Below are 121896 nucleotides of genomic sequence, written 5' to 3' on the forward strand. Positions count from 1 at the left end.
ACAGCCACACATTTATCTTCGGGATGTAAGCTTCTCTGCCCAGGCTTTACCCTTGATAAGGAGGATTGACAACAATATTACCTGCACACTTGTTTCACCTTCTCTCCCAGAGCCATGAAATCCCTTTTGATATGTTTGGAGGGGAACCTATCAGCATCATTAGTGCTAACATGGATGAGCAGAATTGGATAATAGTCATTAGGTTTGATGAATCTCAAAAGATCTACATAATGTTTTGGATCCAGCAACTTTGGGGATTTCGAGCTTTGGTTCTTCCTCTCCCTGGGATGCTCCCATGTCCTCCACTTCCAGGGCTGCATACCAGTTCTTCAGTTCAAGACAGGTAACATAGTTACATTATCAATCCTGCAAGGTCCCATAATCTGAGTTCAGCTGTTCTCCCTCAGCACGGCCTCTTTTTTCCCCAATGCTGGAAATCTTTATTTCAAGTATTTGTATTCTACCACTTATGTTCTGAGCAGATTACAAAATAACATTAGAAGTAATATGACAAATACACTATTAATTTAACCTATTGTCACCTTAAAATTATGAGTTTCTATGTTCACCTTTAGGTGAGTATGACATACAACCTTATGATTCTATGATGAGGCTATGTTATAGTGAACAGAAAGGGATAAAAAGAAGACAAATATAACTCCCTATGAAATAAGTCAGACCATTTAAAAACCTACCGTAATTCAACAATCTGAACATTTATATTTCTCCATTGTATGCCAGTCTGGCTCATGCATATTTATTATGGATATTGATGTGGCCCTTTTGAACCTGGGCGTGGCAGCCTATTAAAAATAGACAGATATGTGGTGGAATGGGCAAGCATAAAAAATAAAATAACCATTATATTTTCCTCCTATTGTTCTGGATTTACTAGTTAGGGTTTGATTGATAAGATAAGGACTTAATCCAAGAGTAAAAGAGAAGGTTTTATGAGTGGCTATATAAAATTACAATTGGATAAGCCAGAACATAAACCAGATAAGACAAATATGGGATAATATATTGATCTAAATATGTGTTTTATGCTGAGGTCACTGGAAACAGATTTAGGCCTTCTCTCAGGTCACTAGAATTAATATATAAGCTCTGTTGAAGACCAGAGAAGATAAACCCAGGCTGTAGCTTAGTTTTATGAAGTTCCATTATTTCAATGTGTGCCTAATCTGATCACCAGAGACCTGTGGCAGATAAGGTTTAGTTTTTGACCTGGTTGCTATAGAGATGGACTTTTCTTCTTACTAGAGAGATTACATTCCAGGGGAGGGGGTTACCTCTCCTTTTTTAGAGAGTAAAGTTAGAAATGCTAATTGGATATACAAAATACATATATGATGAATTAAATCTTAGTAAACTATTAATGTGTGTACTTTCATATTAAAAGGTCTTAGATTGAAATATAATTACCAAACAATTGTACTAGAGGATTCATATAGGAAAATGTAGGGTTTGTGGGAGTGGATTGGCCACTCCCCTTCTCTTTCACTGAGACACAGGATTTTCGATGCATGCTCTTAAGTGACTCAGTAACATTTGACTTTTAAGGAGAAATGTTTTAGAGCTGTGTGGATGGATAATTTTTCCTCTGTAAGTATATTATATTGTAACTAGTATTTAAGCCCGTTACATTAACGGGTGCTAGAATAGATGTGTAGACTTTTAGCAAAATGGGTCGCTGAGGCATTTCTTTCTTTCTTACTTTATGTTTTTTATCTCTTTCCCTGCCCCTCTTTCTTTCTGTCTCTGTCCCCCTGTGTGTCTGTCTCTTCCCTGGCCCCCTGTCTTACTGTCTCTCTCCCTGGCTGTCTGTCAGTCTTTCTTTGTTTCTGTATCTTCTCTTGTGGGGCAGTTGTAGGCGCGCAAGCGCACTCCTTCCGGCCATGGACATACGGAACACGCAGGTAGGAGTGCGCATGCGCCGCTTAGGGTTTTATTATGTAGTCATTGAGCCCGTTACATTAACGGGTGTTAGAATATATGTCTGTCTGTCTCCCTCCTGCTGACTCTCTCTCTCCCTAGCCCCCTTTCTCTGTCTGTCTTTCTGTCCCTCTCCCTGCCCCTGTGTCTTTCTTTCTGTCTCCCTCCCGCTGTCTGTCTGTCATTTTTCCCATTTCCCTGTGCAGCAGCATTTCCATCCCACTTCCCTATGCAGCATTTCCATCCCACTTCCCTCCTATCCCCCCTTTCCTGTGCAGAAGCAGCAGCGGTATTTCCCTTCCCCTCCAAGTCCCTGTATAACAGTTGCAGCATTTTCCCCCACCCCCTTTCCCTTCTCTTACCGCGATCTGCTCTTCTCTTACCTGCTCCGTTCGGCCACTCCCCCTTCTTTTACTGCCGTTCTGCTGATCTGGCCTGCTCCTGACCCTCCCACCGCCGACAAACCTTCGGGCTCCAGCCACATAGGCAGCACTTTAAACACACTGCTTCGCGGCCTTCTACTGCCGATTTCCTCTCCCACGTCTGTCTCCGATGATGTCATCAGAGACGCGGCAGAGGAAATCGGCAGTAGAAGGGCGCGAAGCAGCGTGTTTATAGTGCTGCCTACGCCGCTGGAGCCGGGAGGTTTGTGGAGGGTCAACGAGCGGAGCGGGGCTGCTCTCCACCACTCGGTTGCTGCCACTGCCCCACAGGGCCGCGAGTGTGGGGCAGTTGTAGTCGCGCATGCGCACTTCTTCAGGCCACAGACATACGGAACACACAAGTGGAAGTGCGCATGCGCGGCTTAGGGTTTTATTATAGAGATACTTTTTCCTGGTTTCTTCTGTATCTTTCTTTATTAGATAAGCTGGTATTAAAATGTAACTTTTAGGAATTCTTGTGTGAGGGAGAAAGACACTCCCCCAATATGCATGCAAACGCCTTATATGGTATCAAGTATTCTTGACCAATTATATGCAGGCAGTAAAATGTCATCATATATTAGGTATATATAAGTGAACCTAGCAGAATGGAATTTTTGAGGGCGTTAAGTCAGAGAAGTTGCATTTACACTCTCTGACTTGTAATGTTCCTCCATTGTACAAATAATGCCTTATGAAACAAGATGTATGTTAAATTCTAATAAACAATATTTTATCTGAAATATTTGTACAATTATTATTATTTCAGTGGATCCATGAGCAGGGTAGAACCAAAACTCTGCTCAATAGTCTGAAAGCCAGTCTGGTTAAGTGATATTCCAAGCATAATACGAGAGATACTGCTTTGTTTCAGCCTTTTTTAATCAGAGTACCATGAAAAAATCACCACTAATACTCAGATCCAGCCCAGTACCTGGGTTCTACTCTCAGCACTATGCAACAATGGTGGTTCTTAAATCTTACTGCAAGAGTTTTTTTATGGGAATATGCCTGGTCACACCTCTAATTAACAATTTATTAGAAAAGGTGCGGCCATAACAGGAAGCAGAGAACTAGGCAAAGCTTTGAATAGCACATACATTACATGTGGCAGTACCATCCCCCTTCCACCCTCTGGAACCTGATTCTTTGAATTTGATCTTTAAGCTGAGTGAAAGAGGAAGCATGAACACTGAGCTATGAATGTGTATTGGCAGCAATAGTCATGCACAAAGGAGCCAACTTTTCAAAATGATTGGGGTGCTCAATTTGGCACAAATTACCTGGAACAACTTGTCAAGGAAAATACGAGAGGAAATGCAATTCTGGACTTAATTCTAAATGGACTACGAGGACCGCCACAAGATGTAGAAGTAGAAGGGATGCTGGGAAACAGTGATCACAATATGACCCGCTTCAACCTGGACACGGGGGCAAAACATCAATCCAGAACGACGACCACAGCACTGAACTTCCAAAAAGGGAATTACGAAGGGATGAGACTCATGGTGGGGAAGAAGATTAAGAAGAGGATAAGCACTGTAAAAACGCTAGAGCAAGCATGGTCCCTTTTAAAGGACACAATCACCAAGGTGCAAAATCTATATATACCACGTATCAACAAGGGATTCAAGATGATCTAAACAACTAAAAGTCGTTAGAAACCTAGCTCGCGGAGAACGCTACGCACTTTCAAAAAAATGCAGTGAATAAAAGCACGTCTCCCCATTTCTCCTCCCAGGAAGAAGGAAGGAAAAGTGAGAGTGTCACAAAAGAAAGGATGACACCTCCTTAGAAAGAAATTGTGGTACTGTCTGAACTGACACCACAGATTTTGTAAATCAGAAATAGGAATCCCCGCCAAACAAGGCCTGCAACTCAGAAAACCGCCGAGCTGAAGCCATGGCCACAACGAAACCCCGTGTTCAACGGCACAGCCCTTTAGAGTCTCAAAAGACAAGGATGAAATGAAGCCTTCGGTAAACTGCGAAGAAGTACCTTAAGACTGTACTCTGGACAGAGCTTTCTAAGAGGTGTACGAATGGCAGTCTCACTGAAGAGAAACCTCAACAGGAGAAAATAAAGTTCCAGTCACAGCCAGAATCCAGCAGCTATTCAAATAGCAACCATCACCTACTGGGAGATAGAGCATACTGAAGATACAGGAGGAGTGCCAGCCAATAGGACCACCTGTTAATCATTTCTCTATCTCCGCCTGCTGGTAGATATGTGCTATCCCATTGTCTCTGGATTCATCTGCTGCTGTTGCTAAGGAAGCTCCCTCTTCATTGCCCCTGTTATGGATTCCACTAAACATATTAAAACTTTTTTGGGGAAAAAATTCAGCAGCAGTTAGTCAGAATAGACGAGGTTGAAAAATCGGTTTCTGAAATGAAATCTTGTGGCCGGGCCAGGCCCCAAGTGAGTGGGGAACCCCAGCTCGGACCACAGGGAAGATTTTTGATGCGCCTTTTATGTGGTTGGTAGAAGGAAAACCCAGACCCTGGATTCAGTTCAAACAAAACCTCTCCTGAGTTTATTACAAGGAAAAAGAAAATTCAAAACAAAACTGCTGTCCACAAGCAGGTTATCACACAGTTCCCTTTCCACAGGTCCAGTGTCTTTTATCAGTAATATAGTTCCGGGACCGGACAGTCCTTGTCCCTACTTTAACAGCAAAATAAAATCAAAATAGGACTTCTCCGTTCCTTAATATCCCAGGGTGCCCTAAGGCTGCTGGCTTCTTTATACAACAGTCCTGGCCAGCACTGCTCTGGCACTTCAGGTGCCCACACTTCTCTACACCATAGTATAAGAAAAAAAACTTCTTCTTTTGGCTTTTATTATTATTAGCAATCTGTCCCACTAAGGACTTTCACAGCATGCACTGCAGTCTGTGAGGAAGCCAGCCTCCCTTTAGTATCCAGGTGTTCAGGCTCTCCCAAAATGTCACCACTGTCCTAGAGCTTTTGTTACCTAGGGACCTTGCTTGCCAATAAGGCTTTTAAGTCTGATTCAAATGGACAGGCTCTGTTGCCTTGCTGCTCCTATGGCATTAATTGAGCAAAGGCTTCTCTGTGCAGTCTTTACTTTAGAGGGAGGAATGTCACAGCTTATAACTTTTAAATCAGGTTTCCCTACATTCCTTTGGCACACTTAACTCTGCTTCAGCCTCTCGAGACTACGGCGGGAGCTCACGGCAGCCATTTCCTATTGGCTATCTACACGGGGCAGGAGTGTAGGAAGATCGCTCCTTCCCTGAAAGCCCGCTAGATCACCAGGTAAGGCCGGGATGCCGGGGGGAAGGCAAAAATATGGGTTTGTTTTTTTCCCCCGTCCCCCCAAAAAAATCACGATTATGTGAAATCGCGAGTGCAGAAACCGCAAATGGGGAGCAAGAAGTGTACAATAGTCAAGCATGCTTAAAATGGAAGATTGAACCAATAAACGGAATGATACTGCATCAAAATATTTTCTGATGGTTCTGAGTTTCCATAATATCGAGAAACATTTTCTAACCAATAAATCCGTGTATTCATCTAAAGTAAGGTATTGGTCCAATGTCATTCCCAGAATTTTTATGGAATAGTTAATAGGAAAGTCCTGACCATTCAAAGCAATTGATGAGTCTTTAATTTTATCATTCAGGCTCGCCAGAAAAAATTTGTTTTTTTCTGAAATAAGTTTCAATTTCAATTCGGTCATCCACTTCCATTTTCTTTAGAATCGGGCGAAAAAAAGGAAAAAAAAAAATCTCTGCCGGCACGGAGGTCCAGCGCATGCGCTGGGATCGCTATAGAGCAGCGGTCTCAAACATGCGGCCCCCCAGGGACTATTTTGTGGCCTGCGATCTGTCCTCTCCACTTCACAAGTGGAGAGGACAATCGTGTAAAGACCACGACTGTAGCTCGCCTAAAGCAGGGGTCCCCAATCTGCTTCCCTTCCCTTCTCACTGCCCTCCTTCAAGCCAACGCAATCAGGGAACAGGCCAGCGCAGAGGTCTTAGCTCTCCCTGATTATCTTCCCTAGCTCGGAGCCGACCAATTCTCGCCACCTGATGTCAATTCTAATGTCGGGGAGGAAGTTCCGGGCCAGCCAATCGCTGCCTAGTTGGCCCGGAACTTCCTCTCCGACGTTAGAATTGACGACGGGTGGCTAGAACTGGTCGGCCCCGCGCTGGAGAAGATAAGCAAGGAGAGCTAAGACCTCGGCGCTGGCCTGTTCCTTGATTGCGGCAATGGCGGCCTGTTCCCCAATGGTGTTGGCTTGGGGGAGGGCAGGGAGAAATAAAGAAAGAAAGGGGAGGGGGGACAGGGAGACAAAAAGATAGAAGGGAGACGGGACACAGACAGAAAAGGGCATGGAGAGAGAAAGACAAAAAGAAAGGGGCATGGAGAAAGAAAAAAAGAAAGGGGGAACAGAGAGAGAAAGACAGACATATAAAAATAAAGGGGGCATGGAGAGAAAGAAAGAAGGGGCAGGGTGAAAGAAATAAAAAGTTGGGGGAGGGAAGGAGACAGATGCCAGACCAGGGGAAAGGAAGGAAGGAAGGAGGGAGGGAGAAAGGAAAGAAAGAGATGTCAGACCATGGAAATAGGGACGGAAGAAGAGAGAGATAGAAGGGAAGGTAAGACATGGAAACATAGATTTTGAAAAGAAAGCAGAAAAATTTAATATTAAGTTAATGCCAAAGATGGATGCAAGGCAGAAAGTGAAGACGGAGAGAAAAACAGTCAAAGGACAAGAAGGCTCTGGAAACATAGTTAAAAGCACAGAAAAATAAAGTCACCAGCCAACAAAGGTAGGGAAAATGATTTTATTTTCAATATAGTGATTGAAATGTGTCAGTTTTGAGAAAGGAAAGATATTAAACTTTAAATGTGAGGGCTGCAGAAAAAATAGGGTACTTGGAGGGCCACAGAAAAAATAGTTAATGACAATTTTGCATAAGGTAAAACTCTTTATATTTTATAAATCTTTCCTTTAACTGTTAAAGGAAAGATTTATAAACTATAAAGAGTTTTACCTCATGCAAAGTTGTCATTTATTTATTAAGACATTAACTATTTTTTCTGCGGCCCTCCAAGTACCTACAAATCCAAAATGTGGCCCCCACTAAGGGTTTGAGTTTGAGACCACTGCTATAAAGCAATCCGGGCAGGCAGATGGAGGCGTTCCTACGATCGCCCCCATTTGCATATTGTAGTTTCCAGAATTCATTGGACCTTCCCGGATCGGGCAGGTTCGTGAATCTAGCCCATAGTCGTTGTCTTCTGTCTCCATAAATTCCCCTGCTTCACTCTCCACTTCCCATCCCCCTCTCTGGGTGTTTGGGAAAGTTTCCTGGCCAGGTTCTTCTCCCTCTGAAAGAACCTCTAGCTCTACCCCCTCAGGATCCCCTGGGAATTCACAGTACCTAGCTGGCTGCTAGATTCCTCTCTCTGCTTGTTGGCCTGGGGCAATCACACATTCCTGGTGTTTGCAAAGGTGGTTGGGCTGCTCTCAGTGTGCTGTACTCTCCTTCCCCCAGTTTGACTCAGCTGGAGTTAATTTATTCACTTGCAATCTTTTCTCTAGCTGACTGCAGGACTCTGTGGTTAACTCCACCCCCTTCTGGGTTGATGTTATGTTTCTCTATAGCTCCATCATCAGAAACTCTCAGCCGGAGATCTGTATCAGAAGTAATTTCAGGTAAAAGTTATAATTTTAAATAATTTAAACAGTTGTAAGTTAGGTATTCATAACTAGGAACTGAGGATTAATGGTTATTAGAATGTATTTGACTATAGTAAATGCACTAGTGGTAGTATTTAGTATTTAGAAAACTCTTATTATCTTAGTACTTATATCTTCAACCTCTCTGAGATGGACTCAACTGAAACTCAGCTGGAGTTGGAGGCTTAGTACCCTACTGAAGGGCCAACGACCAGCAGATGACTGACCGTGCTCCAGGCAGGTAAAGGAACAAGGAGTCCTCCATTTTGCTTCCTCCTTCCCCCGCCGATCATCACAGTGTCGCCGAGACCTGGCAGGCTCTGCCCTCCAGCTCCGGATCTCCTCCAAGCCCTACTGAAGGGGCAACGACCAGCAGACGACTGACCGTGCTCCAGGCAGGGGAAGGAACAAGGAGTCCTTCATTTTGCTCCCTCCTTCCCCCGCCGATCATCACAGCAACACCGAGACCCACCAGGCTCTGCCCTCCAACTCTGGCTCTCCTCCAAGCCCTACTGAAGGGCCAACGACCTGCAGACGACCAACCATGCTCTAGATAGGGGAAGGAACAAGGAGTCCTCCATTTTGCTTCCTCCTTCCTCTGCCGATCATCGCAGCTTCGCCCACCAGCTTTGTGTAGCCCCTGAGTGGACCGGAGAGACCAAGCCAGGAGTCTTACCCATTACCCATCCTACCTGGGTAAACCCACCAGGGAACAATCCACCTCTCCCCTCTGATCTCACCCTGCCACCCCCCCTACCATTTTATCAGCAATACCCTCAACCCCCCCTCCATCAGCAATACTGTACTCCCAAGCAACCCCACTGGCAGCAAACCTTCCTCCCTCTCCAGCAACAGTATTGCCAGTACCAGAACCTGCCCTCTAACCACGTTTCCTACACCCCTCCACCTCACCCTCCCGCCTGGATCAATATCACACAGCAAACGGCACCTTACTACTACTCCAACACTTCCACAGCTCCGACACTGCTTGCCACACTATACTTCACCATCCCAGTCATCACAGGCAAGGCAGATATGCTGACTTAAGTTCACAACAAAACAGCCACCGAACCAGGGACCTCCGGAACCTCATCCCCTTCCAGCCCTCCCCACTGATTACAGCCAACAACCCTTTCAATTGCTCTCATCAATGCAAGATCCACCAACAACAAATCCATCATTTCCACGATCTCCTCAAAGACAACAGATGGGATGCCCTCATGATTACAGAGACCTGGCTCCAAGACAATGACGGGGTTGCATTGGGTAATCTTTGCCCCCCTGATTAACAAGTCTTGGCCTGCTCTTGCACTGTAAAGAAGGGAGGTGGGTTAGCTGCAATCATCGTAACAAGTGCCTCTCCTAAATTGATAGATTCCCTCACCCTCCCCTCACTAGAATGCATCGCATTCACCATGGGCTTCAATAGTGAAGTTACTTTCATCCTGCTTTACAGGGCACCCCACTCCCCTTCAGATACCCTTGAGGTCCTCCTTGACTTCATCACCAACCTTTCATCTCCTACAAGCACATAACCATCTAAGGAGACTTCAGTTTCCCAGACTATCCCAATACCTCTGGAATGAGCACTGACTTCCTGTCAACCTTAACCGATTTAGGATTCCACCAAGCAATTTCCTCTGCAACCCACACTGCCGGCAACACCCTGGACTTAGTCTTCACTCATAGGGACCAGACCACCATGCCTCCTGAGCTGACCTACACCACCACACTGGTCCCATGGTCAGACCATCTCCTCATCCAACTCTGCCTTCTGCCCATGGCCGCCTCCCCCAAACCACAGGGCTCCATCCTAAGCAAACTCAGAATCCAAACACAGTCAATCCTCTAACCATGTCCACTGGAATCCGGGACCTCAGTAAAACTTGCAACCAAAATCTCCACTCCATCTACCTGGCCGTCTCCACCCGGCACACAGGGATTCAGGCCCTCTACGACAACCTGGCACAAACAAAAATTACACGCTTAGTTACTAACAAAAATCCTGCTCCCTGGTTCAACGATGACCTCCGATACCAAAAGAGAGCTCTAAGACAAGCAGAGAGGAAATGGGTCAAACACCAAAAAGAGAACTACAAATCACACTGGAGAAAATTATCAAACACCTACAAAGCTGCCATTCTGGAAGCAAAGAAAGCTCACTACACACACCTCTTACATAAAGTTCCAAACCGTTCCAGATACCTGTTTACCTTGACTAACCACCTCTTCTCCACTGCTCACGGATGCAATCATAATACCCCCACTAACATAGACAATGAAACGCTCTCTAACTTCTTCCAAACAAAAATTGATAACATCCGAAGCAATCTCTGCTCCCAGCAAGATCCCCCCCCCCAGGCTCATCCCTCTCACATGCCCAAGACCCCACCTTGTAGAACCCTTTCTCAACTTCATCCGGTCACACATGCTGAGTTCCTAGAAATGCTACAAGAGCTCCGACCCTCCAATTATATCCTTGACCCATGCCCATCCAACCTCCTTTTATCCTCCAAAGATGCCTTTGCAGAATCAATCCTCCCCATCATCAACGCCTCACTGTCAACTGGGAAAATTCCCCTCAACTTGAAATCGGTCATTATCAAACCCACCCTCAAGAAACCCTCCCTCGACCCAAATGATCCAAGCAACTACCGCCCCATTTCCAACCTCCCCTTCATCTCCAAACTACTGGAGAAGATAGTGCTCCACCAACAGTAACCTTTCATTGATCAACAAGAAGCTCTATCTCTAAGCCTGTCAGGTTTCCGACCAGGCCATAGTACAGAATCTGTCCTCCTTGACATCATTGACGTCAGCTGGTCAATGCTGGATAAAGGAAATGATGCCTTACTGGTCCTGCTTGACCTTAGTGCCGCCTTCGACACTATAGATCATCAACTTCTACTAGACCGACTCGCTGACATAGGAATCAAGAACTCAGCACTGCAATGGACAGCTAAATCAAACCCCAAATCAATTAAATACGGAGTTCCACAAGGTGCCTTGCTATCTTCTCTCCTCCTCAATCTGTATATCAGGCCAGTCATCAACATTGCACACAAATACAACATTAAGATTCACTCCTATGCTGATGACCTTCAACTACTGCTCCCCCTAGGTGATGATCGGCCAAACCCAACTCACTAACCTCCTACACTGCCTCTCTGATATGAAAAACTGGATGACAGCCAATAAACTCCAGCTGAATGCCTCAAAGACTGAACTACTCTGGATTAGGAAAAAGAACACTACTTTCACCCGTCCAACACTAGCCTGGGAATTCACCCCCTTAACAGCAAAAGATCAGGTACGAAGTCTTGGAATTATACTGGATGGCTACCTGTCCCTCTCCACCCACGTCTCGCAGGTAGTTTCCACATCTTTTTACTACCTACGCCAACTGCGAAGGATCAAACCCTACCTCCCAGAAACAGACTTAGTCCAACTGCTATATGCCTACATACTCTCTAAACTAGACTACTGCAACTCCCTATTCAATGGCATCGCTGCAAGAGATCTAAACGCCTCCAAAAAGTCCAGAACTCAGCAATTTGACTCCTATACAACCTCAGCTACCATGACCCCATTACTCCGCTCTATGCAGCTCACTAGTTACCAGTCAAAAAGTGATGCACCTTCAAAGCTCTGGTCATGACACACAAGAGATTCTACCAAAAAAACCCAGCCTACATAGCATCCAAGCTACAGCTATACACCCCTAACCGTCCCCTCCGCTCCAAAACAGAACAAAGATTCAGCATTCCTGCAGGGAGATCCCGCTGAGTACGGTGTAGAAACAATCCTACAGCCATTTCCTACCTCAGCTATGGAACAGACTACCCACACAGATCAGGTTGCTAGACTCACTAATGACCTTCTGCAGAGCAGTAAAGTCCTTCCTTTTCCGCCAATCGGGCCATTAAAAACTGCCTCCTCAATATACTTCTCCTAGTACTCTTTGCTATGACCAGTCTGGTCTCTAGAATAAGCTATGTTATTGTCTACTGTAACCTATTTATTGTCATGACTAGTCTGTTTTCAAACGATTGTGAATGTCTACTTGTAACCGGTTCTAAGCTTCTGGGAGAACGGGATAGAAATCGAAATAAATAAATAAATATCCTCTTCTCTGAGGCATGCATAAGTAAAACAAATAATTCATTAACTGTGAGAACAGGGGAGAGCCTTATTAACCACCCTCATGCAAAGAATGTCTTATATTATTTATACTGTACTAGTAAATTTGCTATTGTGGCACGTAAAATGTCAAAGAGCTGTAACATTTTTAGAGGTTGAAAAGTAATCCGGATCTTAAAAAGGTCAGGCATTCCGAGTAGAGAATGACACGGGGAGCGATCCCCGCAGCGAACCGCTGCGTGGCTGCGGTTTGGCTGCGGGTTATGGTGACCTCATTAGCAAATCGCCGCAGACGCGGGGACAAATCCTTTCACCGACCGCAAAAACGGTGAATAGATTTGTCCCCGCAGGCCAATGTCCCCCCCTCTAGGAACCGCAATTTACCTGTGTTTTCACCGTGCTCCTCATTTGTCAGATCAACCCTTCCTGCCAATAGAACCCGCCCCCCCCCCGACGATCGCCCTCACTGGTAGGAGGGTGCCCAACCCCTCCTGCCGGCACCCCCAACGGCCCCCTATATCGCCAATAGGAGGGTGCCCAACCCCTCCTGCCGGTCCCTCCCCTAACAAACCCCGCCATCCCGAAACACCACCCTTAGTCTTACTTTCCAAGTTGGACCGGACAGCTCCTCGCTCGTCTGGCCAGCAGGCCTGCCTCCGTCCAAATGAGGCGGGCCCGCCCCTCCCCTCCCCTGCCTAACCCACAGGATCCTAGGGCCTGATTGGCCCAAGCACCTAAGGCCCCTCCTATAGCGGGAGTGGCTTTAGGTGCCTAGACCAATCAGGCCCTAGGATCCTGTGGGTTGGGCAGGGTAGGGGCGGGCCCGCCTCATTTGGACGGAGGCAAGCCTGCTGGCCATACGTGTGAGGAGCCGTCCGGTCCAACTTGGAAAGTAAGACTAAGGGGGTTCCGGGGTGGGAGGTCCACCCAGCAGGGGGGGGGTCCAGCAGGAGGGGTTGGGTACCCTCCTGCCGGCGATCTTAGGGGAGGCCATTGGGAGGACCGGCAGGAGGGGTTGGGTACCCTTCTGCTGCGATTGTCGGGAGGGCCGTTGGGGGGGTCTACAGGAGGGGTTGGGTGCCCTCCTGCCGTGATCGCTGGGGGGAGGGGAGACTTGCAGCCGTAGCCGCGGTCACTATGCTAATCACGGCAGGGAGATCTTTGCCGCGCTTAGGTACAGCGGCCGCGTCTACTTACCATATAGGCTAACATTGTAAGCATTTAAAGTACATGTCGTGTTTGTTTTTGCATTGCTAGCCCCAGGGGTGGTGGAAGATTAGTGATTGAAAAACTGTATGAAAAATAACTATTTTAAATTTAGTGATCAAAATGTGTCAGTTTTGAGAATTTATATTAATTAATTTTTTCTCTGCGTGTTTTGTTTTTGTATAGTTATTAACTAATATTTAACTAAGTTTTAAAGTATGTTTCCTTTATACGTAAATAAAGAAAAGTGAATGGGATTGCAGTGGCGGTGGCAGTGGCGGTGACGGGGCGGTGAAGAGGATGGTGAGACGGGGACGGGGCGGTGACGGGGATGGTGAGACGGGGACGGGGCGGTGACGGGGACCAATTTTTTCACCGTGTCATTCTCTAATTCCGAGCTAGAGGTCTGGTAAGAGCAACAGGAGTCCTGTTTTTTTTTTAATGTTTCTTTCTTTCACTGTGTTTTGCCAACATTTGGAACCGCATCCCCAAGAGGATCCGGGGAAATCCTGAGGATCCTGCAAATCACTCTTTACCTTTTTCCGTTAAAAATAGGATAAACAGGCTCTGCAAATTAAAACTTAGCCAAAAGCACACACTGCAAAGAGGTGGAATCAACCACCAAAACGGCTCACTAAGTTGTTGCTTTTTTAAAATAAAACTAAGGACTTTAATTTGATAAGTAGTAGTTATATCACGTGCTTCCCAATAGGCCAGCGGCATCTCCAGTCACGTGGCCTTTGGCCTCACATCGATAACGCAACGCTCAGCTGCGTCGTCCTGTGCCAGTGTGGCAGGCAAAAGCAGAGGATCGCGGACCAGAGAAGGTGGTGCTTGTCACTGTCATAACAACAAGCGCCGCAGCTGCCACTGTGAAAGCCGGAAGGAAGCTAAAGCGAACAACTTCGCTACTTCAGTCTCTTCTCCGTGCCCCTCCCACCTACAGCGCCGCGTCCTACCAGTTTCTCTTGACTGCAGCGGCGCCCTGGACAGTGACGGACTTCTTATCCGGAGCTTAATCTCGGGCTGCGCGCGCCACCACACCCATCAGCAATTCCCACCACCACGCTGTGACAGCCTTACTACCCGTGCCGTCCTCTTCCGTGTTCTCGCGCCTCCACCCGCCAGCCAGCCAGCCTAGCTCCGGACGTTAGCGGTGCGCTGCTTGGCTCGCGCCGTTTGCGGTTGGTCCGGAGGAGGAGGGAGGGGGGTTTCCCTCTGTCATGTCCGTCACGGGCAGTGAGTGCTTGGCAGTAGCGGGGAGTGGGTGTTTGCCCTGCGCCCTGGGTCCGGGCATGTCTATGTTCCGCTGGTTGGAGGTGCTGGAGAAGGAGTTCGACAAAGCCTTTGTGGACGTGGATCTATTGCTGGGCGAGATTGACCCTGACCAGGCCGACATCACCTATGAGGGGCGGCAGAAGATGACCGGCCTGAGCTCGTGCTTCGCGCAGCTCTGCCACAAGGCTCAGACCATCTTTCAGATTAACCACAAATTGGAGGTGAGACCTAAGAATTATCTTTCTGTACCTCGTATTTTCATTTTACTGTTATTATCGGTATTGAGTCAGTTTTATTTTATTTTTTCTTTCGCTTTTGCATATTTTGGCAACACTTGTACGTCAACTCAACTTGTACTTCACTAATCTTTTGTAAACTGCATAGAACTTAACGGTACTGCGGTATATAAACTGTTATTATTATTATTGTATATATTGTCTTGTTAATAAAGTTTTCTTTAGCAGCTCTCTGTTGCCCCTCAGAAGCTGCTGTCTAGTCTGTCTGTTAAGTTGTCTCTATTCTGTCCAAAACTTTATAGAGAACTGAGAGCATTTATTCTCGGGGTATAAAATTTCAAATATTTGCTGAATGTTTGGAGAAAAAGGTGGCAATAAAAATGAATTTTTGGGAATTGAGAACTGAATCAATTTTACTACTAATAAAATTATTTTTATATGAAAAAAAGCCCTTAAATCCTGCCTTGTCTACACCTTTGAAGGCCCTCTGCTTTTAAGACAATCTTTTGATTGACTTCCTGCACTTGAGATATACCGTATATATTGGAATTACAGTTTTTATTATTTTTCCATTTCTTGATTGGAGGATGGCCATCCTGGTGCTAGGAAATAGGATCCCTGATCTGGTGCCTTATAGGTGTCTCTCATTGTTACCTAGTATCTGTCAGCTTAGAAACCAGTGAACTGAGTTACATAAAATTTTGTAAATGGCACAGGCTAAATGACACATTGAGAGTAAGAGTGATATGTGGGAAAGAGGAACCCAAACTATGTGTATACATACTTATGTGGTGCAAAGTTCTACACTAGGAATCACTGCCCAGGAAAATGATTTAGGTGTCATTATTGATATATTGAAACCCTCTGCTCATTGTATAGTAGAGGCTAAGAAAGCAAATAGAATGTTAGGAATTATTAGGAAAGGTTTCAGGTTTATTTAAAATTTGAGTGTCGCCTATAATACTTCTAAGCGATGTACAATTTAAAAATTGGGATACAATATTACAAGTCCCTGAGAGAACTCAAGCCTTCTGGCACTATCTTTGACACTTGCCCATCCAGCCTCCTACTATCCACTGAAGACGCCGTGGTGGAATCTGTCCTCCCCATCATTAACTCCTCCCTCTCCACAGGGACAGTTCCTCTCAGCTGGAAGTCTGCTATTATCAAACCCACACTCAAAAAACCCACCCTCGACCTCAACGAACCCAGCGACTACCGTCCAGTCTCCAACCTCCCATTTGTCTTCAAACTCCTAGAACGAATATTGCTCCGCCGATTACACCCTTTTATAGAAGAACAAGTGGCCCTATCCCCTGTACAATTTGGCTTCCGAACAGGCCACAGCACATAGTTAGTACTGCTGGATATCATAGATGACAGCTGATGGATACTCGAAAAGGCAGCGATGCCCTACTGGTCCTACTTGACCTCAGCACTGCCTTTGACACTGTCGACCACCAACGCCTCTTATCCAGACTCTGTGACCTCGGAATTAAGGACTCTGCTTTCCAGTGGTTCACCTCCTTCCTTTACCAAAGAACCCAAACAGTCCTACTAGGGCCACACAAATCTGACCACAAACCTATCAATTATGGTGTTCCCCAAGGCGCCCTTCTATTCCTCCTCCTATTTAACCTCTACATCAGACCTGTCCTCAATATAGCCCAGAAGTACATTAAAATCCACTCCTACGCAGATGACATCCAGCTGCTCCTCCCACTAGGTGAAAACCGATCATCCCAAATCGCCAACCTCCAACTGCCTCTCTGACAAGAAAACCTGGATGACAAACAACAAACTACAGCTGAACACCTCCAAGACCAAACTTTTATGGATCAGGAAAAAAGTACCAAAAACACACGCCCAACACTAACGCCACCTCACTAACAGCAGCAGATCAGGTACGGCAGCCTAGGAGTAACATTAGATGGCCACCTGTCCCTGTCCACCCACATATCTCAAGTAGTCTCCACCTCCTTCTACTACCTCCGCCAACTTAGAAGGATCAAACCTTAATCTCCAAACCTGATCTAGTCCAACTCCTCTACGCCTATATTCTCTCCAGAATGACCTTCCGGAAAGTGGTAAAGACCCTCCTCTTCAACTGAAATTCCAACTGCAACCAACCCCCATTGCCCCCTTATGTTCCCCCCTCCTTTCTACATTCTCCTCTCCATTTTTAACCTGTACTTAAGCTGCTGTATAGTCTTTGTACTGTCCAAATGTATTCCACTGTGAGTTTTTGCTTGTAACCCCTTCTGAGCTACTGGGAGGACGGGATAGAAATCAAATTAATTAAATAAATAAATAAATAAATATACCAAAACAAATAAGGACCAACATGATACAAAAGGGTCGGGGTAGAATTACAATAATTATAGGAAATAAACAAATTTGGGTTAACAGGGAAAATGTCTGGAGCCTCCTGTGATTTTTGTTTCTTTAGGAAGAAACATTATACATTTAAAGATTAATTTTGAAAGGCGTCTATATAAGAAGGACTTAAGGGAGCTCTTGAAGCGATTGAGATTTTGTTCTCCTCTGAGATAGGAGGGTAGGAATGGAAAACAAAAATGAGTGTTATAATTCCTCTATACTGCTCCATGGTGTGATCATACCTCAAATACTGTGTGTAATTCTGGTCACAGCATCTCAAAAAATATATAGCAGAACTAGAAAAGGTACAGAGAAGGACAACAAAAATGATAAAGGGGATGGGCTAATTTCCCTATGAGGAAAGGCTAAAGTGGTTAGAGCTGTTTAGCCTGGAGAAGATTCAGCTCAGGAGAGATATGATTGAGATCTATAAAATAGAGTGAACTGGAATGGGTAGATGTGAATTGCGTACTCTTTCCAAAAACCTAGGACTAGGGAGCACAAGATAAAGCTACTATTTAAAAAAAACAAGAGAAAATATATTTCTTCACCAATGTATAATTAAATTCTGGAATTTGTTGCCAGAGAACATGTTAAACCAATAAAAATGGGGGAAAACAGCTCTATTAACCACAGTGTTTATAAAAAAAAAATCCAAATCCCATTGCAAGAATTATAAATAATTAAATGCACATTTTGAATTGCAGTAAAATTTTTATAATAAATTGTGCTCATACACCCAAAAATGGAACCACCACAGATCAAACTGATCAACTGTCAACTGTATCACCAGTGCGATCTTGTAATCATTGCACATATAAAGAGTTTGTATGAATTAAATTTTTAGTCCTCGGGGTTCAAACAAAATTAAAAACAGAACTTCTGTTTCCTTTCAGGGTTCCTCCAAGGTCCTTACATGGACCATGTTTCGCAAATAGCTGCATCAGAGGAACCAGATGAAAATGCTTTAACGATGTTTAAAAGATAAATATGTGATGTCAATCCCTTATTTGCACACATTATGATTGAGAATTGCTATGATTATAAGATCACATTGGTGATGCAGAGAATGTGGTTAAACCAGTTAGCTTACAAGCATTTTATAAATGTTTCTGGCTTCAATTTAGCTACTATTTCTGTAGGATTTGTGCTAATATTTTACAAAGTCACATAGAATGCACTAAAAATAAAAGGTCTTTTCTACCTCCCAGCCTAGATAATGTTAAAATATTATGTACATTATATACGCACAGAAACTTCACCTATAAACAGATGCAGAGCTGGAAATAATTTATAGTAGTAGTAGAATGTTTGTTTTACAGAACAATAAGATGATACATTTAAAATATAGATTTTGGTGTGACCACAGTAAGTGCAATACAGACTTTCTCCAAAGTCTAAACAATTTGAGGAGTCAAACCATATAACATTTTAAAAATATAAAAAAAGCAAGAAGATTTTGAATAAAATAGGAGCTTTAAATGGAGGCCAGTGGAATTTTAACGGTATAAGTGACACATGATCAAACTTATTTGCTTTAAAAATCAAACGAGTTGCTGTATTTTGTAACAAAATCAAAATCTTTTCGGTAGTGTTATTGAAAACTGCAATATGAAATATTGCAGTAATCTGAGAATTTGAAACTTTGAACCAATAAAGAAAAATGGCTCTCATGAAAATATGGAGTTGTTTTAAGTCTGAAATATATATTTTTTAAATAAATGATTAACTTGCAACTTCATAGACGACTCTTTGATAAAGATTATGCCAAGTACCTTAGTTGAGCTCAGTCTCTATTATCATCTTTACCTAACGAGATCATTGTTGGCACAGATTCTAGTTTACTAAATCAAAGTACAGTACTTTGGTTTTGACTGTACTGTACTTAGGCCTCATCCCAACTGCTAAAACTAGTTTTAAAGTTTAGAATACTAATCTAAGGGCTCCTTTTACTAAGCTGTGTTAGCGTTTTTAGCGCGTGCTAAATTGCCGCGTGCGCTAGACACTAACGCCTCCATTGAGATGGTGTTAGTTCTCTGTAGCACAGGGGTTAGCGTGCGCTAATCTGCAGTGCGCGCTAAAAACGCTACTGCAGCTTAGTAAAAGGAGCCCTAAGTCTGATGAAACCGGGTCTAGAATAAATATTTTATCTGTTAATGAAATAATGAATCTAGAGAGCTCATGAAAATATTAAACAAAATTGGAGATGGGTCAGTCCTTGGAGGACTCCATTTCAAGTTGCCAAACTTGAGAGAAAACACCCTTCATTTGAAACTATGTATTTTTTAGTGCCGGGATTAGTGTGTGCTAATTTGACAGTTACCACAAGATACTTGAGCCCATGTGAAGTTGGGCTTAGAGAATGATGTGGGGAAAAATAATTGTCCCTGTCCCCGCGGACTCTGTCTGATCCTATCCACACAAGTATTGAATAGCTATTTTATTTTGAAATCATTTTATTAAAGTATAAAAAGGAACAATATGCTGTACAACTGTAATTTTATAAATCACAAGTACAGAAAAAGGATCAATAAAACCCATCTCCCCTCACAATTTCCCTCCACTATCAGGAAAACTGAATGCTACATAGAAAATTCATCCTAACAGAATATCTCGGTCACACACACATAAGAACATAAGCAATGCCTCTGCCGGGTCAGACCCGAGGTCCATCGCGCCCAGCAGTCCGCTCACGCGGCGGCCCAACAGGTCCAGGACCTGTGCAGTAATCCTCTATCTATACCCCTCTATCCCCTTTTCCAACAGGAAATTGTCCAATCCTTTCTTAAACCCCAGTACCGTACTCTGCCCTATTACGTCCTCTGGAAGCGCATTCCAGGTATCCACCACCCGCTGAGTAAAGAAAAACTTCCTAGCATTTGTTTTGAATCTATCCCCTTCCAATTTTTCCGAATGCCCTCTTGTTCTTTTATGTTTTGAAAATTTGAAGAATCTATCTCTCTCTACTTTCTCACACACAACACAAATGCCAAATATATAATAACTGACCAAAAATGATAAACATAAACCAAAATTCCAAGAAGCCACACCTTCCATATTGTACAATACTAAAGAAATAAAATGATTAATTTCCTCCTATACTGTGCAAAGTATAAAGATCACTCATGCTAGGGATGGTGTTAGGCCATGTAGTGCAATTAGAGTAACTGCCCCCTGGCTAGAGAAAGCCCTAAGCCTGCTGGAAGCTGAAGATAGCATGGGCTAGTAGAGGGTTTTGGGGTCCCTTCCCAAATTTCTGCCCTGGGCCCTACCCATGTCTTAACACTAGCACCGGCAGGATAAACATTTCAGTTCTTATATATTTTAATCACAAAATAGAAAATAGAATTATTTTTCTACCTTTTCTTGTCTGGTCATTATTCAAATCATGTTGGTCCCAGGCTCTGATTTCTGTTTGTCTTCTGTTAACTCGCTTGCCATGGTCTCCTGCTCATTTGACATTTTCTTCTTTCTCCGTGCTTACCATCAGTCTTCCATATCTGCCCTCCCCTTCCTTTTCTGGAGGTCTGGCATCTTTCCTTTTTTTAGTCTCCATCCCTGAAGTCCAGCATTTCTCTAATGACCACTCCACTCCCTGTGATCCTCCAGCAACCCTCCCCCCCCCTTGCGTTCCTTTCCTCCATGGGATACGATAAGGCAGTAGTACTCTTGCACTCTATGGGCCACTGGCAACATGAGTGAAGCTTTCCCTCTGCTGCTGTTTTGCTCGTAACTGGGGCCAGGAAGTAGTAGCAGATGGCCACCCCAGGGTCTATCATCTCTCCCTTTCTCTTCTCAACTGCCCTCCTATCCAGTATCTCTCTCCCCCTTCCGTGCACACCACCCTTGGGTCCAACTTCTCTCCCTTTCTTTTCCCTCCCTCCTTCCCATTGTCCACTATCTCTCCCTCCTCTGTTTTCAGACCCATTATTTCTTCCCCTTCACCTCCCTCTCTCCCTCTGTGAACTTCTAATAGCTACTACACAAAGGTTGGCATTCTTTCCACTTCTTTCAACCATCATCCGGCGTCCCCCTGGTCTCCCGATCTCACTTTAAAAACTAATTACGGCCTGGTCTGCCCCAGACCAAAACAGGATGTTAGGTCAGAGGAGGGGCAGGACTGCGGCAGAGGGAAAGTGTATCCTCCACAGCCCGTAATTAGTGTTTAAAGTGAGACTGGGAGATGAATCGGGCAGCACTAGCTCACAGGTCCAGAGGGCTTCCCTACCTTTTTCCCTGCCACAAGCCTTGCAGAGTGAGCCATCGAACGAAGGCTTGCTCAATGATGCTCATGGCTTTCCCTCTGCTATGCTCCTCCTTATGATGCAACTTCCTTTCTTTGGGAAAAAAAGAAGTTTCGTCATAAAGAGCCCAGCAGAGGGAAGGCTGTGTGAGCACCATCCAGCAGCCCTGCGTAGAGATTGGCTTGATCTGCAAGGTGTGTGCCAGTGGCAGGGAGGGAGGGAAGCCGACTGGTGCTGCCAGACCCATGAGTGGGGGTTGGGTGGGCTGCAGCCACCAGACCCATTATGGTGGGATATCAAGGAGCTGTGGTGGGAAGGGTTCCCTACGGGAACAAAGCTTTTTACTGCTCAGCGGAGCAGTGAAAAGGTTTGTCCCTATGCCAGCGGTGAACAGATATAAATGTTACCGTTCTTGCGGTTAGCCGTGGGAATGGGTCACCGTGTCATTCTCTAGTTGAGTTAGCCACGCATTTAGGGGCAAATTCTGTAAAGGACGTCTAACTTCAGGCGTCTACAATGTGGACGTCCATCGTATTAGGCTTCCACATAAGGTGGATAAGACCAATTAACGACTTTACAAGCATTAATTGGAACTTAGACATCCAAACGCTGGACGTAATTCTACAAATAGATGTCTACAATTTTGTGGACGCCCATCAAAATAAGTTGCGTCTAACAGGATAGGCTTGCGCGTGGCTTTGAAATAATGCCCATTTACAGATTAGCATACTGCTGAACGTGCTAACATGTCTACCTAAATGTGCTACACAACTAGAAAATAATAGGTTCCACATGCAATTGACTTCGATTTTTTTAAAGGGAAAGACCTCAGAAGCCTGCACAATACACAGAATAATCAATTCCAGCAATGGTATCTTCAGCAGGACAGGTTCTCTATCATAGGTCATAAAACCCTCTCATGTAACCGTCATCGGTTACGTGAGAGGGTTTTATGACCTATGATAGAGAACCTGTCCTGCTGAAGATACCATTGCTGGAATTGATTATTCTGTGTATGGTGCAGGCTTCTGAGGTCTTTCCCTTTAAAAAAATCGAAGTCAATTGCATGTGGAACCTATTATTTTCTAGGTGTGTGTCACATTCAAAGAGGTTCTTAACCATTGTTTTGAAGTAGTGGAATACCTAAATGTGCTAACATGTCTACCTAAAATGTAGGCTTTGCAAAACCAGGTCTACTTTTGAGCATGAGCTGGATGCTAGGTATATGCGCATTTGGTGGAAGTGACTTAGGTGTGCTGGAGGCGTCCACATATAGGTGAACAGGGCTTTATTTTTTGGGCTAAAGAGGACTCCAGGTTGATATTAAGGTCAAAATATGTTTAATAATGCATTACTTAAAGCAAAGCACATGAAAAAAAAATAAAATATATATATACCAAGAGTGTGAACTCCTCCCCCTGCAGTCCATTGGAGAGATCAATCTGCCTGCTTTTAAATATCAGCAGCAGTGGAGATCAACTGCTTTTACACCTAAGCAGCAACGAGACCAGCCACAACCACCGAGAGCACACAGACCCGATCCTACCAAGAGTGTGAACTCTTCCCCCCATGCAATCCGCTAAGAAGATCGACTGTCGGCTCCGGGCGGCTTTCCCGCAGAGGAGAGAATCCTGCATTCACCGTGGGCCTCATCTGGGGCAGCCTCCTTGGAGCGGCTGGGGCACGGGCAGTGTGTCTGGGAGGGAATGCATGGATGGGAGAACATCTCAGGGGAGGAGACATAGGCATCCTGGGACTGTCGGCCAAGTCTCTTCCCTGAAGAAGCCCTTTCTGGAAACGTCAATCGCTCCTCCTACACTTACTTGCTCCACTTCATCACTTCATCATGCTTCTATTCCTTTCTCTCCTCTCTTCTACCTTCCAAAGTATTTAGATCAATGCTGTCTTGTTAAAATGTTTATTTTATTTTTATTTTTCCTCTAACTCTACTTTTCACTTCTCTATTACCCTCCAGGTACTTTAGTTAGATTGTGAGCCTTCGGGACAGTAAGGGAATTTTTCAAGTACCTTTCTTATTTCTAATCTTAATGTATATTTTCTGTAAACCGCTTAGAACCTAACGGATGTAGCGGTATATAAGAAATAAATTACATTACATTACATATACAGTCAAACCTCGGTTTGCGAGTAACGCAGTTTGCAAGTGTTTTGCAAGACAAGCAAAACACTCGATCAAACTGTAACTTGCAAACCGAGCATTGACTCGATTTGCAAGCCCCTGACCCGACCCTGGGAACTGGCTTTGTTGCCCCCCTGAGGCCACCGGCACTGCTCCCTCCCTTCGCGATCGCCTCTTCCCCCCCCCCCCCCCCCACTGACCGTCCCTGTCCTTACCCGTGCGCCGCCGGTGTTGAAAGTACCTGCCACCGGTTTCCTTGCTAGGCTGCTGCTGCTGGGCCTTGAGCATCTGCGCATGCTCAAGGCCATCTGGCTCTCGCCCTCTCTGAGATTCTCATGAGATAGATAGCGGAGCTTTGCTTGAGTAATGCATTATTAAACATATTTTGACCTTAATATCAACCTGGAGTCTTCTTTAGCTCCCAAAATAGAAGGTTTAATATGCAATATATATATATTTTTTCACGTGCTTTGCTTGAGTACCGTATTTTCACGTAGATAACGCGCACCCGTGTAAAACGCGCACACGGGTATAGCGCGCGGAAAACACAAATTTATGTAAAGAAATTTTTATATACCGCGTACACCCGTATACCGCGCATGCTGCCCGACTCTCCTTTCGCCCGCCCCGACTCTCCTCTGGCCACCCCGACTCTCCTTTCGCCCGCCCCGACTCTCCTCTCCCCCTTGAAGTCCTGTCCCCACCCTGAAAGCCTGATCCCCTCCCCCCCGACGTCCGATTCACCCCCCCCCCCGCAGGACCGCTCGCACCTCCACCCCGAAGGACCGCTCGCACGCACTCCCACCCGCACCACCACCCTGAAGGACCGCTCGCACTCCCACAGCCTCCCGACCCCCCCATCATGTAGAAGCTCCTACCGGTGTCCTGCTGCTTTCTCTTGGCGGTCCCAACACTTCCGTGAGCCCTGCACCTGCGCTGCTTCCTCTTCCAGCAGTTTGCCCTTTCTCTAACGTCAATCCCTCTTGCCCCGCCGACTTCTCCCTGACACGATCGGGGCAAGAGGGAGCTCAAGCCCTCATGCCCCAGCCAACCGCGGCACCCCCGACACGATCGGGGCAAGAGGGAGCTCAAGCCCTCTTGCCCCCCCGACACGATCGGGGCAAAAGGGAGCCCAAGCCCTCTTGCCCCGCCGACTCCCCAACTCCCCGACAATATCGGGCCAGGAGGGAGCCCAAACCCTCCTGGCCACGGCGACCCCCTACCCCCACCCTGCACTACATTACGGGCAGGAGGGATCCCAGGCCCTCCTGCCCTCGACGCAAACCCCCCTCCCCCCAACGACCGCCCCCCCCAAGAACCTCCGACCGCCCCCCCCAGCCGGCCCGCGACTTCCCTGGCCGACCCCCACAACACCCCCACCCCCCTTCCCCGTACCTTTGTGTAGTTGGCCGGACAGACGGGAGCCAAACCCGCCTGTCCGGCAGGCAGCCAACGACGGAAAGAGGCCGGATTGGCCTATGTCCCAAAGCTCCGCCTACTGGTGGGGCCTAAGGCGCCTGGGCCAATCAGAACAGGCCCGGGAGCCTTAGGTCCCTCCTGGGGGCGGGGTCTGAGGCACATGGGCCCAACCCGACCATGTGCCCAAGGCCCCGCCCCCAGGAGGGACCTAAGGCTCCCGGGCCTATTCTGATTGGCCCAGGCGCCTTAGGCCCCACCAGTAGGCGGAGCTTTGGGACGGATGGGCCAATCCGGCCTCATTCCGTCGTTGGCTGCCTGCCGGACAGGCGGGTTTGGCTCCCGTCTGTCCGTCCAACTACACAAAGGTACGGGGAAGGGGGGTGGGGGTGTCGTGGGGGTCGGCCAGGGGGGTCGCGGGTCGGCTGGGGGGGCGGTCGGAGGTTCTTGGGGGAGGCGGTCGTTGGGGGGAGGGGGATTTGCGTCGAGGGCAGGAGGGCCTGGGATCCCTCCTGCCCGTAATGTAGTGCGGGGTGGGGGTAGGGGGTCGCCGTGGCCAGGAGGGTTTGGGCTCCTTCCTGGCCCGATATTGTCGGGGAGTTGGGGAGTCGGCGGGGCAAGAGGGCTTGGGCTCCCTTTTGCCCCGATCGTGTCGGGGTGGCAAGAGGGCTTGAGCTCCCTCTTGCCCTGATCGTGTCGGGGGTGCCGCCGTTGGCTGGGGCCAAGAGGGTTTGAGCTCCCTCTTGCCCCGATCGTGTTGGGGGTGCCGCGGTTGGCTGGGGCAAGAGAGCTTGAGCTCCCTCTTGCCCTGATCGTGTCGGGGAGTCGGCAGGGCAAGAGGGCTTGATGTTAGAGAAAGGGCGAACCGCCGGAAGAGGAAGCAGCAGGCGCAGGGCTCACAGAAGGGCCGGGACCGCCAAGAGGAAGCAGCAGGACACCGGTAGGAGCTTCTACATGATGGGGGAGGGGGTCGGGAGGCTGTGGGGGTGCGAGCGGTCCTTCAGGGTGGGGGTGCGGGTGGGAGTGCGTGCGAGCGGTCCTTCGGGGTGGGGGTGCGAGCGGTCCTGCGGAGGGAGGGTGAATCGGACGTCGGGTGGGGGGAAACTATGTAAAAAAAATTTTATATAGCGCACTCACGCGTATACCGCGCAAGGTTATGCACGGTTTGTAAAAACACGTATAACGCGCCCGTTATATGCGTGAAAATACGGTAATGTATTATTAAACATCTCTTTCTATTATTATCAAATAGGAGTCCTCTTTACCCCAAAATAGAAGTTTAGTATGCAATATATATATATTTTCATGTGTTTTGCTTAAGTAATGCATTATTAAACATATTTTGACCTTAATATCAACCTGGAGTCAACTTTAGCTCAAAAATAAAAGCCCCGTTCACTTATATATGGATGCCTCCACCAAACTTGCGCTAAAATGCAATAACATTATAGACGTTGTGAAGACGTCTATGTGTCGCCTAAAAGGCGATTCTGTAATGGTCATCTAACTATTTAGACATGTCTAGACTCGCTGAGCGCAATTCTGTATACTAAGTCTATGCGTTATTTATTAAATTTATTTTAAAATGTATATACCGCTTACAACTATGTGGTTTACATATCACATACTTAATCTTTTTTTTTTTTTTTAATCTTTATTCATTTTCATTCTAAAAACAGTGCACAGAAAAATTGCATAACAAGTTGCCTGAAAAAAACAGCACTTGTATCCATCGGTGAAATACATAAGAATAATTTTCACCCCCTTCCACCCCCCTGATTTCAATATATTCAAGATACCCATACAATAGTACTAACAACTCATAAATAAACCAGTCCCTATACATTATCCTTCTCCCTCCCACCCTGGATGTAAAAAGTATAACCAAAAGTAAAAGGAACAACCATTCAATTAGAATCAATAAAATTGGTCAATGGACCCCACGTCAGATTAAATCACTTAATATTACCTCTTTGTTCAGACATCATTTTCTCGTAACAATAACACAAGCATATCGAATTCCACCAAAAAGTGAAATTTAAGTGGTCACAATTCTTCCAGTTTTTCGTAATCATTTGGATGGCTACCCCAGTCATTATACCCAATAACCCAGGGATCTCAAAGTCCCTCTTTGAGGGCTGCAATCCAGTTGGGTTTCCAGGACTTCCCCAATGAATATGCATTGAAAGCAGTGCATGCACATAGATTTCGTGCATATTCATTGGGGAAATCCTGAAAACCCGACTGGATTGCGGCCCTCAAGGAGGGACTTTGAGACCCCAGCAATAACCTGTTTTTATACCTGTCTACTGAAGATGTAGGAGATAACAGCGTCCCACATAATTCCGCATACATAATATATTACATTCCCTGCGATTTCTGCATATAACATAGACGTAACTAGACAACACCATTCCTTGTCAACAGCAAATGAATCCAGAGACTAGTGGGATTACATCCATCAACCAGCAGGTGGAGATAAAGTATACTGGTTGGCCAGGAGGCTGTGCATCCAAGATATACCCGAGGATAAATCAAATGTTCTCTATCTCCAGCAGGTTGATGGATGGGTTTTTCACAGCTCCTGGATTCTGCAGTAGATTTCGAACAATGCTTGGCTGTAGCTACCAGCACCAGTTTCCTGGATCTGAAAATTGGCTGCTATTGTTCTGGTTCCTGGTTCCGGCTCCTGAGGACGGAAGGCTGTTTGCTCCTATTGCTGCAGTTTCAGTAGAGGTTATATCCTTTCTTCCCAGAGGAAATGCATAGGCGATAGATATCTTTAAAACATGGACACCTTCCTCATAGCTCTTTCCAAGAAGACTGCTTTGCCTGTGCAGGGGAACTCTGCTCTTAAGGAAGTGCATGAGAAGAAAATGGAACAGCTGTTCAAGCTGAGTTTTGGGTTTTTTGTTTTTTTTTTCCTCAGGTGCTGCAGGCTTACAGACTACTTGGTGAGGCAGGCTTGGTCTTGCTGGGCCCTGCCAGAGGGTCCTGCCCTTGCACCCTTTGGTGCTTTGCTTTTTCCTTGGTCTCTCCTGCAGCTCCAGGTAAACAACCACACACATACGAAATGTGGCTTGGGTTGTCTGGTTTAGCTTCATTCCTTTTCTTAGGGAATAAAGCTAATAATAAAAAAAAAGCTGCATTACAACATTAAAGTCCTGCATACATGTGAGAACTGAAGGGACAGTGGGATTGTTGGAGTTCGTGACAAAGGCTGGCCCAAGCAAACGGGCCACAGGAAAGGGCATGCAGTTTTACAGGTGATGCTGGTGGAATTCCTCCCCCTGAGCATAGTTGCCAGTTCCCTGTGCCCCTCCTGTAATAGATCACTCCGGATAAAGTCTGTGGGAGGAGAGCCAGGCCTTGGCTAACAGTCCCCGTACTGAGGTGTCGGGACCTTTGTTTTAAGAACATAAGAATTGCCGCTGCTGGGTCAGACTGCCCAGCAGTCCACTCACGCGGTGGCCCTTAGGTCAGAGACCAGTGCCATAACTGAGACTAGCCTTACCTGTGTACATTCTGGTTCAGCAGGACCTTGTCTAACTTTGTTTTGAAACCCTGGAGGGTGTTTTCCCTTATAACAGCCTCCGGAAGAGCATTCAAGTTTTCAACCACTCTCTGGGTGAAGAAGAACTTCCTTACGTTTGTACGGAATCTATCCCCTTTTAACTTTAGAGAGTGCCCTCTCGTTCTCTCTACCTTGGAGAGGGTGAACAACCTGTCTTTATCTACTAAGTCTATTCCCTTCATTATCTTGAATGTTTCAATCATGTCCCCTCTCAGTCTCCTCTTTTCAAGGGAGAAGAGGCCCAGTTTCTCTAATCTCTCACTGTATGGCAACTCCTCCAGCCCCTTAACTATTTTAGTCGCTCTTCTCTTGACCCTTTGGAGTAGCACTGTGTCCTTCTTCATGTACGGCGACCAGTGCTGGACGCAGTATTCCAGGTGAGGGCGTACCATGGCCCGGTACAGCGATATGATAACCTTCTCCAATCTGTTCGTGAGCTCCTTCTTAATCATTCCGAGCATTTTTTTACTCTTTTTGCTGCCGCCACACATTGTGTGTACGGCTTCATTGACTTGTCGACCAGTACTCCCAAGTCTCTTTCCTGGGAGGTCTCTCCCAGTACCGCACTGGACATCCTGTATTTGTGTATAAGATTTTTGTTACCGACATGCATCACCTTACACTTATCCACGTTAAACCTCATATGCCATGTTGCAGCCCATTTCTCGAGCGTGTTTATGTCACGTTGCAGGTCTTCATAATCCTCCTGCATCTCACTACTCTGAATAACTTTGTATCGTCTGCAAATTTAATCACCTCACTCGTACCAATTTCCAGGTCGTTTATAAATATGTTGAAGAGCACAAACCCTGCGGCACTCCACTCGTGACGCTTTTCCAGTCCGAGTATTGTCCATTTAACCCCACTCTCTGTTTCCCGATGTGCTTGACAGGAACAGCAGTCATTTTGTTTTTGCTGGATTTATCTCTTGCTGCCAAACAACAAAGAGCAAAAAAAGAGACCAATATGTTCGACTCCAAAATTAGTAGAACCAAAACATAACAAGGTGGAACATGATCTGGATGATGAGTCAATTTATTAGATAAAAACAATAACATAAAAAGTTCATATAAAACAGCTCAAAGGTGAAAGTCCAAAAAATATGGGAAACAGTGGGACTCAAGATGATTTTAGCTGGCTAATTATTTAACAGCAAGCTGTTTATGTATTTGATTGAATCTTTTCTACATTTTCAAATTGGCAAAATCCACTTATTTTGAATGGATAAGGACCCCTGAGGAAGGTGTTCCCTGCCAAAACATGGACCGTGTTGGGTTCTGTTGTTTCCCTTATTTTTGGACTTTAACCTTTTTTGCTGTTTTATCTGGACTTTTTATGTTATTATTTTTATGTAATAAATTGACTCATTGTCCAGATCGTGGTTCACCTTATTTTGTTTTTCTCTTGCTGCAGCATTTCTGCAGCAGCAGTTTTTCCAACCACATCTGGAGAGGATGATCGGCTGGTATCATCCACACTGGCCCCAATCATTTGGGGAGGAGGGGGTCCTGAGTCCCGAGCTTCATGCCCTGTTTGGCTCCAGCATTTAGTCCTACTGGGCAACCAGGCTCTAAACTGAGGCTAGCTCTCTCCTGCAGGAGAGCTCTTAGGAGGTTGAGCCTTGATTGCTGCTCCTATCATGCCGGAATCTGCTTTGGTGGATATAAGAGGCCTTTTATCCCCCCACCCGGTTGCCTATGGGCTCCAATAGTGAGACAATATTTTCCCCTTCCCCTTGAGAGGAAGAAGAGCTTTTCACTTATCATTCTGCTGTTTCGGTGGAAAGAGCTTTCTCACCTCATTGACTTTGTGTTAGGAGCACTTTATTTGTATCGTCAGAGAAAGACCATAACCAAGATGATCTTGCAGGGCCCCAAATCAGTTTCATAAGGCACTCTTCTGCATGGCGGAGAAGGAGAGCACAGTCAACATTCCAACTCATCTTCTTTGGGTGGGATTTATATATTCAAAATATTTATTACCTGCTCCATCTACTATTGTGGAAGGAGTACATAAAAACATACATAAAAAGTCAATATACAATGATAATTTTTCTTAGTGGCCATGTAATAGCCTGAGTGGATTTTTGAGGTTAAGCTTGTGCACACCCAACCAGACACATGGAAGGTGCAACAAAACTATTAGTTCAGAAACCTGAGTCATGTTACTTCACAGGCTCAGGGAAAGGAAAAGTAGTCTCTAAAGTTTAAAGGCAAAAGTCTTGAAATGGGCCTGTGGTTTTCAGGGCCCAAGATATTGTTTGTGGCCAGCCTGCCTAGTGTTAAGGTGGCGGACCTCACGCGTCATTTAGATAGGATATTAGATAATGCTGGGGAGGAGCCGGCTGTCTTGGTACATATAGGTACTAATGACATAGGAAAATATGGGAGGGAGGTTTTGGAAGCCAAATTTAGGCTCTTAGGTAGAAAGGTGAAATCCAGATCCTCCAGGGTAGCATTTTCAGAAATGCTCCCCATTCCATGTGCAGGACCCAAGAGGCAGGCAGAGCTCCGAAGTCTCAATGTGTGGTTGAGACGATGGTGCAGGGTTGAGGGATTTAGATTTGTTAGGAACTGGGCTACCTTCTGGGAAAGGATGGACTCCACTTTAACTGGGATGGAACCAGGTTGTTGGCGCTAACATTTACAATTATTTTACTAATTTATTGTAAACCATTAAGTTATTTATGATTGACAATATATCAAATGACTAATAAACTTGGTTTAAAAAGGAGATAGTTTAAAAGCTGCTCTAAGGTATGGATGGGTGGGATGGGGGTTGGGGGTGGGGATTATCAACAGTTGCTCAGGGAGCAGATGGTTTGGTGTGGAATATCCTTGGAGTCCCAATAGAGAGGTTTCAAAATGGTAAAAAAGCCAAGTGTGTGTAAGAGGGAAGAAGAGTAAAGATGTGAAGTTATCCCTGTCATCTTCTCAGCAGCCTGTAGATATAAGGAAAAAACACAATTTTGAAGTGTCTCTATACAAATGCTAGAAGTCTAAAAAATAAAGTAGGAGAGTTAGAGTATATAGTAGTGCTGCCCGATTCACAAATTCAAATCGATTTACTGATTCGAATCAGGTGAATCGATTCGATTCAATTAAAAAAAAAAAATTGGCCTCCTGATTTGATGACTGACCCTTCCCCTGTGCCTTCCTAAAGCAGAAGCGGCAGTGATGCCTCTTGCTGGCTGTCTGCTGCTGCTCCTGCTTGAGGGGGGGAGGGTCAGTCAGAAAAGTCCGCATGTTCCCACCTTCCCCGCTCTTACCTTAAGCAGCTAATACGGCAGCCTGCAGGATCACTGGTGCTATAGCGATCCCTGCAGCTGCCTGTGGTCCTCAGCGGCATGTTTTCTCTGCTACGGTCCTGCCCCTGCTCTGATATCAGGGGCAGGATTGCGGCAGAGAGAACGTGCCGCTTTGGACGACGGGCAGCTGCAGGGATCGCTATAGCACCAGCGATCCTGCAGGCTGCCGTATTAGCTGCTTAAAGTAAGAACGGGGAAGCTGGGGGAACATGCAGACTTGCGGGGGCAGCAGGCCTTCGGCGGGGAGGAGGAGGAAGAGTGCCTTCGGTGGGGGCAGGCCTTCGCGGTTTGGAGGAGGAGGAAGAGTGCCTTCACGATGGGGGGAGGGGCAGGCCTTTGCGGGGGTAGCAGGCCTTCACGGCGGGGAGGCAGACCTGTGCAGAGGGAAGAGGAGGAAGAGTGCCTTCACGGTGGGGAGGCAGGCCTGTGCAGAGGGAGGAGGAGGAAGGAGTAAGAGAGGGGAGGGAGATGCCAGACCTGGGGTGAAGTGAAGGGAAGAGAGAGACCAAACCAAAAAGAGGGAGAGGAAAGCAGAGAAGACGTGCTGGACTAATGGAGAGAGGGAGAGAGAAATGCAAGACCACAAGGGGAAGGGTACAAGAGGGACAGATGCTGCTCCAAAGTAGGTGAGCAGGGATCCAGGATGGCTGGAGAGATAGTAAGGGGATACCTGGGGAAGGGGATACAGGAGGTAAGGAAGAGAGAAACAAGAAGCTGGATATGGGGAGAAATAAGATGCTGGGCATGGAGGGAGCATAGGAACAGGGACACAAGGGGGACAGTACTAGAGAGGAGAATAGGGACAGGGACACAAAAGAGAGATGCTGGATGAAAGGGTAGTTGAGAAAAGGAGCGATGGTGGTCCATTGCTGCAGCTGCGGGGGGATGGAGATGAACAAAAGGAAAGATGCCAGACCTCTGTGGGAGGAAAGGGAAACAGAAAGGGAGTACAGAGATGGAAGATGGATGGTTAGCACAGAGAAAGAAGAAAGAAGGAGAGCCTGATCAGAAGACAACCAGACCAACATGATTTGAAAAATGACCAGACAACAAAAGGTAGGAAAAATAATTTTATTTTCTGTTTTGTGATTACAATATGTCAGATTTGAAATGTGTATCCTTCCAGAGCTGGTGTTAGACCACAAATGTGAGCTAGGATTTAACAGAGAGAGGAAAAGTCTTTTTTGTTTGCTTATTTTGTTTACACCACAGGACCAGTGTGGGTAGGAGAGGGCAAAGGGGGTGAAGAGGCTATAAAATAAACCCACCAGGATGTTTGGAAAAAACCACCCAATTGGGCAGGAAAATAAAAAAATCAATTCAATAGGCTGAATTGAATCAAAATTTTATTTCCTAAATCGGGCATCACTAGTATATAGCACTGAATGATGAGATAGATATAATAGGCATCTCAGAGACCTGGTGGAAGGAGGACAATCAATAGGACAGTGTGCTACCTGGGTACAAATTATATCATAAGGATAGAGTAAATCAAATTGGAGGGGGGTGGGAGGGTTGCATTAGAAATTAAAGATGGAATTGAATCAAACAAAATAGACATTCTGCACAACACAGATAGCAGTGTGGAATCCATGTGGATAGAAATTCCATGTGTGAAGGGAAAGAATATAAAGGTACACTTCCCTCTCCCCATTTGTGGTTTCGGCAATCGCGATTTCACATATTCGTGATTTTTGGGGGAGAGGGAAAAAAAGAACCCCCCCCCAAGTTTAGCCTTCCGCCCGGCCTTACCTGGTGGTCTAGCGGGCTTTCGGGGCAGGAGCGATCTTCCTACACTCCTGCCCCGTGTAGATTGCCAATAGGAAATGGCTGTGGGGAGTTCCCGTCGTAGTCTCGAGAGACTACGGCAACTCACGGCAGCTATTTCCTATTGGCGATCTGCACGGGGCAGGAGCGTAGGAAGATCGCTCCTTTCCCGAATGCTCGCTAGACCACCGGGAAAGGCCGGGATGCCGGGGGGAAGGCAGGAGGGAGGCGGGGGTGGGTTAGAGCCGGACCAGAAGATATTCGCGGTATTTCACCATTCGCGGTCCGGCTCTGCCCCTATTCCCCGCGAATCCGGAGGGAGAAGTGTAGAGTTAACTACTGTCCCCTGGAACAGATTGAGCAGACAGATGAAGAAATGTTTTCACAGATTAGGAAAGCTGGCAAATTGGGCAACAGTATGATAATGGGTGATTTCAACTACCAGTAATCACTAGGCAGAGAAGAAATTCACTTAGTCACTCTAATGTCCACTTTCTTCCTACAGGGATCACTATATTGCTCTAAAATTACAGAAATATATAAATGTGGAGAAAAAAAAGAGACATATCAGTTCCAGATTTCAATCAATGGTCCTGTAAAAAACCTCTCATATTTTCAAACACCCTATTTTGTGTATTAATGTTGTTTAATCATAATTTTCAATAATTTTTAATATTTTTAAATTTGTTTTGTGTCTGTATTTTTCAACTTGACTAACTTAAAACACTACTGTGCAATCATTAAGCCCTTTATGTATATCTAGTGAATGAAGTTGTTCTGGAATGTAATCAAATGCACATAGACTGAAAATAGCTAACAGAGAAAATAAAGAGCCACAAACTTATCTTAAAGTTTCACAACAATCCGATCCCAACGGAGCCTTTTCACCAGACTTATATTGGCTTCTTCCAGGGATACAAACAGGACTGAATTTTATATAGAACTGGCTCAAGATGATTTTTAAAGCGTCGGCTCCGAGTACTAATAGTCTGCTCTTACAATAGCATCTCGGCTCCCTGTTCCAAAGAAAGATTAATCAAAATTGTAATGATCGGAACTACTTGCCTCTATTGTTTTAGGAAAATGGAGTTATTGAAATCCAAATTATTATAACTTTGTATTATGTCAGATACAGTACCAATTTGAGGACTTCTGTAATCTTCCTGCAAATGAGCTTATTAGAGTGGATTATTGTTTTTATAACATTTGAATAATCGTGCACTTAATGAGTAGTGTAAAACTTTTTTTTTAATTTTTAATTTTTGCAATAACAGGCATTTGTGGCAAGTTACCAACATGCATCTTAAATATACTGTTTTTACCTAAATGATATTAACTAAACACATTACTAGTTATTTGTACTATTGTTGAATAATTTAGGCTCAACTGGTTGATTTGAAATCTGAACTGACGGAGACTCAGGCTGAGAAAGCAGTGTTGGACAAGGAAGTGCATGATCAACTTTTGCGGCTCCATGCTATTAAACTTCAGATACATGCCATTTCTGGCCAGAGTGTTGACTCTGGGGCCATCAAGGCAAAAATGGTAAGTGCGTTTTAAAGACATGTATAATGTAAGGTTAACTAGCTGTATACAAACAAATGCCTAAATGTAAAAAACAAAAAAAAATTGCTGGGATGCCTAATTGTAAATTCCTCAGGGGCCTAGGAGCTCAGTAACCTTTTGTGCTTGCATGACCTAAGTATTCATTATATCTACAGTATGTATGTATGTATGGAATTGGTTACTTACTTCTGGTGCAATAGAAAATTAACTCTTTAGTGCAGTTTGACTTTTGGATTGTGTTATTAGTTATCAGTTTGGGAACCAAACAGAAATCAAGAGTGGTTGTTTTGAATCGATGGAAGCTGGAACAATTCCTTTACTCATTATTTATTAGCACATATTCTGTTTGAGCTGTTGCTGTTCTCAGTGACTCACAATAAAACATATATAATCTCCATAAAAGCACATTAAAAACAAATAGTAACTACTTAAAAAAATGCCAAATTGCTGCAATAACTTAAACTAACCAAATGCTTGTTCATAAAGTAATGTCTTACTTTTTTTTCTCTCTGAACTGGAAGCTAATTTTCAAGTCCCAATAATTTAGTAAGAGTGTGCCAAAATACAAGTCCACCACAGAGAAGGCAGTTTTGGGAAAAGTTATACATTTCACTTACCTTCCTGACAGCACAGTTAGTTGAAAAGTATCTAAGAGAGCTGAATGCATGCAGTGTATGGGCCCTAAAGTGACAAACTGGATTAAAAGCTAGTTAAGTGGAAGAAGACAAAGGAAAGTGGTACATGGAGTTTGCTTGGAGAAAAAGGATGTTGTTAATGGATGGTCGCAGGGATATGTCCTTGGACTGGCTCTATTTAACATCTTTATGAGTGATATTGCTGAAGAACTGTCTGGCAAAGTTTGTCTTTTTTTGCGGATGATACCAAGCTCTGTAATAGGGTAGACATTTCAGAGAGTATGGATAACATGAGGCAGGATTTGGTGAAAGCTTGAAGAATAGAAAGATGATGGCAGATAAAGGCCAAATGGCCCATCCAGTCTGCCCATCCACAGTAATCATTATCTCTTCTTCTTGAATTCAGACACAGTCTCTGTCCCCACTACCTCTTCCAGGAGACTGTCCATGCATCTACCGCCCTTTCTGTAAAAAAAGTATTTCCTTAGATTACTCCTGAGCCTATCATCTCTTAACTTCATCCTATGCCCTCTCATTCCAGAGATGCCTTTCAAATGAAAGAGACTCAACTCATGCACATTTACATCATGTAGGTATTTAAACGTCTCTATCATATTTCCCCTTTTCCTCCAAAGTATACAGATTGAGATCTTTAAATCTGTCCCCATACGCCTCATGACGAAGACCACACACTATTTTAGTTGCCTTCTTCTGGACTGACTTCATTTTTTGTATATCTTTTTGAAGGTGTTGCCTCCAGAATTGTACACAATATTCTAAATGAGGTCTCGCCAAAGTCTTATACAGGGGTATCAATACCTCCTACTGGCCATACCTCTCCCTATGCATTCTAGCATCCTTCTAGCTTTTAGCCATTACCTTTTCAACTTGTTTAGCCACCTTAAGTTCTTCACCCCCTAAACTGTACCGTTCCCTCGGATTTTTGAAGCCCAAATGCATGACCTTGCATTTCTTAGCATTAAATTTTAGCTGCCAAATTTCAGACCATTTTTCAAGCTTCACCAGATCTTTCATGTTAGTCACACCATCCTGGGCGTCTACTCTATTGCAGATTTTAGTATCATCTGCAATCTTACCTGACAGCCCTTCAGCAGTATCGTTTATAAAAATATTAAAAAGAACATACTTTTCCTCAGAGCAATCTCCATTGATCACTACCTTCTGTCGCCTTCCACTCAACCTGTTATTGACCCATTCCGAGAGGACTCCTAAGTTTATTTATTAGACGTCTGTGTGGAACACTGTCAAAGGCTCTGCTAAAATCTAAAAACACCACAATTAGCACACTCCCTCTGTCCAAATCTCTGGTTACCTGGTCAAAGAAATTGATCAGATTTGTGAATCCATGTTGTCTCCGGTCCTGTAATTCACCAGATTCCAGAAACTTCACCATTCTCTGTTTTAAAAGCATTTCCGTTAATTTGCTTACCACAGACGTCAGACTTATCGGTCTGTAATTCCCTATTTCTTCCTTACTTCCACTTTTGTGGAGCGGGACCACATCTGCCCTTCTCCAGTCCTCCGGTACCACTTCCGACTCTAGGATTCATTGAAAAGGTCAGTCAGTGGAGCCACCAGAACTTCCCTAAGTTCCTTCAGCACCCTCAAATTCTATGATTTGACATTGTTTCAGATCATTGATTGAATCAGATCCACGTCATTCTCTTCTTGGTTGGGCTAACTTTTCAACACCTCCTTGTTTGGTCTGGTAATTGGCAAAACAGCATTCTCACCTCCCTTTTCCTACCAGTTCGACAGTTCCTCTCCTTATACACCCAAGCATCTTCCTGGCTTTGACCGTCACTTTTTCTACCTGTTTGGCCATCCTGAGATCATCAGATACAAATCATGTACAGAAGCACTTTTCCTCTGTACTATACCGTTCTCCTGGTTTTTGTAGCCCAAGTGCATGACCTTGCATTTTTTAGCATTAAATCTTAGTTGCCAATTAACAGACCATTCTTCAAGCTTCGTCAGATCCCGCCTCATGTGATCCTCATCCTCTGGTGTGTACTCTAATTGCCAGGAAGGTACTTGTGATCATAAAGAGAGAAATGGCCAGTAGGAAAAGGGAGGCGATAATGCTATTTTCCAGTGCAATAGATGAGACATTCTAGACCAGACATGGGCAACTCCAGTTCTCGAGGGCCAGAATCCAATCGGGTTTTCAGGATTTCCCCAATGAATATGCATTGAAAACAGTGCATGCAAATAGATCTCATGCATATTCATTGGGGAAATCCTGAAAACCCGATTGGATTCTGGCCCTTGAGGACTGGAGTTGCCCACCCCTGTTCTAGACAGTAAGGTTATTTCCCTTTAGTCGCATGGTTGCAGAAGGAATCCACTCCATATTTTTTTACTCTGCTTTTATAGAACTGCACTGATCAGTTTTGCATCCTCTACAGTTTTTTCCTTGTGCATGCATAGATGCAGTTGTGTGTGTTCTGCTCTCCCCATTTTATTGTTTTAATTCAATATAATTTTGTCCCCTTTTTAGGTAATTTAGTGCTTTGAACAATTTTAAAGCTACCTGCTTGAGAATTCACAGAGTTTGGTCTGTAGCTGACAGGCCGATCCCTTTGTTGGGTACCTGTTGGCAAGCTTTTATAGTTTTCTCTGGAGCTTAAGGCTGTTGTCCCTGAGGTGGTCTCACCTTCTGTTAATCGGGGGTCGAGTACAGGCTGTTAGGCCCCTTAGGAGGCTCAGTGGTGTCTTACAGGGTGCCAGTTGCGTCGTCGTGTATCTGCCTGTTCCGGTGCGCATCCGATGGTCCGCAAGGGTGGCAGTATAGTCAGACATTGGAGTCTGACTGGCAGCCTGAAGATCAGCTTTATAAGAACATTCTCAGCTTTGTGGCAGTGATTATTCCCCTACAACAGAAGAGTCGTAACAGAAGAATCATGAGGATATATCAGTAATACAGCCACAGGCTTACCTGTAACTTTGTGCTCAACTTTGGGCATTCGTTACTCTGCTGCTCACTACACAATTGATCTTTGCGATCTACCCCTCATTTATGTGACACTGAAATCAACCTTTGAGACTCTTGACAAAGGCACACATGCCGAAACACTGTTAGTGTCAAGTCTTTGAGTCTTTGCTGTGCTTTCTTCAATAAAGTGGACTACTTTTCAACCCCTTGGCTGTATTATTATTATTTGGTTCTTGCAAAGTTTTTTCTACCAAAAACAAAAAAAACCCAAAACAAGTGGGGATGGAACTGTATACATCAATTGGAAATAATGTAAGAAAATTTTATTGTAATCAAACAGATGATATATTATAGTAAACAATCTATATAACAAAATAACATTAGACACGATCAGTCCTAAAACACTGATGGTCTATGCTGCAGATTCAAATTCAATTAAAAACCCTTTAGACTCAATCAAACCCAAAGCATTGATGGTCTATATTGCAGATTCAAATTAGACTTAATCAGACATGATACGAGCATGGTTCAGCTCAAAAGCCTGCTTCAGGGGTATGCAAAACATCTAATAGGTGATGGTCTTGATTGTCAATAAATGGCCACTATTTTTTTTGAAGTAACAAGAAGTTCTGTAGCTGCTAAAAGTGTACTCAAGAACCTTAGTTGTATGCAGTTGTGTGCTTGGTGCAAACAGGCATACACACAACTGTATACAACTGAGTAAGGGAAATAGTCGTCATTTATTGACACTTCAAGACCATTGCCTATTGGATTTTTATGTACCCCTGAATCAGGCTTTTAAGCCAAAACACACACTGTCGAGTCTGATTTGAGTCTTAATTTGATTCTGCAATATAGACCATCAGTGTTTTGGGACTGATTGAGTCTAAATTGATTTTGTTATGTAGATGTACTACAGTATACTGTATATTCTGTTCAATTACAATAAAATTTTCTTAGATTATCTCTGGTTGATGTGCAGAGTTCCATCCCTACTTTTTTTTTTCAAGAGCATCATGTTCTGTTGTCGGCCTCTTTATACTTAAACGTTTTCTGAATGTTCTTATTTTCATTGTTTCTCAGTCTTTCTAATTCTGGATCTTTTTTTTTCTTGTATCCTAAGTCTGCTCCTTCTGTGGAAGAGATGGTAAGTATAGCACTTTGTGTTTCTTTACCCGAACTTTAATGCTTTGTAGAAAACATGTTAATTACATTGATATACTAGGTTTTTCAGTGAGGTAAAAATTATCTTTGGCTATTTTGTGAGTCTCTGTAGTATCATATTTTATAGTCTGTGTAGACTGTTCTTTCCCCAAAGACAAGCAAGTTCATCATGTCACAGAGGCCCAGATTCTCAAAACTTTAATGCCGTCCCTAAGCTGTTACCGACGGTTTAGCCTGCACGCATTTTAGCGGTGGATTATCAAAACGGATTATCTCTATCAATAGCGAGCTTTCTAGCAGTCTCTGAAATGACATGCAAATGGGCTCATCAACATTGGAATGAGCCCTCTGGTGGATTCTTAAAAAAATGCGGAGCCATTTTCTAAAAGCGTCATCAGCTTTTGGCAACAAAAATAAGCGACTGGTCTAGGTTGCCGGTATAGTCATGATAGTGTCAGAGACTGCTAGAAAGCTGTGTTGTGATGCAGCAGAAAAGATGCTCATTCTCTCTCCTTGCATCACAATATCCCTCCCCTGCAGCAGTGGCACCCCCCCCCACCCGCGCAGCAGGAGAGATGCCTATTTCTGCTGCCAAGAAAAACTCATACTCTCCCACTGCCAAGAAATCCCTGCCACTGCTCAGCGGGAGAGTGTGGGCATCTCTCCCACTTTAGGGGCGGCAGGGCAGCGGCATGGGTTTTTTGGCAGTGGGAGAGAGTGGGCATCTCTTCCGCTGCTTGGGGGGGGGTTTGTTGGTTGGAAGCAGGAGAGATTTAACATCTCTCCTGTTGTGTTTTGGGGGGTTTTCTTTATGCATTTTTTTTGCATATGTGCCTATTGCAATCACCAGCGATGGGCACATGAAATTTAGCAAATCTTTGCTGCTGTCCGCCAACCTCATTTACATGCACAATTTTTTTGAAAATGTCTCGCTTTTTTCAATTCGTTATCAAAATGGCTGCATTAGCAGACCATCACTTTTTAATGCATTTTTAAAAAAAATCTTGGCTTAAATCGGTCATGACACTAGATGAAACAAAATATCAGAACACTATAGAAAAACTGAAGTCATTTCTCCGCATGTACAAGGATTTTTGCACTGCAGCATTACAGCTGCTCTGTTTCTTTTCTTCCATTGTCCCTACTGGACATATTTGAGCAGTTTGGGCCAGTGCTGTCATTTTTCCAGGCAGATGTTTAGTTTATTCTTAGTACTGTAAACAGGTTTTGCAATCTTTTTTTTTCCCCCCCTTTATCAATGAACTTATGAATCTTCCCATCCTTATCCTGCTAGACCAATTCAGATAAGTGGCTTAAGCCACCTACCTGCAGTTGGAGGAAAATTCTCAAAACTTACCGTGCATTTAATGATGGTGCTAAACTGTCGTTAAATGCACATATTTTACCGCCCTGTTAGCAAAACATCTCACCGTGGTCTTTTCCATGCTTTTTGGCAGCCTCTGATTGTACTATGCAAATGTAGTACAGCAAGGTCATTAATATTAAAACTGTATTATAATGTAGTATAGTGAGGTCTAGATTATTAAAATGAGCTCCCTTGGCGATTCCTCAAAAGTAAAGCCCCTCCATTTATGTGAAATCGGGGCCGATATTTAGTAGCAGGGTCTGAGCTGCCATAGCTTTATTTTCATGTCAGTGCCTGAGAGCTAAATGGCTCAGGCACTGACAGAAAAATAATCTCAGATTCCTTACCACAAATGTCTCCAATTCCCTCCCTGCAGTGCCAATAAACAAGCCTAGTGGTCTAGTGCCCCCCCCCAGCCATTGCTGCCTCACAACGATGCCCCCCCCACCATTGCTGCCCCCTCTCGTTGATACCCCCCCAACTTCATGATAAGATGGTGGTCTAGTGTGCCATCTCCCCTCCCCCATACGACCCCCCCCTAGACCTTTTTTTTGAAGACCGGCAGGAGGGATGCTTACTCCCTTCCAACGGTAGGACCGCCTCTTCAAAATGGTGGGCTTTCCACTTCCTGGTTTACCCTGGGATGCACTGGGAGGAGTCTAAGGGGCCATGATTGGCCTAGGTGCCTAAGGCCCCTCCCATAGGAGGAGTGTTAGGGGCCTAGGCCAATCAGAGTCTTCAGCCTCTCCCTGGTGCATTCCAGGATACACTGGGAAGGGGATGGCCTGCCATTTTGAAGAGGCATTGTCATTGGTGCCGCCATCTGGATCTATTAAGAAAGATGGGGAAGCATAGGCATTTTTCCCCATCTTAGCATGCATCGGCACAGCATGCATTGGTGTTGTCTTAGCCGTCCACTTCGATGCAATCTAAATGCTGATACACTGAGGCTTGATCACCTTTCCTTCAAGTGGTGTCTCCCCCGAGGTGTGCCTCATCATCGAGGTCACCAACACCCTGACACCCTACAGCACTATTTGTACTGAAGATATCCATAGCACCGATGTCCTCTCTTCAGGACCATGGAACGGGACATCTTACAGAGGTAGTTGGCTGCCATGATGCACACACAGGCACCTCAAAGCCACGGCTATGGCACAACCAATACCAATTCAGCTCGAGCAGTGCTCTGAGTGATCCTCAAGGCTTAAGACTCGAACTTCCCACGCCAAAGCTCGAGGTCTAGGAGAACATCTCAACGTTGAAGCTCTTCACACTCTATATCGTATTGATGTTGAAGATGATCCAGAAATGTTTCTCGACGTTTCCCTTGACATCACAATGAATACTCCTTCTCGCCTCAACCACCTTGATGTCTGGTACCGTACAGATTCTTGTGTCCATGACATTGAAGATTATTATTCAGACCTATCCAATCATTCTTATTTTGAATGCCCTGAACTCTCAGCTGTATAATTGAATGGGATTTCTTCAGATCTATTTTCTCCACCACATCGCAGGAGATTTTTTAAAATTTATTTTATTCAATTTTTTTAGCCCGTCCTCCCAAAGGAGCTCAGAAAGGGTTACAAATCAGGTACTCAAGCATTTTCCCTATCTGTTCCAGTGGGCTCACAGTCTAAGGTACCTGGGGTAGTGGATCTCCACCAGAAAGCCTCCTTTAAGCACTACATCGAGCAAAGTCCGGCCAGTTAAGCTGGAGTGAGAATCGGAGCCAAGAGCTATGCTCTAGATCAGTGTTCTTCAACCAACGGTCCACAGAAATTTTCTGCTAGTCCACAGGGCCGGCACCTCCATCAGGCCCAAGAGATTTTTCTGTAGCCGCTGATCCTTGGTACGATCAAAACGGCATCTTCGGGCCGGCTCCCTGAGTGCTGCAGTACACAAAGCCGTGGGAAAAGGCTCCTACCGGTGGCCTGCACCTGACCTGGAAGCCTTCTCTCTGACGTCACAACGTCAGAGGGACGACTTCCAGATGAGGTGCGGGACGCGCGCGAGGAGCCGCTTCCCACAGCTTTGAGCAATGCAGCACTCGGGGAGATGGCCTGAAGACCCTGCGTTGATCGCACCGTGGACCGGCCTGAAGCTAACACCGGGGGGGCAGGCCAGAAGGCAAGGCACATGGAGGAAGAGAGACCTAACAACAGTAGGGGGAAATGCTTTTATTTTTTTTATTTAGTGATATTACATCTGTCTTAATTGTCTGTCCTAACTGTCTGTTCGGGAAGAAATCCATTTGTTTGTTTTTCTTTGGGGTTATACTGCTTGCAGAGTCTTGCATCTTAGGGTTTGTTTATGAATATTCGTACTTTAGTTTTTGGTCCTGCATTTGCATGGGGTTTTCTGGTAGGAATGAATGTTGAAAAGCAGTGTGCTTTGTGTATTTTAATTTTGTGGTTAACCATTATGTGTTGTTAATACACATAATGGTGTATGTGTGTGTGTATATATATATATATATATATATATATATATATATATGAAAAATGGATGGAAAAAATGGTGTTACAATTAGTACTATTATGGGGGTGGGATCTGGGGCAGAGATTGGGTGGAGATGGGTACGACTTAGCCCAGTGTTCTTCTACTGCCGGTCTGTGGACCGGTGCCAGTCCGCAAAATAATTATTTTATTTCCACCGGTCCATAGGTGTCAAAAGGTTGAAGAACACTGCTTTAGATTATAAGCAGATACCAAGGATTGTCTTAAATTCCCACTCAATAACCTATTAAAGGATTTAATGTTTAAGAATTGGGAGACACCACTATTGGTCCCAGTTGCTCTACAGAAGTTGAATTCTCTCTGCAGTCTTGCCCATATTTTAACAGTGGCAAACAACAAAAGCCCAAAAGGTTCCACAGTGATAAAAGGGAAACCCAACAAAAGGTAGAAACTGTGGAGTCCAATGGTCTTGTGATGTTTCTTGAGATATAAAAAAAGCAAGTATATCCATTGTACAGAGCAGTTGACACAATAAAGTTGGTAGCGGTATGGTCTTATGTAAAAGGAGTGATATTATATTTTTAGGGTTTTTTTACTTGTATTTATATCTACCGGCTCATATTTAATGAGCGCACATTGTCCTGGTATGTAATTTCATCTTTATTTATTAAATCATAAATCCGTCCTCTCAAAAGGAGCCCAGAATGGGTTACAAGAGTACACTCATAATATAAGTAGGACAAACCTTAGTGAGAAATACAGACCTGGTGGACATAGGGGGGTTTAGATTACAGCATTTACAGTATAAACATAACAGACTTAATGGACACAGGTGGTTTAAATTGCAGCATTTTCAGTATAGATATAGCATAACAGAGGTAAAATAGCATTTTCTATGCAGATGGATGCATCATTGTGGGAGAATGTGGTAGTAATTCAAGTTATATTTGCAGTGGCATACGAGTTTTAGTGAGATTTTGTTTGGTGTATTGGGCGGTGCCTTTGAGATCCATCTGTCACGGGTGCAGACGCTGGTCGTTAAGGAGCTGGGTTTGTAAAGAGGAAGGTTTTCATGGTCTTCCTGAAATTCAATAGACTGTCTAATGATCTAATGGATGGGTGATGATGTGCCATAATCTGGGTATGTAATGAGAATAAGAGTGTTTATGGGCTGTCTCAGACATAAGTGAGCGGCCAGGTGGTAGGATCAGCTGTTTTTCTGCTTGGGATCTCAGTGATCAGTTGGGGACATAAATTTGTAGTTTTGATGCTATGTAGTTTGATGTCATCTTATGAAATGTCTTAAAGGCTTTAAAAGCGCATTGTTTTTGGGTAGGCAGCCAGTGCATTGATGTTAGTCAGTGTTCTCCCTAGGGCCTTTCAGCCGAGCGGTCCGCCCGGGTAATTTAGATGACCGCCCAGCTAAATTCTGCTGCTGCCGCTGCTGCTCAACATTAAAAAACAAAAAAAGCCGGCTTGGAGATTTCACCTTAGCCCGTAGCGAACTTATGCTCTGGGGCTCTAACGTGTGCATGCCGGCTTCCCTCCTCTTCCCTCCGAAACTGGAAGTTATGTCGGGGGGGGGGGAGGAAGAGAAGGGAAGCCGGCACGCACATGTTAGAGCCCCGAAGCATGCATTCGCTATGGGCTAAGGCGGGAGACAGGTCAGTGAAGCTTACCATTTGCTCTTCTTGCTGCTGGGTCCTGCCTACTTTCAGTTTCCGCGAAGGCAGGACCCGGCAGCATTTCTCCCAATCGATCGTGATCTTGGGCAGACCAGCCTTCCTCTTCGATGGCAGAATTGACTTCTGGGAGAGGAATGCTGGTCGGCCTGAAGTAGGGAGAGCTTGGGGCGGCGGCGGCGGCTTTAGGGCCTGTTTCCCGATGGCAGCAGCATTGACAGTGGCTTGGGGGAGGGCAAGGAGAAAGAAAGAAAGAGGGCAGGCAGGGAGACAAGGAAAAAAGAGAAACAGAAAAAAAGAAAGGGGGCATGAAGAGAGAGAGAAAGGGCAGGAAGAGAAAGTTTGGGGGGAGGGGAATGAGGTCAGGAGGAGAGGAAGCATACAGGCTGAAAGAAGGGAAGAAAGATTGGATGCACAGTCAGAAGAAGAAAGTGAAACCAGAGACTCATGAAATCACCAGACAACAAGGTAGGAAAAATGATTTTATTTTAAATTTACTGATCAAAATGTGTCTGAATTTATATCTGCTGTCTATATTTTACACTATGGTCCCCTTTTACTAAACCGCAATAGCGGTTTTTAGCGCAGGGAGCCTATGAGCGTCGAGAGCAGCGCTGGGCATTCAGCGCAGCTCCCTGCACTAAAAACTGCTATCGTGGTTTAGTAAAAAAGGAGAGGGGGGTATTTGTCTATTTTTGTATGGTTGTTACTGAGGTTACAGTGCATAGAGTCATCTGCTTTGACCTCTTTGAAAAAACCCTGGAATAGGAATGATTATTAACGTTTTCTCTGCGTACAGTGTGCTTTGTGGGTTTTTTTTAAACTTTATTGTTGGTAGATCATTTTGACTTGGGTCATTTTAAAAGTAGCTCGCAAGCCCAAAAAGTATGGGCACCCCTGCTCTAGAACATCGCTCCTTAGTTTTATCAAGTGGTACAGTGAGGGGTCAGCACTTTACATCTTATCACCTCATTCTTTCTTTTTTCTCCACATGTACAGCACGGTTCTTTATTCTAAGCAGCTCTGGCACTAACAGTACTATGGATGCCTTAAGCTACTTTCACTACCACTTGCAATCAGGTTCGGCATTTTATCATGGTTTTGGGTTTTTATTTAGTTTTTCACCAGTATTTTTATTTATTTATTAAAGCAGCATTTTTTAACAGTCCGATGCCCCTCCCCTATCAGTGTGCATTTAATCCACTGCCGACACTTTTTTGGCGCCTCTTTCAACGGATCAAATATCATAGCCCCACTGTCGCTTGTTCACATTTATTCTGCGTACGAGTTTATCTCCTTAGTGGGGAAACTTTTTTGGTAAGTCCATTTTATTCTCCCTTTTTTACTTTCCCAATTGCTTTAGGGGAGATGCATCGCTGTTTCTGTGGTGTTGCATTGTATGCAGAGTCCAGCTTCTTGGTGGTTCAATTTAACCTTTGTCTACGTTTTTCTATTTTATCTCCCTTTTACAAAACTGTAGAGCATTTTTTAGCACCGACCATGGTGGTAATTGCTCAGAATTCTATGAGTCTGAACTGTTACCACCATGGCTAAAAATCACATTACAGTTTTGCAAAACGGAGAGGGGTTAGTTTATGATTACATATTCCATACTAGGCGAAGGTGTTTTCTATTGTTCGAAAGGCATGGTTTTCAGTTAGGATTGACTGTGTAGGATTGATCTGTACTAGTCTGGCTTGTTTAGTTTTACAATGGGTGTATTGATGTACTGCTCACTCAATATGTAAGATGCTGTCTTTTCCTAGGTACACTCTTGTGTAATGTGTGGATTGTTACTAAAAATCATGTTTTTCATACAGATGGGGGGGGTGTCAAAAAATGATGGGCCTCGGGTGTCACATATACTAGGTACGCCACTGCCTTCATAGTTTATATCTAATTCACAAGCCTGCTTTTAGGACCTACAGGGTATGTATCCCTCTGATTCATGACAATTTCACTTCTCATGTTATCTTATCCATTCTTTTTATTATACAGCTGCCCAGATAAGCATCATTCTTTGACGTGATTGGACCTTGAAAACTAACGGCAACAGTGTTCTCCCCAGAAATTTTTTCCAGCCATGAAAAACATTTGCTGCATTTAGTGTGCCACAAAAAACATTTGCTACGTTTAGTGTGCCGGAGTTAAAAAAGTTTGAGCGACGCTGCTCTATACCATTTGAAAGAGGGCAAATATCTAATTATTCACTTCTAGAATTGGATGCTTCTTAAATTTAGTAAAAATATTCTGGCACAAGTGTCAAACCTTAAAAAAGGAAGTCATATTGAGCATTGGAAAATAATAATAATTAACTAATAAAAATAGTACACATTTAGGGCTCCTTTTACTAATTTGCGAAAATGGTTTTAGCGTGTTCTTAGCACGCGCAGAAGTACCACGCGTGCTAGACGCTAATGCCAGCATTGAGCGGGCATTAGTTTTCCCACGTAGTGCAGGAGTTTGCACGTGCTAAAAATGTTAGCGCACCTTAGTAAAAGAGGGGGTTAATTTTCCCCACCACCAAATTTCCCCATCCCACCCGGCTACTTTTTCATGCCACCCGACTGGAAAAAATTTCTGGGGAATACACTGCACCCGTTAATTTAACGGGCTTAAACACTAGTATTAAATATTGAACTAAGGCCAGTACTGGGCAGACTTGCACAGTCTGTGTCTGTATATGGCCGTTTAGGGGAGGATGGACTGGGGAGGGCTTAAATGGCTGGGAGGGTGTAGATGGGCTGGAGTAGGTTTTGACAGAGATTTCGGAACCCATGCACAGTACCAGGTAGAGCTTTGGATTCTTGCCCAGAAATAGCTAAGAAGAAAAAATTTAAAAAATGTAAATTGAATCAGGTTGGGCAGACTGGATGAACCATTCGGGTCTTTAACTGCCATCATCTACTATGTTACTTCCCTGAAAGAAGACTGGTTATTAGAGCATGGCAAGGTGAACATATTCCTCTCAGACATTTTTGCTGGAGGTGGGAGAGCTTTCCCCAAATGGGTTGAGTCTTTGGTGAGTGGTTTCTTTGGGGGTGGGACAAGCTTGTTTCATTGATAGGTCAGGAAACACTCCCCTAAGGATTGTGTCAATGGAACCTAAAGATACATTGGACAGGGACACTATCTTGGAGTGTTTACATAGATGTTCAAAGACCTTTCCTCTCTCCAAGGCTTTGAGGAAGATGCTCTTCATTCTGGGTCTCCATGGAAGCAGTTATGTATTACAGGTACTATGGCTGAATCAATAACTATAGTTTTACCTAAGCCAAATAAAGATCCTACTTTGGTATCAAACTATAGACCTATTTCTTTAATAAATGTGGATGGAAAAATTTTAACTAAGGCAATAGCATTAAGATTGGCTAAAGCTCTCCCTTTCATTATTGATATGCATCAAACAGGTTTTGTTGCTCAAAGACATTCGTCTCATAATACTAGATTGGCACATCACATGTTATATTTGACAAAATCCATCAATGACCCAGCATTCTCTATTTCATTAGATGCGGAAAAAGCTTTTGATAGAGTGGAATGGTCCTTCATGTTTCAGACAATGGAATGGTTTGGTATAGGATCCGGTTTTATACAAATAATAAAGGCATTGTATAACTCCCCTGTTGCTAGATTATATATTAATAATGATTTTTCAGAAAAATTTATTCTACAAAGAGGGGTTAGACAAGGATGCCCACTATCTCCTTTGCTTTTTGATATCGTTTTAGAACCCTTGTTATTAGCTATAGAACAGATAAAGGAGATACAGGGTATTCCACATTCAGATAGAGAATATAAATTATCAGCATATGCGGATGATATATTACTTTATATGAGAAATCCGGAAACAACCATTCCAAAGCTACTCGAACTGATTGAAAGATTTGGAAAATTTTCAGGATATAAAATAAACTGGAATAAATCAGAAGTACTTCCACTCAACGTACATTGTACAAAAAGTTTATTTGACTCATTTTCTTTTATTTGGAAAGAGGAAGGATTAAAATACTTAGGAATTTGGATTACAAAAACTATAGAAGAAACTATGATAATCAATGAAAAAAATTTATTACAAAAAGTGTCAGAAATGTGTGAGCAATGGAATCCTTTGTGCATATCTTGGTGGGGGAGAGTGCAAACTGTAAAAATGATGATTTTACCAATAGTTTGTTATCAAATGGGTATGATACCAATTTTTTTCCAGGGGTCTTTTTACAAAAAATTGGATAAAATATTAACAAAATTTATTTGGCTTGGAAAAACCCCCAGAATTGCTCTAGTATCTTTACAAAGACCAATTGAGGAGGGAGGGGTAAATTTTCCAAATTTTTATAGGTACCATCAAGCCTATATTATGCGTCATGGTATGTATTGGATCCTCCCAGAACCCATTGAACATATACCAGATTGGTTCTGGTTAGAATGGAGATTAATGTTTCCTTTACGTCTGAGTCATGTGATAAGTATTCAAATGCCAAGGTTATATAAAGATCATAAAATATTAATGGATACTTGGAAAACTATAAGATATATAAGTAATCTAACTCCTATTCCAATAACTAAATCAACGACTCAAACAATATGGCTTAACCCAAAGATCAAAGTTGGCGGTTTTAAAATTATCTGGAAACATTGGATGATGGCTGGAATTCGTATTTTAGAAGATGTAATAAATAAAGGTAAACTGCTTGAGTTTTCACAATTGCAAAATAAATTTGGTTTAAATAAATCACAATATTTCAGATGGTTGCAATTGAAGCAGGCCATTCAGACAGGGTTCTCTGAATGGAAAAATCTTAATAATTATCATAGTATGGAATTCTTATGTTTTCAGATAGATTCCATGGGACACCAGGCCGCAATGTGGTATAAATTAATATCTGGATTTATACATTAAAAAAAAAAAAAATGGTCTTAGAGATATTTGGAGCATTGAGATTAAGCATCAAATTAATGCATCTCAATGGCCACGACTTTGGTCTTGGAGGATAAGATGTACAATGTCAGCATCTATGAGACAAACTTGGTTTTTTATTTTACATAGAGCTCTATGGACCCCTACACGTTTACATAGAATTGATAGCTCTAAGTCTAATAGATGCTGGCATTGTCATCTAGAAGCAGGGACATTAGATCATCTTTTATTCTATTGTCCATTCATATTAACATTTTGGAAATCAATTTGGCCCCAAATAAATAGGATGTTAGAAAATCCAGTAGCCTTGACATATGATACAATTCTATTTGGTACTACAATGAGAGCCCATAGTCAAATCTCATCAAATAACAACAAACTTTTATTTATAATGACTGGAATAGCAATACAGCAAATTACACGTAATTGGAAAAATTGGGACAGATTGAACTATAATTTCTGGTGGAACTCAGTTTGCCATATATATAAGATGGAACATGCATTTGCAACACAAAAAGGATATATGAATAAGTTCAAGAAAATTTGGGGACCATTAACAGAATATTGCAATATTTGAATTTCATTTTCCCATGATAAGAAAATAGTATAAAGAAGGAGGGGGGGAGGGGTTAAGGGGAGGGAATTATTCTCTTTATCATATATTATAAATAAAATATTATAATAAATGATATTCTTACATGAAAATAACGTAATAAAGGGAGGGGGAAAAGGTTCATATTTAAATAATAATTGATAAAATCATTACAATATATATATTGTATAACTTTATAAGAAAAATAATTACAATTATATGATATATAAAACCATAAGAAAAATAAGACAAGAAATGTTATATATAAAATATATTATAAAAATATCAAGTGTATTGTTAAGATAATTGTATGAAAATTTATGACACTTGTTGTTAAATGAAAAAAAATTCAATAAAAAAACTTAAACAGAGACTGCCTTTTCAGCTATTGTGTGAAGGCAGTTCTTGCGTTTGTAAGTACGAGTCTAACTTAAGTTGGATGCTCGTAAAGTAGGGACTTTCTGTATAGCAATTTCTTCTGACATGCATGACAAGCAGTGCACAATCTAAAAGAAATACTCCTAAGGAAGAGGAACTACATCAGTCAGATACACAATGTACAGCAAAACAATCTAAGACTGTACAGGAGAGGCAACAGAAGCAACCTAGATACTACCATAACTTGGTACTAAAGTCCTATTGCAATAGACACATTTTGAATGCTGATTTAAAGTTTTTCAGAGCCATGACTTCATCGCATGACTTAAGCTACAAAATTAAAATGCACTATGCTTCCTAGTCTGAAACTGAGTCACCTTAGGACCTGGCAAGACTATGTAGTGGCCATTTAAAGACCAAATAACCCACTTTGGAAAATAGGGGATTGTCAAACTTGATAAGTATGGTGGATTATTAATATGAGATACCTTAAGGTTGAGCATTCATATGAAATGTCTTAAAAGCAAGGAGAAGAGTTTTATTTTTAATTTCACATGAGATTCAACTGGTAACCATTGTTGTTTTTTCAATAGAGGAGTGATGTGGTCTGATTTGTGAGCATGACAGAGCATACAAATAGCCGTATTCTGTAGTGTTTGTAATTTCCTAAATACAGTCTTAGAAGCACCCAGATAGATATTATAGAAGTCGAGTCTGCTAGACTAGTTCAGATGAATGAGTTGTATCCCCTTTCAGCAGATGGAGATGGAGACCTGAAATCTTCCAGTAACATTAATTGTATAAGGGCTGATACAGTCTGGTACTCTCCATTATTTCTCTTTCTTTTGCAAATGGTGTAGATTGGGTTGATACAACATGTTTGATGTTGGTACGGATTCCCTGGGCATTAGTCCACAGCTTGTGGTCCTCAAAAGTGAGTCCCTTGGCCATCTGCTCTTGGGGTTCAGGCCACAGTCCTTGCCCACAGTTGAACCAGGAGGAGTGCCTTTCTCCAGAGCATAAAGGTTTGGTGTTGAGTCTGACTCGCTGGGCTGGAATCCATAGCCTTCAGTCCTTGAGGTTGAGTCCCTTGGTTGGATGTTCCTGTGGTTTGAACCACAGCCCTTACCTACAGTTGATTCAGGAGGAATTCAGTTTCCAGAGCCCTGATCCTTGCGCACAGGTTTAGCAGATATGGTTTAGCATTGATGTGGTGGAAACACGCAGAGACACCTGCGAGGAAATAATAACGGGCACTCAGTGGGGTTTGGAACGTGTGTGTGCTGAGCTCCAAGAATTTGTGGATAAACTGGAATACATGGAGAACTGGGCTTGGAGAAACAATTTGGGAAATGGAGATAGGAGGTATTGTGGGGGGTAGGGGCAAAAGGGGACATATTTCCATTTGAGGTTGGGTTGTGGTATAGTACAAGAGTTCTGGAACTGTATGTTTACTGTATTGTCAGAGGTTTTAGGTAAGCCTTTGGATGCATCTGGGGGGGGGAGGGCTTTCTTCATCAATATGGTTTTGAGTGGGGAATGATGAGGTGCGTTTCTCGAAATTATTGTTGACTACTGTCCATTGGAAGCTGGTGGTTGATAAACTAGATGAGTGGTATACTCTGACAGCTTTGAAATATAGACTGAGAAGTTTTGAAAGGCGTCGGAGGAGATATGAAATGTGGGAAAGTACATTATTTCAAGGGGATTATGTGTGAATGTGACATAGGGTGGGTGGGGTTTGGGGGATATTTGGGAGGGATCAATGAGTGATAGAAGCTGTGTTCATGTATAAGGGTGAGCAGGTCAAAGAAACCAGAATATGCTTACCTGCATGTTCACTATTCTGTATTGAAGCTCTTTTTGTAAAAGTTGTTTTTGAAGTTTAATAAAAGTAGGTCTCATAATCATCTGTCAGGGCATAGCAGTGGTGTAGGCAGACCCAGTATTTTGTATGGGCACATCCAACTCCCCACAGCCCCCATCTCTCCCCTCTGCAGCATCCTAGCATCTCTTATCTCTCAACCCCATTCCTCCCTGGTATACGTTGTACACATGCCTTCACCTACAGCTATTCATAAACAGACTTGCTGTCCTTTTATATACAGTGGATAAAAAAGTAGGGAATAGTATCCCGTTTAAGAAACTATTCCTTTTTCAGCTTACTGTAATTATTCTTCTATTTCATTAATATGTGGCATACCAGGGGTGGCATTGAGTAATGTCTTGGTTTCTCTTGACAGGTAAAAGAGCTTGAAGCAAACAAGAAAGAAAAAGTAAAAGAGGCTCAGCTAGAAGCAGAAGTGAAGCTACTGAGGACAGAAAATGAAGCACTACGTCGCCATGTAGCTGTCCTCCAAGCTGAGGTTTATGGAGCAAGATTGGCAGCCAAGTACTTGGATAAAGAATTGGCTGGAAGGTTTGTAAAGCACATTAGGCATCATGGGCTGCTTATATAATCACAATTACATGACTAGCACAATCCCTACCTCATTGTTATTTTGTGTAGACTTTGTTGAACAGGAGGTTAGACCTTTTCAGTTTCTTTCTGAAATGGTTCTCTGTACATAAAAAAATGTATTTGTTTTAAGATGTCTTATATAATTTCTTATATTTTTCTACATCATACAGTATATAAATTAAGAATATCTTGCCAAGTAGTGAGTTCATAACTAAATTTTAGTCAAAATTGAAAAAAGCAAAGTATTCTTAAGGCAATCAGAAATCAAATTAACAAACCCAGAAACAATTAATGATAATCCAGAAATGTAATCTAAGGGGTCGATACTAAAAACAATTTAAATGGTCAGGAAAGGAAGCTCCTAGCTATTTAAATCGCTTATGCAGTACTTAACCTAATAGTGCTGTTGATTATCTTCTCTAATAACCTATGCCCAAACCGGCTCATTGGTAGGCAGTTTGGGAGGAGGAGTTAGGGTAGAGTGGAAACTTAGGCCCCCTTTTATCAAGCCATGTTAGGGCTTTTTATTGTTGGCCACTGCGGTAAAAGCTCTGATGCTCATAGAAATTCTATGAGTGTTGAAGCTTCTACTGCAGCAGCCAGTGATAAAAACCCCTAATGCGGATTGATAAAAAGGGGGCCTTAGGCAGCTATCTTCAATTTTCAGTCCCCTAACTGGTTATGTAGCCAATAAAGTTAGGATGGATAAACAGCTGTCCTAACCTGATGCAGTGAATTAATCGGACATTGATCTGAATATTAGCTGGTGCCCAGTTAATTTCTAGGTCAGTAGTCATAACTGGATGTTCCAGTACAATAGGGATGGTATATTGAACAAAGGGTCTTGCATCTACTCCCGTGAGTCTATTTCAGGAGATACTGCCCACTGTTTTAGTACCTACTCCTTCTCCTTGCTTTCTGCTGCCCCGTCAAGTCATTTCTTCTGCAAACAAGCCTTCAGGAACAATTTTGATCTGCTCAGTCTTCTTTTTTGATTTTCATGTATTTTTTTGTGGGTTTTTTTTTTTTTTCAGGATTTTGTGTTCCTGTTCAGCTCCAGTGACCTGCCTAGACTCCTCCCTGCTCTCTGCTGCCCCCAGTCAGTTATTTCTTCTGAAAGTGAGCCTGCAGGAGCAACTTTGGTCTGCTCTTTCTTCTTTTTTGTTTATCATGTATTTTTTTGTGTTGTTTTTCGCAGGATTTTGTGTTCCTGTTCAGCTCCAGTGACTGCATAGCCTGTATTAGAGGAGCAGACTTTGATCTGCAGCTGACAGATGGATCTGAAATGGTTTTTAAGGTTATATTTTGTTGTAGCCTTGTTCCCTCATCCCAGAAATTCTAAAATAGCTGGATTTTGAGGTCCTCTGGTGGAGTTACAGCTGTTTTTTCAGCGGGAAATCTTGGATATTTTCAGATTTGAATTCTGAGTTCTCAAACTTTTACAAAAAGCCTTGTTTTTATTCTAACCACCAGGGATGGAAACCTCATACTCCAATGACATGAATTCTGTGAAGTTTGTACCGGTTGGGCAACTGAAGAGTGCCCTTGCGCTCCTTATTCCGCCATGCATGCTGGGGAGGCAGACACCTCAGGTTCAGCCTCTGACCACCTTATTAATGCTGCCAAATAACTGTTGGAATGGATAGGAGATGATTTTGCCTTCTTGGGGTCCTGTGATGCATCACCTGTTCCTAATAAATGTTCAGATGGCACCAAAGCAAAAAAACACTCTTAACCCTCCTCTTGAAGGGGGTTTTCAGTTCTCTATGCCCTTTATGCCTGTCTTTGTGAAATTGCTTTTGCAAACCTATGTTGCTGGCACTAGTGCACCTTCTGGGTCAGCTAGAGAGCGACCATCTGCACAGCTTCCCTGTGTTTCAGCATCTGCTTCTCCATGGAGGCCCTAATCTCCCCTGGATACTGACAGCTGGTTAGACAGGGTCTCTGAAGATGATGATCTGGATGCTTATCCTCTCTCCCAGGGTGAAGCTTTGATCAGAGATGATGCAACACTGCTGCAGACCAGGATGAGGACCCCTCAGTTCACAGGCTGCTCAAGTCTGTTTCTCTGATGGATCTTCTCATTGAGTCTCTTAAGGAACTCAAAACTGATCTTCCTCAGCCTTTCTCATTGTTCCCTGTTGAGTGGAGTCTGCTGTCATCCTACTGCCTTTCCATGGCATCCGGATATGAAAGACCTGATTTCTGAGCACTATTAGAATCAGGAGGGTTCCCTTAGAGTGGCAAATGCAATGTCCAAGCTATATCCTGTGGACCAGGAATTCCGGCATATATTTGCTATGTCTAAAGTAGACTCTGTAGTGCTCAGCTGCCCAAGTCATCCGGATATGAAAGACCTGATTTCTGAGCACTGTTAGAACCAGGAGGGTTCCCTTAGATTGGCAAATGCAATGTCCAAGCTATATCCTGTGGACCAGGAGTTCCAGCATATATTTGCTATGTCTAAAGTAGACTCTGTAGTGCTCAGGTGCCCAAGTGCACATCCTTTCCCAGTGCTTAAGGATCTACAAGATCTCGGACTGGACATGTTGCTCAAGAAGCAGTTTGATGCCTTGTCTCTGGCTGTGTGGGATGCTGCAGCAGCCTCCTTTGTGGTTCGAGTGTGCCATTCTAAATTGCATGACCCAAGCAGTACGCATTCAAATTCCCCTTCCCAGCTGTTGCTGGTGGGAGTGGTCTATGTGGCTGATGCTTTGTATGATCTGCTATGGGTAGTGGGCAAAGTCTCAGTTTATTCTGTGTCTGCTCGCAGAATCCTGTGGATCAGACATTGGGCTGGGGATTCCACCACTAAGGCCACTCTAAGCATGCTTCCTTTCAGGGGCAATATGCTGTTTGGCTAGGTGTTGGATGATCTGGATAGTGTCCCGAATCGCCACCCAAAGTCGCTTCTGGACAGCAGGCCTAGGACCTCTAAAGAGCAAGCCTGGGGGCCATTTGTGCCTTTTCTCCTCTGGGTCCTCGTCCCAGAAATCCTTTCAGAGACCACAGCAGATTCTCTGGGACTAGAAAATCCCAGGGTTCCACCTCCAGCCCAGGGGGTCAGTCTAAGTTGCAATGACACCAGGCCTCCAGCCTTCCCAGGCAAGATCAGAGGCAAGCTGCAGGACTTCTGGCAGCTTGGGATGCTATCACAACCAACCAAGTCATCAGGGATAGATACAAGTTAGAATTTGCCTTACCTCCCCCCCTCTCTGCCTGGTTCATGAATTTGCCCAGCCCAGGTCCAGGCGACTGTCCAAAGGTTGCTGGACATTCAGGCGATTGAGTGGGTTTCAGCTGCAGATGTGGGCTTTGGCAGATACTCCATATACTTCATTGTGCTCAAGAAAGGCTCAGAGGATTGGATGCCTATCCTGGACCTCAAAATACATCAGTGTGGCTCTCAAAGTACCTCATTTTCATATGGAGACTCTCCAGTTGGTCATTACTTCAGTGTAGCTGGGGGAGTTCTGGTGGTGCTGGACTTCATGGAGGCGTATCTCCACAAGCTGATATTTCCAGATTACAGGTGCTTCCTGCGGTTTCATATCCTGGCACTGCTATCTGCAGCCTATTCAGTCCCTGGAGTATCTGGGTGTTCGATTTGACACGGAGAAAGGTTGGGTATTTTTTCCAGAGGCACACAGACTGAAACTTGGGAACCAAATTTCAGCTCTCCTAGCGCAGCAGTCTCCGTCATCCTGGGCTTATCTTCCGGTCCTGGGTTTGATGGTAGCCACGATAGAAGTGGTTCCTTGGGCAAGAGCGCATTTGTGCACCCTGCAGCACTATCTTCTCTCTTGCTGGTCTCTTCAGATAGACCTTCTATATGTTTGGCTGCCCTGGCCTACGGAGGCATGTCCTGGTGGCTTCTCCCTCAGTTGCTGTCCTTGGGGATCCCTGATCAATTCGTATACCACACTGACAATGGTGATAGCCTTCTTTGCTGGGGAGTGCATTTCAAGGATCGACCAGTGCAGGGATGATGATCCCCATTGCAGCGCCATTGGTCTAGCAATAGGTTGGAGCTCCGAGCCAACCGGTTGGTGCTGATTCAATTTCAGCCCTGACTGTTGAACAAGACAGGTCGGAGTGTTTTCCGACAATGAGACAGCAGTGGATTATGTTAACAAGCAATTAAGCAACTAGGAGTATTGGCCTCCAGAAGGAGGTGAAAGCTCTCTTCCGCTGGGCAGAGACTCATCTTCTGGCCATTACTGTGGCTCACGTCGCTTGAGTGCAAAACGTGCAGGCAGATTCTAGACCTGGGAGAGTGATCCCTCTTGCATCAGGCGTTTCAGAGCATCGTTGTCCTTTGGGTCAGCCCTACGTTCGATCTTATGGCGACAGCAAGCAACAAGAAAGCAGTGTGATTCTTCAGACGCAGATAAGAGCATGGAAGCACCGGGATTGATGCTCTAGTTCAACCTTGGCCAGTGGATGAACTCCTGTACTTGTTCCCTCCCTGGCCTGTGGTAGGAGGAGTCCTGAGAACAGTAGCCAGGCATCAGGGACGGTTTATTCTATTGACCCCGGACTGACCCTGATGCTCCTGGTATGTAGATCTAGTGCTTCTTTAGATCGGCTGCCCTCTGAGACTTCAACCATTCCTGAGACTCCTCACTCAAGGTTCGATCATCCTGCAAGATCTGGATCTGGACTGGACTCATTTGGAGCATTGGTCTTGACCTAGGGGCCGCCGCGTGAGCAGATTGCTCGGCAGGATGTACCACTGGTCTGATCCAGCAGCGGCAGTTCTTATGTTCTTATCACTTTTGTCTTGCAGCATGGCTCGAGCGCTTGGTTTTGAGCTGGAAGGGCTACTCGAACCTGGTTGTATGCACTCTTTTGAAAGCCAAGAAGCCTACCACTTTTGTGGCATATGCCAAGGCATGGGATACCTTCCAATGTTGGTGCTGCAAGGAGCACCTTGATCCTGCCACGGCTTTTGTGTCTGCTATTTTGTCCTTTATTCAAGAAAGTCTGGATATAGGGTAGGTGGTTTGCTCACTGAAGGTTCAAGTAGCTGGAGTTTCCTGTTTCAGGTCCCAGGATACCAGATGTTCTTTCTCTGTGCACCCAGATGTTGTCAGATTCTACAGGTTGCGGCCCCTGGTTTGCCAGCCCTGTCCATCCTTGAATCTGAATATCATGTTGAAAGGGCTCTCGTCAACTCCGTTTGTGTCCTTGCAGGATACCACCCTCATGGACCTGACTATCAAGACAGTGTTTCTGATTGCCATCATTTCTGTGAGGTGTGTCTCCGAACTGCAAGCATTGTCATGCAGGAACTCTTACCTGCATATCACAGAGGCTGGAGTCTCCTTGAGGACGGTTCCCTTTTTCTTGCTGAAGGTGGTGTCAGCATTTTACATTAAACAGGAAGTTCACCTTCCAGCTTTTCAGCCCTCGGAATCTAAAAAGGACAAAGTCTTGAAGATGCTGGATATCCGGAGGGCTATTTTGTGTTACCTGAAGGTTACAAATTACTTTCGTCTTTTAGACCACCTCTTCGTGTTGACGAAACCAGCTAAGGAGGAGGAGGCCTGCTTCCAAAGCTACCATTTCAAGATGGATCAGGTCAGCTATTTCGTCCTGCTGCATTGTCTGCAGTGTCCCTTTGCGCTTCGAACGTATTCGCCGAAAGGGATTGCCTCTTCCTGGGCTGAAGCCAGGACTATTCCACTGGATGAGATTTGTCAGGCAGCAACTTGTTCATCCCTTTACACTTTTCACAAAATTTTATACGATGAATGTAGCAGCTCAAAAGGATTCCTCCTTTGGAGCCTCAGTTTTGAGGGCAGGCTTATCTCTTCCATCCTGTATTTCTGGGACTCTAAAATATTTTCCCTCCTTCAAGCAAATTATGCAGGTGCTGGTTGAAGAGACCAAACTGGTGCGGGTTGAAATTGAATCATTAAATGCACAATTCATAGATGCCCGACATCGAATCGATGCCCTGGAGGAACAAATTGCCTCACTACAAAACAAACTCACCATTGTGGAAAAACACGATAAGCTGTTTATGCTACTTCAATGGGACCTGGAAGATCTATCGAACCGCAGTAGCAGGAACAATATACGGATCCTGGGACTACTGGAGACATCAGAAAGCTCAAACATCATTGCCTTTCTAACTGACTTCCTACCTAAAGCCCTTGGCCTGAAATTTGCATCTCCACTAGAAATTGATCTAGCGCATCGTGTTCCCTCCAAGCTTCCAGCGCACCAGACCACGGCAAGACCTATAGTCATGAAATTTCTTCGTTTCCAGCATGTGATTCAAATTATGACCACCGCTAAAGCTCATCCTCAACTTTTCTACCAGAGAAGAAAGTTCTATATTGTTCCTGATCTCACAAAATCCACTGCCCTCAAACGTAAGGATTTTTTTTCCTGCAGGCAAGAACTGAAAGATATCGGAGCTAAATATGGGCTCATGTATTCAACGAGGATGAAGGTAACGCATAATAATCGTACCACTTATGTAGATCCGACAGAATTTAAAATCTTCCTAGAATATTTGAGTGACTGAACTGCATCTGCTGGTCTTTACTATATCTCTGCGCCTCTTTGTAGCTGGGATGGCCTTAACACCATTATGTTAACATGGTATGGAGTTGCTCAATACTCCTAACGTCTCTCATTTGTTGTTACAGGAGCACCCACATACTGTTTAAATTGTGTGCGCATCTACATGCCCCTCACTGTGGGTATGAGCTGCGATGATTTCCACTGTTTATCTTCTTATTTTTTTCTCTCTTCTTTTTCTTAAGCTGGAATGGTCGGGTATGGGACATATTCTGTTCTCATTTATTGAATGCATACATGTCTATATCTTATCTCATTGAGCTTATTGCTTCTAATAATGGCTGATTTGCATGTAATCTCGTATAATGTTAATGAGCTTAATTATCCAATCAAAGGTAAGAAAATTGCAAATTATCTTACTGCCAAACATCCGGATGTAATTTACCTTCAGGAAACTCATCTTCCCTCTGCTGCTGCTCTCAAATTTGCCATTACAGGCTACTCTTCTCATCTGTTTTCCCTGGCTACTCATAATTAAAAAAAAATGGGGGTCTCTATTTTATTCTGAGCAAATTTACCTGTTATTATTCTGTCTAATAGAACAGACACAGAGGGGAGATGGTGCCTGGTTCATGTTGTGTTGCATTCAGCGGAGTATGTTTTCCTGAATATCTATGTCCCAGTATTGGACCACCCTGAATTATTTAGAGAACTTCAGACTACTCTCCTTGAATTTAGATCTGCCTCTCTAATCATAGGTGGAGATTTCAACCAAACCCAAGATTTGTTCTTGGATAGATCATCTACCTGCAAACCAACAAAATCCTAAACACACCAGGAATTGCATAACCTCATAGATAACTTTTCTTTGGTAGATCCATGGAAGATACTAAATCCAAAAGGTAAGGAATTCTCATACTTCTCTCCACCTCATAACACGTATACAAGAATAGATTACTTCCTCCTTTCTTCCCAGTTATTGCAGAGAGTGAATAACACTATTTTCCATCCAATTTCTCTCACAGACCATGCATCCATTTCTCTACATCTTAATATATCACCCCCACCCACTGGTACTCCTTCTTGGAGATTGAACAACCATCTATTGGTAGATGATGAATTATGGAGAAAATAAAAATTTTCACGATTGAATTTTTCACTCAATTCCACTGATCCTGAGATATGCCCCTCCTTAATTTGGGAAGCATACAAGGCTACCTTAAGAGGTGAACTGATTAAACTATTCGCTTGGAAGAAAAAAATTTATGATTCAAAAAGAAAAGGATTTAGAACAAAAGATTAAAATTTTGAAATTATCAACACATCAGAGTATACTCAAAATCCTTCCTCTATTATCACATCCTGAAACTTAAGTATGAATACAATTCTCTCATCTCTTACAAAGCTAGATGAGATATTTTTATTTATGCGTCCGGACACTACATAGGCGATAACATCATGGGCAAATCTCTTGCTAGGTATCTCAAAACAAAAAAAAAAAGAATATTTCCTCTATCCAGAACAATTCGGGACAGATCGTAACCACAAATGACTCAATTTCATCTCAATTTGAATCATTCTATACTAACTTGTATCAACCTGAACTTTCATCTTCAGAATTTGGCCATTCGTTCCTTCTTGGATAAAATTGATCACCCCCAGTTAGATGATTGCTCTAAAGCAGATTTGGATTCTCCTATATCCAGAACAATTTGGGACAGATCGTAACCACAAATGACTCAATTTCATCTCAATTTGAATCATTCTATACTAACTTGTATCAATCAGAACTTTCATCTTCAGAATTCGACCTTCGTTCCTTCTTGGATAAAATTGATCACCCCAGTTAGATGATCGCTCTAAAGCAGATTTGGATTCTCCTATAGCCAGAACAATTCGGGACAGATTGTAGCCACAAATGACTCAATTTCATCTCAGTTTGAATCATTCTATACCAGTAGTCTCAAACTCAAACCCTTTACAGGGCCACATTTTGGATTTGTAGGTACTTGGGAGGGCCGCAGAAAAAAATAGTTAATGTCTTATTAAAGAAATGACAATTTTGCATGAGGTAAAAATCTTTATAGTTTATAAATCTTTCCTTTTGGCTAAGTCTTAATAATAATATTGTAATTTATAGCTAAATAGACATATGATCAAGAAACTATTTTATTTTACTTTCGTGATTATGATAAACATATTGAGGGCCTCAAAATAGGACCTGGTGAGCCGCATGTGGCCCCCGGGCCACAAGTTTGAGACCACTGTTCTATACTAACTTGTATCAATCTGAACTTTCATTTTCAGAATTCGACCTTCGTTCCTTCTTGGATAAAATTGATCACCCCCAGTTAGATGATCGTGCTAAAGCAGATTTGGATTCTCCTATATCCATAACTGAAATTATATACACAATCTCCTCCTTATCCAAAAACAAAGCCCCAGGCCCCGATGGGATCACCAGTGAATTTTTCAAAACATTCAGCACCCTCTTAGCTCTACATCTATTACACTACTATAACTTGAGCTCCAGAAAAACAATTCAATTTTGTAGAAGCCACTATTGTAATTTTTCCGAAGCCTGACAGGGACCCAACTTTAGTTAAAAATTACAGACCTATATCCCTTCTCAATCTGGATTACAGCAGTTAAAATAATAGCTCATGCCAGAAAATATGACCATGTGGACTCCCTTGTTGATTTCATCCCACTGGTTACCTACTGAGCACAGAATTACATATAAACTTCTGCTAGTAACCTTTAAAACCCTTGAACAAACCCACTGGATTTTATTAATAGACTTATGATTCCATATTCACCTCAAAGAAGTCTCCGGTCAGTCTCCCAGAATTTACTTGTAATTCCATCTTTAAGACACATCAACACCTTTTGCGCTTATATTTTCTCGGTCAAGGCTCTGTCTTTATGGAATTCTATTCCCAACCATTTAAGAGAAGCTTCATCCTTAAAGTACTTCAAATCCAACTTAAAAGCATTTTTGTTTAAGGATGCCTTTGGGCTTTAACCATCCTTGTAAGGACGAGCTTTCCCTTTTTCCATTTTTCAAAGAATTTGATTCTTCTTTTTTAATTAAAGAATTTGTTTCCCTTACCTACTGTATTTTTTTTTTTTCTTGTTCTTTTCTTTCCTATCAATAATGTAGTTCTACCCTAATTCCTTTTGTTCCTGTTTTGTTTAGTAATTTTGTTTTGTCCTGTTATGAGTATGTTGATTTTATTGTATGCTTTTTAGCCTTGTTACTTATATAGTAATCACTTTTTAACACTCTGTAAACCGCTAAGAAGTTTTGAATTGGTGGTATAACAAATTTTTAATAAACTTGGACAACACTGTTGTGAAAATGAATTGTTACTATGGGAAATGCACAGAAACAGTATCTTTATCAAAATGGTTTTCACTACAGAAAACCAGATTCTGATAAAGAACTTGGTACTGCTAAAAAGTTAAAGCAGTTGACGATTGTTGAAAGAGTTCTAACAGAGGGGTTGGAACAAAAACAGCCTTGATGTGCTGCTATGCAAGATCTAAGCCATGAGCACTGTGGATCGTAAGCCAGGCAGCAGACGACCGCGCTCAATTCAAACACAAGAGCACATTGACGTTGTACGCAATCTTGTAATGAGCCAGGAGGACGCAATGCAAACACAGCGAACAACTCACCAAATAGCAAGAGAATCGGGAATAAGTCAGACAACTGTGGTTAAGATAATTTGATGATCTGAAATTAGTGTCTTAAAAAGCATCATGCCCAAGATTTAACTTTACACAACAAAGACATATGCCTGAAACGGTGCAAGCAGCTCTTGATCAAGTAGCTGGAGCACAGCATCAACTTCATCTGATTTACAGATGTAAAAGATATTTGCACTAGCTCCACCAATTTAAAACATGGAATGATCGCTTGTATATGCTTTCAACAACACTGACGCTTGAAGTTAATGCCAAATGTTTACTATGGATTTGCCCAACCTTCAGCCAGTCTGTCTTGGTCTCGGTCGCAATCTTGAAACTCTGATTCACAGATCTGTTCATCGATCCTGGGGTTAAGATTAACAATGCATACTACTTGGATGTCCTCTTTGACATAGAAGCTGTTGCTAGCGATCTGTCGCATGTCCGTAGACTACTTTATCTTCCAACAGGACTATGACATCACATGTCCATAGACTATTTTATCTTCCAACAGGACTATGCCCCAGCAGCACATCAGGCAAAGGACACTGTAGAGCTGCTACATCGGGAGACCCCAGACTTCATTGGCCTGTGAATTCACCAGATGAAAACCCAGTTGACTACTGGATCTGGGGGCTGATACAGGAACGCGTCTACCAGATAGCAGTATCTGACATCGAAGACCTTAAACAGAGCCTCATCTCTGTTTGGGCTGAGCTGAAGCAGAACATTGTTGACAAGTCCATAGATCAGTGGCGAATAAGGCTGAGGGTGTTCATTCATCAAAGGGAGTGCATTTCAAACATCTGCTCACTTGAAGCTTTACTTCTTGACTTTACATTTTTCTGCTAGATATGCCATAAAACTTTTTGATGTGTTTTTATTCAGTTCACAATTTATTTTCACAAGGTAGTGTTATGGTGCGGTGAGGAATATTTACAACATTTTACATTTGGTCCACAGTGTAGTAGAAATAATAATGGCAACTCCTTTTCCAGAAGTGTATGAATCTGAAACAAAAATCTCAAAATCTACCTGTTACCTAATTAGGATATTTATTTGCATACAATACATAACAGCTCTGTTACAGATTTCTTTATTAAACTATCCTTAAATGTTAATTAGAAAAAGATCTTTGTAACTAAGCCATTCAATCGAATAAAATAAGTTGGACACTAACTAGTATCATTAACTAAGGAATGGGTGGATTCTCCCTATCTCACATCTGGTATATTTTAGTGAGAAGTGAGATAAGGTTCCTGTGTCATAAAACACAGCTCTGCAATTAAACAGTCATTGAAGATTTATGACTTAGGCAAGTGAATGGAACTGCTCGTACATACCATCGCAAAAACATTTAAACTTTGTTTCTGATTACTTTAAGCTCTGTTTCACTCTTAAAGTAGTGGCTCGCAACCCAGTCCTGGAGGACCACCAGCCAGCTGTTTTTTTGGGTTAGCTCTAATAAATATGCATAAGAGATTTGCATATAATGGAGGTGACAGGCATGCAGATCTGCTCCTTGCATATTCATTAAGGCTATCCTGAAAACCTGACTGGCCAGTGGTCTTCTAGGATAGGGTTGGGAACCACTGCATTAAAGCTTTGGATTGCAAAAATCTCCATCTTTAGTGTGATAGCTATTTCTAATGCAACAATTCAGATGATAAAGAAAAAGTATTGCAAATGAACCAAGTGTTTCAACGTCAAATTCAGCAAGACAAATAATGATATCTAAAGGATATTTGTCAGAAAATTGAATTGGATCATGTAAACAGAAAAAACAGATTAGTGTATCAGAAGTATAGAATGACACGGGGAAAAAATTTGTCCCCGTCACATTCCCGCGACCACTGTACATGTCCCTGCCCCATCCCCGTGACCACTGTCCCCACCCCCGCCCCGTCCCCACATCATCCATACAAGTCTCAGTACTGCAATATTTAGCTTATTCCTTCCTTATAAATCAAAGTTCTGGCTGCTGAACTAGAGAGAGAGATGTTCAGCTGGCAGGGCTTTGTTTATAAATTTTTATCAACACAGCTAATATACTACTTGATCCTAAAGCAAAAGAAAAAAAATAAACATAATTTTTTTGTTCTACCTTTGTTGTCTGGTTTCTGCTTTCCTTATCTTCTCCTCATTCAATTCCTTCCATCCACTGTCTGCGTTCTCTCTACGTCTTCCATTTGCTCTGTTACTGTGCCTCTCCCTTGCATCTCTCCCTCCACCCCCCAATTGGTCTGGCACCCATCTTCTTCCCTCCGCTCCCCCCATAGTCTGGCATCTCTGTCGTCTTCCCTTCCAGTGTCTTCTCCCCACTCTCTGTTCCCCATTTCCCTTCAGCGTCTTTTTCCCATTTTCTCTTGCCCATTTCCTTCCAGTTTCTGTTCCTTTCCACCACCACCACCCTTCCTTCTCACTCCCCCTTCAGCGTCTGTTCATTTCCACCGCCCTTTAGCACCCCTCGCTCGGTCCAAACATCTCCCTCCCCCTTACCTTTGTGGCGCGTTTTTATTTATTTATTTATTTATTAATTTCAACATATAACACAAGAATCCTCTTGCTACGGAAAATCAGAGAGATAAATAAACAAGAATCAAAATATTTGTACATATTGCATAATACATAAAGAATAATAAAACATAAAATAATAAGCGAAAAAATGTTAAATTATACAATATCATCCAGTAATTATATATACTCTTCCTTAGACCATTGAAGCCACTCTTAAGAAGACAAGATAATAATAAAGATAAGGAGATCTCATAACAATGTTAATCAACTATAGGTAAAAGGCTTAACATGATTAATCCTGGCATAGTCTATCTAGCTGCTCTTTATTATTCGTGGCGCGTTTTACGTTAATGTGTAATTTGTTCAAGCCGCCAGAGCCTGCTTAAAGTCGCATGCGTCTGCGGGCGGAAGCTTCTTCTCTGACACAACTTCGGTAGGTAGGTAGGGACGGAAGGAGAGAGCCGTGCACGTTTCTTCCCTTAACTGCGGAGACAAGGACATTCACTGCTCCACGGGGCAGTGGATGGCCTTATCCCTGTATCCATAGTGAGCATTTTCCCCCCCACCATTTTGGCGGGTAACAGCCACCGTGCCATTCTCTAATCAGGAGATTAAGAGATTGTGGCAGAAATTCCAATCTCGATTGGGGATACTTAAAGATGCCAATGGAATGAAATTGAATGATCCAGAAAGCATTAAAAAGAGATGGAAATAATATACGGAAAACTATATAAAGGCAATGAGGATAACATTGGGGAAATTGAACAGGAAACTAACGCTGAAGAAGAACCAGATATTTTAGAAGGTCACCTGATATCGATGATATTCCAATTTAATTAATCAAAGGCTCAAAAGGTGCTATCATGACTCTTACTCAAACTGTGTCAACAGATCTGGAAGAAAAAAATATAGCCAACCGATTGGAGAAGATCATTGTTCATACCTATACCGAAGAAAGGTGACGCCAAGGAATGTAACAATTACAGAACTATTGTATTAATTCTACACGCCAGCAAAATATTGCTGAAAATAATACAACAAAGGCTGCAATCATATGTTGAGAGAGAACTACACGAAGTTCAGGATGGTTTCAGAAAAGGTTGAGGAACAAGAGACATTATTGCCAATGTTAGATGATATTGAAGACGAGCAAAGAATATCAAAAGCCCCTATACTTTTGCTTCATCGACTACTGGAAAGCTTTTGACTGTGTGGATCATGATAAACTATGGAGAACGCTAACACAAATGGGAATACCCAAACACATAACAGCTGATATGAAAATCAAGAAGCTGCAGTGAGAACAGAATATGGCAACATTGATTGGTGTCCAATAAAACGTGGCATCAGGCAAGGATGCATCTTGTTACCTTATCTATTCAACCTTTATGATGAAACCATCTTCAGAAAAACAAATTTGGAAGAAGAGAACATTGGTTTCAAAGTTGGTGGGTGAGATATAAACTTGTGCTATGCAGATTTCACCAGAAGCAAAGCTGACATGCTGTATCTATTGAGAAAAATCTAAGCCGAAAGTCACAACAGGGGATTATAACTGAACATAAACAAGACGACGATCATAAACATGGAAAATGATGAAGATTTCGAGCTTGAAGCGATAGACTAGAAGTTGTAAAGGATTTCAATCTCCTGGGCTCTTTTATAAACAAGGAAGCGATTAGCAGGGAAAAAATATTCTGCAGAATATCACTGGGTCACTCTTCAATGAACGCTCTTGATAAAGTATTCAAAGGCAAGGAAATAACACTCCAAACAAAGATTGGACTTATCCACACACTCATTTTCTCAGTGGTCAATTATGGATGCGAAAGCTGGACACTATGGAAACAAGACAGAAAAAAGATTGACTCATTTGAGGTTTAGCGCTGGAGAAGAATTTTATGCATGCCGTGGACTGCCAGAAGAACTAACTAATTGATTCTGGAAGAGATCAAACTGGCTATGTCACTCAAAGCCCAAATTATGAAGTTAAGACTGTCTTATTTTGGTCATGCTGTCAGAAAAGAAAGATCTTTGGAGAAGGACATTGCTTGGGAAGATCAAAGGAACAAGGTGAAGAGGGCAACCTGCAATCATATGGCTGGACTTATAAAAAACAACCATGGGGATGATCCTGGAGAACCTTCCTGAACTAGCACAAAAACAATCTCTTTTTAGATCTGTACCGTATTTTCACGCATATAACGCACGCGTTATACGCGTTTTTACCTACCGCGCATACCCCTCGCGCGTTATACGCGTGAGCGCGGTATACAAAAATTTTTTTACATAGTTCCCACCCCGCCCGACGCCCGATTCACCCCCCCCAGCAGGACCGCTCGCACCCCCACCCCGAACGACCGCTCGCACGCGCTCCCACCCGCACCCGCATCCACGATCGGAGCAAGAGGGAGCCCAAGCCCTCTTGCCCGGCCGACTCCCCAACTCCCCGACAATATCGGGCCAGGAGGGAGCCCAAACCCTCCTGGCCACGGCGACCCCCTACCCCCACCCCGCACTACATTACGGGCAGGAGGGATCCCAGGCCCTCCTGCCCTCGACGCAACCCCCCCCCCCTCCAACGACCGCCCCCCCCCAAGAACCTCCGACCGCCCCCCCAGCCGACCCGCGACCCCCCTGGCCGACCCCCACGACACCCCCACCCCCCTTCCCCATACCTTTGGTAGTTGGCCGGACAGACGGGAGCCAAACCCGCCTGTCCGGCAGGCAGCCAACGACGGAATGAGGCCGGATTGGCCCATCCGTCCCAAAGCTCCGCCTACAGGTGGGACCTAAGGCGCGTGGGCCAATCAGAATAGGCCCTGGAGCCTTAGGTCCCACCTGGGGGCGTGGCCTGAGGCACATGGGCCCAACCCGACCATGTGCCTTAGGCCGCGCCCCCAGGTGGGACCTAAGGCTCCAGGGCCTATTTTGATTGGCCCACGCGCCTTAGGCCCCACCAGTAGGCGGAGCTTTGGGACGGATGGGCCAATCCGGCCTCATTCCGTGTTGGCTGCCTGCCGGACAGGCGGGTTTGGCTCCCGTCTGTCCGGCCAACTACCAAAGGTATGGGGATGGGGGGTGGGGGGGTCGTGGGGGTCGGCCAGGGGGGTCGCGGGTCGGCTGGGGGGGCGGTCGGAGGTTCTTGGGGGGGGGCGGTCGTTGGAGGGAGGGGGGTTTGCGTCGAGGGCAGGAGGGCCTGGGATCCCTCCTGCCCGTAATGTAGTGCGGGGTGGGGGTAGGGGGTCGCCGTGGCCAGGAGGGTTTGAGCTCCCTTCTGGTCCGATATTGTCGGGGAGTCGGCGGTCCTTCGAGGTGGGGGTGCGAGTGGTCCTGCCGGGGGGGGATGTATCGGATGTCGGGGGGGGGCATCAGGCTTTCAGGATGGGGACAGACCTTCAAGGGGGACAGGCAGACCTTCAAGGGGGGACAGGACTTCAAGGGGGACAGGCAGACCGAAGGGAGTGAAAAAGCTATAAAATAAACCCACTAGCGTGTCAATGTGTTGAGAGGAAGAGGTGGTCTGGGAAATTCTGCTGAGAAAACTCCGGGTCCAGCGCACGGAGAGGCGGGGCAGTGCACGGAAAGTCAGGGAGGGTGAACGGATAGTCGGGACAGCGCACGAAGAGTCGGGGAGGGCGAAAGGAGAGTCAGGGCGGCCAGAGGAGAGTCGGGGCGGGCGAAAGGACTGTCGGGCTGCATGCGCGGTATACCCGTGAGCGCGGTATACAAAAGTTTTTGTACATAAAATCGTGGTTTCTGCGCGCTATACCCGTGTGCGCGTTTTACACGGGTGCGCGTTATCTGCGTGAAAATACGGTAATTCATCAAGTCTCTACAACAGGTCTGCACAACTCCGGTCCTCGAGGGCCGAATCCAGTTGGGTTTCCAGGATGTCCCCAGTGTATTTGCATAAGATCTATTTGCCTGCACTGCTTCCTTTGTATGCATATTTATCTCGTGCATATTCATTTGGGAAATCCTGAAAAGCTGGACTGACGAGGGCCGAAGTTGTGCAGGCCTGCTCTAGAACTCAAGCACAAGTCATTAGCACCTAACTAAGAAAAAGTCAGCATTTACATTCTTTCTTATTATATGCTGAAACCATCACCTGCTTAAAGTTCTAGACATTTAAACACACAGCACGCACTATATATTACTTCTTTCGCAAACAAACCCCTTACAAGCTCTTTCTGTACTATTTTCACTAAAGGTTTTGGCTGTTTCTCTACTCTGGAAATTCTCTTGTTTCTCTCTTTTTCTCTCTCATTCTCTTTAGTGTCGCTTAAATTTTATTCCACCTAGATAAAAATTCAATGGCCATTTGGACTGTAGTTTCTAAACTTATATCTGGGATTTGACTTGTGCCAGTTAAAGTTCTGGGATGTCTCTTATATCCCCCCCTCACAGAACTCTACCTGCTCTAAGATAATTTAAAAAAAAAATAAATAAATGAGGTTCTCCTACTTCAGATTGTTGGGACCTGTGGAAGATCCCGTGTGGATTAGAGGGAGTTAAACTGCCTGCATTCTCTACAAAATCTGGAAATAAATAGTCTGTGCTGTTTTAACAATTGTTAATTAATATATCGATATGAGAACATAGAAGTCTTAAAGATGGACAACGTATGTTCTATTTTCTGCTCAGGAACCAGCCCTTTATATAAGGAATTTGGCATCTTAAAAACAAAGGATCAAAGAATATTTTAAAGGATTCATTATTATAAGTGCATAGGTTAGTTTACTTCATACGGTTTTATATCTTTTGTGATAAGACTCCTTTAAAAAAAAATACATAAAAATTTATTTATGAATCACAGATACCTCATGGTCTTATACGATATACAAAAGATAAAACCAGCACATTAACTGTTGAATTTACAATCAAAACCATACAATAAATCATTTTCTGAATTTACTAAATAAATAACTTCTCATTAATCTTTAAAATGCATGTAAGAGAATGATAATGAAAATAAGTCAAATTATGGACTCCCATTTGGCCACTTGGTAGGAAAGTAAATTGGTTATACATATTTTATACTTGCATTCCTTTACTGGCAGAAATCCGAAATAAGTAATATTTTGCAATTTTGATAAATAAAATGAAAGAAGAGCATATAAGTAAGAAGGAACGAAACCAAACATGATCTTATAATAAACATATCCCTCGTACTCTGGCCTATATTGGGAGCCAAAGTAATTGGCAACAAAAACAAAACTGGAAAGATGATCAAATTTCTTCAGATTTAATATCAAATCCATTGCAGAATTTTGGATAATTTGTGACTTTTGGAAAATTTTATAGGAACCTGCTAAGTATATTACATATATTTCAGTAACATAGGATACTTAATAAAAGAGATTGCACCAATAGTTGAAACGGATAAGGTTCAAAATAAGAACAAATGGACCTTTAACTTCCATAGTGTTACAAATCCTTTTTGAACTACCGAATTTACTTATGATTTCATTAATATATTGCAATCTAATTGGACCCCTAAAATTTTTATTGTCTGAATAATGATGTAATTCTATTTAATTGTAACTTTTTTCATCTGTCTATTGCTTTTTGACATGTTTCCATTCAGCATCATAGTGGCTATTTTTTTGGCAATTTTATATATGTACAGATGGTCCATGTGTATTTTATTTTTTTGTTGCAGATATTTTATTTACCCCTAATAAAGGCATGCTGCTGAAACGTGGATCCATGTTGAGTCCCAAAACAAAAAGAAGTAGGGTAAAGAAGATGACTCCTTGCCAGGAGATGCATCTTCAAAATATATATATATTGAAGATTCATCTCCTGGCAAGGAGTCATCTTGTTTACCCTACTTCTTTTTGTTTTGGGACTTTTTCTATAGGGTTTGTTCTCTTTTTTGGGGGTTCTTCCTTAAAACCCTCTCACCTTACCTAGGAGTTGAATTCTTTTCTAGCTATTTTATGTTATTGAGGGTCCTACACTTGTGCATCGGGCGGGAAGGCACTTGTGCAGTGGGATTTCTACCAAAAACTTCTTAAAGTTATAGAGTGCTGGGTAGTGCCTGCACTGGGCTGTGTTGGGATGACATCACCCAGATGTAAGGATGTCTGTCCTTCTGTCCTCAGAGAATACCTGCTACAGGTAAGTAACTTCCCTATAGTGTTGTTGCTTGTTACATTTACTGTTTTAAGTAATGGAATAGAAATATACCACTGATTTTTTTCTTAGTATTTCTTGTGTATATTCTTTACATTTCTACTAACATAGAGTCCAACAAATTCAGTTACTGGGCCGAGATATGAAGGGACCTGCTCATGACAAACTGTGGAACCAACTAGAAGCTGAAATCCACCTGCATCGTCATAAAACAGTCATCCGAGCTTGTCGAGGTCGGAATGATCTGAAACGACCATTGCCAGCACCACCTGGACATGTATGTCAAATCTTAATTTTATGATGCTAACCACTATAGTTCCTCCTCTTTCACTCGTGTTGAGAAACACACAGTATGAGAAATAATATTTGGAGAAAGCTTGTTGGGAGGCATAAAATAATTAGATTATATATTATGCAAGTTATTGATTATGCGCTTGAGTCTGTCCCTGCTTCCTCTCACCCCCGGTCTGTGGAAAAATTGTCTTCCATGAAACTGGTCCCTCGTACAAAAATGTTTGGGGGCCGCTCTTGTAGAATACTGATTAATAAATGCCCATTATCCCAGGACAAGCAGGCAGCATATTTTCACATGTGGGTGACGTCACCGATGGAGCCCTGGTAAGGACACTTTAAAAGTGCATTGCCACTTTAAGACTTTCAGAAAGTTTGTGATAGCCCGCACCGCGAATGTGCGAGTGCCTTCCCGCCTGACGTAGGTGTGCGGTTTCTTAGTTACCGTGGAACTAAGAAGTCGCATTTCAATGGCTGTTGATCATTTTTGCCTTTCCGCTCTCGTGGTTTTTTCTTCTCTTCGTGTTATTTCTTCTTCCTTTATTTTATTTTCGTTAGTCAATAAAATAATTAAATAAAAAAAAAAAAAAAAAAAAAATATATATATATATATATATATATATGTTGGTTTTTTTTGCCATCTGTGGGTTTTGGCCCAGTGGTGCCTTGGTGTTCACCTCAGCCATCGAGTTCAATTTGGCTGAGATTGTGTTCCTGTCCATGTCACGCCTGCTGATCGGTTTTAAAAAGTGCACCATTTCACGACAGACCCTCACAGCTGGTGTCTATAGTGTTTGGGCCCTGAACACTGCTTTCAGACTTGAAAGCGCTGCGCTTCCTTGCAAAAACAGACGATTAAAAACCGAATTTTGCAACAGGAGAAACTCTTCGGTGTCGTCATGGAGGAAGATACATCGACGACACTGTCTATCTCGAAGACCCCGGCATAGAAGACTTCGACACTGTCAGCGGTACTGACGTCGACCCCGGTGTCTCAACACATCGCGCCCTCGGGTAAGCCGGCTAAGAAGCCTTCCCCTTCCCCATCAGGGATGCTGGTCACCAAGGCATCGAGCCAATTCATGCCGACAAAGCGCAAGTCCCTGCAGCGACCAGTGCTTCAACATTGGCATCGTCCTCTCTGGAACATGTCACAGCACCTGTGGTACCAACGAAGAGGCCTTAAGTGCCGGTGCTTAGTCTGAGGCAAAATCTCAATGCTTTGCTTCAGTAGGAGCTTGGGGACCAGTTCTACCTATTGCTCCCGACACTGACTTCTCCGGTGCCAGTCCAGCCTAAATGTACCAGGGCACCAACCACAGACACTGTCGATGCTCCATCGGTGCGGCGCAGGGAAGGCACACGCCAATCCAGTCCGGCAACTCCTGCATCCAAGCATCGATCTTCTCGACACTGGTGACTATTTGTCAGCGTCACACCTCTTCATCCAGGCACTCGGATAGGATGCCTGTTAAGTCTGGTAAGGTCTCTCATAAGAGGAAACACTGAATCCCTGACAACATAATGGTACTGATCATAGCACCATTTCCCCTCGATGCTACAGGACTCTGACTTGCAGGTTGACTCTGATCCTGTGTCTCTGTCTTATCACAGAAGCTGAGAACACTTCTGCGTCTGATTCTCCAGGGTGCTCTCCCACCAGAGCTACTTCTCCCACCGAAAAACTCTTTCTCCAAGTTTATACATTAGATGGAGAAGGATCTTTCAGTGCAGTTTGAGGCTGACTTTAAATATAGTAAGGAGTACCTTGAAACCCTGGAGATGCTCTAACTACCTTTACATGGCATCTTGAGGGAAACTTTTTATAAGAATCTTGAATCTCCACTCTACTGGTGGCACTAAGGAAACTGGAGTCTATCTACAAAGTTATCGCTTTCCCAGGATTTGATAAACCCCAACTACCTCATCAATCCCTGATTGTAGAGGCTACTTTAAAGAAAATAGCTTCAGCTAATGTTTATGCCTCAGTTCCTCCTGGAAGAGAGGGTCGTACTATAGATAAGTTTAGTCGGAGGCTCTATCAAAATTCCATGTTGGGTAACAGGGCAGTGAACTATAATTTTTATTGCTCCTGCTACTTAAAACATCTCCTCAAGCAGTTTCCTGCTTATCAAAAGTATATTCCTGCCCGCAAGTTGAAGGGTTTCCAACAATGTGTCTCTTCTGTGCTCCAGTTGTGGAAGTAAATGGTGAGCTCGGCGTGTGAAATCTTTGAGCTCACCTCCAGAGCTTTTGCATGTCGGTAGCCATGCGAAGACTAGTGTGGCTACGGGTTTCTGACATGGATGTCAACCACAAGGATCGCTTAGCCAACGTGCCATGTTTGGGAGATGAGCTTTTCAGGGATTCAGCAGATACCGCAACACAAAAGCTCTTGGTACATGAGACTTGCTGGGACACCTTGGTCAAGCCCAAAAAGAAACCAGCTTCCTTTAGACCTTTCAAGCCTGCTTCCTGCTACCAACTCAGGTTTGCTGCCAAAGTTTCTGCTCCAGTTCGACCTCCACAAAAGAAACAGAAACAACAACAATATCCTCCTGAGACCCAGCCTGCTGCTCAGGCCAAATCATCTCAGTCTTTTTGACGTATTGCTGGAGAGCATAGCCACAGTCCCATTGCTTCAATCTCTTCCTCAGCGGATCGGAGGGTGCCTGCAATATATCTAGCATTGGGAGCTCCTCACCTCTGATCTGTGGGTGCTACAGATCATTCAGGAAGATTACTCTCTGCATTTCACCATCCTTCCTCCAGATCATCCTCCAAGAGAGTCTGCTTCCAACCCTCCACAGTCCTCTCTTCTTTAGGAGGTTCAATCCCTTCTTCTCCTAAATGTCATCGAGGAGGTTCCTGTGAATCAGCAATACCAAGGGTTTTATTCTCGCTATTTTCTAGTGCCAAAGAAGATGGGAGAGCTGCGACCAATCCTAGATCTTGGAGCCCTCAAATTTTTGGTCAAAGAAAATTTTGAATGCTGTCTCTAGCCACTCTGTATCCCCCTCTTGGCTCACAACGATTGGCTATGCTCTCTGGATCTTAAGGAAGCCTATACTCATATCCCAATTCACCAGGCTTCTCGGAAATATCTCAGATTTCAAGTGGCTTCTCATCACTATCAGTACAAGGTCCTGCCCTTCTGCCTGTCATCTTCCCCCAGAGTCATCACAAAGTGTCTGGTCATGGTAGGAGCAGCCTTGAGGTCTCAGGTGTTTCCCTATATGGACAACTGACTCATCAAAGACCCTTCATGTCAGAATGTTGTGCTAGCGACAAATCACACCATCTTGTTTCTCCAGAACTTGGGATTCGACATCAACTTCCCCAAGTCACAGCTTCTTTTGTCTCAAAGACTTCAATTCATAGGGGCAATTCTCGACACTACTCAAATGAGAGCATTCCTTCCCCAGAACCGTCAGGATGCTCTGATTCAGATCTGTCATCAAGCTCCAATTCATATCAGCCAGGCGAATGATGGTTCTTCTGGGCCATATGGCATCTATGGCCATGTCACTCCTCTGGCGAGGCTCCATCTCAGAACACCTCAATGGTCTCTTGTCTCCCAATGGTCCCAAGCGACAGACCCTCTCTCAGAACACATTTCTGTGACATTGTCTCTTCAACAGTCGCTGCAGTGGTGGATGATTTTGTCCAATCTCTCCAGAGGTCTACTTTTTCTACATGCCTCCTCATCAGTTTTGACCATGGATGCGTCCACTTATGCCTGGGGGGCACATTTTGATGGTCTACAGACTCAGGGTCATTGTTCAATCAAAGAACAGACGCTCTATATTAATCTTTTGGAACTCAGAGCAATTTACTACGCTCTCAAGGCTTTTCAGCATCTCATAAGAACATAAGAATAGCCTTACTGGGTCAGACCAATGGTCTATCAAGCCCAGTAGCCATTTCTCACGGTGGCCAATCCAGGTCACTAGTACCTGGCCAAAACTCAAGGTGTAGCAATATTTCGTGCTATCAATACAGGGCAAGCAGTGGCTTCCACCATGTCTTTCTCAATAGCAGACTATGGATTTTTCCTCCAGGAACTTGTCCAAACCTTTCTTAAAACTAGCTACGCTATCTGCTCTTACCACATCCTCTAGCAACGCATTCCAGAGCTTAACTATTCTCTGAATAAAAAAAAAATGTTCTCCTATTGGTTTTAAAAGTATTTCCGTGTAACTTCTTCATGTGTCCCCTAGTCTTTGTCATTTTTGACGGAGTGGAAAATCGATCCACTTGTACCCGTTCTACTTCACTCAGGATTTTGTAGATTTCAATCATATCTCCCCTCAGCCGTCTCTTTTCCAAGTGAAGAGCCCTAACTGTTTTAGTCTTTCCTCATACAAGAGGAGTTCCATCCCTTTTACCATCCTGGTTGCTCTTCTTTGAAACTTTTCTAGCGCCACTATATCTTTCTTGAGCTAAGGAGACCAGAATTAAATGCAATACTCTAAATGAGGTCGCACCAAGGAGTGATGCAAGGGCATTATGACATTCTTAGTCTTGTTAACCATCCCTTTTTTCTAATAATTCCCAACATCCTGTTTGCTTTTTTGGCCGCCGCCACACATTGGGCAGAAGATTTCATCGTATTGTCTACAATGACACCCAGATCCTTTTCATTTTTTAAATTAATTTATTTGATTTTTAAATTAAGTACAAAGTTGTGCTTAACAGGTAATATAACGATATTAGTACATCCAATCATCTATTGGATTAAACAGAAATAAACCAAAAGGTAATACAGTGGTGCCTCGCATAACGGACGCCTCGCACAGCGAACGCTGCGCACAACGAACTTTATGTCTTGATTCGTACAACGAACTTCGTTTCACACAACGAAGTCGCCCGAGCTGCATCCTTCCGCGCAGGCACTGCGCTTAACTGCCCTCTCTCCGCCTGGCTCCCTCTTGCCCCCCCCCGACTCCCCGACACGATCGGGGCAAGAGGGAGCCCAAGCCCTCTTGCCCCCCCGACTCCCCGACACGATCGGGGCAAGAGGGAGCCCAAGCCCTCTTGCCCCCCCGACTCCCCGACACGATCGGGGCAAGAGGGAGCTCAAGCCCTCTTGCCCCCCCGACTCCCCGACACGATCGGGGCAAGAGGGAGCCCAAGCCCTCTTGCCCCCCCGACTCCCCGACACGATCGGGGCAAGAGGGAGCCCAAGCCCTCTTGCCCCCCCGACTCCCCGACACGATCGGGGCAAGAGGGAGCTCAAGCCCTCTTGCCCCCCCGACTCCCCGACACGATCGGGGCAAGAGGGAGCCCAAGCCCTCTTGCCCCCCCGACCCCCCGACACGATCGGGGCAAGAGGGAGCTCAAGCCCTCTTGCCCCCCCCGACTCCCCGACACGATCGGGGCAAGAGGGAGCCCAAGCCCTCTTGCCCCCCCGACTCCCCGACACGATCGGGGCAAGAGGGAGCTCAAGCCCTCTTGCCCCCCCCGACCCCCCGCCACGATCGGGGCAAAAGGGAGCCCAAGCCCCCCTGCCCCCCCGACTCCCCGACACGATCGGGCCAGGAGGGAGCCCAAGTCCTCCTGGCCACGGCGACCCCCTAACCCCACCCTGCACTACATTACGGACAGGAGGGATCCCAGGCCCTCCTGCCCTCGACGCAAACCCCCCCTCCCCCCAACGACCGCCCCCCCCCAAGAACCTCCGACCGCCCCCCAGCCGACCCGCGACCCCCCTGGCCGACCCGCACGACACCCCCAACCCCCTTCCCCGTACCTTTCTGTAGTTGGCCGGACAGACGGGAGCCAAACCCGCCTGTCCGGCAGGCAGCCAACGACGGAATGAGGCCGGATTGGCCCATCCGTCCCAAAGCTCCGCCTACTGGTGGGGCCTAAGGCGCCTGGGCCAATCAGAATAGGCCCGGGAGCCTTAGGTCCCTCCTGGGGGCGGGGCCTGAGGCACATGGGCCCAACCCGACCATGTGCCTCAGGCCCTGCCCCCAGGAGGGACCTAAGGCTCCCGGGCCTATTCTGATTGGCCCAGGCGCCTTAGGCCCCACCAGTAGGCGGAGCTTTGGGACGGATGGGCCAATCCGGCCTCATTCCGTCGTTGGCTGCCTGCCGGACAGGCGGGTTTGGCTCCCGTCTGTCCGGCCAACTACAGAAAGGTACGGGGAAGGGGGTTGGGGGTGTCGTGGGGGTCGGCCAGGGGGGTCGCGGGTCGGCTGGGGGGCGGTCGGAGGTTCTTGGGGGGGGCGGTCGTTGGGGGGAGGGGGGGTTTGCGTCGAGGGCAGGAGGGCCTGGGATCCCTCCTGCCCGTAATGTAGTGCAGGGTGGGGTTAGGGGGTCGCCGTGGCCAGGAGGACTTGGGCTCCCTCCTGGCCCGATATTGTCGGGGAGTTGGGGAATCGGCGGGGCAAGAGGGCTTGGGCTCCCTCTTGCCCCGATCGTGTCGGGGAGTCGGGGGGGGGCAAGAGGGCTTGGGCTCCCTCTTGCCCCGATCGTGTCGGGGAGTCGGGGGGGCAAGAGGGCTTGGGCTCCCTCTTGCCCCGATCGTGTCGGGGAGTCGGGGGGCAAGAGGGCTTGGGCTCCCTCTTGCCCCGATCGTGTCGGGGAGTCGGGGGGGGGGGCAAGAGGGCTTGGGCTCCCTCTTGCCCCGATCGTGGCGGGGAGTGGGGGGGGCAAGAGGGCTTGGGCTCCCTCTTGCCCCGATCGTGTCGGGGAGTCGGGGGGGCAAGAGGGCTTGGGCTCCCTCTTGCCCCGATCGTGTCGGGGAGTCGGGGGGCAAGAGGGCTTGGGCTCCCTCTTGCCCCGATCGTGTCGGGGAGTCGGGGGGGCAAGAGGGCTTGAGCTCCCTCTTGCCCCGATCGTGTCGGGGGTGCCAGGGACCACACGGAGTCACCCACCGTACCACCCGATTCGGGTAAGCGCAGGTATCGGTGGGTGGCTTATTTGCGGGGGGGTGCCTTATTTTACATTTTTTTCTAAAAAGGGGGGGCTGTCTTATTTGATGGCCCTGCCTTATCATCGGGGAAACACGGTAGAAAAAAAAAAAAAAATGAACAGTTAAGTCCCAGTTTTTGCCGCTGAGACTCTGCCCTCTCTCACTGTAAAATTAGACTCTACTTAGTCTGTCTTTAAATTTAAAAAATGTGTGTTGTTTTAAAAAACAATTATGTTTTTAGATGTATCTAAATAAAAATAATAACCAAAAATTTATCTTTTTTTATGTCATCTTAGCATATTTTATGCTGCAGAACGAATTATTTTTTTTTACATGTATTCTTATGGGAAAACGCGTTTCACATAACGAACGTTTCGCATAACAAACTTGCTCCTGGAACCAATTAAGTTCGTTGTGTGAGGCACCACTGTATTTAACTTAAACATAGTTCTCAAATTAAGGAGGAGGAGAGAAACAAAAAAGAAACTTTTCCAGGAAAGAGAACATATTATCATAATAAAAGGAAATTAAAGTGAGACCGATGGCAGAATAACAGACTTGAATTATTCCAGAAATCACTGGGGTGCAAACGAAACTCCTTTCCCTTCTAAAAAGAAACGTAATTGATCTGGATCATAAAAAATATACTTATTGTTTTGAAAAACAACAAAACATTTACAGGGAAATCTTAGCTGAAAGGAGGCACCTAAAGAAACATCTTTGTCCCGATATGTAAGAAACTCTTTCCTTCTTGACTGAGTCCATTTAGAAACATCCGGAGATATATATATCTTCTTTCTCCCTAAAAAGAAACTTGTTTTAAATTGTAGTAAAGTTTCAAGATCATTTCTTTTAACCTGATGAAATACTAAGGAAACTATTAATGTAGCTCGTCCAGACAGTTCAAGATTTGATGATTCCAAAAGTGCTGATAATTCTTGTTCAGTTGTTGTATCAATTTCCTTTACTGTTCTTTTTAAATAATAAATCTTTTGCAAAGGTGGTATATTCACTTTTGTAATTTTTAATAATAGAAATTAAAAAGTCCTTGGAAATTTCTCTAGAAGTTTTAAATTTAGACATTGGAAAGTTTAAAAACTTTAAATTTAAACTCCGATTTTGACTTTCCAAATTTTCAATTTTGCGAAGCAGAAAAACTTTATCCATTGCTTGCTGTTTATTTACAGTTTTAATCTCTATTATAGATTTTTGAATATCCCCAACTTGCTTCATTTGATCTTGAAAGTCTATTTCTAATTTTTTAACTTTAGTTGAAACATCAGCCATGAGAGATATGAATCCCATACATACTGTCTGAAGATTTTCTATAGCTCCCCATAGTGAGTCCAGAGTAACCACTGCCAGTTTCACGAGCGGCTTGATCTGAGGTAACCCGGGATCCCGTTCTCCTTCCTGGGTCTCACTTCCACCAAAGTCACCACCGCTCGACTGCAGTGCTCCTCCTCCCTCTGCAATCCTCTCCGTGATCACAGGCAACGATGTCTCCTCCCCTCTCAGCTGCTCCCGAGGCCCCTCCAAACGAAGGCTGATTTCAGTTGCTTCTCCTGGGGGAGGGGGAGGGTCAGGTCCCAAAGGGCTCAGTGAAGTCTCACTTTCCATGCTGGGCTGCTCCTGAGGCTCGGCTGTGGACACACCCAACGCCGTCGGGACTGCAAAAGCTGTAATTGCAGTCTGACGCAGTGTCGAAGTCGCTGACAGAGGAAGAGGGATATTCCTCTGCTCCCTTCTCTTAGGCATCGAAACAGTATGTAACTAAAAAGTTTTTAAGGTAAAATTAAGCCTCTAAAGTGGGAGCTTAGACAGACACGTCCACTCAGATCGCCATCTTGTTTCCCTCACCCAGATCCTTTTCTTGGGCACTAACCCCCAAGGTGGACCCTAGCATCCGATAACTGTGATTGAGGTTATTCTTCCTAATGTGCATCACTTTGCATTTGTCCACATTAAATTTCATCTGCCTCTTGGACACCCAGTCTTCCAATTTCCTAAGGTCCGCCTGTAATTTTTCACAATCTGCATGCGTTTTAACAACTTTGAACAGTTTAGTGTCATCTGCAAATTTAATCACCTCGCTCGTCGTTCCAGTTTCCAGATCATTTATAAATAAGTTAAATAGTACCGATCCCAGTACAGACCCATGCGGCACTCCACTGTGTACTCTCCTCCATTGAGAAAAATGACCATTTAACCCTACCCTCTATTTTCTATCCGATAACCAATTCCTTATCCACAACTGAACTTTGCCACCTATCCCATGACTCTTTAATTTTCTCAGGAGCCTCTCATGAGGAACTTTATTAAAAGCTTTCTGAAAATCTAGATACACTATATTAACCGGCTCAACATGTTTATTCACACCTTCAAATAAGTCAAGCAAATTTGTGAGGCAAGATCTCCCTTGGCTGAACCCATGCTGACTCCGTCTCATTAAATTATATTTTTCTACGTGTTTCACAATTTTATTTTTTATAATCGTTTCTACCATTTTGCCTGACACCGAAGTGAGGCTTACCGGTCTGTAATTTCCCAGATCTCACCTAGAGCCTTTTTTAAAAATCAGTGTAACATTGGCCACCCTCCAATCTTCAGGTACTACAGACGATTTTAGCGACAGATTACAGATCACTAACAGCAGGTCAGCAATTTCATGTTTGAGTTCTTTTAGTTGATCAAGTCATCTTGCGTTGCACGGACACTCAAGTAGTGATGTATTATATATATATATTTTTAAATTATTTATTTATTGATTTTTAATAATTGACAGTAGTTACAAGTCAAAAAGCAAACACACAATGTATATTGAAATTAAATCAAACTTCCAAACAATTTTGAAAAGGTATAGACCTATACAAAGCATTATTAGTCCACAATATCGGAGACGAAGTTAAAGAGAAAAAAGCTGAAATAAGGTAATCAGGAAACTAAATATAAGGCAAATTAAGAGGTGATGTGACCGCTCTTGAACAATCTTCTTAGAGCTAACTTGAGAACACAGAATCTCATGATGACTCTCTATCAGAAATAAACTTAGATAACTGTTGTGGTTCATAGAATACATATCTATTCCCTCCAAATATCATAACACACTTACAGGGATATCTTAGAACAAAGGTTGCCCCTAGTTGTACAGCCTGAGGTCTTAATACTAGAAATTGTTTTCTTCTTCTCTGGGTAGGACAGATACATCAGGGTATATCCTAATTATATTTGTCATAAATGGAACATCTTTATGCTTAAAAAATATCTTAAGCATCCAATCCCTGTCTGAGTCAATTGCAAACTGTACTATTAATGTAGCTGGAACCTGAATCTCAGTATCCGACCTCTCTAGAAACTGAGTCAAATCCAAACTATCAACAGATAATTTCTGCTGATTTAAGTTTGGATTTGAGGTTTAACTTTCTGTAAAAGGTAATATATTTTTGAGAGAGGTGGATACGAGGTTTCTGGTATCTTCAAAATTTCTGACAAATATCTTTTAAACATAATAAGGGTAGGTGTAGATTGTACTTTCGGAAAGTTAATAATCCGAAGATTATTCCTCCTAATAGAGTTTTCAAGCATTTCTTGTTTAAAGTGCAAACTAGCACTGTCCTTAACCCAAGTCAAGGCTTGTACTTCCAAAGTTTTTACTTTAGTCTCAGTGTCGCTCATTTTGTTTTCCAGACTTGATACCTTATTTTTGAGTTCCAAATTTTCTGAAAGTACAGTAGTACAACGTAAGGATAATTGTTGAATTTGACTCCCCAGTGAAGTTTGCATGTTTGATATGGCCTCCCATATGGATTCCATAGTGATTACCTTGGGCCTTTGCAAGGGAACAATCTCAGTTCCAATATTCCCTGCTGTGGCCAAAGTGCCAGTAACCACTTCAGAAATCAAAGAAAGTCCATGGGCTCCAAAGGTACCTGTAGCCTCCTGAGTGCTCGGGGAGTCTCCTTAAGCTTGCTGAGTTCTCTTCGCTGCTTGCTGTGATCCTGAGGGCTCTTCCTTCCCCCTAACAGGGTTAGTCCTCCCATTCCGAGAGGACAGCAAGAGGGCATCCCGAGCCGTACGTCGACAAACGACTCCTCCGTTGCAACGGGGCAGCTAGGTGGTCTTCGCTCATCCGGAGAGAGAATGACTGCCTCGAGGGAGAGATCCGACACCTCAGCTTGTGCGGTCTCTCCAGCCGTGTTAACCTCCAGTTGTGAAGTTCGCAAGCCGTGTTCCACGAAGAGATCCATCGGACTCGATGGTGCCGTTGCTTCAACAGGAAAAACCCGTATTTTCGACTTCCTTTTCACCATAATCCTCTAAGAAATTCCACCACGAGAGCGACGGCGTCTCCACAGACACACTCAGATCGCCATCTTGGGTAAGCTCCGCCTCCAGACTCAGCTCCTGATGTATTATATATATAAACAAGCAAGGAGGCTCAGGATCTCTCCTCCTTTGCAAGGAAGCTCAAAAGATTTGGCTCTGGGTGACTGCTCGAAACATCCACCTCAGAGTAGTCTATATCCTAGGGGAGCAGAATTCTTCATCCTCACGAATGGATGCTCAACTCTCCAGCTCTCATTCCCATCTTTGCTCAGTGGGGCACTCCTCAGGTAGACTTATTTGCATCTCCCCACAACAATAAGTTGCCCCAGTTCTGCTCCAGACTTTACTCACCTCACTGTCTGGAGGCAGATGCATTTCTGCTAGATTGGACATGCAAGTTTCTCTATGCGTTTCCACCTACTCCTCTCATTCTAAAGACTCTATTCTAAAGACTCTATTCAAAGTCAAGCAGGAGTCAGCCACCATGATTCTCATTGCTCCTCGGTGGCCCAAGCAGCCTTGGTTCTCCCTTCTACTTCAGCTCAAGACTAGGGAGCCAATCTTTCTGTTGATATTTCCATCTCTTCTTATGCAGAGTCAAGTTGCACTTCTACATCCCAACCTGCAGTCTCTACACCTGACATCTTGGTATCTCTTGGGCTGAATGCAGCGCAGCTTCGCCTTTCTCAGCATGTGAGACTTATCCTCGAAGCCTCCAGGAAACCAGCCACTCAACAATGTTCTCAGCAGAAGTGGACTTGTTTCTCCTCCTGGTGTCTTCTCCATCATCATGATCCACAATCCATTTCAGTTTCTCTGGTCTTGGATTACCTTCTTCATGAGTCAGGACTCTAGTCTACATCTATTTGAGTCCATCTCGGCGCTATTACTGCTTTTCAGTGGAGGGTAAACCTCTCACTGCTCATCCTTTGGTCTCCAGATTTATGAAAGGACTTGTCAATGTGAAACCACCTCTCAAGCCTCCTCCTATAGTCTGTGACCTTAGTGTAGTTCTTGCTCGATTGATGAAGCCTCCGTTTAAACTATTGTCTAAAGCTCATCTCAAGTATCTTACCTGGAAGGTTGTTTTTCTTATTTCACTTACTTCTGCCAGAAGAGTTAGTGAACTGCAAGCATTAGTGGCAGACCCACCATTCACTGTGTTCCACCATGACAAGGTGGTTCTTCGTACACATCCGAAGTTTCTGCCGAAAGCTGTCAGTAAATATCATCTCAATCAGTAGATTGTACTTCAGTATTTTTTTTCCAAAGCCTCATTCTCACTCAGGAGAGGTGGCTCTTCATACTCTTTACTGCAAGCGAGCTTTGGCATACTATCTCAATAGAACAAAGCCGCATAGATCTCCTCCTCAACTTTTTATCTCCTATGAGCCTAACAAGTTGGGGCATCCAATTTCCAACTGGTTAGCTTCATGTATATCGTTCTGTTAAGCCTGTCAGGTCTGCACCTGGAGAGTCGTGTCACAACCCATAGAGTTAGAGCTATGACAGCTTCAGTAGCTTTCTTTAGGTCTATTCCTATTGAGGAAATATGCAAAGCTGCCAACTGGTCCTCGGTTCACACATTCACCTCACATTACTGTTTGGAATCTTTCTCCAGACGAGATGGGTGCTTCGGCCAATCAGTATTACAAAATTTATTTTCCTAAAGGCCAACACTCCCACATCCCATTCTGCTTAGCTTGGAGGTCACCCACATGTGAGAATAATGCCTGCTTTTCCTGGGATAAAGCACAGTTACTTACCGTAACGAGACAGCAAGCAGATATTCTCATAACCCACCCACCTCCCCTGGGTTGGCTTCTTAGCTGGCTTACTAAGCTGAGGGAATGCGTGCCTACATCGGGTGAGAAGGCACTCACGCATGTCCGGTGTGGGCTATCGCGAACTTCTGAAAGTCTTAAAGTGGCGATGCAGTTTTAAAGTGTCTGTACTGGGGCTCTGTTGGTGACGTCACCCACATGTGAGAATATCTGCCTGCTATCACTGGATAACACCTGTTACAGTAAGTAACTTTGCTTTTCACTCCTGCTTTACTCATTCCCAACATCAGTCACACAAAATCAAGGGTTGGACAACATGGTGAAGCATTAAAGTCACTGTTTCTACATGTAGTAAGATCAGTATCTGTAGCAAGTGATAATGTAATAAGTCAGTATCCAAATGATTACTCCTGGTGGGATTCTGGGCAAATAAAATCCAAATTCTGTTCATGTACTTCTGGTGAGCCTTATCTTGTAACACAGTCAGAATTAAATGACCTGGTCAGGGACTTAGGTTTGCCAAAAGCAAAAGCAGAATTATTGGGTTCAATACTGCAAGGATTGTGTTTGCTCTCGACAAGTACAAAAATTTCTGTCTTTCGAAGCCGCCAAAACGATTTAATAAATTTATTTTGCACAGGTTGAAAACCTCTGTATCTGCACTGACATTGAAGGGTTGTTCACAACTTTGGGTTGTACGCGTGACCCACAGGAGTGGCCGTCTTTATTGATTCGTCAGTGTTAAGCCTCAAGGCTGTTACACAATGGCAGTGTCTAGCCGTTGATACCTATTGACTATGCTGCAACATGAAAGAGACATATGAAAACATGGGACTGCAGTTAAAGCATATCCAGTACACAAAGCACAACTAGAACATCTGTGGTGATCTTAAAGTAGTAGTTCTGCTATTTGGAATGCAGCTTAGATATACCAAGTACTGTTGTTTTATTTGTGAATGGGACAGCTGTGCTAAGGAGTTGCATTACATTCAAAAGAAGTGGCCACTCTGTAAGAATTTGGTTCTAGGACAGAAAAATGTGGTAAATGAACCACTTGTTGAACTGACAAAGATATTTTTGCCTCCTCTTCACATAAAACTTGTACTGATGAAAAATTTCTTAAAAGCGATGAACAAGGTTTTCTTAATCTAAGAGAGATGTTTCCAAGACATCAAGATTAAGGGAGGTGTTTTTTGTCAGTTCACAGATCAGACACATTATCAATGATGATCTTTTAGTCAGGCCAGATAAAATTGCCTGGAAAGCATTCAAGGATATTATTGAGAATTTTCTTGGCAGTTACAGAGCACAAAACTATATTCAACTGGTTGACAAACTTCCTAGAGCATACAAAACCATGAAGTGCAACATGTCACTGAAGATGCACTTTCTACATTCACACTTGGACTTCTTTCCCGCAAATCTTGGTGCAGTCAATGCTGAACATGGCAAAAGGTTTCACCAGGACATTGCCACTAAGGAAAAAAGATATTGGGGCAACTGGAATCCATCAATGCTGGCTGACTATTGTTGGACACTGCAACGAGATGCACTGGATACTGACTACAAATAAAAATCAGCAGGAAAACACTTTAACCCATGGCAAACTATCACAGCCTATCAGAAACTTTGTGTATTAAAACATGTTCCAGTGCAATAGGTGAGACATTCTAGACAATAGGGTTGTTTCCCCATACTTGCATGCTCTGCAGAAGGAATCCATGCTGGATTTTTCACTCTGCCTCTATAGTACTTCACTGATCGTTTTAGCACCCTCTATAGTCAGTGCCCAAGCACCGAGAGGCACCCACATATGTGAAGTAGAGGCACCTGTAGTAATAGGCTAAACAAAGTGTTCTGCTAAAAGGAATGAAACTACCATTAACTGCCGACACCGGCTCCAAAGGAGCAAAGCACAATTCTCTAAGAAAAAGAACATAGAAATACATTCTTCTCAGCCCTCAAGAGCTGAGAGGTCTCCAAGAAACAGTTTGGAGAAACATAAACAGACCGAAACTGTAAACAGATGCAGAAAAGCCATGGCAAGGAATCTATAATGTCTTGCCTATCTACTTTAAAAGAGCTTACCAGGGTAAGTACATAATCTCTTTTTATAGTCAATTAAAGATGGAACATATTACTTAAGACACATAATGATTACTTTTTGTTGGGTTGACATGATGCTCGTTGAGTGTACTCCTTCTTACTCACAATATTTCTCCTATTGATAATGTGTGTACTGTCTCCACTTTGTATTACTTCATGTATGTTATTACATGATCATATGTATACTATCATGATTTGTACAGTTAAATTTTAAGTCTGTTAATTTATATCATAATATTAATAAAATCTATTTACAAAAAAAAGACACCATCATGTTTCTCAAAATTCCTAAGTGATAGTGGGAAGTTATATTTGTGTTTATTTTGAAGGGGTCTATCTTAATCACCAGTTTGTTTTAAGGAAGCAAAATTTTTGGGAAAATATTGTTATCCAGTTTTTGTTTACTTGTAAATAAAAAAAAACATTTATTTTTGTAATCCTCTATCGCTTGCTTGTCCATTCCAGGAACTTGGATTCATATAATGTGTGAGATGAGGTTTTAGAAAATCAAGTTTCAAGTTTTATTTAAAATTTGATACAATTAAAAAATTTCTAAGCGGTGTACAATATTACAAGAAGGGGAGCATAGACACATAACGTATCAAAAACACCCGTAGACAGAACAGATTCGACTAACTCATAAACACGAAGTAATGTGGTGAAGAGCTACAAAATGTATAGGACAAGAAACAATTATGGTCAGAACAAAAGGAAAGGGATAAGGAGAAAAATGTAAAAATAAAGATGAAAGGTTACCGAGGATAGGTAAGAGAACGCGTCTAGTGATGGTCGGTATTCAATCCATTAGAAATCAAAGGTGTCCCGGAAGAGAAAGCTCTTCAATGAACATTTAAATCTATCTAATATAGTTTCTTCCCTGAGGTAAATAGGTAATGAATTCCAAAGTTGGGGGTCTGTAACTGAGAAAATATTGATTTGTCTTGTGTTGATGACTTTCAAGGATAGAATAGATAGCAGATGTTGCTTGTTTGAACTCAAAGTCCTGGCTGGTGTGTAAGGGATTCAACATCAAGAAATACTGGTAGATTTGAGGATTTGATTTTGAAAATTATTAAAGCTATTTTATACGTGATTCTATGCGCGATTGGGAGGCAGTGTGCATTTCGCAGAAGGGGTGTAACATGATCAAACTTTTTAGAATTTGTGATAACTTTTATTGCCGTGTTCTGAATTATTAGTAGCCTTCTTAATTCTTTTTGTGAAATACCTTTGTATATAGAATTGCAATAATCTAATTTAGAGATCACAAGGGAATGAATAAGAATATTTAATGCTTCTGTTTCAAGGACCTTCACTAAGGATCTTATCATGTGCAATGTATAAAATCAGTTTTTAACAACTGCACTAATTTGTTCATGATATGATGATTTTTGGTCAAGGATTACACCTAGAATTTTGATGGAATTGACCATTTGAAACAGAGTGTTATTAAGGAGTATGGGAGATGTCATGGACAGGCCATCTTTCCAGGGAAAGAACAGTTTTTGATTTAGAAATATATAGAGCCAACATGTTTTCACTGAGCCACTGACTAATTAGTTTGACCTTCTTGTTAATGTTTATTATGTTGTCTGGATTTTCAACATCTAAAGAGTGTAAAAGCTGGATGTCATCCACATATGCATATACCAAGAAACCAACTAATTGGCAAAGGGTCAGAACAGGTGCCAGAAATATATTGAAAACAAGCAGGGAAAATATGGACTCTTGTGGGATTGCATAAGAGTTGAAATAAGTATTGGATGAAGCTACCATTACACAATTTGCCATTCCGCTTTTATAGTGCATATAGGAAGCACTGTAGCTAGCTTCGCCTACAGAATAATTAAAAATATTGCTATTGTAGCAATTTAATCTGTAAGGAAGAGTTTGATGTACTGATGTGTGTGATATTGGAACAACTTAGAATATTTGATTACTGAGGAGATCACAGAAGATATTTGTGGCAGCATGAATAGAAGCTTATATATTATTTTTTGACATGGTTGAGCTTTACAGACATAAAGTGATATATACTGTATATTTTTTAAATAATTGGTCTGCATTTTTTTAATGATTCCAAGCTGAGGAGTTGCTATTGATCATTGGATCTTTGCTTTCCATTGATTTGGAGGGATGTCTGATGATGGGAGCAGCTAATTGTTGCAGTTATTTAAATTTTGGCATCCTGTTTCTTTGTTGCCATTCTGCAAGGAACTGCGACCAAAAAACAGTTGATGTAAAAGTCCCTGATGCTGCTTGTCTGGTTTTGGAGACCTGAGTCTTCCATCTACAATTGTATATTAAATTGAGCAAGTCCTTGTGTGCTTTGAAGTTGGCCACTTAATTACTGTTTAAAAGTTAAGTCTGGCAAAATTCTTTTGAACTGTTTGTTTTTGTTGCAGGTTCCATAATAGCTTTGTATCATGCCAAGACCTTAGCTCAACATGCGTTGTGGTGTGTTGTTTTTTTTTTTTTTTTTAACCTATGATGGTATATTGCTGGTGCTCTTTTGCTATTATATGAGATTATTCCAGCAAACTGAGGGTTTTTTCCTCCTTTTTTTGGTTGATGCTGGATTATTGTAGTACACACTATCTATATACTTGTTCTAGTGCAGTGTTTCCCAACCCTGTCCTGGAGGACCACCAGGCCAGTCGAGTTTTCAGGATAGCCCTAATGAATATGCATGGAGCAGATTTGCATGCCTGGCACCTCCATTATATGCAGATCTCTCTCATGCATATTCATTAGGGCTATCCTGAAAACCCGACTGTCCTGGTGGAACTCCAGGAGAGGATTGGGAACCACTGTTCTAGTGGAAGAGGAGTTTTTGAGTTGTTGAAGGAGAATGCCAAGAGGCATTTGGGTAGAATCCAAACTAGCAGCTTTTTGCCAAAAAGCTGTAAAAGTTAAACATTCTGCCTGTATCTGATGTTTATATACACTTCTCAAGAAGTGTGAGGTAATAACATTACCTGTACTACATCATGATAATATGATGATATAATTGCCATTTTGTTTCCATTGATATGTCTTAAATGTATACTTTTCACATGAAATGAGATGTTAAAAATTACCGAAATACCTGATACATCTGGAACAAAGAGTAAGGATTTTTATGTTGTCCAGCTTTTGAAATCTTCTATTTAATGTACTGGGATTTTTTTTAACCACTATCTTTTTTTTTTTTGGTTTGCAAAGTAAATAACTTCTGATTTATTCTTTTTATTTTGTTAGGATCCAGATTGTTTAAAGAAAAGCCAAGGTGTTGGCCCAATCCGAAAGGTGGTTCTGGTTAAAGAGGATCATGAAGGACTTGGCATATCAATTACAGTAATTACATGACTTTTTCCTTACTTTTTATGCAACTTGTAAAAATTGTTTTTAGAATTACATTTGCCTCAAAGATGCAGTTGCTGCAGTTAGTGATTGCTGTTGACCTCTGCTTGATTATTTTTGTTTTCATATGGGATCCTTAGTTGAAGAGTAGAAAACGAATATTCAGTTGAAAATTTAGAATCTGATAACTTCTATTCTGTGTAAGATGAGTGGAATGTTGATAATTCTTTTGGAGTTGTAGTATACATTCTCTGTTGACAAACAGAATGATGGAGCCATACAAGTGGGTAACATCTAATAGTACCAACACAAATAATGCTCTGCTCAGGAAAACAGCTCTGTTTCATAAGCCCCTTAAGTCTGTTAATGGATATGCTGTTGCCTGGTGCTGTTTTTCTGTGCCCAGTATTTTTTAATCAGTTTGCCACTGAAGACAGATTTTCTTTTTCTCCGAGTTCACTTTGCCTGTTATACTGCCCCCATCCCCTGTTAAATATAAATTGTGTCTCCCTCCTCTTTAAAATGGAGCTTGACCTTACATGCAGCTTATTTAGTATGTTATGGGGGTAGTTGCCTTTAACTGGTGCTCTTGTAGGTGAAAAATGTCCATCATGGACACACCAAAATGGACCCATCAAAAATGCTTTGTGCTCCAAACTGCCCATTCTGTGTCAAGATGTCATTGAAAGCGAGATGCCTCAGAAGCTATGAAAAGCAGGACTTTTGGTCTTCTCCTTGTCACAGGATAATGCAGACACACTTGGTAGTTGCCTCCACAAGCTGCCTGTCTAGACATGCTCTCCCCAGCTTGTTAGTATAGGAGTTTCAGCCAGTTGCATATAGGAGTCTGCTCCATGCAAGTCACCTCGTTCAGCTTTCTTTCTTTTCTGCAATTTGCTTTGGATATGTGTGTCTCAGAGGAAAGGAAAATAAATCCTACTTCTTCTCTAGAATGGAACGCACTTGTGCCAAAGGACCTTACTAAGGTAATAGTGGACTTGCATATTCAGTTTACTTTGTCTTTTTCAGAGGGTCTCCACTGCACATTCCCCTCAGGTGTCTATATTGCCAGTCACCAATGTAGCTAAACCGCCCAAAGACTTTCTCTATTTTGGACAGACTTATCAAGCATTCTAAACTATCTCATGCAGCTGTGACAGCTCTTCAAAGCTCACAAAAGGAAAAAAAGCATTTACATTAGGCTCAAACAACTATTTCTGCTAAGTGGTCTCGAGATTCTACACCTTCGCTGCATTTAACCCAGGCTGAAATAACTCCCAGCTGCCAATGAAAAAAGTAAAATTGATAAATAAAACAAAACACAGTGAACATGAAACAGCTCAATCATCTACCATTATTCCTACCACTTCTCCTTCATAGAACGCAGGAGCACTGGGTACATTCCATAGCACAGTGAACCAAAAAAAAACCCAAGCCAAGGGTGAAAAATAAATCACCTAATTAACAACCCCTTGTGATATCTGAATTATGATATCAATATTGTTTGTGGAAAAAGGATTTATCAATCTTGATACATTCCTAGCACCCCTGAACTCACGTTGTCCACTTTTCAGGGTGCAGCTTCACTCCTTCTACAACTTTTTCAAAAGGTTCTTCAACAACCACCATCAGAGCCATATTTTCTAGCCCTTACTTGCGACCAGTGTATTATCGATGCCACATACATCATTGCCAGCACCATCAGTAAGACAAAGGAGCCCCTCCCCCTCATCACAACAGTAGTACCAATGTCCCCCAGCTCCTATTGCACTTTTTTCCTTGGATGAGGAACAGTTGGAGCAACCTGTCCTACATTCTGGTCAACCTTCAGTGTGTTCACATAAGAATCTATTTTTTGTCTTATTTATTGTCTATATATGTATTGTTTTGTTTCTTGTTTTATTTAATATTTGTACATTTATCTTATAAAATTAATAAAAACATTGGAAAAAACATAATCAATTGCCAGAAACTACAAAATCGGACACTATTCCAGAAGATGCAGATTATTATAAATTCATTCATTTAGATACTCCTTTAGGCACTAGGGGCAGAAGCCACAATCACCACAATCATGAATAGAAAAGACTTTCAGAGCATAATAAAATCAGTAGATTTTCCTCCTCGACCAATTGCAGTTCCCATCCACTCTATATTGCAAGGTCTCCAACAAAGATCTGTCAAACCCTATATACCCAACAACCTATCTCTAAATCACAGCTTCCTTTTCATTTAATGGTTTTTGAAGCAGTTTTTAACAATCATTTAAGTCCTAACTCTTTTTTCTCTCCAGGGAATCTTGATGCAATAGGAAGGCATTTTTTTCAGGAGCAATGTTGGCTTTGAGAATTGCAGCACACCAACTCCAAATACAGCACTATCAACATTCTGAATTTTATAAGAGCATAAGACTAGCCAAACTGGCTATTTTAGAAGCAATTTCTACTGAAATCCCTGAACCTGTAAAATATCTTCTGAATATAATGGAAAATATTATTTTCCATTTAATTATGAACACCTGTTTATCTCTGATACAATATCACATCTTAGAGCAGTTTCTATTTCATCAAGGAGAATAGCTGGCTCAGGGTTTCAGGTGTATGAAATGATCTCCATTACAGGCTATCTGATGCCCTGTGTTTGAGGGATAATATCTTCGGAGATAAAGTTGAGCGTTCCATATTTAAAGAGTTCTCTAATTCAGTGGTTTCCAACCCTGTCCTGGAGGACCACCAGGCCATTCGGGTTTTCAGGCTAGCCCTAATGAATATGCATGAGAGAGATTTGCATATAATGGAAGTGACAGGCATGTAAATCTGCTCCATGCATATTCATTAGGGCTAGCCTGAAAACCCAATTGGCCTAGTGGTCCTCCAGGACAGGGTTGGGAACCACTGCTCTAATCCATCTTCTGCAGCCTTGTTGTTGTACAGAAGATGGAATTACTTATAATCAAGAAAAAATAAACAATATCACATCCTACACATCACAGAAAATTCCAACCCTACTCATGATAGCCTCACTCGAGATCATCCCAACAAACCTCTTTCTAATGTTCAAGACCAAAGGAGAGAAAATCGATAATCTTCTACCACCATACCTCCAAAGTCCACTCCTAGCTTCTGACACTTTTCCCTTAGGATATTGTATCAAATACTTTTTCAACAACTGGAAAGCAATTGCAACAGACTAAAGGGTCCTCAAATCTAGTAAAATTACAGTATAGAACAAATTTTCATCATATTCCTCCTACATCTCGTCCCCATACTTACACTTACTTGATGGCTTAGTCAACCCTTTTATTTCAGGAGATAAGACCTTATTGCCAACAATCAGTAGAACTTGTATCCCCTGCCCAACCACCAAGTCTTTTTTACTCTTGTTGTTTTCTGATTATGACAAAAACTGGAGGCTTCAGACCTATATTCGGCCTCAGAGAACTAAATAGATATGTCTGAGGGAACATTTCAGAATGCATTCCTTTCAAACTATATTTTCATTAAGTCTACAAAACAGTTGGATGTTTATTTTGAACTTAAGACACCTATGCGCACATCCCAATACATTCAACAGATTGAAAATACACTTGCTTCTCATTCCAAAGTCTCCATGTTCTATACAAGATCCTCCCATTTGGCTTCTCTGCTGTACCCAGAGTATTTACAAAAATTCTTGCTGTAGTAGCAGCTCAGACAGAAAGGAACCTTTGTCTTTCCCTACTTGAGTGACTGACTCCAAATAGGATTTATTACAAGCTCTGCACCCCACTATGACAACACTAAGATTGCTCAGATTCATCATAAACAAACAGAAGCCTCTCTTAACTCCAACCCAAAATCTTCAATGCATTGGAGCAACACTGGATGGAACACAGGCTCACTCCTGCCTTCTGTCTTCTGCAAGAATGCAAACAAGCCATCACTGTCCTTAACCAAGCAACTTGTCAATACAGACACATGTTCTGCCAGATTTCTCTTCAGACTTCTAGGCTACATGCGAGTGACAACTATTTTTTGTTACCACAGCAAAATTGTACATGTGGCCTATTCAGTGGGGATTAAAAATGCAGTGGGACCAAAATGAACACAAATTATCATACAAGATTGCCTTGACCCACAAATCAAAAGATTATCACTTGGTAGCTTCATCTTCCCAATTTAAGAGCAGAAGCACCCTTTCATCCTTCTCCCACCAATACTGTACTCACCACAGATGCCTCCCAACAGGGATGAAGGGGCTCATCTTCAATTTTTCACATCCAGGGCCATTGTTCTACCACAGAAACTTCCCTTCATATCAATCTGCAAGAACTTTGAACAGTATATTATTTAATCCTAATGTTTGCACACATCATCAAAGGGAAGAACATCCTCTTCCAAAAAGACAATCAGGTTACAGTGTTTTATTTAAACACTGGGGGGCTTGGTATCTACACTTGTGTCTAGAGGCTTATCACATTTGGACCATTTTTCTCAAGCTCTGAGTATCTCTTCAAGCTTCCTGTATCTTAGGACTTTCCAATACCTTAGCAGACAACCTAAGAAATATACTATTCCCACACACATAGTCCCTTGCTTCACCAGCAGTACAACAGATCTTTCAAAGATGGGGACTCCCGCTACTGTTTTGCTTTATATCAGAATTTCAAATGTCCAGTCTTTTTGTTCCATACTTCCATTCAGTCACAGTCTTCAGGTGGATGCCTTCCAATTTCCATGGACCAAGGGCCTCCTATATGCTTTTCATTTCATTCTACTAATTTCGAAAATCATAAAAAAATTATTCAGGGTTCAGCAAGCATCATACTAGTAGCTCCCAGTTGGTCTCACCAACCATGGTACCTTTGGCTTTGCAAACTTTCAGTAGACAACCTCATTCATCTGAGAACATACCCACATCTTTTAACTCAGCAGAACATTTGTCTTCAACCAAATATTTAAAAAAATTTGGCACTCACAGTATGGAGGATCAACAGGTTAATCAACAATGAATATCATTAATAGTTCAAGATGCTCACTTAGGGTTTTCTGATCACTGCTGCTGTGCTGTGTCCGTGCCGAATTCCATTTTGGAACACGGAGGCAGGGAACACGCCGGCGACTCTCCTCTCCCGCCCTCACTCATCAACCGCTCCCGATGGCGCTGCTCCTCTTCAAAGCAGCCTACTGAGGATTGCAGCCGGCTGTAGCGAACCCCGCAGGCCGCTCTGCAGCTCAGTAGCACGTTCCCTCTGACGTATGCGATCGCGTCAGAGGGAATGTGCTACTGAGGTGCAGAGTGGCCTGCAAGGTTCACTACAGCCGGCCGCGATCCTCAGTAGGCTGCTTTAAAGAAGAGGAGGGCAGATACAAACTGGACAAAATGCTGGACAGGGGGAGAAGATAAGGGGTGCTGCTGGACAGGGAGCAGGGAAGAGGGACAGGGGCAGCAAGTAAGGAGTGCTGCTGGACAGGGGGAGCAAGTAAGAAGTGCTGCTGGACAGGGGGAGAAGGGTAGAAGGACAGGGGGGAGCAGGTAAGGAGTGCTGCTGGACAGGGGGGAGCAGGGAAGAGGTGCTGCTGGACAATGGGAGCAGGGAAGAGGGACAGGGGAGCAGATAAGAAGTGATGCTGGACAGGGGGAGCAGGTAAGGAGTTCTTCTGGACAGGGGGAGCAGGGAAGAGGTGCTGCTGGATAGGGGGAGCAGGGAAGAGGGCAGGGGGAGCAGGTAAGGAGTGCTGCTGGACAGGGGAGATGTAAAACGAGGGGAGAAGGGCTGCTGCTGGACAGGGGGAGCAGTGAAGGAGTGCTGCTGGACGGGGAGACGTAAAATGAATGGAGAAGGAGTGCTGCTGGACATGGGGGAGGTAAAAGGAAGGGATTAGGGCTACTTGCTGGACAGGGGGAGCAGGCAAGGGGTGATTGACAGCCGAGGAAAGAGAGAGACAAAAACAGACAGAAAGCAGCCAAGGAGAGAGAGAGAGAGAAAGACAGACACACACATCTATTCTAGCACCCATTTATATAATGGGCTTAAGGACTAGTTTTATATTATATTCTTAAAATTTGTTAACCGGCTTGTCCTTACTGGAATGATCCAGTATGTAAGATGGAAATTAGATTAGATTAGATAATATGAGAAACCTCGCTATTGATGATAAATTGGCCGTATGAAACTCTTCTATTTCTGAACTTCTAGATCTATTGGCCCCTGTTTCCACCTATACTATTTCCCCTCGTAAATTAAAAAAAAATACCTGCTCCATCTTTTGATTAAGAAACAACTGCGAACTCTAGAGAGGAAGTGGTGACATAACAAAACATTAGTGAATTTTAATAAATTTAGGGAGCATGCCTCGTACTATAAATCAGAAATAAATATTACTAAAAAAGCATATTATTCAAAACAAATTAATAAGGCTAGAAACACAGCTGCCCTATACCATAGCTAAATCTCTAACTTCAAAGAAGAATCAAATAATTGCGACTGATTCCCTTCCATCAGCTCAGGTCTTAGCAACATATTTTGTTGACAAAGTCAAGAAAATCAGAGAACCATCAACCAAAGAAATCATAACCTTCCATTTTCAAAATGTTCATGATTCAATTTACCATCTATTCAAGAAATTAAGAAATGCCTGAATACCCTCAACACCAAGGGAACCCGTAATGAAATAAGCCCTCCATTCCTCTTGAAATGGTTTTTCCATAGCTTTGCTCCGCTAATACTCAATCTAATGAGTACTAGCCTCAGCTCTGGATCCCTGCCTAAGCAATGGAAAGAATCAATCGTATATCCCATTGTCAAAGATCATAGAACAAGTTCGTTAGAATTATCCAATTATAGACCCATAGCCAACATCCCCTTCCTAGCAAAACTTACTGAGAAAATTGTATTCTTCCAATCAACAGATTTCATTGAAAAAAAACTCCACCCTAATCAGACTGGATTCCGACAACATCATTCTACGGAACTTTCCCTCATTGGCCTAACAACAAAGATACTCTATCACCTTGACCACTATCAGTCGGTCTTGCTCATTTCTCTCGACCTCTCTTCCACATTTGACACAATTGACCACAGTGTCTTACTATTACGTCTACAAGAAATTGGGATTTCTGACCAGGTCTTGGATTGGTTTTCATATTTTTTTTTCTGTAAGCTCTTCTAAGGTTATTTTCAACTGAAACAGTTTCAAAACCCTTTAAAAATATTCATGGTATCCCTCAAGGTTCCATCTTATCTCCACTACTTTTTAATATTTTCATGTCTCCGCTCTTAACATTGGGACAGTCAATAGTTTTCACGATATTCACGTATGTGGATGATGTTCAACTAATTCACCCTATTGATCTCAGTAATCCAGCTGAAGTGTCAAGTATTAATTTGAAATTAGAGAAAATAAAATCTTGGCTAGATGACAATAAATTATCGTTAAACGTTGAAAAATCAAAATTAATGATTTTCCCTTGTAAGGAAGTCAACAATTCAGGCGCAATTGAAACTCAATTCACTATCAATTAAAATTGTTAACTCTCTAAAGTTGTTAGGGGTCACTTTTGATAGCAAATTTACATACCATCTTCATATTAGCACGGTAGTTCAACGTTGTTTCCATTGCCTAAGAATGATTAGATTGCTAGCCAAACTCCTAGAACCTGCATCTTTAAACATTCTAATACATTCCGTAGTACTATCTTGTATAGATTACTGCAACGCTTTGTTTAAGGACATAACAAAAAAGGAAATCAGGCAACTATAAAGCTGTAAAAATCTGTGCGAGTAGTTTCAGATCAGATCGAGCCAAACTGTAGGTTTGAAAGGGGGGTGAGTAGAGAAAAGGGCTACAAAGCAACGTGTAAACTTCCCCTCCCTCCCTTTGCTGAACCACCAGCTCGTCTTCAGAAGGAATCAGAACGCTCAGACAGTGTTGCTCAGTTTTTTGTTTTGGAGAAGCAGCTGTCACGAGGCGAATGGCTTCATTTCAACAGCGAAACTGGCGAGGGGGAAAGCAGGGAGGCAGGGCTTGGAAAGAGTGCATCAGATGCCAGGACTGGGATGAAGTGGTAAAAGTGCAGCATTCCCATTAGTGTGCGCAGTCTGTGACGGATGGAGGGGGGAGGGTACTATATTACTTTCTCCTTGCGCTTCATGAGAGGCCTCTGCTGTCTTTCGGATTTGCCAAAAATGCTGCCCTTTATTGCCGTTTAGAAGCTGTGCATTAAAACTAAACCTGAAGGCATGGGGAGGAAGGTTGAGCCCCGAATTGGCGAGGCCGATTTTTTTTAAAATACGAATCGATTCACCCAAAGTGAATTGGTGAATCGATTCGAATCGGGCAGCCCAGTCGGTATTCCTGAAATTGTTTTGTGAATCGCTGCCTTCCTACTTTTGAATGCCTTTCCCCTCATTTGCATGCGCGGATCGGAATCAGATCGGGAGGAAGGTTAGTGAATCGGGTCAGGGTCGCTAAGTGGTCGGGACTTGATCGGTGGGCTTAGTGAATCTTGCCCTAAGTCAAATGGAATGACTATTGATAACAAATTGGACTGTACTAACACGAGACAGAAGGAGGATGGGGAAGAAATACAATTCGTATAGGATAGAAAACAATTAAGGAGAACTGTCTTTAAAAAAAATCTGCTACAGGCTATTAAGGCTATTTGGTTTCTTATTCTTGATCAGTGTTTTTTCATGTTGAAAGTATAGAATTTTCAAAATTCGCAAATAACTTTTGGGCTGACTCTGACCCACCTCGCCTTCCCCCTAGCATCCCGGACCTTACCTGGTGGTCTAGTGGTCTTTTGGGGCAGGAGCGATCTTCTACACTCTTGCCCCGTGCAGATCACTCATCCAAAATGGCTGCCGTGAGTTCCCGTAGTCTCTCGAGACTATGATGGGAAGTCATGGCAGCCATTTTGGATGAGTGATCTGCATGGGGCAGGAGTGTAGGAAGATTGATTGCTCCTGCCCCAAAAGACTGCTACATCACCAGGTAAGGTCTAGGAGGTGGGAGGGAGGTGGGGGTGATTCCGGTTTTAGGAAATTGCAAATAATCAAAATCGTGAGTCCTAAAACTGCGAATCGGAAGGGGGAAGTGTACGTAGATAAGAGAAGCAAACTTGTACTTTTAATGTTTTTGACATGTATATTTTAAAAAAGTGAAATGTAGAAGTAAACAAAGTTTTGCAAAGCACTCTACTTTAAACATAAACATGCACTGAATTTTCTTCATAATTTCACCAGGGTGGGAAAGAACATGGCGTTCCAATTCTCATCTCAGAAATCCATCCTGCACAGCCTGCTGACAGATGTGGGGGACTGCATGTTGGAGATGCCATCCTTGCAGTAAATGGCATTAATTTGAGAGATTCCAAGCATAAAGAAGCTGTAACCATTCTTTCCCAGCAGGTAAGTTAAAAAAAAGAAAAAAGGTTTGGACTTAATGAACCTCTGGTCTTAATTAAGTAGAACAACGAAACAAGCAAAAAGTGGAACCCAGTCCTGGACTAGCAGGAGTAAAAATCAATGTTTATTGATGTATCATAAAATACAATTCAATATAAAAAAAAAAACCTTCAGATTTATCTTTGAGTCCTTCCTAGCATTTATCTGTGTCCCTGCATGAAAGGAATTGCAGGTTGACTTCAGCAGTGTTTGGGGTGCTGGAGCAGTCCACCGATGGGAACGAGAGGAAGAGGAGGTAGATGGCTTGGCAGATGGAGGAAGCCTTTCTCCTTAAAATAGGGTAGCACCTTAATGGAATAGTTGATATCTTTTGAAGGATCCATGTAGGGATGTTTAATCTGTAGTGACTAAAAAGTTTGTTTTTTTTTCCTTTCATACTATTGCTGATTATGTAACTGTAAACAGTTGAAGTTTAGTTTAAAAAAATAAAATTTACGTTCTACAGTGGTCTAAATGATCTGCTACCTCTCGGACGTTGCCAACACTGTACTCCCTCCCCCATACCTAAGGCCCTACTCCCTATTGGTTTCCCCTATTCTCCAACCCCCTCCCTCATTGGCTCCTTGCTTTTTCCCCCCCTTGCCCCCTTCATTGCAAAAGTCCTCAGTGCATTTGTGACCGCCTTCCCCCTAGTATGGTGAGAGATCTTGTACTCAACTGGTTTGAGTCCTTTCTAATAAATAATGAGTAAATTTGTGATTTTTTTTATTTTTTAAGTTAAATAGTTATGACAGATTTACTAAGCTTTTTTTCCCCTCAATAAATCCAGGGGAAAAAGATTTAGTGAATGAGGCTCTAATTTCTGTATTTTTCATAATTTACTTAAACCATCTCTTAATATTATACAGTGCATGTTCTCTTCTATATATCAACCTTATCTGCTATATTACAAATGAAAGAAGTGCTTAGGTCTCTGTGGTTTTATTACAGAGAGGAGAGATTGAATTTGAAGTAGTGTATGTTGCACCAGAGGTCGACTCAGATGATGAAAATGTGGAATATGAAGATGAGAGTGGACACCGCTACCGCTTGTACCTAGATGAACAGGAAGAAGGCAAAACTAATGGTACCAGTAGGAAGGATGGGAGTGGAGATGCCAAACCATTAGAAGGTTGGAAGGATTTATATATATACTTTAAAGAGCAAGGATGTTTGCTTTAATGATTGTTTCCTATAATCTCAACATAGGGAGGATATGTCAGAAGTTTTAAAAAGCTTTGGACAAATTTCTGGAGGAAAATCCATTTATTTATTCAATTTATTTAATTATTCAGTTTTCTATACTGTTCTCCCAGGGGAGCTCAGAACAGTTTACATGAGTTTATTCAGGTACTCAAGCATTTTCCCTGTCTGTCCCGGTGGGCTCACAATCTATCTAATGTACCTGGGGCAATGGGGGGATTAAGTGACTTGCCCAAGGTCACAAGGAGCAGCATAGGTTTGAACCCACAACCTCAGGGTGCTGAGGCTGTAGCTTTAATCACTGCACCACACGCTCCACATAAACTGTTATTCTTGGTGGATAAGCAGGATAAATGTATTCTCGCACATAGATTGTCATCTGACAGAGCTCACCTAGGAACTTTTCTCCATTACTTTTTCAAGAACTTTAGAGAATTTCCCACTTCGCATATGTACTTTTTCCCATCTGTTGCATGGGACCTCTTTAGTCTCTCATTTTCTGTAGAACTGTGCAGACATGCTGTATCGTCAGTGACCTCAGTTAGAGCCCAACCAAATCCACGACTGAAATTGGCTGTACTGTTTCAGTAGAAGCTGTAAACAATCACCCAACTCCTCCCATTGCCACCTCATACAGCCCCCCCCCCCCCCCATTGCTGCACAGAGCATACCTTATGCCCTCATGGAGCCACCTGTCAGCTTCCCCTCTTCGGGCCTACCTTTGGCATCCTGGTTGTCTAGTGGCCTGCTGGGGGCAGGGGGCAAGAGCAATTCACAGTTGTTTTTACCCTAGCTATTTCTGCTGCCTAAATGGCTGCCAAGTCGATCGCTGAAGGTCACCCAGCTAGCTTGAGATTGGAGCCGGTATAGGCAGGAGTGACTTGTAAATTGTTCCTGCCTATACCAGTTCCAATCTTAAGATGGCTGCTGAGACCTCCAGTGGCCATCTTGCGAAACTGCTGCTGAAGATCACAGTGGCCATTTTGGCTATGGAGATGGCCAGGGTGAGAGCAACTGTGAATCACTTTTGCCCCAGTTAGATCACTAGATCACCAGGACACCTAAGGTAGGCTTGAGGGAAAGGAGAGAAACTGACTGATGGGTGTGTTCAGGATGGGGGAAGGGAGGCTGTGTGCAGTTGGAGGGGGTGGAGAGGGAGAGAAGTTTGTAGCCAAAACCAAAAATCAGTTGGCCTCAAAACTCGTGGCCTTTTTTACATTTTCATTACTTTTTGCATGTAAGTCCTGTTGCTCTTCTGCAGTATATTCCAAGTAAGTTTCTCTATACATGTTTTACTGGCTATCTTGTAAGTTTTCTTTATTATTTTCTTGTCAGATTAATTTAGGTCTATTAGGCTTCGAGCTCATATCCAGGTACTTTTTCAATGTCATGTCATTTGATTTTTAAGAACATAAGAATTGCCGCTGCTGGGTCAGACCAGTGGTCCATCTTGCCTAGCAGTCCGCTCACACGGCGACCCTTAGGTCAAAGACCAGTGCTCTAACTGAGTCCAGCCTCACCTGTGTAAGTTTCAGTTTAGCAGGAACTTATCCAACTTTGTCTTGAATCCCTGGAGAGTGTTTTCCCCTATAACAGACTCCGGAAGAGCGTTTTCTGTGGCTCTTTTATCTGGACAATATGTCCAAGAATGTGTTCCCAGTGTAACAGGAGCATGTCCATTACAGATGTTTATGTTTATTGTTTATGTTTATTTTATTAATTTGATGAATCGCCTATCCATAATTTACTAAGCGATTTACAATAAGATATATAAGCATTTTAAAAAACATACAAATAATATTAAATAAAAGGTAAAAAAACAGACTCATAAACAGACGAAAACAGGAACACAAAATGATAAAAGGGGAAAAGTTACATAATAAATGTTTTGAAAAGAAGAAAAGGGAACATTCAAGGAAAAAACATAAGGAGGGATGACTTAACTACACTAATTAAAAAGTATTTATGTTAGAGACTAAAAGCATCTTTAAAAAGGTAAGTTTTTAATTCATTTTTGAAGAGACTGAGTTCCTTTTCATCTCTTATATATTGTGGTAGAGAGTTCCAAGTTTGGGGGGGGGGGCCACAATTGAAAACATGTCATGACTTCTGGTACCTACCACTTTTAAAGAAGGGACTACTCATAGCTGGTGTCTGCAGTATCTGGGACCTGACCATTATCCTTCTGTTGTATTTTGTGTTCCCAGATGTTAGAGAGGGATTTTATACTCGGGGTGTGTGGTCTAATCTGGAGCAACTTCATCAGATAAACTTTCTAGAGCTAAGTGCAAAACAGAATAAGGGCTTTCAGAGATCGATTGTCCAACAAAGTTATTCTGGTTCAAATGGACAACCAGGTGGCCATGTACTATGTAACAATTAGGGAGGGACAAGCTTGTTATCTCCTCTGTCGGGAAACTGTCAGGAAGTGGAAAAGAAAAGCATTCAGTTCAAAATGCCCCAAGTTCACATTTTTGGTAAGGAGAGTCAGTATTCTAGTGGACAAACTCACTCATGGTTAATTCTGTGTATAATTTCTTAATTGTGGATTCTAACTTACCTTTTGGAAGCTATAACTGATAGTAGAGTTTCAGATTGTTTTAGGTCATCTAGATGATTGGATTTTATGTGATCTGATTTTACTGTTTCACATGAAAAGGGCCATTTTTAGATATTGTTGCCTTTTCAGCCAAGAGTTACAGGAAATATTCTTTCAATCCAGTTCCTGCGCACCTGTTCCTTAGTCAATTAAGGTATGAAGAAAAAGATTTTAAAATCTGACATGGTTCTATTAAAAATTAACCAACATAACTACATTTCTATGTAACAGAATAGTGATACATAGTAATATAGAAACACACCACAGTTACAAAGACAGGACAGCTGTAGCTAACTACAAAATATGTGGAGAAAGAGACCTCAGAAAACTAAAGGCCTAAATTCAGTCTAACAGTCCTGTAGTAGGGCATAGCACAATCATAGATCTCTCAAAAAACTCCACAAATTCCCAATAGCAATTCAAAAAGCATAATTGCAGAAATGTCCTTATCTTAGTAATTGTGTCCTAGGACTTATTCAAAACAGTAGCAGAGAAGAAAAAATGTAGTACAATTTTACTTTCCAACAAGCGACAAAAACTTTTCTGCCAAACCTGACAGAAGCCCTGTTTCGCAAAACGCTATAAGGCAATCTCCATCAAGAAATCCAAACTCCAAGTAGAAAAGCCCAGAAAAAGACTCACCAAAGAATGGAATTTAACTTCAGGTAAGTTGTGTTTAAATCCAAATTGAAGACGCCGATGCTAAAACATATCCATCAAAATTGGGCAGTAAAAATCTCAGATTAAGCATTCCATTCAATTTCACAAATTAGAAAGAGAAGATAGAGAAAATCTGCTTCAAATGATACTAGGAAGGTATGGTAGTGAGCTGTTAGATCCTATAAACTAAAATTGATGGAAAGTAGAAAAGAATATTATTCTAAGGTAATAGATGTAGAGTGTTTAGATTAGATTAAATTATATACAGGCAGTCCCTAGGTTAAGAATGAGTTTTGTTTTTTTAAACCATTCTTAAGTTGAATTTGGATGTAACTTAGATCCTGTATAGTACAGAATCTATAAAGACATTAAACATTAAAGAAACAGTCCTCAAAATAAAGTATTGTAGTTTAAATAGAAAAGATAGGTTTACACTTGTTTTTCATCTGTTCCCTCTCCACCACCACATTCAACATTTCTCCCTCTCCTCCCCATGCATATGTACCTCACGCCTCTCCTATCACATGTCCAATATCTCTCCCTCCCTCACTTCTTTCTTCATTTCCCCATGTGCACTATCTTTCCCTCATTCACACACCCATGACCAACAATTCTCCCTTTCTATTCCTTTTCCACCTCAGCATCTCTTTCCATCACTCCCTTCATTCTTCCATCCTAAGTCCCAAGTTCATGCTCTTTCCCATCCTATGTTCCAAGTTTATGCTTCCTTTTCTCCATTCTGTGTCCTAAGTTCATGTTCCCTCCCTCCTTCCATCCTTTGTCCAAAGTTTATTCTCCCTCCCTTCCTTCTGCGTCCCAACGCAACCCTGCTGCTCCCTTCCTGTGCCAACACAACCCTCCTCCTCCCTTCCGTGTCCCTCGTCGTCCTTCCCTCCGTTCTGCATCCCAAATTCATCCCTCCCTTCTTCAGGTGTTTACCTCTGGCTGCCTCCCTCCACACAGATGCACTTCTCTTTGCAAAGCCGTGGCCATCAGAGGGAAGGCTTCAAGGTCAGCCATGGGCCGCATGCAGGAGCCACTTCTTACAACTTTGCAAAAAGTGTGGCTAGGAGGAGATAGCCAGCCAGTGGAGGTAAACACCCATGGCCGTGTCCTCTGCTTACATAGTGGCTGGTAAAAAGCACCCCCACCCTCTCTCTTGGTGCACTTGCATTGAAAAACAAAACCAACATTTTTCAGGAGGTCTGAAACATGCTCTAATAGTTAGTTTGAAAATGTTTCCAGGATATTCTTTTTTGTAAATGCTGGTTAAAAATACCCAAAGTTTGATAATTTTTGAAAAGCACAACTTTACATTGAAATTATAAAGTAACAATATTAGCTAATAAGTTGAAATTGTATATTTGAGAACAAAGTAAAGTTACAAAATGACAGACAAAATTTGACAGGGATAGCTTCATTATTACAGGAGCCACAGAAGGATAAACTTTGAACTTTTTGAGCATGGTGCATTTTTTTCAGTTCATTTTTTCAGCCCACTTTGATTGTTTGAGCCTTTTTCAGCCCACTTTGAGCCTTTTTACGTATCTCAGTTTCAAAAAATGAAAATTTGCATTAGTTCCATTGAATATATCGTAAAAAGTTGTATAAGATTATCAAGTTTCATTGGTTTTGCTTCAGTGGTCAAGGAAATATTTTGGACTCAAAGTTGCCAACATAGTGTGGTGATACTGTACATGGTTGTAGTAAGGTATCAAAAAACTATACCGCCACTGGCAGATCTTAAACTTTACCAGCGTTCATTTGGGTCATGTAAGATTCAGCATACAAAATTTCTTCAAAATTCATGATAGTAAAGTGGGGAGCCCTAGACCACTTGACACAGTATGACCCATAAATGTTCTGTCTACCCATATGGATTCCAAGGTGTGTTTCTGCTCCTGACATTTTGTTCTTTATAATAGTCTCTACCATTTTGCCCAGCACCGACGTCAAGACTCGCCAGTCTAATTTCCTGGATCACCTCTGGAACTCTTTTTAAATATCGGTGTCCCATTGGCCATCCTCCAATATTCTAGTACTATGCTGGATTTTAAAGAAAAATTACTAACAATAGCTCTGCAAGTTCAGTTTTTTAATTCTATCAGCACTCTGGGATGTATACCATCCAATCCAAGTGATTTTCAATTTTTTATTAAAATTTGATGCTATCGCTACTGTTCAATTTGTCATCCAGTATTACAGAGATTTGTATGAGTTTCTCTGATTCATCAGAATTGAAAACCATTTCTGGCACCGATAACTCCCCTACATCTTCCTCACAGAAGACTGAAGCAAAGAATTCATTTAATCTCTCTGCTATGGCCTTGTCTTCCCTGAAGAGCCCCTTTTATCCCTCAGTCGTCTAGTGGTCCAACCGATTCTCTTCCTGGCTTCTTGCTTTTAATATACCTAAAAAAAGTTTTTACTGTGTGATTTTGCTTCCAGTGCAATCTTCTTTTCAAGGTCTCTCTTTGCCTTACTTGTTAGTGCCTTTTATTTGACTTGGCATTCCACAATTATTTTCAGTCTGCTCTTTCTTCCACTTTCTTGAAGGATTCTCTGTTAGCTCTAATTGCTTCCTTTACCTCGCTCATTAACCACGCCATCGAGGCTGGATTCGGCTCATTCAGTACAGCACCATTTCAAGCATAGCTTATCCTCATATCACCATCTGTTGAGGTATTCTTCAAGACTGAGGCCATCCTGTCGAGAACAGATCTGTAGACCTCGTTCATCGGTTCCTCGAGACTCTTCAAGACCAATAACTCCCTTGACCGGGCAGATACATAGTTCTTGTCAGTTGAGTTTTTCTCCTGCGAGGTACATATCCAAACATCCTGCTATTTTTTCAGTTTATTCCTCAAAAAGAAAACGTTCTGCTTCTCCCACTCATTCTAGGAGTGGACTTTCCTCCATATCTTTACCTATGGATTCGGATCTTCAGTACTAGTATTCCAGAGAGGCTTCACCATCTTTCTCTGCAGTAAGGGGAATGCCGAGGGGCTCTCGTTCACCTTTACCTCAGCAGGGTCATCCCTCTTCTGATCTGGTGTCCTTTACTAAGTTCCTGTGTCAAATGAGTAAAGATCTCAACATTGTCTTGGAGCCTGATTCAAAATACTCTAAGGAGTATTTGAAAGAATTGGGTATGCATAATCCTTCTAGGGATTCCCTCAAATTACCCGTGAATGGTATCCTTCGTCAAACTTTGAAAAGAAATCTGGATACCTCATACTCTATTCCTGCGGTATCACCAAAGTTGGAATCTCGTTTTAAGATGGTACATTGTACAGGATTTGAGAAGTCTCAACTGTCCCATCAATCTCTTCTTTAAAAAGATCCAATCCTTCTAAGGTTTATGCCACAATCCCTCCAGGTTGAGAGGGAAGGACCATGGACAAGTTTGGCTGTCGTCTGTATCAAAATTCTATGATGACGAATCAGATTTTGAATTATAATTTTGTATTCACATCCTATATGAAGCATTGGGTCAATGCCATGCCTACTTTTTTCAAGTATCTACCAAAACATCAGCTGCCAGAGTTTCAACATATGCATCATTCTCTGGGTCAACTCTGCATGCATATGGTTCAGGCTGCATATGATGCTTTTGAAATGTCCTCCAGAGTCACTGTGTTCTCGGTGGCCATATGCCATCTAGCCTAGTTACGCACCGTGGACATGGATCCAAACCTGCAAGATCGACTGGCCAACATTCCATGTCAGGGAAATGAACTGTTTGATGACTCCATTGAAGCAGCTACAAAGTGCTTGTCTGAGCATGAGAAATCATTTGCCTATATAGTTAGGCCAAAGCCGAAGCCTTCCAATGCTAAGAGTTATAGGCCTCCTCCTTTTTACCAGAGGCATTATCCTCAGAAGTCAGCACCTTATTCAAGGCCACAGTAGAGCACAGGTTTTACTCCAGTTACTTCCTTGTCCCAAAGACAACGGGGGTCTACGACCTATATTGGATTTCAGAGCTCTCAACAAATTTCTCGTCAAAGAAAAATTTTGGGTGCTGTCTCTAGCGTCCTTGTATCCCCTTCTGGATCACAGCAATTGGTTATGCTCTCTGGATCTCAAAGAGGTTTACACTCACATTCCCATTCATCCAGCCTCTCGCAAATTTCTCAGATTTTGGGTGGGAAATCATCATTTTCAATACAAAGTACTACTTTTCGACCTGGCATCATCTCCCAGAGTTTTCACCAAGTGCCTGGTTGTAGTAGCAGCAGTTCTGCGCAGCCATGATCTTCAGGTTTTCCCATACCTGGACGATAGGTTATTGTAGCGACCCAACGGACTATTTGGCTCCTACAAAGTTTGGGGTTCAAAATAAACTTTCCCAAATTTCATCTGCAACCCTCTCATACTCTGCAGTTCATTGGAGCAGTACTGGACACTGTACAGCTCAGAGCATTCCTTCCACAACAGCTTCAGGAGATTCTGGTACAACTGTGTCACAAGGTGTCTACACTAACTTCACTTTCGGCAAGACACATGATGGTTCTTCTAGGCCACATGGCCTCTACAGTTCATGTGACTCCTTTTGCCAGACTTCACCTCAGAATTCCTCAGTGGGTGCAGGCTTTCGATCCGCTCTCTCAGCACATTACAGTGACTCCTTCGTTGCTACAGTATCTTCACTGATGTCTATTCACTGATGGATGCTTTCATCCACTCTGTCCAGATGTTTACTGTTTCAGACAACCCCTCATCAGAAGGTCCTCATGACAGATTCCTCGACCTACACTTGGGGGGGCTCATCTCGATGGTCTCCATACTTAAGGGCATTGGTCCATCACAGACCGTTGGAGTTATATAAATCTGTTGGAACTCAGAGCGATTTTCAATGCTCTCAAAGCTTTTCAGCATCTTCACGATCAAATAGTCCTCATTCGTACAGACAATCAAGTAGCCATGTATTACGTCAACAAGCAAGGAGGAACAGTATCTCTTCCCCTTTGTACGGAAGCACAGAAAATTTGGAATTGGGCAATTCTTCACAATTCGTTTCTGAAGACTGTTTAGATTCAAGGAGAGAAAAATTCACTGGTGGACAAATTGAGTCGTCTCTATCACATTTTTTCTCAGTGGGAGACTCCTCAGATAGATCTATTTGCATCTCCCCACAACAACAAACTGCCACAGTTTTGCTCCAGAATCTACTCTCCTCATCACCTGGAGGCAGATGCTTTTCTTCTGGAATGGACGAACAAGTTCCTATATGCGTGCCATCCGTTCCCTCTCATACTAAGGATTCTCGTCAAACTCAAGCGAGAACATGCCACCATGATTCTGATAGCTCCTCGGTGGCCCAGGCAACCTTGGTTCTCCTTCTACTTCAACTCAGCAGCAGGGAGCCACTACTTCTACCAGTTTTTCCGTCTCTGCTTGCACAGAGTCAGGGTTCTCTTCTTCATCCCAACCTACAATCTCTACATTTGACAGACATTTTAGAGGCTTCCAGAAAACCTTCCACCAGACAATGTTATAACCAGAAATGGACTAGGTTTTCTGCGTGATGCTATCTTCATCACAAGGAGCCTCAGTCTACCTCCTTGTCTTCAGTTCTGGATTACCTGTTTCATTTATCTCTTTTTTTTTTTTTTTAATATAATTTTTATTGAAAAAGCAGTCAAATACACACAACAGTGGTCTGGCATATGACTACAGAACAGGTACAACAACAAAGCAAAACAGTAGGAAATACAGATGCCTCATAGCAGAGGAGGTGCAATTGTAACAGCCGTCATGTAGGAACACACAATCGATGGAATGAAAAAGAAGAATCTCGCCAAAAACGAGTCTCAAAAGGTGCCCCAGAAAGCACCCTCCTCAAGATAATAAAGACTGCAAAAACATTTTTGTCATTAGTAGAAACCCCACACCCTACAATCACCCACCCATCCAACAGACATAACTATCCAGCACAAACAATTCACACAATCCACAACAGCCACACGTAGCACTCCACAGACATACCACAATCAACCGAGCTCGAGAATCGCCGGTCAGGTTGCACGGAGGAAGCCCCAATCAAGGGGCTGCCCATATCCAAAAGGGACCAGATTAAGGCAGGGCTATGGGAGCTGCGGAGTCAGCCTCAACTTGAAATGCTTTCCATAGGGAAACATATACTACCTTATCACGTCCAGTAGATGCCGCATGGGTTTGAAGTTCAAAAGCAGCTAGCTCCCGCATGTTGTGGAGCCATTGAGTGAAGGATGCGGGCTCAGGCCCCACCCAATGTAAAAGCAACAGCTTTTTCACCACTAAGAGTGCAGTGTACAAAAACTTCTGATACGGTGTGGTAAAGCCTGCAGCGGATACGTCCCCCATGTCACCCAACAATAAGAGGCCATAAGACCGGGGAATGGTCCGGCCAAGGAGGCCCTCAAGAAAAGGGAGAACCTGGAGCCATAAAGCCGCATGGGGGCACTCCAAAAACATGTGCAGTAGTGTGCCCCTCGCTCTCCGACAATGAGAGCAAGTGTCATCATCCCATAAACCCATGGCATGTCCCCGAGCCCTAGAGATGTAAGTCCGATGCAAGATCTTAAATTGCATTTTCCTAAGGTCCATTGATCCCGTGAATTGAGTAAGGTTAGTAAAAAGGTCCAGAAATTGGGTCTCGGTAAATTCAAGAGCTAAATCTCGAGACCACTGGGCCACAATCCTAGGCAGATAAGAGGGGGGAAGAGCATTTTTGAGTAGCCTATACCAAGTAGACAAGGTATTTGTCTGAGAAGGTAAGAGTGCCAAGTAAGAGTCCAATTTCCCCAGTGCCCATTTCTCTCCCCACTGTCGATTTAGGGAAAAATAGTAATGTCTGGCTTGCAAATAGGCCCAAAAATGCGTAGCCGGGAGATCCCATCGGGTCTGGAGGAGTGAAAAAGTGGGGAAAGTCCCCGAGTTCTCATCAGAGAGATGTCGCAAGCTGACACAGCCCTGGGAGTCCCACAATTGAAACCCCGTGGTACCCATCCCCTGGAGGAAATCTACATTACCCACCAGGGGCAAGAAAGGAAAAGCCTGTGGGGCCCGCCCCTGCACCTTCCGCCACCACCACCACACCCGGCGGAGCGGTTTCAGGAGAGGGAATCGGAAATCCACCCCCGGAATAGACCGGGGGGACAAATGCAATAAAGATACAAAGGAATGAGGAGCGCACCACGCTCGGATCCAACCCGAAGGTGAATACCTATAATGGCCAGAGATGCCCTCATGAACAAAGCGCATCAAGGAAGCAACGTTGTACATGCGAATATCAGGAAGATTTAGGCCTCCTTGCCTAGAGTCTAGGGATAAAGTAGCAAAACTGATGCGAGCCCTTCTTTTGCGCCACAGGAAAGAAAGAAGAATAGACTGAAAGACTTGGACATTCTTATTCAGGATCCAAAGCGGAATCGTTTGAAGCGGATATAAAAGCTTTGGCAGGAGCACCATTTTGAATAACGCCGCGCGGCCCCATAGGGAGAGGGGTAAATCCTTCCACTTCTCGCAAAGTGCAAGGATAGCCTCAATATGATGGAGAACATTGTACTGATAAAGGAGATGAGATTGGGTGCTCAAATAAACGCCAAGGTATCACATGGGTTTCCGAACCGGCGGAATCGGTAGAGCATCATGCCATTGCTCATGTCTATGAGAAGCCAGAGGCAAGAGTTCCGATTTGGTGCAATTAACCCTAAGTCCCGAGACTGTCCCAAAGTCTCGAACAAGAGAAAGAGCCTCCGGTAAGTGTAAGGGCGCATTTTCCAAATATAACAGAATATCGTCCACAAATAGATTGATGCGACTTTCCTTGGCTCCAACCTTAATACCGAGAAGAAAAGGATGAGATCGAATTTTAACCGCTAAAGGTTCAATAGCCAGGAGAAAAAGTAGCGGGGATAAAGGGCACCCCTGGCGAGTACCTCGTTCAAGCGGAAAGGAGGAAGTAAGTTGTCCATTAATAAAAAGCTTAGCCTGAGGCAAAAAATAAAGACCATGCACACAGTCCAAAAACGTGCCCTCCAACCCATATTGCCCCATAACCCAGAAAAGGTAAGACCAAGATATGCTATCAAACGCCTTCTCCATATCAAGGCCCACTATAGCTGCCTGGTTATTTCCCCCTCTGCGAGAATAAATGGCCATCAAAGCTCTCGTAAGATTCATTGAGGCATATCTGCCAGGCACGAAACCTACCTGATCTTCATGAATAAGGAGGTGGAGATAGACATTCAGGCGTTTAGCAAGTAACGCGGCAAGCAGTTTTGCGTCTTGATTAAGTAGCGATATGGGCCTATAAGAGCCCACCTGAGACGGATCCTTACCCGGCTTGGGTAACAAAACTACATGTGCCAGATTGTAGCGGTCCACACCTTTTTGGGAGTGCAATGAATTAAAAGCATCCGCCAGAGGGTTAGATATAACGTCAGACAAAATCTTGTAGTATTCCGGTCCATAACCATCCGGCCCAGGTGATTTAGTCAATTTAAGCTCTTTTATACCCAATTCCACCTCGAGACGAGTTATGGGAGCATTCAGAGCTTGAACTTGAGTCGGTTGGAGCTGTGGAAGGACGACATCACTGAAAAAGCGGTCTCTATCCGCGTCCGTCGAGGGCCGCTCAGCATACAGATCCTTATAATACGTCAGAAATTGATGATGTATGTGTGCTTCAGTCGTATGTGTGTGACCCTGCGTGTCGGTAATAGCTGTGATGACTTGTCACTTACGATAGGGGCGGACCAAGCGTGCCATCAGCCTCCCAGCTCTCCCCCCCACCGATGTAAATTATAATGACGAAAATACAAATCCCTCTCCGCTCGCTGTGAGAGAATCGTATCTATCTGCTGTCGAAGTGTACGTAAGCGGATACGATCAGCCTCCTGCAAGGTCCCTTGGCGCCTCCGCAGCTGTTGGAACTCGCCCGACAGCATCAGTAATTCCGCTTCCAGTTTCTTTTTCTTCCCTGCGACATAAGCGATTACGAAACCCGTAATACTGCCTTGGAAGCCTCCCAGAATAGCCCCGGATCAATGTCAGGATCAGAATTGGTGCTATAGTAATCCAGCCATTTTTCCCTAAGGTATCTACGAAAAGCAAGATCTTTAAAGAGGTATCCTGGGAAACGCCACGTCCGAGCCGAAGAGTCAGCAGTAATTTGAAGGGATAGTGTCACAGGGGAATGATCGGAAAGAGGAACTTCCTCTATCTCTACAGCACTAACAATGGGCAGCAGCGCGGGAGAGAGCAAGAAGTAGTCAAGACGAGTGTAAAGATTGTGAGGATTGGAGTAAAACGTGTAAGTACGCTCTGTGGGGTGGAAGAGGCGCCAAATATTTAAAAGCCCTAACTGCGTGGTCAAAAAGTTAACTCCTTTACCCATGTGGTCCTTAGGGAAGCGTTTGGCGGGAGCACAATCTTGAGAAGGATCCGCCGTGATGTTAAAGTTGCCCCCATGAGGATTTGGTAACCCGGAAACTGTGCCAGCCGCGACATCAACCCCGAGAAGAAACAGTGATTGTAGATATTAGGGGCGTATACATTACAAAATAAGTAATGCCGTCCCCAGAGCTCTCCCAGCACTAGGACATATCGGCCCTCTTTGTCCTGGATAACCTTATGCAATTGAAACGGGAGTTGTTTATGGACCAAAATGGCTACCCCCCTCTGACGAGTGTTGTAAGAAGAGTAGTAGACCTCACCCACCCAATCCCTTCTAAGTTTCTCATGTTCTACATTTGTGAGATGGGCCTCTTGCAGGAAAGCAATATCAATACGTTCCCTGCGGAACCAGGAAAGTATTTTCTTCCGTTTGACCGGGGAGTGGATCCCGTCTACATTAAGGGATGAAAATTTTAGATTAACCATTGTCCACCCGCCCTGGCACAACAGGAGCAGAAATAACAATCAGATAATAGTAGAGGGAGAAGAGCCCCCCAGCAAGGCCCTCCCCCTGCACAGCATCAAAGAGGTCAGGTATTGGCAAATGAAGGAAATACCTAAATACCCGTGCTCTCGAGACTCCACACATACAACCCCAAACATACTCCCCCCCACCCCCCACCTCTCCTCAGAACTGTCCCACCTTCCATTACTCTACCCATCCTGGAACCAGTGCATAACCAGTGCCCCGCACCCCTTCCCCCACCCCCCCAGAAAACAAAGTGCAGCATGATATCTATATAGTCAGCACAGGAGCAACAAAAGTAAACAAACTCGCTCCGTCAAATGTGGATACAAACATAACGCCCACTACAGACCTCACAGCAGGCTGCAGAGGAAGAGAGTCATACCCCCTGCACTGTGAAACAGACCCGGAGCCCACATAAGGGGCTCAACAGGTACATGTGGCAGGAAGATAGCCATTGGGTGTGTATGTCCAGGAGCCACATTCCAGAAGCTGCCATCGTCCATCTCTCTGCAAGCCAGAGCCAAAGGAGTCCATCCCTGCCCCAACAGCAGGGTGAAAGCCCGCTACCTCCCTGGAGGTCAAAACGGTATGTCAATCAGGCCATCACCAACTCCAGACCCCTCAAGGAGCCGGCAGTCCCTCCAGGTATGAACGAAGCGCTGCTGGAGTATCCATCATGACTACGCCGGTGTTGTTTTGAATGCGCACCTTAGCAGGATATTGAAGAGTGAATTTAATCCCTCTGGCATGAAGCTGCGTGCAGTAGGGCACCAAAGCCCTACGTTTCTCCGAGAGCCGGATGGAAAAATCCTGAAAGAGCAGGAACTTGGTGCTGTTGTAATCCAGGGAGCGGGCTCGTCTGTATGCCTCCATAATGCGAGCCTTAACCGCATAGTTGAGGAATCGGGCTATAACAGGACGTGGTCGGGCTCCCTCAGCACGTGGCGCTCCTATGCGATGTACCCTTTCCACATGCACTGGGCCCAGGGAAGCTGTAAGTCCAAGGGTTTGAGGCAACCACGTGGCCACTAGGTCTCCAAGCTCAGCATCCCGGACCGACTCCGGCACCCCTATGAGCCGTAAATTATTTCGACGGCTGCGGTTTTCAGCCTCCTCAGCCCGATCATCCAGCTGCTGGATTTTTGCTTCCAAGGCCGCCATCGCCCGTCCGCTGTCTCTGCGTGGTCTTCTGCGCCGAGATCCACTCTTCAGCCTGCTGGAGGCGCGCAGCGTGACCCGCAATGCTGTCCTTTACTTCTTCCAGCACGGCATGCAGTTTAGACAGCTTTTCATCTAGCAGTTTGGAGAGATGGCAGACCGAGACTTGCATGTCTGCCTCGTGCTGGGACACAACAGCCGAGATGGGGCTGGGGGCCGCCATTTTTCCGGGCTTAGCAGACCTCTCTTTACCAGGCCTCGGTGTCCTTATCGGCATGCCGGCCGATCGCGGCTGATCTGCACTCCGCCGAGGCGCCCACACAGAAACAGGAGAGAGCCCGAATTAAAATAAATCAAATTCAGCGCGGTACGTGCTGACTAAGTGCAAGTTCTGGGATGTTTTCCGGAGGTTGGAGCGGAGCTCGGTCTACCCGCGTCCGTTCAGCGCGCTAGCATCATATGACCTGTTTCATTTATCTCAATCAGGCCTCAAATCAACATTCATTAGAGTCTCAGTGCAATTGCTTCTTTTCATCAGCCACTAGAGGGGAAACCCCTTTCTACTCATTCTGTGGTTTCCAGATTTATGAAAGAACTTTTCAATGCCAAGCCACCTCTCAAACCACCTCCAGTAGTTTGGGATCTCAATGTGCTTCTTCCTAATTTGATGAAGCCTCCATTTGAACCAATGTCTTCGGCTCATCTCAAATATCTCACTTGGAAAGTGGCCTTTCTTATTTCTCTCACGTCTGCTCGCAGAGTCAGCGAGCTACAAGTTTAGTAGCGGAACCACCTTTCACAATTGTTCATCACAACACTCATCCTAAATTCTTACCTAAGGTTGTTACAGATTTTCATTTAAATCAATCTATTTTACTTCCAGTGTTCTTTCCAAAGCCTCATTCTCACCCTGGAGCAACAGTTCTTCATACTCTGGACTGCAAGCATGCTTTGGCTTTCTACTTACAAAGGACTAAGCCACATAGATCTTCTTCTCAACTTTTTGTCTCCTTTGATCCAAATAAGTTGGGACATCCAGTTTCTAAAAGAACAATATCCAACTGGTTGGCTGCTTGTATCTCGTTCTGCTATGCTCAGGCTGGACTGCATCTAGAGCAGTGGTCTCAAACTCAAACCCTTTGCAGGGCCACATTTTGGATTTGTAGGTACTTGGAGGGCCTCTGAAAAAATAGTTCATGTGCTATTAAAGAATTGACAATTTTGCATGAGGTAAAACTCTTTATAGTTTATAAATTTTCCTTTTGGCTAAGTCTTAAAAATAATATTGTCATTTATAGCTAAAGAGACATATGATCAAGAAACTGTTTTATTTTACTTTTGTGATTATGATAGACATACTGAGGGCCTCAAAATAGTATATGGGGATCGGTGTCGCAAGGTAAATGTTCATATTTTTGGTTTGAACTATTTTGAAATTTATGAAGGAGTAACAAAAGAAATATGATTTGCACAGGATGGTGGTTTTTTTGATACTTGATCCAAATATACAAAAGGTCGATTGCCTAGAATCTGAGGTCTTTTCTTCCACCTCACATTTTTGAATATATTTATAGGGAACTATAGTCACTTGTCTTGTTTCATAAATGATAAGTTCATTCCTAGTAACTATTTTGTAGTGCAGCAAATGTGGTTTCTGCTACAGATAATACCATACCCAACAGAATGCAGAGTTAATTTGACTGTCATACACAAATGCCTGAATATTAACATAAATCTAATAAATTGTATGCAGCTGCATAAATAAGTTTGATAGAATAAAAAACGGTCTTAGAATTTGCAGAGTAATTGCATGTCATATTAACTTTTCATGGAAAGTGTTTAGTTGACCACAGCTCTTAACTAATCATAGATTCTGTATTTACATTTTCACAGTATTTGACAGAAAGCCAGTCATTGAAGATCATGAAAATGAAGAACTAGGAACTTCTAGTGGAACCACCTCAGATGATGTACATTAAGTTAGCAATTTCTGCCAAGTCCTTAAAACCTTCCCATGGGAGGACTAACCCTGCCTTGAGGGAAGATGCCATAATCAGTTAACTGTTCCAAAATTTGCATAAAAAGGGACTACATTAAGTTGAAAGGAAAGCTGTTTGCTTTTGCCAAAATGGCATTTACCTCAGGGCTGTATTGTGAACATCTAAGTGTATAAAATTGTCTTATTTTTTTTCCCCCCCATGATGATCCATAAATTATGGGTATGCTACTTGCAGCTCTCTTTTTCTTTGGAAAGTAACATCAAAGCCTTTGGTTGCAGAAGGATATTTAAGGACTCAAGGTCTAGAATGAAGCATTGTAACTGTTTCCATTCTACTCCTTAACTTTGTTTTGTTTTTGCTATAGTGAAGGGACAATGCTAAAATGTATATCTAACCTAAATTTAAAAATCCCATACATACATTTTCAAATTTAAGTCACTTCCCTAAATTCTGTATTGAAGTGTTTGAAAATGCATATTGGAAATGGTTTTCCAGAATGCTGTTATAATAACGCAAAAAGAATTGGCTAGTTTACTATTTTTATGTTTTATAAATTCATTGTCAATCAGTGCTGGAAGAGTATTTTTTCAGGAAAAAATTTAAACACACAGTATTTTAATTAGTCAGTTGAGAGCATTTATAATTACATTGTATCATAGTGCTTTATTGTTCCAACAGTGTGCAAGAGTCTGATTTATTCAAGGCAGATTCTGTTTCGGAGTGGCAAGATGATTTTATTCATTTTGAATTGTTCATAAACTGTATTGTGTCCTGGTACTAAAACTTGTTATAGGTTTAAAAGAAATGGTGTTGCCTCCTGAGACCTGTTTTTATCTTTTAAATGGATAATTGAGGTGTACCTATAGGCCAGATACATGTTCAAAGCATGGGAAAGTTATACAGGTTTGAATTTTGCCTCTTTTTCTATGGATGTAGCAAAACTCATATATACTCTGTGTATGCAGATTACACTGAGATAAAGCAGTTGTTGCAATCCCAGAGTAAAGCATGAACTGTTCTTGTATTCGCTGCACCACAGGCTTGGATATTTCCTAATGAGAAAAGACAAAATTAATATGTTGAAACCAGAATGGATTTAAAATGGAAGAAAAAAATCCAAGGCCTTTAGAGTAATATCAGTTATCCCAATCTTTAATGTTCAAAATTTGTGATGTAAAACACAATTATTGTGTCTCCTTGATACACTATATATTTGTTTATAGAGATATTTTTAACATGTATATGCTTTATTCAAAGATTTTGCTATTTATAATTCTTGTTCATTATTCTGGTTTTTCCCTTTGTAGGTTTATTCCTATGGCAGGCTTTGGTATTTACTTACATCCTATTTTATTTTGTTGCTCATTTCATATTATATGTTATGTCTTTCATTTATTATTGTCTTTCTGTGAATCAACAATTGTTTGCAGCTATAGCTGGGTAAAGAAATATATATACTAATGAAGGCATTTTTTCCTCCACTTGATGCTTCTTGCATGACATTAGTTCTGCAATTGCATTTCAGTGCCTATGTATGTATTAAAAGTGTATCCAATGTGAATGGTTCTAAAACAAAAAAAAAAGGCAGCAATTGAAGTGGTTTACATGTCTTAATGTTGCAGTTTCCTGTGCCTTTTATCACTAAATGGAGCAGGACAAAATGCTGTGCAGACTGCATTTGATCACCAGGTCTCCCTACACTTCTGTTGACCCTTTCTTGCAGGTTACTATTTTGGTGATCGTTGTTAAGGATGTATTCCTACTCTTATTGCCAAATAATGGAGGTGCTAGTTTGCTGTGATGTCAAATTAATAGATTAGTGGGTTATATTTTAAAGGAAGAAATGTAGAGTGACTTTCAACTTTGAGTAGACAATCATTTTGCTCTTCTGCTATCTTCCTGAAGAGCTATTTCTTGATGCTAAAAGAAGTTGTCATATTTGGACACGGTTTAAAAAAAAAAAAAAAAAGTTGGCCTCTGTGGCCTTCAGGTTTTCTTTCTACTTAACCAACTTTAGGGCCCTTTTACTAAAGGGTGTTAAGCCCTTAAAAGGTGGTTAGCACGCAAAAAACAGTCTACCATGCAAATGTGTTAAAGGATTGTGCAGTATTTTTTCCTATTTCTGTATGCTAAAATGTTAATTACATTTTTTAAAATGTTTTTATGAGGGGGCAGAGCATGACCATGTGCACTTAACTGTTTCCTAAATAGGAAGCGCTAAATGTGCCCGCATTAGCTTTCTGCAGGTCCTGCAAACAAAGAAAAAGCCCTCAAAGTGTTAAAATAAATCTAAGCTTAGTGTGCAGAAAAGTCCCACATTATAATTGGTTAAGCCCAGATTTTACCTCACTTTAGCAAAAGGGCCTCTATGTATCATCTTATATTAAAACACTCGGCAGCTTCCTTTGTTTGTTGTTACCCTACTCCTTGCTTTTTGTTCAGAGTACTGGAGCAAGAGCTTGTGCTCATTTTTATCATTTCCTTTATCTTGACATGAAGTCATACAAATGGTAGCATCACCTGTAACACGGTTAAATGATAATGCTTTCCTTACAATTTTTCTTTTTACGGGGAGGGGAGAAATTTGTTAGGTAATTACTTCCTAATCTCTTTGATTTTCTAGCTACTTTGAAAGTGGCTGGTACTGGGTAATAGCGCTCTAAGGCTTATTTTCACTCATTTTATAACACCATAACACTAACAGATATTGTAGCCACAGTCTTTAGCTAGAGATAAGACCTTCCTTGTTGAACCCAGCACAGGTACACCTTGAGTCTAATAGCTAGGTATTTCCATTGCAGAAGGGCAGGCAGACATGCCTTCTCTTCGGTGCAGTGCTTCCAACCACAGCCACCCAGGCAAGCGGAAGGAAATCAAAGCCCACCCTTTGAAATAACTTGGAACAAACACCCAGCTGGCTTACTAATTTATGGCTTTCATATTAAAAATATAAAAGTGAAACTCCTTATTGGATGAAAAATGTCTAATTATGTGTAAATGTGGCCAGAAAAAGTAGACGTGCATGAGAGGTACAGGAAATTGAAATTAATGTACTATCTTGAAGGCTAGTTTAAAGTGCCTCTCAAAAGCAGGCCTCTGATAACCAACATTTTACTTGATTTTTGCTCATTGCTCTTAGCTTGTTTGAGAAGGCTCTCTATCTATGTATAAGGCGTCTTATGAAAATTATCATCATTACAGGTGACATTTTTAATTCTTATTTATTGTATAATTTTCTTACACCTCTTCACAGCAAAGGTTGGTGACAAAGTAACATGTCACAACTTTTTATTGTTAATTTGAGTTTAATATTTTATTAGTCTCTAAATAAAGATATTATCTT

General features: G+C 43.1%; 1 protein-coding gene across 1 annotated transcript; it reads left to right on the forward strand.

Annotated features, from left to right (window-relative positions):
* Positions 1–14162: 14162 nt before the first annotated feature.
* On the forward strand, positions 14163–120549 carry GOPC (golgi associated PDZ and coiled-coil motif containing). The gene is made up of 8 exons (XM_033937608.1): positions 14163–14917; positions 35140–35304; positions 53723–53898; positions 72937–73102; positions 91492–91587; positions 100820–100984; positions 101972–102152; positions 118447–120549. Exons 1-8 carry the CDS (start codon positions 14642–14644, stop codon positions 118530–118532), a joined length of 1311 nt encoding a protein of 436 aa, XP_033793499.1. The 5' UTR covers positions 14163–14641; the 3' UTR covers positions 118533–120549.
* Positions 120550–121896: the final 1347 nt, after the last annotated feature.

This window comes from Geotrypetes seraphini, chromosome 3 (genome assembly GCF_902459505.1).
Source record: "Geotrypetes seraphini chromosome 3, aGeoSer1.1, whole genome shotgun sequence".
In the NCBI taxonomy this organism is placed as follows: domain Eukaryota; kingdom Metazoa; phylum Chordata; class Amphibia; order Gymnophiona; family Dermophiidae; genus Geotrypetes; species Geotrypetes seraphini.

Excerpts from the sequence above, each read along its gene's own strand:
- GOPC (XM_033937608.1), top strand. The coding sequence starts at position 14,642 with ATGTCCGTCACGGGCAGTGAGTGCTTGGCAGTAGCGGGGAGTGGGTGT. Across the intron at positions 100,985-101,971 it reads TAACCATTCTTTCCCAGCAG|AGAGGAGAGATTGAATTTGA; the intron begins GTAAGTTAAAAA and ends GTTTTATTACAG. Across the intron at positions 102,153-118,446 it reads AGATGCCAAACCATTAGAAG|TATTTGACAGAAAGCCAGTC; the intron begins GTTGGAAGGATT and ends ACATTTTCACAG.